The sequence below is a fragment of the Ornithorhynchus anatinus genome, chromosome 1, assembly GCF_004115215.2.
Source record: "Ornithorhynchus anatinus isolate Pmale09 chromosome 1, mOrnAna1.pri.v4, whole genome shotgun sequence".
Lineage (NCBI taxonomy): Eukaryota > Metazoa > Chordata > Mammalia > Monotremata > Ornithorhynchidae > Ornithorhynchus > Ornithorhynchus anatinus.
The window spans coordinates 100,774,194-100,918,372 of NC_041728.1; the positions used below are offsets into that span (position 1 = coordinate 100,774,194).

The window sequence follows — 144,179 nt, forward strand, 5'->3', positions numbered from 1 at the left end:
GAGCATAAAGAGGAACATGGGATTGTTGTGCAGTCAGCCCATCTGCTAGTAACCTTAGTTTGTCCTGAAAGAAGACTTATCCTCCATGATCTACTACCCAACCTACTCCCTGGATCTCATTCTCCTCTTTCTAACCATCATCCTCTTGCTCGCCTTTCCCATCTGGCAGACCACAGCTCTCCCCATCTCCAAAGCCGGTCTGAAATCCCACCTCTTCCAGAAGCTCTTCACCGATTAATCTCTCATCTCCCCACCCTATATCCCCACAACTTCCAGCACTTAATAATAGTATTATTTAAGTGCTTACTATGTGCTAGGCACTGTTTTAAGCACTGGGGTGGATACAGGCAAATCGGGTTGGATACAGTCCCTGTCTCTTGTGGCTCACAGTCTTAGTCCCCTTTTTACAGATGAGGTAACTGAAGCACAGAGAAGTGAAGTGACTTGCCCAAGTCACCCAGCAGACAAGTGGCGGAGCAGGGATTGGAACCCATGACCTTCTGATTCCTAGGCTTGTGCTCTATCCACTAGTCCACACTGCTTTGACACCTCACCTAACCACTTTGGTGCACACATTCTCTCACCCCATGTACCTATTTTACTCTATCTCTCTGCCTGGCTGTATTTTATTTTAATATCTGTCTCCCCCAATTATACTGTAAGTGCTTTAAGGGCAGGGCTCATGTCTACTCATTTCTAGCGTACTTTCTCAATCACTTAATGCAATACGCGGCCCAGAACGAACCCTCAGTAAACACTGTAGATTGACTGATTGATGGAACATATTTCTCCCCTCTCTAACTTCTAAAGTCTTTGATCTGAGGCTGTTAATGTATCACGGTTACAGTAACGCAGTGTTTCCTTTTCTTCCCTCTGTCATTTTAATATTAATATTTTAATATCAGTGTACTTGATCCTGTACCCTTTAAGCACTGATTATCCATCCCACACTCAGCTCCATAGCACTTATGCACATATCCTCATATTCTGACATTTCCTCTCTCTGTAATTTATTTTAATGTCTCTCTCCCCCTCTAGACAGTAAACTCCTTGTGGGCAGAAAACATGTCTACCAACTCTAGAATGTGAGCCCATTATGGACAGGGAGGTCTCTATTTGTTGCCAAATTGTACTTCCCAAGCATTTAGTACAGTGCTCTGCACACAGTAAGTGCTCAATAAATAAGACTGAATGAAAGAATGAATGAACTCTACTGCACTGTAATCTCCCAGGTTCTTAGTACAGTGCTCTGCATACACTAAGCCCTCAATAAATACCATTGATGGATTGATTGGAGAATGCTCAGGTGATTCATGTTTATTCCAAATGTCACCAAATAATAATAATAATGGTAATAATGATGGTATCTGTTAAGGACTTAATATGTGTCAAGCACTGTTCTAAGCACTGGTGTAGATACAAGATTATCAGGTTGGACACAGCCCCTGTCCCACATGGGATTCACAGTCTTAATCCACATTGTACTGATAAGGTAACTGAGGCACAGAGAAGTGAAGTGACTTGCCCAAGGTCACATAACAGATAAGTGGCAGAACCAGTATTAGAACCCACATCCTTCTGGCTCCCAGGCCCATGCTCCTATCTGGTAGGCCAGGACCAAATCATAAGGATGGCCTTGGAGGTAATTTTTGGTTGATCTACTGCATGCAGGCAAAATTATTTCAATCTCCATCAAGAAAATTTAGAATCCCTTTAACACATAGAATCTGTTGAAGGTGCCATTGGGAAAAGGCCCCCGCATTAATTATGGGAGTTCTAAAGGTGGGAACTATTTCATTTAATGTGCACTTGTTTGCCTTCCTCGTTTTTGATTAGTTGATTGAATGCAACCTTGTTCATAACTGTTTCTAATTATGCCTGATTCCAACTTGGAAAATGAATATTTTTTTCCACTGCTCTATGAGCTTGTCCTAGAGAAAAGGTAATCAGTGGAATTTGGCTCCCCTCTTGAAAACCTCTCAAAGCACATCCTTTGTGCCAAAGTGAGACACTAAGTTGTGTTACACTGTTATCCTCCAGGAAATGGAGGGCAGAGGGCATTTTTGTTGATGTGTGCAGAGCTCTTGGGAGAGTACAGTACAACAATAAACAGACACATTCACATTCCCTCCCCACAATGAGCTTATAGTCTAGAAGGGGAGGAGACAGACATTAATATAAATTAATAAATTGCAGATGTGTACATAAGTGCCGTGGGGCTGGGACAGGGGATGAACAACGGGAACAAGTCAGGGAGATAAAGAAAGGAGGGGGAGAAGAGGAAAAGAGCGTTTACTCAGGGAAGGCCTCTTGGATGATATGTTCCTTTAATAAAGCTTTGAATGGGGGGAGTGTAATTGTCTGTCGGATTTGAGGAGGAAGGGTGTTCCAGGCCGGAGGCAGGACATGAGCGGGGGGCTAGAGGCAAGATAGATGACAATGAGGCACAGTGAGAAGGTTAATATTAGAGGAGCGAAGACTGCAAGCTGGGTTTTAGTAGGAGAGTAGCGAGGTGAGGTGGGGGGGGGGGGGCAGGGTAATTGAGTGCTTTAAAACCAATGGTGAGGAGTTTTTGTTTGAAGCTGGAGTTTTTTTGAGTGGGGAAACATCCTGAACATTTTGTATTTTCAATGAAAAATCTTCATCTCTGGAAAGGTGAGCTGACACGGTGCAAGTCTGTTGGCCTTCGGAACTTGATGGAAAGCTCGTCTGTTTTCTCAGGCTTTAGCCTGATAAGGGTGATGGATTGGAGAGAGGGAGTGTGTAGCTCATTTGTTGCAAACCAAAACTAATTGGAATTTCAGTCTCTTTCCTCCACGGTGGACGCTTGAGGTGCTCAGTGAGTCATAATACAAAAGACACATTAAAACCACATTTGCACAATTAAAAATCCTGTTTTTGTTTAAATGTCTTGTTCCTTTCCTCCAGTCGTTGTTATATCATTATCATATTTCACTCGATATCGCATTTTGAATTTGCAAGGCATTTCACAATTGCTTTCATTAGTTATGCCACCTGGAGAGCTTAAAGCAAATGCAAAATAAATAAATTGTATGGATTGAGTGCTTACTGGGCGCAGAGCAATGAACTAAGCCCTTGGGAGAGTACAGTACTACAGAGTTGGTAGACTTGTTCCCTGCCCGCAGCAAGCTTCCAGGCAGGACGGAGAAGCAGACATCCATAAAACAGGGATTGGCCCATAGACAAGGTGTTTTAAGCTTTGAGGTCAGATTTGTACAATTTATCTCTCGATATACGTGTTAAAATACCTGGAGACATTCAACATCTTCCTTCGCTGAGGTTGGAAGGTCCCAAAATAGGTGGGAGGGAAAACCTAAATATAAAGCCCAGCACTTAGTACGGTGCCTGGCGCATAGTAAGAGTTTAACAAATACCTGAAATTTTTAAAAGCCCTTAGAAAAGTGATGAGTGCTGAGTGAATCCCTGCAGAGATTCCGAATATAAACCTCGGGACCAATGGAATCCACAGCCATTGTTCACCACATGCAGCCATATTCTTGCTTCACAGTAAGGCTAAGAAATATAAGCGGAAGATGGGAAATGCATCATTCAAATGAATTCAACCATTAAGCCTGGCGACTTTACTTCAAGATCCCGGTAGCAACATTTCCAATCTCCCTCAATAGCCAGGTTGCTGTGCAGAAAAAGACTGGAAGCCAATCCCAAATGTATGATACTGCCAGTTTCTTCCTTCTCTTCTTGTTCAGAACCCTGTTGGGTTCGGGTAGGGGGTGTGGGGAGAGGGGAGAAGCTGGGCTTGGGAGGGGGTCTCCCATCGCAAGGAAAGCCAGTGCAGAAAGAAATGGAGCATTCCTAGTCTCAGTTGACTGGCTGCCCCTTGTGGGCCAGGACCAGGCCTCTGAGAAGAATTCCATTCTACTCCAGCATACTGGCACTTAATAAGTTCAAATTCAGTTCGAGAAAGCGGGAGGGGAAGAGGAGGCAGAGTCTGTCCGGTCAGTGGGCCTGGCCGAAATGAGAAAAGATTGAATCCATTTTAGGAGTGAACCAGAAGAAATTACTTTGCGAGTTAAAGGACATAATGGTAACGGCTGCAAAAGAGGCTCTTTGGGCCAGAAGTCTCTCCCTTCCCTGCCCCCCCAAAGTCTGTTTTATTTTTAGAGGGAGCAGTACTTAGGGAGAAAGTCTTGCTTGTCACTGATATGCCTTCAAAGACAGTTTCCCGCAGAATTTCTTTGAATGTGTTCTGCATTAAAATTCCCGGTTGTGATAAGGGAAGGTGGGGGTGGGGTGACGGTTCCAGTTCACATTTAAAAATCCTTTTACCCTTTTCCCTTGGTAAAGCAAGCTAACATAGTCACTTTTTCCAAAGCAGCTTTATGCCATTTTGGTGGTGAATGAGGTATTGAGGGAAAAACATGAAAAAATGTTTTTGGGTGGGCAAAACTAGCCCCCTTCCCTCCTTTATTTTCCTCTCCAGAAGGAATTAGGAAAATATCCGTGTGGTATTCCACTGAAACCATCTTACCAAACAGACCCAAATGAAGGCAGCTTTCCAAAATCTCTGGCCGGTGCCTGGGCGGGGCAGAGAGAGAGGCAAGAACATCTGTAATGAAATCAAAGCTCTCCTCAGTGGGAGCAGAGATCCATTTTCTCTGGTATGAAGGCTTCTTCTCAAAGCCATTCTTTTCCCCCCTTAGAAGGACATAGGCCTTTGTTCTTTAGATTTTCTGGCAACGCTTCGGCAGGCACATGCTCTTCACAGATGGGGTAGGGCGTAATTGGAATTTTTATCATGACATCTCCCACGTTCCCTTCTCCTGCGGAAAGCTCCTTGTGGGCAGGGAATGTGTCTCCCAAATATTTAGTAAGATGCTCTGCAAATACTAAGCACTCAATATGAGTGTGTATGTTTATAGTTGTATTATACTCTCCCAAGTGCTTGGTACAGAGTTCTGCCCACAGTAAATACGATCAAATGAATGAATTTGCTTAGTACAGGGCTGAGCACACAGTAAGAGAAGCAGCGTGGCTCAGTGGAAAGAGCACGGGCTTTGGAGTCAGGGCTCATGAGTTCGAATCCCAACTCTGCCACTTATCGGCTGTGTGACTGTGGGCAAGTCACTTAACTTCTCTGTGCCTCAGTTCCCTCATCTGTAAAATGGGGATTAAGACTGTGAGCCCCACGTGGGACAACCTGATTCCCCTATGTCTACCCCAGCGCTTAGAACAGTGCTCGGCACATAGTAAGCGCTTAACAAATACCAACATTATTATTATTATTAAGTGCTCAATAAATACCACTGATTGGATAAATACCATTGATTGATTGAGCAGAGGTAGTGTAAATTGGGAGGTGAAATGGGCCCAAACTGGGTTTCCCAAATGGCAGTCCAACTTGACCAAACATTTTCTTTAATCCATTAATCAATGGTACTTATTGAGTGCTTACTAGGTGCAAAACATAGTATTCTTACTATGTGCAAAACACTGTACTAAGAGCTTGGGAGAGTACAGTACAATAGAATCAGCAGACACATTTCCTGCCCATAACAAGCTTACAGTCTAGACGATCGGCAGGTTTCATTCTCGTCGTTACCATCTCGTCTGTTCTGCTCCACGTCCTCTTCAGCCAGAAGCGCTGGGGCTACATTCATTACTTCAATCATATTTATTGAGACCTTACTGAGTGCAGAGCACTGAACTAAGCGCTTGGAAGAGAACAAAACAAAAATAGACACACATTCCCTGCCCATAATGAGCTTATGACTGTAGACATCTAAATAATGTTACGTCAGTGTCTTGTCAGCTGTTGGCAAGCCCAGAGCTGGCCTGCCCTGGGTGGCATTTATCTGGTAAATTGAAAAATCCATCTGTGCCACAGAGCTGACTACTGTAAGATAGTCAGACCGTCATGCACTTTGTACAGACAGCCACGCATGGAAACCATCCCAGCTGTAATCGGCATGTGTGAAGTCTCCCTTGCCTAATCCCTTACTCATGAGCCGAGCAGTCCAGACCGAAAACTCGGGAAGGCTATGGAAAATAGCTTATCCAAACTTACCGAAGTTCCCCATTTAAGCCTTTTTTGTTCCAGGCCAAACCAAGGAGACTTCCTTCACTCTAAACAAAAACTGCCACTGGTTATTTTTGTGAGTGCATCATTCCTGAAGAAAAATGAAATTCCGTTTCTATTTCTGTTAACCTGGTTATGGGCATAAACCTTTATCTCCTACTGATGTGTTGTTCCGGGGCCTTCTTCGCCCGGACAATTAAAGGGATTCTGTAGAAAGGGGGCGATTGGCGTTAGTATTCTGGGGTTCAGGTCCAGGAGATATATAATTGCCAGCCTGTTCCTTGGGCGAAAGTCTGACAGGCCGATGGATTTTGTGCTGTGGGGGTAGGAGAGCGGAGACAGGTCTGGGCCTGGGAGAGGCTGCAGTCTAAGATGACAGGCTCTATAAAATATGTTTGTGTTAGCTTCCTGGGTTTCTTCATAGTGAGTCAACGGTATTCCTGAACCCGCTCTCTGCAGAGTGCCGGCCGGGTTTTATGTGGAGAACCGGAGCAAATGGGCCTTTCTTGGGACTTGCTCCGGGTCTGAATTTCATGCCTGTAGCCATCATTCATTCATTCATTCAATAGTATTTATTGAGTGCTTACTATGTGCAGAGCACTGTACTAAGCACTTGGAATATACAATTCGGCAACAGATAGAGACAATCCCTGACCAATGATGGGCTTACAGTCTAATCGGGGAAGACAGACGGATAAAAACAAGACAACATAAACACGATAAATAGAATCGAGGGGATGTACTCCTCATTAACAAAATAAATAGGGTAATAAAAATATATACAAATGAGCACAGGGCTGAGGGGAGAGGAAAGGAGAGGGAAGGAGCAGAGGGACAGGGGGCTTATCTTAGGGGAGATGAGGGGGGAAGAGGGAGGGAGCAGAGGGCGGGGGGGGGAGCAGAGAAGGAGTAGAGGGAGCAGAAGGAAAAGGAGAAGCTCAGTCTGGGAAGGCCTCTTGGAGGAGGTGAGCTCTCAGTAGGGCTTTGAAGAGGGGAAGAGAGTTAGTTTGGCGGAGGTGAGGAAGTGGGCGGCAGAGGAGCGGAGCGTACAAGGTGGGTAGTAGAAAGATAGAAGGGAGGAGAGGTAGGAGGGGGCAAGGTGATGGAGAGCCTTGAAGCCCAGAATGAGAAGTTTTTATTTCATGTGGAGGTTGATAGGCAACCACTGGAGGTTTTAAGAAGGGGAGTGACAGGCCCAGAGCGTTTCTGCAGAAGATGATTCGGGCAGCGGAATGAAGAATAGATTGGAGTGGGGAGACAGGAGGAAAGGAGGTCATAGAGAAGGCTGACACAATAATCCAACCAGGATATTATGAGACCTTGTACCATTCATCTGGCCACCCACCCGCACCCAACCCTATAGTCGGAGAAAGACGCCTACTTGCCCGATTTGACCCACATGAGCGATGGCATTTCAGATTCCCCCATGGTTTTGCTAGCTCATCCTAAATTTAGACCCACAATTTTAAAAGTTTCTCCCTGGAAGATATAAATCAATCATTCACTTTGTTTCTTTTTATTTTGGGTCATTCAGAGGGAATTGGGATTTGACGTTGGCAGTGGTTTAGCAAGTAATCCACTCTCGCTCTCTATTCACACACAGTCTGAGCCTGCAGGAATACTAATTGCCTGACCTGCAACTTTGCTGTGGGTTGCGTAAACTGAGTAATGCAACAGCAAAATCAAAGGATCAAAGGGTAGAAATCAAAGAATTTCTATTTCTCCAGCTACAGCATCTCTAACCTTCAATCCCAGGTCTACTCTCATCTCATCTCCAGGACCTGCTGCCATCTGAAGACAGCATTTCTCCCCATTTTCAATCAGTCGTATTTATTAAGCACCTACTGTGTGCAGAGCACTGTACTAAGTGCTTGGGAGAGTAAAATAGACATGACCCCCTCCCTTTAAGAGCTGATGGTCTATTGGGGGAGTCATACACCCCCATGAGCCCGTCTTTGGGGAGGGATCGTCTCTATCTGTTGCCGAATTGTACATTCCAAGAGCTTAGTACAGTGCTCTGCACATAGTAATCGCTCAATAAATATTATTGAATGATGAATGAATACACTGAAATGAATTACAGGAAGATGGAAGTAAAGAGTATAAAGATATACATATAAAGGCTACTTTGGAGGGTCAGGAGGAAGTTCATTCACACAGAGTCAGGAGGAAGTTTTGAGGAGGTAACTAGTTAGGTGACATGGAAGCACTGAAGTATCATTTGGGGTTCCTAAAGTTTTAAGGTCTCCTAAAATCCCACCTCCTCCAACAATATTTCCCCAGTTAATTCCAACTTCTAACACCCTGAGTCACGTCAATTTGAAAGCCACCTCTAGCACTTATATTTATTCATGTCTTTCCTCAGCCCTAGTCTACCCCTTAAGTTCTTTGCTATCACCCCAGACTCACAGTAATAATAATAAAAGTCATCATAATCATATGGGATTCACAGTCTTAATCCCCATTTTACAGATGAGGTAACTAAGGCACAGAGGAGTGAAGTGACTTGCCCAAGTTCAGGCAGCAGAAAAGTGGCAGAGCTGGGTCTCTGACTCCTAAGCCTGTACTCTTTCCACTAGGCCATGCTGTTTCTTCTGATTGCTGATGTACAAAAGAGCCTTGTACACCATAAGCGCTCAGTAAATATGACTGACTGAATGAATGAGTGCCTAATCAATCGTCCAGTCTATTATTTATTCTGATTTCTTTGGTTGTAAATACTTTATGTCTATCTCCTCCGTTAGTGTGTGAGTCCCTTGTAGTAAGAGTGTCTCTCATGCTTCTACTGTACTTTTCAAAGCACTAAGTACAGTGTACTACACCCAGTGGATGCTCAATGAACGCCATAATTAGTTGTTCCATTACTCCAATTTTCTCCCAATAACCCCCCAGTTTTCATTCATTCATTAATCAATTTAATCGTATTTATTGAACGCCTCCTGTGTGCAGACCACTGTACTAGGCGCTTGGGAAGTACAATTTGGCAACAGATAGAGACAATCCCTACCCAACAAGGGGCTCACAGTCTATAGTAATGGACTTTGCCTATGGAGATTTGTGGAAAATAGAGAACCACTGGCTAGAAAGCAGCTTCCTCATCCAGAAGAGTCAACAGTGACAAGATAATCACAATTCTTAGCTGAGTTATTCCGCCATCTAAGACTGCACTTACAAAAGGCTACTTCAGATGAAAGGGTTGGGAGCCTGAAGAATTACCTATCTGTTTACAGATTTCTCTGGGGAGTAGTTCTGGTGTAGCCAGGAGGCTAATGAGTAGGAAGGCCAGAAGGTCAGGCCAGGTTTCAGAAATGAGCTTTTCCAGCCTCTTGGCCAAGGCTGGAGGAAATTTCTGCAGCTCACAAAGGTGAATTGAGAGCCCAGGGAGGATAAATGAGGTTCCTAAGTAAAAAGGTCCCTGGGGCAAGGAAAGGGAGAGAGAGTTGAGGAGGAAGGGGCTTCCCCTCCCACTCCTCCCCCCTCCTCCCCTCAACCCAGAAGTCCCAAATTTGCTTGAAATGTAAACCCATCTCTCCATTGTGTCCTTATTTACTTTGTTCTGGCTAAATTCTAGGAATGCAGAAGGGTGAATGTTTGCCTGTGGAGTAGATTGAGATTGCTTAAAATGAGGCTAATTGGAAAAAGGCAATACCTTGGCAATTCTAAAGTACAATTTTCATTCCTCCAACTCTGGTGGAGAGCTAATTAAAAGAGATTTAGTTGACTACTATGTGTACAAATTGAAGGTAAAATGGATCGGATGGTTTAGAACGAGCGATGTGTACCGGCAGCAGACCTATCAGGACCATAGTTTACTCCTAAGCAACTCACTTGGTTGGTTTTCCGGTGCTTGAAGAAATGGTAAATATATATATATATTCAGTCAGTCAGTCAATTGTATTCATTGAGTGCTTACGGTATGCAGAGCACTGTGCTAAATCCTCGAGGAGTACAATGTAACAATAAACAGACACATTCCCTGTCTAAATATATATTATAAATATTACCAGACATTTAAGGATTAATATTATATATTATATATATATATATTATATGTGGTATTTGTTTAAGCTCATACTATGTGCCAGGCACTGTACTAAGCACTGGGGTAGATCCAAGGTAATCGGGTCAGACACAGTCCACATCCCACGTGGGGTTCACAGTTTTAATCCCCATTTTACAGATGAGGTAACTGAGGCACAGAGAAATGAAGTTAACTGTCCAAGGTCACACAGCAGGCAAGTGATGGAGCTGGAATTAAGAACCCAGGTCTTTCTGAATCCCAGGGCTGTGCTCTGTCCACTAGGCCACACATGAAGCAAGGGGCCAGTTGGGTCCTCATACTTGTGAATTCAACAACTCTGGCTATATTGGTTCATTTAAATGGCCTGATCACCTGAATTCATTTTTCTTCAGGTCCATATCTGTCTTTTCTATTTAAAGATGATACTTTGCTGTGGTCAAGTTACTTAACTTCTCTGTGCCTCAGTTTCCACAACTGCAAAATGGGAATTCAATATCGGTTCTCCCTCCTACTTAGATAGTGAGCCCTATGAGAGGCAGGGACTGTGTTCAACATGATTGTCTTGTATCTATCCCAGGTTTTACTGTGGTGCTTGGCATTTAGTAACCACTTAACAAATCCCACACAATTGTCTTTATTGTAGTAGGAACTTTATCCCTGAATGCATGAGGTTTGGAAAAGTCTTTTCCACACAGAGCTCAGATAAAGACTGTACTTAGATCTACAGATGCCACATTTTGTGGGGGTTTTAGTTCCAGAGCAAACCAGAAAATTATAGACGAGTAAGTGTAAGTTCAATGCTTGACAAACAGCAAGACTCTGATAGAGTCCCTTAGACGTTATTATGTTTTTTTTGTTAGTTTGCTTGTTTTTTAATGGCATTTAAGTGCTTAGTATGTGCCATGCACTGTACTAAGCACTGGGGTAGTTACAAATTAATCAGGTTGGATCCAGCCCCTGTCCATCAGAGGGTTCACAGTCTCAATCCCCATTTTGCAGATGAGGGAACTGAGGCAGAGAGAAGTTAAGTGACTTGCCCAAGGTCACACAGCAGACAAGAAACACAAGTTACACAAGGCTACACTGTGCAATCTGTGATAAGTATGTCATGTAACATACGTGTCATTTCTGGCGAAGCGGTGTGGCCTAGTGGATAGAGCAAGGGTTTGGGAGTCAGAAGGACCTGAATTCTAATCCCAGCTCCGCCACATGTCTGTTGTGGGCAAGGAAAAGGGAAACACATCTTCTGTGACCTTGGGCAAGTCACTTCACTTCTCTGGGCCTCAATTACCTCATCTGGGAAATGGGGATTAAGACAGTGAGCCTCATGAGACAGGGACTGTGTCCAACCTGACTATTTTGTATCTATCCCTGTGCTTAGAACAGTGCTTGGCACGTAGTAAGCACTTAACAAGTACCATTAATATTTCAGGTGACAAAGAAGTCTACTTTTCAGGAGAGTCACCATCGGCCACAGTCTTCACATCACTTCCTGTACCTCAGCCTCTGTGCCTGAGGAGGAACAGTCTTCTGGGGTGTGGGCAAGGGAAACATCTGTCCTGGCTCCAGAGCCCTCAAAATCTACGAAGACCCCTGAGGGTGCTAGGGCCAGCCTGGGGCCACATCTTGCCAGCACGGAGCCAAAGGTAGAACCAATATCTCTGCTCTGTCATCTCCAGCCCTCTTCTGAAGTGAATGACTTTGCCCCTCAGTGCAAATCCTCTGGGGACGATGCCCTCTCCTCTTGCCCCCAGGAAGCTTACCCTTGATTGTCAGTCTAAAGGAATGGTTGTGATATTTTAGCGGACCGAATGACAAAAATAATAAAGAGGAAGTGAGGCAAAGAGCCTTAAAAAGTAAGCCTTTGATCTGTCAGATTATATGCTCCCCATCACCTAATAATGTTAGTAATAAGAAGAAGAAGAACTAGGGTAGGTACAACATAATCAGGTCAACCACATTCACTGTTTCAAAGTCTAAGTAAAATCAACCACATTCCCTGTTTCAAAGTCTAAGTAGAATGGAGAACGAGTATTTAATCCTCATTTTACGGAGGAGGAAAAAGAAACCTAGAGAATTTGTGACTTGCCCAAAGTCAAACAGCGGGCAAGTGGTGGATCAGGATTAGAACCCAGGTCCTCCGCTGTCCAAGCCTGTGTTCTGTCCACTGCGCTACACTGCTGCTGGCAACAGAGCAAGGCTTAGTAGAATCAAATGTCACTAAAACCCCCAGTTTCCTGCGTCTATTCTCTCCACTCTCTAACACTCTCTCTGTTCCCTCTGAAACCACGTTTCCCTTGTTCAGCCTCATGGATGATCTCCGTATCCTCTCCCCACTGCTTGTCACTCTTCAATCACTGTTACGTATTGAACACTTTCTGTACCCATAGCACTCTACCAAGCACTTGGGAGAAAATGCTACAACAGATGTGTCTTCTATATTGTTATACGTAACTCTCCCAAGTGCTTAGTACAGTGCTTTGGACACTGTAAACACTCAATAAATATGATCAATTGATGGATTAATTGAACAGAGTTGGTAGTCACTTTCCCCGCCATATTCCCTCCCTTAGTCTAGAGAGGTAGGCAGACATTGGTGCCACTATTCATCGACTCTCGGCTCTGCCACTTGTCAGCTGTATGACTGTGGGCAAGTCACTTAACTTCTCTGTGCCTCAGTTACCTCATCTGTAAAATGGGCATTTAGATTGTGAGCCTCACGTGGGACAACCTGATGACCCTGTATCTACCCCAGCGCTTAGAACAGTGCTCTGCACATAGTAAGCGCTTAACAAATACCAACATTGTTATGTTAAACGCTGTTCACTTAGCCCCTCCTTGGCAAGACCTGGTTCCTAACTAACAAAGTCTGTAGAGCAGAGGAGGTATGAAATCAAGTCCAGGGCACAGGACTTAAAGAGGCTTTCTACCCGCCTGACCTTCTACTACTCCTTATTCAATCAATAGTATTTATTGGGCGTTTACTATGTGCAGAACACTCTACTAAGCGCTTGGCCATCATTGCTCTGCTACTAACATAACCATTACCTGTTCTCCTTCCTTGAGGCCCATATGGGACAAGGACTGCGTCCTACTTGATTATCTTCAAACAACCCCAGTACTTAGTACAGTTCTTGGCACCTGTGAAGCACAGTACCAGTGCTTCGCAAATACCATTTTAAAAACAAAACAAGATAAAAACTCCCACTCTCTGCTACCAGGCCCCAGTTTCTTTTATGGTATTGTTAAGCACTCAACACATAGGAGAAATTGCACTAAGCACTGGGGTAGAAACAAGCTTATCAGGTTGAATGAACAGAGTCCCTGTCCCATATGGGGCTCACAGTCTTAAACCCCATTTTACAGATGAGGCAACTGAGGCACAGAGAAGTGAAGCGACTTGCCCAAGGTCACACAGCAGACAAGTGGCAGAGCTGGGATTAGAAGCCAGGTCCTCTGCCTCACAGGCATTTGCTATTTCCACGAGGCTACAAAACTTCTATTGGTTTGTTTGACCAATCTGCTCTCTCTCATCCTTGCCCACTGATTCTCTCTCCCTCTCTCTCTTCTCTCCCTTACTGATTCATACACACTTGCTCTTCCCAACCTTCCCATTCCCTCCATTTTCCTCCATTGGCCACTGCTGCTTCTTCTCTTCACGATCCGGTCACTTCTCAATTGCATCTCACCTCCCCTTTCACGAGACCTCTTCTGTCAACTTCCTCTCTTCTGTAGAATAATAAAAGAGCCTTGAATTTCATATGATTTATCTCATTTTACATTCACGCATCCCTATGAAATAGAGAGACATGGATAACATGGGTAACATTACCTCCCACTTTCCAGATAAGGAGACTGAGGCCCAGAAAGCATAAGAAATACGCCTGAGGTCACACAGCAGGGTAATGGTAGAGTTGGAACCCAAACCCAATTCTTCTGTCTCCCAGGCCCAGGTATTTATCACTGGACTACACTATATTTGATCTTTCCATTCATTCATTCTGCTTTCTCCCTTTGATAATCTCATGTTATTTTTGCTTCATTTTCTTTCTCTCTCATTTTCCATTCCTGAACTTTCTCTTTCCTGCCCAACCTATAATGAACACCATAATTATAAATTATTTTTCTCCCTTCTTGGCCCCTTTTTTCCCAACCTGTCTCTCCAGCCACCTAGGCCCACACTGTCAATCAATCAATAACATTTATTGAGCGAATACTCTGAATAGAGCACTGAATTAAGTATGCCTTCTTTTTCTTAGAATGCCGTCAATTAGTTTCTAAGTTTCTAACCCATAGCAACTTCATCGACGCACCCTCTTCAGAACATCCCATCTTCTGTCATAAAGTCATTCTGGTATCTGAATCCATAGAGTTTTCTTGGCAAAGATAAAGAAGTGGTTTACCGTTGCCTTGTTCCTTGCAGTAAAAACTTGAGTCGCCGCCGTGGTCCTCGATTAATGTTTTGATCGCTTGATCATCCACCTTTGATTCTTTCCCATGTCGCTTCTGCCCAGCACAGGTGAACTGACTTTGAAGTTTTGCCGTAGTCCTTTCCGTTATGGGTGGCCCTAGATGGCATAGCTCTAAGCTTTATCAGCGCATGCAAACTCTCCCGCCATGATAAGGCATCGATTCATAGCACTTGGGAGAGTACAGTCTAGTACTCTCAAGGGTCTTACAATCTAGCAGGGAAGATAGATACCAAAATAAATTACAGTCGGGGGAACGCAACAGGGGTTAAAAATATATGAGTGCTATTGGAGGGGGTTGCCCTAGTGTTTTGGGAGCTGAGGGTTTAGGTCTCATGTGCACTGGTGATGCCAAAATATTGAAATGGCGGTAAGAGGGGAAGAAAGGAGGAAGAAAGGGAAAGTTCTTATGGAGGAGATTAGCTTTGTAGAAGGGTTTTGAAAATGGAAAGGGGAGAAGTCTGTCAGATGTAAAGTGGAAGAGATGTCCAGGTAGGAGGGAGTTCGAGAGCAAGGGGTTGACAGAGAGAAAGATGAGAAAGATGAGAAACTTTGGAGGAATAAAGCATAGGTCTGGTAGTAGAGAGAGAGGAAGAAGGATAGATACAAAGACTAGAGCTGATTGATTGTTTTTAGTTTCTGCTTGATGCAGAGAGGAATGGTAAACCAATGAATCAGTGGTATTTATTGAGCACTTATTCTGTACTGTACTTTAAAGCACTTAATCAGCTCTCTCCTACCTCACCTCACTATTTTCTATCTACAACCCAGCCCACAGACTTTGCTCTTCTAATGCTAACCTTCTCATTTTATCTCCATCTCGTCTATCTCTCTGCTGACCTCTTGCCCATGTCCTGCCTCTGGCCTGGAATGACTTCCCTCTTCATAACCGGTGGACGCTCACTCTCCACACCTTCAAAGCCTTAAGGAAGACACATCTCCTCCAAGAAGCCTTCCCTGACTAAGCCCTCATTTCCTTTTCTCCCACTCCCTTCTGGGTCACCCTGATTTCCTCCCTTTCACCCCTCCCTCAGCCCCACAGCACTTACTTGCATCTCTGTATTTATTTATTTATATTAATGTCTGCCTCTCCCTCTAACTGTAGGGTTTGCTGTGGGCAGGGAACGCGTCTGTTATACTGTTATATTTTACCCTTCCAAGCGCTTAGCACAGTCCTCCGCACAAAGTGTTCAGTAAGTACAATTGATTGATTGGGAAATTACAGTACAACAGAGTTGGTAGATTAGGGCTTGCAGTCTATCAATCAATCAGTCAGTGAGTTGTACTTACTAACACCCATGGGTGGGTGTCAATAAATACAGTGAGTTTCTACTCGAGGACTCTGAGAACTGGAGAGACGTGCAAAATGAACTTTTAAGAAATAAATAACAGAATGAAGTGTAGACTGAAGAGGGGAGAGGCTGGAGACAAGAAGATCTGTAAAGAGGCCACAGTAGTCAAGTTGGGTTATAATAAGTACTTGGACCAGCGATGTGCCAGTTTGGATGTGGAGGAAGGGACTGACCTGGAGATGTGAAGAAGGAACCATCAGGATTTGGGAACAACCTGAATCTGAATCCCCTCCAGACTAACTGTAAGATGTTTGTGGGCAGGAAACATGTCTACCGACTGTCTTATTGTACTCTCCCAAGCATTTAAAATAGTGCTCAGCACCACAGTAAGCACTCAGTAAAAGTATTGATTGATTGATCTGTGTGTTGAAAGAGCAACAGGAGTCAGGGATGATGCCAAAGTTGCAGGCTTGAGAGCTGAGGAGGATGGTGGGTTGTCAATGATGGGAAAGTCATGGGGAGGAGAGGATTCAGGAGGAAAGCTGAGGACTGTGTGCCCCAAAACAAATGTCTGATTTTCTGCCAACCCAGACCAACTCTGGCTGCCCCAGAGTAACCAATAATCTCTCAGAAATGTGGCTGGCAACTTCTCCGATCCTCAACCTGCTAAATAATAACAATAATAAGGATGATATTTGTTAAGCATTTCCTATGTGTCAAGCACTGTTCTAAGCACTGGAATAGATAAAAGCTAATCAGGTTGGATACAGTCCCTGTCCCTCATGGGGCTCAAAGTCTTAATCCCCATTTGACAGATGAGGTAATTTAGGCACAGAGAAGTTACGTAACTTGCCCAAGGCCCTGCAGCAGATTAGTGGTGGAGCTGGGATTTGAACCCAGGTCCCCTGACTCCCAGGCCTGGGCTCTATCCACTATGTCTTGCTGCTTCTCAATGTGTATTCACTGGAAAGATTTACAGGAGATATGCCCAACTTCGACCCAGACAGGCTGAGATACTCTGACATAATTATGTTGTGTCTCTTTGGCTCAGAGTTGTCACTGTTTTCTGTAGAGCTTATATTTACATGCTCAGTTGAGCTCCTTGGTAGAAAACATCCTGAAAGAATGAAAGGAGGGCTCAAGAGTCCTTATCACTTTTCTTTTGAGGTTTTCTTGCAACTGTCCTGTGGCTTCAGTTGGCTCCTATCAGCCTGAAAAACTTGTATCACTCCTGTCATGAATGTGCATAACCATAAACTCAAAACTAAATAATGCTAGGAGAAAAATCACAATGGATAGCAAAATCTAAATGTGTGATGAAGATTTTCCATAAAAAAGCCTGACTTTGTTCAATTTATAACTAGTTTATTCTCCTCACTTCACCTGTGGAAATTTTCTCAATCTGAATGTCCCATGGAAAACTGACAGGACTCTACCAAAAGATAAACAGAATGTGCAGTTGTTTACAAGTGAATGAGATATATGGGGAAAGGTCCCACAGTGAAAAATACAATTAATATTCATCTTCAAGCTATTAATGTTGCAGGGGAGTATTCTTTATGGTAGAAATAATCAGAGTTAACACTGCATGTTGAATTCAACTGATATGTAATTTGAGGAACCAAGAGAGCCTTTACTTTTATCCGGTGAAAAATAATTACTGTAAAAATGAAAGAATGATCTCCTTAAAGACCAACCAAAATCTCAGAAAATGGAGACTATAGCTTGAATTCCAAATCACGTATTCTCTGGTCATCATACTGATGGTATAGAAATGTAAATTGGATTTTTAGAAAGGAGAGACGAAAGAGTGCAATGTATTTACTACTTCCTCTTTCTCTTTGTTCCCAGACTGTTTACTACATAATGTCACCAAGTTCAAACTGAAGCTATTGGTAGAACATCTGAAACCACAATCCTAAATTCTAGCTTCACTTAGTCTTTCCTATGCCGGCATTTCCTAGACTTGCTTTCTACCCCAAGAAGCTCCCTCATCTTAAGAGAGAATGCTTGTACCTTCAACAACTGTATTGTCCTTGGGGGGGAGGAATTCTTTCTCTCAAACTTCACTCCAAATACAAGTGTCTTGCAAAATATTTTCTTTTGTTGAACTTGTTCTGTCTTTGCCAAGGGTCAGGAAAAAGGAGGAAAGAGGAGATGAAAGGAAGGGTCATAAAGTTGGGAAGAGGGAAGCGGACAAAGATAAAGGGGGAGGCCAGTAACAAGGTTTTGTCATAAACACGGAGGGGGCAATTGAGGTTGTAAATGTCAGCACCACTGGACACCTGGTAGACTGGTAGTGCCGCTCCTCTGCACAGGACTCTAAAATGAGTAAGGGCTTCCGCTTCCTTGGATTCATATAAACCAGGGAGCATGAGCTTTAACTCCCCACTGACCAGTAAAAGAGGGGAATTTTGAGGGCTACTCAACACAGTACAGTTCTAGGGAGTCCAAGTTTTATTTGCCAATGAATTTTCCATCAGAGTGGCTTCTTGGGGAAGTTAGGTATTCAAGAGTCACTTTAAATAGTGTGGCTCAGTGGATAGAGCCCGGGCTTGGGAGTCAGAGGTCATGGGTTCAAATCCTGGCTCTGCCATTTGTCAGCTGTGTGACTGTGGGCAAGTCACTTCACTTCTCTGTGCCTCAGGTACCTCATCTGTAAAATGGGGATTAACTGTGAGCTTCACGTGGGACAACCTGATGACCCTGCATCTACCCCAGAGCTTAGAACAGTGCTCTGCACATAGTAAGAGCTTAACAAATACCAACATTATTTAAATGTGCAAGCCTACCAGGACAGTTGGGGTGGCTGGGGTTCTAATCCCAGCTTTGCCACTGGGAGACCTTGGACAAGTCATTTAACTTCTCTGGGCCTCTGTTCTCTCATCTGCAAAATGAGGATTCAATACTAGCTCTCCCTTCTGCTCAGACTGAGTCCAATGTGGGATCTGATTTTCTCGTGTCTACCCCAGCGCTTAGTAGGGGCTTGGCACATAGAAAGCACTTAACAAATACCATTATTATTATTATTATTAACTCAAGATTGCAGCATAAACCAAGCAGGAATAAAGGGTGAGTCATTCTGGGATTGAGATGTCTCTGGTTTCTCTGTTTATGCCGGGAGTCTTTCAAAAATCAAGGGATGTTTTTAGCGGGTTGAAAATTCCGCCAGATTTTGGCAACCTCACAAGCACCCTAAAGCTACTGGTGGTTTGCTTAGCCCAGATCTCTCTCCAGCAGTGACCATGGCAGAAGGCAGCGAAGGAATGGGAAACGTATGCTATTGTCTCAGAGGAGAACATTTGAACCGGAACATGAGAATAGGTAACATTCAACATTCCCTAGCGGAAAGAACACAGGGCTGAAGTCATCAGATCTGAGTTCTAGTTCCGACTCTCCCTCTCGCCTGCTGCATGACCTTGGAAAAAAAAAAAAAAACCCTTGCCTCATTGTGCCTCAATTTCCTCAACTTTAAAATGTGAGTAAAATACCTGCTCTCCTTCCCTCTCAGGCTGAGAGTCTCTTGTGCAACAGGGATTGTGTTCATTCAATTGTATTTATTTATTCAATAGTATTTATTGACCACTTACTATGTGCAGAGCACTGTACTAAGCACTTAGATGGATTGTGTTCCATCTAATTATCTTATATCCATCCCAGGGATTAGCACAGTGTTTCATAAATAGCAAGTGTTTAATAAATACCATTTTTGCTCAGTGAACAGTCTGCTTTTTGAATGGCATTTTTTAAGTATTTTTTCTGTGTCAAGTATTGTTCTAAGAGCTGGGGTCAATACAAATCATTCAGGTCAGATACAATTCCAGTTCCAAATGGGGCTCCCAGTCTAAGTAGGAGGAAGAGCAGGTAATGAATCCCCATTTTACAGTTGAGGATACTGAGGCATAGCATAGTTAAGTGACTTGCCCAAGGTCACACACCACTTGTCTACTGTGTGACAAGTCACTTAGCTTCTCTGTCTCTCAGTTACTTCATCTGTAAAAGGGGATTAAGACTGTGAGCCCCATGTACTCTAAGCCCATTGTGGGCAGGTAATGTGACTATTGCTGTATTGTACATTCTCAAGTGCTTAGTACAGTGCTCTGAACACAGTGAGTGTTCAGTGAATTCGACTGAATGAATGAAGAATGAATGTGAGACAGGGACTCTGCCCAACCCAGTTGGATTATGTCTAACCCAAGTACAACAGTGTTTAGTACAGTGCCTGGCACATCAGTCGGTCAACTGTATTAGCTGAGCACTTACTGTGTGCAGAGTTCTGTACTAAGTGTTTGGGAACATACAATATAGCACTATAACAGAAACATCCCCTGCCCACAAAGAGCTTTTAGTCTAGTAAGCACTTAACAAATATCATAAAAAAACAGTGGCAGAACCAGGATTAGAACCCAGTTCCTGATTTGCTTGAATCCACCCCAGGGCTTAGCCCAGGACTTGGCACATAGTAAGCACCACACTATTATTATTGTTATTACTATTTTTTTATTGTTATTTTTAATAAGGCTAAAGGAATGGTGAATAGGTTTAACCTGTATTAAGCGCTTGGGAAAGTACAACAATGAAGAGTAACATTTCCTTCCTTCGGCCTAGCTCCCCGACGCACAGCAAGACTGTGAGTGGAGAACCATCATCATCGATGGTATTTTTTGAGGGCTAACTATGTGCAGAGCACTGTACTAAGCACTTGGGAGAATACCATCCACGAGTTAAGTGCCTGTTTAGGGAGAAGGAGGAACTCGGTGCCTCCTGGAACTAGAATGATCCCCCAGGGAGCCCTTAAAAGAGCTTTGGTGGGCTTTGGTGGCCCAAGCCCGTTTTCATGTCCCGTTGAAAGCAAAATCGGCTGCTTTTCAGCAGCAACAGCTGAGAGAGAAAGGTGATTCATCCTGCTGGAGAGTAAAGATTCCATTTACTTTACTTCCATGTAAAGAACCCATTTACATGGGTTCGACTCCCAGCTCTGCACTTGTCAGCTGCGTGACTGTGGCCAAGTCACTTCACTCTCTGTGCCTCAGTTACCTCATCTGTAAAATGGGGATTAACTGTGAGCCTCACGTGGGACAACCTGATGACCTCGTATCTCCCCCAGCGCTTAGAACAGTGCTCTGCACATAGTAAGCGCTTAACAAATACCAACATTATTATTATTATTATTTCTCTAAAACTGCAGTAGTTGCTACTGGAAACTCCTTATACTGGCCCTGGCTGTGTTAGAAGGGCTTGGGACGGGTCAGACTGGAGTAGGGTGGAGAAGATGGACCAGGGAGGGGGGGGGGAAAATTTCAGGGAGTTGGGGTGAAAGGAGGTGAGTTTTGTGGCATCAGTGGCCGAGCTCCCATGGAGTTGGGTGGAGGGAAGTGACCCCTCCATGACCTAATGGCAAGAGCAAGGGCTTGGGAGTCAAAGGACGTGAGTTCTAATCCTGGCTCTGCCACTTGTCTGCCGTAAGACCTTGGGCAAGTCACTGCACATCTCTGTGTCTCAGTTACCTGATCCTTAAAATGGGGGTTACGACTTGTGAGCCTCATGTGGGACATGGACTGTGCCCAATCCAATTAGCTTGCATCTACACCAGTGCTTAGAAGAGTGCTTGGAACATAGTAAGTACTTAACAAATACCCTAATAAATAAACCCTGTGGAGAAGTGGCTTGGCTCCCATGGAATTAGGTGGAGGAAGGTGAGCCCTGTTCCAAATCGGTGATTCAGCTCCCATGTTGTTGGGTGGAATAATATAATAATAATAATAATGGTATCTGTTAAGTGCTAACTGCTTACTATGTGCCAAGCACTGTTCTAAGTGCTTGGGGTAGATACAAGGTAATCAGGTTATCCCACGTGGGGCTCACAGTCTTAAACCCCATTTTACAGATGAGGTAACTGAGGCACAGCAAAGTTAAGTAAATTGCCCAAAGTCACACAGCTGACAGGTGGTGGAGGGGGAGTCATGACCTCTGACTCCCAAGCCCCAGTCCTTTCCACTAAGCCAGTCTGAAGCAGTTGAGTCCCAAGAGCAACTATTGCCCAGCAAGAACCTTGTGGAGAGTAAGCGGACATCTCCTCTTCTCAATGACTAGGACATTTCTCTAGTCAAGAGCAGAAAAAGGCCCTCCGGGTGGCACAACACGTCTTGCCTACGAGCAGCGTCTCGGTTCAGGGATTCTAGGCAGAAGATCTGAACTGGAATAATCCCAGCCAGGCAGGGAAATGTCTTTTAATCAGCATCAATAAAGAGGATTCTTTAAAATAAACATCTTATCTGATTTAAAGAGGCCATGAAACCATGGCAGATTAAGGCTTCTGAGCTTTTGTTTTAACTTGACATTTTTGGCTGGAGCTCTCCTGACAACCGTAGGGCCCGTGTAGCAATGTCAAAAGGGGAGGTTTTATGTTACTTCTTTATTCTTTTAAAGCTCTCTCAGTAGACCTTTAACATACAAGGACAATTAAAGGGATTAAAGAAAAGTGGGACCCTGATTTGAACTAGGCAAGGCAGAGAAAGACTGTCGAGACCTGACATTTAGTCTTTACCTTTCTTGGTGGCCGGGAATTGCGAGACTCCACAGAGGGTGAGTCACTGCTACCTTGTTTAGGCTTAACCTGGAGCTGTAGGAGGGGGGTGGGTGTTGGGAATTAGCCTCCTGGGGCCTTTGATCAGACACCTTTACATTGATTGTGGTTCCAGGGGTGAGGGGTCTGGGAGAGAGCCTTAGCCCCGCTAGTGGGGAAGAGAGGCCCTGGTATTGTCTGTTGGCTGTTTGTGGTTATTTGAGTTCCGATCCCTCAGGCCGGAATGAAAGCAATGGCTCTCATTCCCGGAACTTGAGAGCTACATATCTCCTGGTTGGGGTGAAGGTGGAAAAGAAGGCCATTTTGGGGCAGAGGGCTGTTGAGACCCCTCAACCACATCCTGCCTCTGGTCCGGAAAGCCTTCCTACCCTCATCAGTTCCAACAGACAGTTACTTTCCACCGCTTCAAAGCCTTATTGAAGGCACATCTCCTCCAAGAGGCCTTCCCTGACTAAACCCTCTCTTCCTTTTCTTTAACTCCCCTCTTTGTCACCCTGTCTGGCTCCCTTAATTCATCTCCCCTCCCAGCCCCACAACCCTTATGTACATATCTATAACTTATTTATATCATACCTTTTATTTATATTTATGTCCTAACATTTATATCATACATGTAATTTATTTATATTTATGTTTGTTTCCCCCTCTGGACTGTAAACTCATTGTGGGTAGGGAATGTATCTGTTATTGTTATACTGTACTCTCCCAAGAGCTAAGTACACTGCTCTACAAAGAGTGAGTGCTCAATAAATATTATTGAATGAATGAATGGGAGCTAGTTATTAATCATTCAATCAGTGGTATTTATTCAACGCTTATTATGAACAGAGCTAAGCGCTTGGGAGAGTACAATACAACAGAATTAGCAGACACATTCCTGCCCATAATGAGCTTACAGTCTAGAAGGGGAGAGAGGCATTAAAATAAATAATTTATAATATATAACTTAAAGATAGGTACATAAGTGCAGTGGGGAGGGGGGGTCGGTTGAATATTCAAATGTCCAAAGATCACAGATCCAAGTGCATAGACGATGCAGAAGCGTTATGGCTTAGTGGATAGAGCACGGACCTGGGAGTCCGAAGGACCTGGTTTCTAATCCTGGGTCTGCCTCAGGTCTCCTGTGTGAGCATGGGGAAGTCACTTACTTCTCTGTGCCTCAGTGACCTCACCTGTAAAATGGGTGTAAAACTCTGTCTGACATGATTAGCTTGTATCTACTCCACAGCTTATAACAGTGCTTGCCACATAGAAAGCACTTAAGTAATTATTATTATTATTATTAGAAGGGAAAGTGAGCTGGGTAAAAGAAAGGCCTCTTAACTGGAGAAGGTGTGAGTAGTCACTGACTGATTTCTGTCGCTTGGGGATACTGAGCTTTAACCATTTTTGGGTAGGACCCCATATAGAGATGGATTCAGGGGGACCAGCTATGGTAGGCATTTGGGGGAAAAAGGATTGTGAGAGCCAGAAAAGTTCAGCTGGGGCCTATGGGGCTGATCTAAAGGAGGAATCAATCAATTGGCCAATAGATCAATGACATTTATAAGGTTCTACTGTACAGGGGTCATTTCTACCAAGTCTATAGTATCTTACTCTCCCAAAAGCTTAGTACAGTTCTGGAAATATTCAATAAATACCATTGCTTGATGGATTGAGAGGTTCCTGTACACAGAGCAGTGTATTAAGCTCTTGAGAGACCACAATAAAATCTGTAGGCCCTATCTCTGCCCTCCAGAGGATTACAGTCTAGAGAGGGAGGCAGTCATTAAAATAAATTACCGAGAGAGGAAATGGCAGATTGTAAGGATATGTACATTAAGTGCTTGTGGGGGTGGGGAGAGTAACGGTGCTTAAGGTGTGTGGACCCAAGTGCAGAAGTGATACAAATGTGAGTGTGAACAGGGTAGAGAAATGAGGGGTTAGTCAGGGAAGGCTTCTTGGAGGAGAAGTAATTTTAGTAGGGCTTGGAAAATGGGGAAAGGGGGCTTCAAAAATGGGGAGAGGAGTGGTCGGTCAGATATGAAGGGGGAGCAGGGAAGAGGAAGGTGAGGAGGGGCAAGAAGACGAGGTACTTGAAAAAAGGCAAAAGTGACCTTTTCTTACCGTTTTCATCGCCATCATCCCTTTTCATCATTGCTCTCTTCGACGGTCTGCTCCCCTCAGGGAGTGCTCCCTTTAGTATATGCTACCCTCAGCTCTCAATTAGTTTTCCTCTCAAACAGTACTAAATGCTTTCATTCATTCAATAGTATTTATTGAGCGCTTACTATGTGCAGAGCACTGTACTAAGCACTTGGAATGGACAAATCGGTAACAGATAGAGACAGTCCCTGTCCTTTGACAGGCTCACAGTCTAATCGGGGGAGACGGACAGACAAGAACAATAGCAATAAATAGAGTCAAGGGGAAGAACATCTCATAAAAACAATGGCAACTAAATAGAATCAGGGTGATGTACATCTCATTAAACAAAATAAACAAAATAAACAAAATAAATAGGGTGATGAAGATATATACAGTCGAGCGGACGAGTACAGTGCCGAGGGGGTGGGACGGGAGAGGGGGAGGAGGAGAGGGAAAGGGGGGAGAAGAGGGTTTAGCTGCGGAGAGGTGAAGGGGGGGTAGAGGGAGCAGAGGGAAGAAGGGGGAGCTCAGTCTGTGAAGGCCTCTTGGAGGAGGTGAGTTTTAAGTAAGGATTTGAAGAGGGGAGAGAATTAGATTGTCTGAGGTGAAGAGGAAGGGCATTCCAGGACCGCGGGAGGACGTGGCCCAGGGGTCGACGGCGGGATGGGCGAGACCGAGGGATGGCGAGGAGGTGGGCGGCGGAGGAGCGGAGCGTGTGGGGTGGGCGGTAGAAAGAGAGAAGGGAGGAGAGGTAGGAGGGGGCAAGGGGATGTAGAGCCTCGAAGACTAGAGTGAGGAGTTTTTGTTTGGAGTGGAAGTTGATAGGCAACCACTGGAGGTGTTTAAGAAGGGGAGTGGCGTGCCCAGACCGACTCTGCAGGAAGATGAGCCGGGCAGCGGAGGGAAGAATAGACTGGAGCGGGGCGAGAGAGGAGGAAGGGAGATCAGAGAGCAGGCTGACACAGTAATCTAGCCAGGATATAACAAGAGCCCATAGCAGTAAGGTAGCGTTTGGGTGGAGAGGAAAGGGCGGATCTTGGCGATATCGTAAAGGTGAAACCGGCAGGTCTTGGTAACGGATCGGATGTGTGGGGTGAAAGAGAGAGATGAGTCAAAGATGACACCGAGATTGCGGGTCTGAGAGACGGGAAGGATGGTCGTACCATCCACGGTGATAGGGAAGTCTGGGAGAGGACCGGGCTTGGGAGGGAAGATGAGGAGCTCAGTCTTGCTCATGTTGAGTTTTAGGTGGCGGGCCGACATCCGGGTGGAGACGTCCCGGAGGCGGGAGGAGATGCGAGCCTGAAGGGAGGGGGAGAGGACAGGGGCGGAGATGTAGATCTGCGTGTCATCTGCGTAGAGATGGTAGTCGAAGCCGTGAGAGCGAATGAGTTCACCGAGGGAGTGAGTGTAAATGGAGAATAGAAGAGGGCCGAGAACAGACTCTTGAGGAACTCCAACAGTTAAAGGATGGGAGGGGGAGGAGGCGCCTGCGAAGGAGACCGAGAATGACCGGCCAGAGAGATCAGAGGAGAACCAGGAGAGGACAGAGAGTAGTGCCTAGCACTTAATAAGCGCTTAACAAATACCGTCATTATTTTTATAATGAAACAGAGCTGGTAGACATCTTCCCTGCCCACAGAGAGCTTATAGTCTAGAGATTTCCAGGCCACGGTTTCTACAGAGTAATAATAACAGTAATAATAATAATGGCATTTGTTAAGCACTTATTATGTGTCAAGCATTGTTCTAAGCGCTGGGGTAGATACAAGCTAATCAGGTTAGACACAGTCCCTGTCCCACATAGGGCTCAGTCTTTATCCCCATTTTACAGATGAGGTAACTGAGGTATAGAGAAGTGAAGTGACTTACCCAAGATCACACAGCAGACAAGTGGAGGAGTGGGATTAGAACTCAGGTCCTTCAGACTCCCAACCCATCCTCTGTCCAATAACCAGAGTCAGTGAGCCGCTACGGCATTCTGAGTATCAGGAAGGAACTTTGTGGGGAACTCTGAGACTCTTTGGACATTCTCCCATGAGTGCCAGGACAGGGCCAAACTCCATTATTCCCATTAGCTCTAATCTGGTTCCTTACCGCTTCTCTGGATATTTTCTCACTACAACATTTTGAAGCCCTTTGGCCACGAATAATGACTAAAACTTCTCCAACGGCGAAGTTGTCACTGAAAGAAACTGGCACGTGTCGGTCTCTGAGCACTACGATTCTGAAGCAGCGTGGCACAGTGTAAAGAGCACGGGCTGGGGAGTCAGAGGCCAAGGGTTCGAATCTTGGCTCTGCCACTTGTCAGCTGTGTGACTGTAGGCAAGTCACTTAACTTCTCTGTGCCTCAGTTACCTCATCTGTAAAATGGGGATTAAGACTGTGAGCCTCATGTGGGACAACCTGATTACCCCGTATCTACCCCAGCGCTTAGAACAGTGCTCCGCACATAGTAAGCGCTTAACAAATACCAACATTATTATTCACTTGGGTGGGGGGGGCGCAGCGGAAGAGGAATCTACAGGATTGTCCTTGCAGAATGCTGAGTCCTGGATAAAAACTGAGAGCCACCAGAGACTGATTCAAGAGAACTCTGCTGGCCCAAAAAGGGCAAGAGCAGCACAAGCCATATTGGGCCTCCCTCATCAATCAATCCATCAATCCATCAGGCAATTATAGTGAACACTTACTCTACACAGAACGCTGTACTAAGCACTTGGGAGAGTTCAGTCTAAAAGAAATGGTAAACATGTTCCCTTCCCACAACGAACTTAGAGTCTAGAGCGGGAGACAGACATTAAGGTAAATACATAAATTATGGATAAGCACGTAAGCGCTGTGGTGCTGAAGGAGGGGAATCCAAGTACAAGGGTGATGTAGAAGGGAGTGGGAGAAGAGGAGAAGAGGGCTTAGTCAGGGAAGGCCTCCTGGAGGAGATGAATTTTCAACGAGATTTTTAATGAGCCAAGCCACACTGGGCCTCCCCCATCCTCAACAAAGGCAGTGTCACTCAGTAATAGTACATGATGTAACAAATGGAAAAGGAACGGAGGTAGGAAGACACAAAGAGAGCTAGGAATCAGTGTGGCCTAGTGGAAAGAGCATGGACATGGGCATGAGAGGACCTAGGTTCTAATGCTGGCTCCAACACTTCCTACTAATTAATAATAATTGTGATATTTGTTAAGTATTTACTGTGTACCAAGCTCTGTACTAAGCACTGGGGTAGGTACAAGATAGTCAGGTCCCACTCGGGGCTCACAGTCTAAGCAGGAGAGAGGGAGGACAGGTATTGAACACCATTTTACAGTTGAGGAAACTGAGGTTCAGAGAAGTTAGGTCAGTTGCCCAAGGTCACACAGCAGACAAGAAGTGGAGGAGCTAGGATTAGAACCCAGGTCCTCTGACTCTCAGGTCTGTGTGTGTTATGTGACTTTGGGCAAGTCACTTAACATATATACACAAGAAGCTGTGCTGCCTAGTTAATAGAGCACTGGGAATCAGAATAACATGGTTTTTAATCCTAGCTTTACAACTGGTGTGCTGCGTGACCTTGGGCCAGTCATTTCACTTCTCTGTGCCTCAATTACCTCACCTGTAAAACGGGGATTGACTGTGAGCCTCATGTGGGACAGGGACCGTGTCCAGCCCGATTTTTTTGTATCTACCCCAGCACTTCATGCAGTTCCTGGCGCATAGTGAGCACTTAACAATGCCATAAAAAAATAAAGTGCAAAAGCCTACTAAGTTCATTAGACCAAGGAAGTTCAACGATTCTGTGTTTTTAAAGCACTTTGAGAACCTCGTGGGAAAGCGGTGCCGTTACAGGATTCGCTCGATGGGACCAGTGCCGAGCATCAGGGAGGGAAAATGAATCTGAGCTTTCAGGTGTCTTGACTTTAAAAGGAGAGCAGAGCTTGGGCGCCCTTTGTCCTTCCACACCTCCACGAGGCCTCTCAGCACTGGATGTGCACACCGAATGACTAATATTTACTCTAGGGCCGCAGGACCCAATGAGGAAGAGATTGTCCTGGCCACCCTGAATGCGCTTTAGTGCCACCTTGACCCAGGCCAGATGCCAGGTTCTGTGGGCTTCAGTTAACAACCTTGGGAATGCTACTCACCGACATTATAAATAAATAAACCTGCCATGTGCTGGGCCAGTTTGACAAATATACAATTCCCTCACCCTGCCTCACAATTAGAGGACACCACAGCGCTCACCCCAGCTGTTGCTCCTGGACTGGCAGGGGCCGAAGTCACGCCGATGTTTCTCTCTTAGTGAACCCAAGCCGGGGTGGGTCTGCCTGGGCCCTGCTTGCCCACGTTTCAGGGGTCACGGGACCAAGACAACTCAGCAGGTGAGTTTCAAAACGGGCGGTTAGTCAGTCAATAACAACGAAAATAATAATCTTGGTAAAGTGCTCACTATGAGCCAAGCATTGTCCTAAGCGCTGGGGAAGGATATCAGCAAATTGGGTTGGACGAAGGCCTTGTCCCAGCTGGAGCTGTCTCAATCCCCATTTTACAGATGAGATAATTGAGGCCCAGAGAAGTGAAGTGACTTGTCCAAGGTCACAGAGCAGACAAGTGGTGGAGCCGGGATTAAAATTTATGATCATTTGACTCCCAGGCCCATGCTTTATCAACTTCGCCATGCCGTTCTCAATCAATCCGCCAATAACATTTATTGAGTACTCGCTGTGTGCGGAGCACTGTTCTAAGTGCTTGGTAGAGTGCAATAGAGTCGATAGACATATAAAATAATAATAACGATGGTTTTTGCTATTTGTTTATTCTGTGCCAAGCACTATTCTAAGCACTGGGGTAGACACAAGGTAACCAGGTTTTCCCATTTTATTCTCATCCTCATTTTACAGATGAGGTAACTGAGGCACAGAGAAGTTAAGCGGCTTGCCTAAGGTCACACAGCAGACAAGTAGCGGAGCTGTGATTAGAACCCACGCCCTCCGATTCCCTAGCCTGTGCTCTTTTCACTAAGCCACGCTACTTCCCTGGCTTTCAAGGACCTTACAACCTAGATGTCTTTTTGCTCTATATTCAGGTTACTGAGGAAGCAAATTGTTCATCACAAGACTAAGTGCTTCTCCAATTTTTTACAGCAGGTGACAGTTTCATCTTGCATTATGAGGATTTCTCTTGGATCATTTTCTGGGAGTGATGTATAGGTACACCCTGTCAGCAGCTAGACATATGTAAAGCTCTCTATCTGACCCAGTACAGGGAAGTGTCCTGGCTTCCTTGCTGAGTATGCTTTGTTTGTAATTTTTCATCTAATCACTGGTTAGTCACCTCACACTTCCCACCCAAAAGCACAGGCCTGGGACTCAGAAGGACCTGGGTTCTAATTCCGGTTCTGCCGCTCGCCTGCTACGTGACCTTGAACAAGTTACTTAACTCCTCTGTGCCTCAGTTACTTCCTCTGTAAAATAATAATAATTATAGTTCTTGTTAAGCGCTTACTCTGTGCCAAGCGCTGGTAGATTCAAGTTTGTCAGGTTGGATACAGTCCCTATCTGAGATAGGGCTCCCACTCTCGATCCCCAGAGAAATGAAATGATTTGACCAGGGTCACACAGACATGTAGCAGAGCAGGGATTAAAACCCATGATCTTCTGACTCCCAGGCCCATGCTAAAATGATGATTCAATCTGTGAACGACTGCGTCCAACCTGCTTATATTGTATTTTGTATCTACCCCAGTGCTTAATACGGTGCGGGGCACACACCCACACAAAAATACCCTTAATATAAATAAATAAAGCTAGAAACAATATGGGTAAAAAATGTGTGAGAAGTTTAAGGCTTGCACCAAACTTAAAATGTTTCATTGTATTTAGGGAGTGACTTTGAGGAAACGTGACCAGCGAGCAGGACCCAAACGGGTGGGGGGCTAAAAATGAGAGGGACCAGAGGGAAAACAGGGCGTTGGATAGGAGAGGGAAGGATAAGAGCACTGCTGGTATTTATTGAGCACTCCCTGGGTGGAATGCACTGAATCCTAAGGGCTTGGGAAACTTCAATGGAAACTAGAGACTTCCTCCCTGTTTACAATTAGCTGACAATCCATCCCCTCTCAGGGTCGCACCCGGAGAGTTTCCAGTCCTCTACCAGTCTCGGCTACTGGAGGGAGAGTCAAGCAGAGGCCTGTCCATTCCATCCTTAGCTTGGCCAGTGGCAGAGGAAGGCAATCTGCTACAAGTCAAAACTCACCCATGCTGGGCAGCAGCGGCACGGGAGAGAGTCGAGGGCGGAGACTCAAGTTGACTGTGCGGAAGGCGGCAGTAGTAAACCACTTCCAGATTTTTACCAAGAAAATTCTATGGATAGGCTACCAGAATGATTGTAGATGGAGAGCGGGGCTTTCTGGTAGAGATGTGTCCGTGATGTCGCTATCGGTCACTGCTAGTGAGAAGCAGTGTGGCTCAGTGAGAAGCAGTTGGCTCAGTGGAAAGAGCCCAGGCTTGGAAGTCAGAGGTCATGGGTTCGAATCCCAGCTCTGCCACTTGTCAGCTGTGTGACTGTGGGCAAGTCACTTCACTTCTCTGTGCCTCAGTTACCTCATCTGTAAAACGGGGATTAAGACCTTGAGCCTCATGTGGGACAATCTGATTACCCTGTATCTACCCCAGAATTTAGAACAGTGCTCTGCACATAGTAAGCGCTTAACAAATACCGACATTATTATTATTATCGGTCGGAAACGACTTGACGGCATAAGAGAAGACAAGATGCTCCAAAAGAGAAAGGGCAAATGGATGGAAGAAAAAGAAAAAGGAAAAGAGGGAGATAGAGAAAAAGGAAAAGAAAGGGGAGAGAGAAGAGAATACTACTCATCGTCAGCTGCTCTGTGTTCTGTACTACCCCACTGAGCTTGGGATATGCAGTATTATCATAATTAGATTTGGTAAGCATTCACTATGTGTCAAACACTATTCAAAGTGCTGGTAGATATGTTTTAATCATGTCAGACACAGTCCCTGTCCCTGTCACAGTCCAAATAGGAAGGAGAATAGGCATTGGATCCCCATTTTACAAATGAGGAAACTGAGGCATGAAGAAGTGAAGCCACTCACCCAAGGTCATACAGCAGAGCTGTGGCAGAGCCAGAATTAGAATCCAGGTCCTCTGACTCCCAGGTCAGACTCTTTTCACTAGGTCATGCAGCTCCTCTACTCCCCTTCTGCTTTTGTATATCATGCATTCACTGGACTTTTCTCCCTCTATTTTTAGCATGGTATAAATTCTATGAACTGGGAAATGCCAGGCATCTTAACATTTCAGCTGTCAAAGATAAAACAGGAAAAGCTTTGTGAACCAGAAATTAATTTTACAAAACTGATCTACAAGTTGTCACTTTAAATGAAAATAAGATGGGTCTCTGTAGCCATACACGTACATAGAGTGTGAGTGAGCAATAGTAACATACTCCTTCAAATAGAAGAAGCAGCTTATCCTAGTAGATAGAGCATGGTCCTGGGAGTCAGAGGACCTGGGTTCTAATCCTGACTGCCACTGGTCCACTGTGTGACCTAGGGCAAGTCACGTAGCTTCTCTCTGCTTCAGTTACCTCATCTGTAAAATGGGTATTAAGACTGTGAGCCCTGTGTGGGATGGGGATTGTGTTCAACCTGATTATCTTGTATCTACTCCAGGGCTTAGTATAGTGCCTGGTACACAGGAAGTGCTTAACAAATACCAAAAAACACCCCAAAGTTTCCTTTGGTTCCCTTGACAGAGACTGACCATGCAGCTGAATGGACCTTTGGTCTGAACTGGTAAAGGCAAACCGCTTTTGTGTATACGTCTGAATTGGTAAAGGCAAACCGCTTTTGTGTATACACACAAACACATGCACACCCACAAATATACATACTTATATGTACATATAGAGAGAGAGTGAGAGAGAGGTCTTCATTTAACTGTTCATCTATACTTACATATTGCAATAGATAAAGAGGTAGAAAGAGGAGCAGCCTGGAGTAGCGGATAGAGCACAGGCCTGGGAGTCAGAAGGTCTTGGCTTCTAATCCCTTCTCTGCCACTTGTCAGTTGTGTGGCCTTGGGCAAGCCACTTCACTTCTCTGTGCCTCAGTTACCTTACCTGTAAAATGGGGATGAAGAATATGAGCCCTGTGTGGGGCCGGGATTGTGATTTGCTTGTAAAGCACCTGGTGCACAGTAAGTACTTAATAAATTCCATAATTATTATTATTATATACATGTTGTTTATGCCTGATATATCCAATGCACACAAAATTTACATTTACGCTTCTTAAATATTTCAGTGAGCTAATCACCTCCCTCTGAGTGAATCCAGATGGACCTGTAAGACTAAAAGACTCAGCAGCAGGGCTCAATCAATCAAGGGATGAGGCCCAGTCTCCGCCTGTGAAGCTATCAGAGTCACCAGATTCCTCATGGAATCTGGCGACTCTCTGCTTCTCACCCTGGAACCAAATGGAGAATCCCAATATTGAATAGGATTAAGCTAAAGCGAGGGACGGCTTTGGTAGGGTGACAGCTGTGAGAGAGAGCAGTCCACCCTTCAGTGCTTGCAGCCATTTTGGGTGTCAAATCTCTGGATTATTTCCTGGTGTGTACCAGATTATGCTGGGGGAGGGATGTGATCTTTTATTTTTAGGTCCCTCTGGTGAAGGATGCAGTGGATTCTTTTTAAGTCACTGAGAAGAGCATGGGTCCTACTCAGGATCAGATTTCCCATTGGGAGCTTCTGTTTTTATTCTTGCTTTATCTTTGGTTCAAGAGAGGATTTCACATACAAATGATTTTAAAGCTCTATTGTTTTCCACCTGGGTTCTTGAATCAGGATGGTATTGGTATTTTTAATAATGGTATTTTTAAGTGCTTACTACGTTCCAGGCACCGTACTAAGCATGGAGTGGATACAAGCAAATTGCGTTGAACACAATCCCTGTCCCACTTGGGGCTCACAGTCTCAAACCCCATTTTACTGATGAGGTAACTGAGGCACAGAGAAAAGTGTTTGCCCAAAGTCCCACAGTAGACAGTTGGAGGAGCCAGGAGTAGAACCCTTGATCTTCTGACTCCCAGGCCCGTGGTCTATCCATTATGTCATGCTGCTTCGAATAGTAAATACTTAATAAATGCGATCATTATCAACTAACCAGTCAGTCATATTTATTGAGTGCTTACTGTGTGCAGAGCCCTGAATTAAGCATTTGGGAGAGTACAAAACAACGATATAACAGGACACATTCCCTGCCCACATAATTATTATTATTATTATTGTTACCAAATACCACCAGTCCTCCATCACAGTAAGAGAAACAATAATGTAAGAAACCAAAGGAAAAGATGACTTTATCAGGCACTTTTTCATTCCTATTTTACCTTTACTTAAGATAAATGAGAAACATAAGGTTTTGTCATAATTTCCAACCACAATATATTGTAAAGCTTCTCATTCTTTACATGGATTCTCACTTAGTATCTGTGGACTATTTCCAGATGTCTGTTTTCTGCCTGTTATTCAAGTTGGTTAAAAATGGGAACTTATTCAGCTGTTTCTTCACATTTTTCACTCCCCATTGCTATATTTAAAAAAACAAATCATGCCATTTTTTTTTTCCCACTTGATAGATTTATAAAGAAACTCCCTACTTCTGGACCATGAATTGGAGTTCTGATTTTTTTTCTAGAGAAAAAAAATAAAGAAAAGAGAGATATTGGAATTTTAAATTTTAATCACTCGACAGTAATTTGCTGTAGAATTTGCACTCTCAAATGGGGAATTGGTGTAAGCAGATTCAAGAAACTCTGTGATCATCATCATCATCACCATATCGTCATCAATCAGTCATTAACATCATCTACAATCCAGTCAGCTTAGCCATATTTTGGAAGTAGAGTTCTTAAGAACCCCATATTCACACAAATACATATTGTAGAACTCAAGCTATGGCTGAATCTGCATATACATCTGAAACCATTCCTTATGACACCTCATTGCACTATATCCTGACAGACTCCCATTATCAGAAGAATGTTCCCCAATTCCGCAACAGCGTTCTTTAAATAGAGAGCATCCTCATTAAATAGTCAATTCTGCCAAAATGCTTTAAAAGTAAGCATTTTGGCAGAACTGACTATTTAATGAGAACTTGTTGTTCAAAAGAAGTAGAAGACACCATCCCTGCCCTAGAACTTACTATCTAGTGGGAGAGACCAGCAGACACAAATTGCAAACCTAAAATAGGAATAAGAGAAAGAGAATAGATACAACTGATGTTAAAAAGCAGGAAAATAGAGTTGTCTTTCTTTTCAAAACTGTCTCTGCTGATGGTGAAATCGTAACCATCGGGGTGAATGCCATACTGGGAATCTACACACAGAATCCACAAAAACAGAGTAGTGCAAATTTTCTGGCCCCGTGCCACTTCAGAGAACACTGGCTAAGAGGGCAAAGGCGATTAAATAAGGAGCGTGGTCTGATGGAAAGAGCACAGGCTTGGGAATCAGCAGGACCTGGGTTCTAATACTAGCTCCGCCACTTGTGTGCTGTGTGACCTTGGGCAAGTCACTTCACTTCTCTGTGCCTCAGTTCCCTCATCTGTAAAACGAGGATTAAGATTGTGAGCCCCATGTGGGACAGGGACTATGTCCACCTTCATTAGTTTGTATCCACCCCCAATGCTGGAACATAGTATGAGCTTAACAAGTACCATGATGATTATTATTATCTTACCAGAAATACTGCATATGCTTAAATTGGTTTTACACTTGTGATATAGTTTGCACTGAGGTATTCACACTTCCCCCCACCTTATTGCAGCAGATCGCTTTGTGAGATGGCTGGTAGAGAGAACGGGAGCAGCCTGTGGTCACAGGAAGAATAAAAATCTATAGCCTTGCACTGAGTTCATTAGATTCCTTTAGATTGCAAAATAGATTGTAATCACTAGATTGTAAAAATCCTCCAGGACTCGGATTGTACCCTCTGGAGCATTTAGTTCAGTGCTCTGCATGCAGTAAGTGCTCGGTAAATTCCACTGATCGATTGATAGGTGGGGATTGGTGGAGGAATGGCTTCCGGGAGAGGAGGATTTGGGGGAAGGATTCGAAGGTGGGAAGGAATGTGGTTTGGTAGGTTTGAACAGGAGATACAATGAGCCAGGGACAAGAGTCAAGCCACTTACTACAGAAGGTTATTTAGCTTGTAAAGATTACTGTGTGTGAGCTGGAATCTATCAGGAGAGGAGACTGCATAGGTGGATGGGAGAGCCTTAAATCATCATCGGTGTTATTTACTGAGTGCTTAATGTGTGCAGAGCACTGTACGAAGCACTTGGGAGAGTATAACAGAGTTGGTAGACAAGTTCCTTGCCCACAGTGAGCCTAGGGTCTACATCCAACAGTCAGAAATTGCTGTTTGTTGCACAGAGAGGGATAGCTGTTAGAGGTCTCTGAGACAGGGAACGATGAATATAGAAAAGGAGGGGGAGGAGGGAAAGGGCAGTACTGAAAGGCAAAGGACAGTCTTTAATTAAATTAAGCAATCGGAGGGAATCAAAATGATATGCTGAAAGAGACATGAGAGGGCTGTTTTTGTGGGGAGGAGCTGAAAAAACTAAAAATGTTGAACTAGTGGAAGCGGGCTTGTGATTCATGACCAGAATCATTTGGAATAGGCTCAGAAATAGTCAATCAATTAGTCCATCGTATTTATTGAGCCCTTACTGGGTGCAGAAGACTGTACTAAGTACTTGTGAGAATACAGTATAACAATAAAACCGACACCTTCCCTTATTTCAAAGAGCTTACAGTCTAGAGTCAGAAGATGCTTTAAAATAAAGACGCTTTGATGTGGAAAATACAAAAGGAATTTTTTGAAAAAAGGCACCTTCCTCAACCAAAGTGTGGTCTACCTCAAATAAATGGTTGCCTTCCTCAGTCAAAGGACACCTCCCTCCAGTGCTTTGAACAGTGCTTGGCACTTAGTAAATGCTTAACAAATACCATCATTAATATTATCATTAAATAGTTGAGCATGAAACTGCAAAGGAGGTCATTAGGAGGGGATTTGCAGTTGCTCTCCCAGGCTAGAAAGGCCTGTTGGGGTGGCTGTTTTATTCACAATTTCTGAAATTCTACTGCATTAGATTTTGCTAAATTGATAAAAGAGGTATGTAAGCAAGCCAAATACAAACTATACGACAAGCCGCCTGGCCTATGGAAAGAGCCTAGGCCTTGGAGTCAGAGGACCTGGGTTCTAATCCCACCTCTCCCCTTGTCTGTTGTATGACCTTGGGCTGTGCCTCAGTTGACTCATTGGTAAAATGGTGATTAAGGCCGTGAGCCACGGGTGGGACATGTACTATGTCCAACCCGATTTGTTTTTGTATCCACCCCAGCGCTTAATACAGTGCCTGGCACAAAGTAAGCGCTTAACAAGTACCAGAATTATTATTAATAGTAATAAAGAAGCAGACACTAATGTGATGCTGAATAAAAGAGTATAAAGAGAATGGACCATTACCTTGAAACAAATAGAATGGACAAAAAGGCTAGCCAGCATGACTCATAAATGCAGAGTTATAAAGCAAAAGGTGTGGGAATTGAACTACTCTGAGAGACAGAGAGTGAGGTGGAGTAATCTGATAAGGACGGCAGAAGAGACTCAGGGGTTGAACTGGGACCAGAATGGAAGCTATTCCTTAATTAACTGTTCTCATGAAAAATTCACTGTATGAGAAAGGAACGATTTTTCTCCACTCTTCCTGACTTTCATCTGTGGGGACATAACACAAAATGGTACTTGGGATTCTTAATGAGGAGTACAGTGCTGAAAATTGAAAGATTTAGAGCAGAGAGTTTCATGCAACTGGATGATCTGGCAGAAGAATGGGGTAGAGAGACAGATGAGAGAGAGGAATTGTCCAGTGGGAGTGAAGGGTTCAGAACTAAGGTGGCTGGATTTGGTAAATTCATTTCCAACTCCCCCTGTAAACTGTAAACTTCTTGTGGTAGGGATCATGTCTTCCAACTCTATTATACTGTACTTTCTCAAGGGCTTAATACAGTGCCTTGAACATAATAAATACTTTATTATTTAAGTTAGAGAAGCAATGTGGCTGTGAGAAGCAGCATGGCTTTGTAGAGAAGCAGCACGGCTTCGTGGATAGAGCATGGGCCTGAGAGTCAGAGGGATCTGGATTCTAATCCTGAATCCGCTACAAATCTGCTGTGTGACCTTGGGCAAGTCACTTCACTTTTCTGTGCCTCAGCTCCCTTATCTGTAAAATGGCGATTAAGAGTGGGAACCCCATGTGGAACAGGGATTGTGTCCAACCCGATTAGGTCGTGTCTGACCCAGTGCTTAGAACAGTGCTTGGCACATAGTAAGCATTTAACAAGTACCATAAACATTATTATTATTACTACTACTACTATTAATAATAATAATACCAAATACCATAATAAGTAAGTTATCAGGAATCACTATTGATTGATTAACTGATTTGATCTTATTTTAGATAATTATGTTCCTCAGGGAGAAGCAGCTTGGCCTAAGGTATAGAGCATGGGCCTGGGAGTCAGAAGGGCCTGGGTTCTAATCCTGGCTCCTCCATTTGCCTACTGTGTTAAGTTGGGCAAGTCACTTAACTTCTTTTTGCCTCAGTTACCTCATCTGTAAATTGGGGATTAAGACTGTGGAACATGGACCTGTCCAACCTGATTTACTTGTATCTACCCCAGCACTTCATTCATTCAATCAATCATGTTTATTGAGCTCTTACTGTGTGCAAAGCACTGTACTAATTGCTTGGAAAGTACAATTCAGCAATAAAGAGAGACAATCCCTGCTCACACCGGGCTTACAGTCTCAAAGGGGGGAGACAGACAACAAAACAAGTAAACAGGCATAAATATAAGTAAATAGAATTTTATATATATATATACATCAGTGCTGTGAGGCGGGGGGAAGAGCAAAGGGAGCGAGTTAAGGTGACGTGGAAGGGAAGGAGAGCTGAGGAAGAGGGGGGGCTCAGTAGGGAAGGCCTCTTGGAAGAGGTTAGCCTTCAGTAGGGCTTTGAAGGGGGGAAGAGTGATTGTTTGGCGGATTTAAGGAGGGAGGGCGTTCCAAGCCAGAGGTAGGACATGGGCCAGGGGTCAGTGACAGGACAGGTGAGAATGAGGCACAGCGAGAAGGTTAGCACCAGGGGAGCCCAGTGTCGGGTCTGGAATGTAGAAGAAGAGAAGGGAGGTGAGGTAAGAAGGGGCAAGGTGATGGAGAGCTTTAAAGCCAATAGTGAGGAATTTTTGATTGATATGGAGGTTGATAGGCAAACACTGGAGATTTTTGAGGAGGGGAGGTGATGTGCCCAGAGCATTTCTGTAGAACGATAATCTGGACGGCAAAGGGAAGTATGGACTGAAGTGGGGAGAGACGGGAGGTTGGGAGGTCAGAAAGGAGGCTGATGCAGTAGTCCGGTCGGGATAGGATGAGTGACTGTACTAATGTGGTAGCCGTTTGGATGGAGGTGAAAGGGCGGATCTTGGCGATGTTGTGAAGGTAAGACCGGCAGTCTTTGGTGACAGACTGGATATGTGGGGTGAATGAGAGAGCGGAGTCGAGGATGACACCAAGGTTGCGCGGGCTGGTGAGAAGGGAAGGATGGTCGTGCGTCCACAGTGATGGGAAAATTCGGAAGAGGACAGGGCTTGGGAGGGAAGATAAGGACCACTTAGTACAGTGTCTGACACATCACAAGCACTTAACAAATACCATTAAAAAAAAGTTACGTGAGCAGCCAAATAGAGGGACATTACTTAGAAGGAAGATACCCCCATGACCAAACTTAGGTGGATGGCCTCTCAGACAGGTACTAATAAGGGGTTACAGACTGTGTTGTTTCTGAGATGATTCTCCCTAAAGACATGAGAACTTCAGGGAGCTCAGCAAGGAGGAAAGCGGCAGCCACAGCAGCTGGGATAGTTGAAAAGTGCAATTGTTCTGGCAGCTGCTGCTGGCACCCCAGAGTTCAACCTTCTGCCCGGAGCTCAGCAAGATACAACCCTGCCACTCTGGGCTGTGGAGGCAACAGGGACAGTCTTTCTGTCACCTGCTCTGGCTGTCTCAGCTGTTCCACTAGCTCCTATCCATCTCCAATGAGTATTTATCTCCGGAGAGGGGGAGGAAAGCTGGGGGGTTGGTGTCTAAGAAGAGAGGGTGTCAAGGACCAGTGGGATTGGGGTGGATGTGAAAAAATCCCTAAATCGATCTTGTGGGAATGTGGGTGTGTGGTACACATTAGTCCCAGACTTCCCAGACTCAGCCCCACACTTTTCTTCTGCTCCCCCTCTCCTCCCCATTGCCCCGACTTGCTCCCTCTGTTCTGCCCTCCCCGCTCACAGCATATGTGTATATATGTACGTACTTATTATTCCATTTATTCATATGAATGATGCATATATGTCTAATAATTATTATTATTATTATGGTTTTTGTTCATTCATTCATTCATTAGTATTTATGGAGTGCTTACTATGTGCAGAGCACTGTAATAAGCACTTGGAATGAACAATTCGGCAACAGAGAGAGACAATCCCTGCCCATTGATGGGCTTACAGTCTAATCAGGGGAGACGGACAAAAACAAGACAACTTAATCCCCCTTTGAGAGATGAGGTAACTGAGGCCCAGAGAAGTTAAGTGAATTGCCACCGGTCATACAGCAGACAAGTGGTGGAGTCAGAATTTGAACCCAGGTCCTCTGACTCCCAGGCCTGTGCTCTTTCTATTAGGCCACACTGCTTCACACCATTTCCATCTTTACCTTCCCCTGGGATGATTTAAATCTGCTGGGAAAGTCATTTAGGGGCTGAAAAACCTTAACTTTTCCTCCCTCAACACTGCGGCTGAGAACTTAACCCTTCAACTCCATAACCTTTCTTACAGGTCCTACAAAAATCATCAGGGTTTACCATGTTCCAAGCACTGTTCCAAGCACTAGGGGAGATACAAGGTGAGAGATGAGGGAACTGAGGTTCAGAGAAGTTAAGTGACTTGTCCAAAGTCACACAGCTGACAGGTGGTGGAGCCGGGATTAGAACCCACGACCTCTGACTCCCAACCCTGGGCTCTTTCCACTAAGCCACGCTGCTTCTCTTATTTATTTATAATGATGCTATTGATGCCTATTTACTTATTTTTGATGCCTGTCTCCCCCCTTCTAGACTGAGCCTGTTGTGGGCAGGGATTATATCTCTTTGTTGCTGAATTGTACTTTCCAAGCACTTAGTACAGTGCTCTGCACACAGTAAGTACTCAATAAATACAATTGATTGAATGAATTTTGGCTCAATTTCTCTTCTGGGTTCCTTTGCCAGCTTTGAGGCTTGTATCAGATGGACATTCTATGTTCACACACCTAAAGTACTCCCTCTAGGCATGATGCTTCGAAACTTCAGATGGAAGAGCCCAGAAGTGTGCAGAGACTGTAAACTTCTTGAAAGCAGAGTTGTTGTCTATTAACTTTATTGTACACTCTCAAGTGCTTAGTATGGTGCTCAGCACACAGTCCTCAATAAATAAGTGAGGTTCATGATCTAAAAGTGAGGGAGAGTAGATATCTTATCCCCATTTTACATATGAGGAAGCTGAGGTACAGTTGACTTGCCAAAGGTCACACAGCGGACCAGTGACAGCCGGGATTAGAACCCATGACCTTCTGACTCCCAGGATGGTGCTCTATCCACTATGACTCGTGACTTCTCTGGAAATAAGCAGCACTACACCTGCCAAGATCAAAGGCAGAGGACAAAGCACATCATCGACGTCACAGATGGCCCTGCCTGGATTTGCCCAGAGCCCAGTTTGGTCTTTGCTTCCCTGACCTAGCTCACTGGCTCTTGGAGGGTAGATTCGGCAGATTTTGGTCCAGTGAGTTCCATCATGAGGTGAAATTCACCAACTGGAGCGCTTCATCATCCTCAGTGGTATTTATTGAGCACTTACTCTGTTCAGCCCTCTGCACTAAGCACTTGGGAGTCTACGTTACAACAGACTTGGTAGACACGTTCCCTACCCACAGCAAGTTTGCAATTTAGATGGGGAGACTATATTTTTATTATTAGTTTATTAAGTAAATGATTTATAAAATATAATTAATATAAAATATAATTTATAGCCAGGTGCATGCCCGGCTGAACTCAACCGCTCCTGTCTCTCGTCAGAGCAGAGGATCTGTGGGCTTTCTGCCTGGCAATTGGGGCCAGCTGAAGGTGGTCTCTGTACCCCTATTCAGCAAGGACCCACGCATCACACCCTGTCACTATTCACTCAAGCTCAATACTCACGTCAAGCTCAAAGTGGGAAAGAGCTCCTCAGGGCCAGCCACAGTCAGTTTGGACAGGAGGGGCCAGGATGGGCAGCACCTGACAGGATTTTCCCAGAATCTCACAGGGTACCAGCCCAACCCTGTTTTTTCTTCCTGACTGGGGTGGTCTCATTTCCAGAGCAACATTCTTGGGTCTGTAGGATGTGTCTACCACAGCTGGCTCCATGTCAGGAAATGTTATAAAATTAAACTCCAGGAAGTTCTAGTCATACAGAAAATAACTCACTTCTCTTTGTTGTCTTCTTTAAAACCATGAAGCCGGGAATGGGAGCGGCTACGATCGCCCTGGCCAAAGGGGACAGGACTCACTGGGGTCATCGAAAGGAGACCAGACCTAAAGGGAGGAGAGGGGAATGTGTGAGCCACAGGTAGGGAGTCATACATGGTACAGGGAGGAAATTCTGAATGACCCAGGAATTTTTGTAACGTCTCTCTCCTAGATTGTAAACTCGTTGGCCAGATAACATGTCTACCAGCTCTGTTATATTGTACTCTCCCAAGCGCTTAGTACAGTGCTCTGCACCCAGTAAGAACTCGATACATACTCCTGATTACTTCCTACCTCCTCTCTGCACTTAGCTACCTCTAAATGTGGGCTGCCATAGCACGATCTTTAAAACTTTGATGACACAGCTGACTTTAAATGAGGAAGAATTATGGTGGAATAAGAGGACACCTTTATGTGCTCAAGGCCTGGAGCACTGAGCGCCAAAGCCCTCTGTGGTCAGCAGAGTTCCCACTTGCAGGCCTTGAGACCAATCCCAAACAGTCGGCTGTGTTCCTCTGTCAAATCTCTAATGGCTTGGAAGGGACCTGAGTGTTAGAGATTTCGGTTCAGGGGCAGACACCAAGCTACTGCCTGTCTCCATGGGTTTAGGGCATCGGTGTTTTGAAACCGCTGCCCAGAGGGACCAGATTTGAGATCCCAACACAGAGGAACCCAGTCCTGGCACAATGAATAAGTTGGCAAGACTGTCCTCTCCTTATTCCCTCAGTGCTCTTGTGGCTGTGACTTCCTGAGATCCTTGAGCCTGGGCTCCTCCACTGGGTCTCACGGAGAACTGGTTTGGCAAGAGCCTGCCTGACCAGACTTTTGGGGATCCTATAGCTTCCAGAGTGTTTGCGATTTTGGGGCTAGCGGCAAAGGTCTCTGGACTAGCACCGGCACAGGTCCTCTCTGGGTTGGATCTCTAGCCTACCCAGGTGGAAAGATCTACGTCCGATGATGGCAGCATGGAAAGAGCACGGGATTAGGAATCAGGAGACCTCTGTTCTGATTCCAGCTGTCGCTGGCCTGCTGTGTGACCTTTGGCAAGTCAACTGTGGCTCAATTTCCTCATTTGTAAAATGGGGATAAGATACCTACTCTCCCTGCCCTTTAGATTTTGAACCTCATGTAGGCCAGGATCTGAGTCCAATCTGATTATCTTGTCAACACTTCATAACTAAATACTTAACCAAGGGATGGCTGTCTCAAAGCAAATCTCTCCTGATAAAACCACTCCTTGTCTACTCTGCCATTACTGTGGAGTATTGTTTTCTCTTCAGTCTTCCTGCTTCTTCTCCTTGGAGACTTTCCGGTCATTAGGTTTACCTGCATGTTTTTAGCTGGATTTGGAGTGCATACATAAATATTGAACAGAGAATTGGAAACTGTGCTTCAAGGTTTCCAGGCTGATCAGGAGGAAACCATCGAGAATGTGAACAGAAAAGCTGGGGACAGAATGAAGTAAAGTGTGACAGGGAAAGTGTGTTACAATGAGGAGAACTGAGACCAACTTTAAAATAGTATACAACTGGCCAAAGGGCCCCTGACTTTCCCCTTCTCTTCCCTCCCTCCTGCCTCTCCTCCCCCTTCCCATCCTGCCAGGACTGTGTACGCATGTTTGTGGTCACGGAAAGCGAAGGAAAATGATGCAGCTGGAGAAGCTAACACTTAACGGGTGGCTATTCGGTTCAATCCGATCGTTTATCAGTGGCCAGTGGTTATGCCGCTGAGCCTGTAATGGGCTGGAATTTGTACCTATAAATGAGTCTATTGATGTAGCTTTTGCACCTTTAAAAGGGGAAAGATCAGTTAACCTTTCAAAGTACCTTTTTGTCACACCCTGCTTTCAACTTGAAAATAAAGGAAGGGTCTTTGTATGCCGCTCTCCTTCCCCCTCCCCCCGCTCACTTTCTTTCGCCAGAACTGGATATATTTTTCTCTAGGGAGAAGCTTAAAATCAGTCAAAGAGTGTTTCCTCGTTGCCTGCTCGGGCATGGTGTTGTAAAGCAGTTTAAACAGCTGCTACACCTGTCCCCCAGGAATTGATGATCTGAGACGTCACAAGATGACTGTAAAGACTTTTCGTCCTGGGTCCTCTGTCTAATAGAAACACTATGTTTTGACTAAGAGACTAAGAGGGAAAAACGAGGCTAAAGAAGAGCTCTGAACAGGGTCACCCTGTCTGCCAGGCGGTCGCCAACTGGCCTTACTGCGGAGCCCATGAATAGCATTGCTGGTGAGCCCTCTGGAGAAGTGGTTTGGCTTGGTGGAAAGACTGGGTTCGGTAGACTTGGGGTCTAATCCTGGCTCCGCTGTAGGCCTGCTGTGTGGCCTTGGGCAAATCGCTTAACTTCTCGATGCCTCCGTTTCCTGACTTGGATAATGGGGTTTGTTGCCTGTTCTTCCCTCTTAGCCTGTGAACCCATGTGGCCCAGGGACTGTCTGACCCGATTGCCTTGTACGTACTTCAAGCAAACAACAGTGTTTCTCCATTTTCAAAGACTCCCATGCCCACTGCCCACACCAACTGTTTCAGACGTTTCATTGCCTACTTTACACCTCAGCATTCCTCTGCCCACTCATCTCTTGAGCCTAATGACTTGACCATGTACTTTATTGAGAAAATTGAAACCATCGGGGTGACCTTCCGAAAATCTTCCCTGCTCCTCTCCAGTCCCTTCCTCCTCTAGCCCCTTCTTCAACTCTCCCATTTTTCCCAGCAATACCTGGAGATATTCCCTACCTCCTCTCAAAATCCACCTCCTCCACCTGTGTCTCAGACCCCATCTCTTCATACACTCCCTGACCACCATCTTCAACTGCTCACTTTCCAGTGGCTTCTTACTGCTTACTGCTTACCCCACAGCTCCCTCCAGTTACTGCTCCATCTTCCTCCTACCATTCCTCTCCAAACTCCTTGAGCAAGTTGCCTCCACTTCCTTTCCTCCGAATTCTCTCTTTGAACCCCTCCTATCTGGCTTTTGCCACTTCACAGAAACTGCCCTCTCTCTAAAGTCACTAATGGCCTTCTTGACAAGTCTGATGGCTTCTACTCCATCCTAATCCTTCTCAACCTCACCTCTCAACTGCCTTTGGCTTTGTGGACAACTCCCTTACCTAACCTTGGCTTCACTGACACTGTCCTCTCCTGAATCTCCTCCTATCTCTCAGCTTGCTCATTCCTGCCTTAACTCTCTGATTTCCTTTTACAACCCAGCCTGCACACTTCACTCCTCTTATGCCAACATATTCACTGTACACTGACCTCATCTATCTCGCCACTAACCCCTTGCCCGCATTCTGCATCTCATCTGCAATCACCCAATCAATATTTATTTTTTTTCCTTCAAAAACATTTAGAATGTTTTCCCACTTCTCAAGAAACTCTAGTAGCTGCCCATCCACCTCCACATCAAACAAAAACTCCTCACCATTAGCTTTAAAGCATTTAATCACCTTGTCCCCATCCTACCTCAAGTAGCTACTCTCTTACTACAACACAGCCTGCACACTTCGTTCCTCAAATGCCAGCCTTCTCACTGTACCTCTATCTCATCTATCTCACTGCTGACCTCTTGCCCACATCCTACCTCTGCCCTGGAATGCCCTCCCTCCTCATGCCAGACAGATAATGGATCTCCCCAACTTCAATGCCTTATTGAAGGCCCATCTCCTCCAAGAAGACATCCCTGACTAAGCCCTCCTCTCTTCTTCTCCCAGTCCCTTCTGCATCATCCTGACTCTCTCCCTTCATTCATCCTCCCTCCCATTTCCCCAGCACATATGTAAAAATATCATTAATTAATTAATTTATTTATATTAATGTCTGTCTTCCCTTCTAGACTGTGAACTCATCATGGGCAAGGAATGTGCCCATTTGTTGCTACATTGTGCTCTCCAAGTATTTAGAATAGTGCATTGCACATAGTAAATAATAAATACAATTGAATGAATGAATGAGGAGTACGGGCTTTGGAGTCAGGGTTCATGAGTTCAAATCCCAGCTCTGCCACTTGTCAGCTGTGTGACTGTGGGCAAGTCACTTCACTTCTCTGTGCCTCAGTTCCCTCATCTGTAAAATGGGGATTAAGACTGTGAGCCCCACGTGGGACAACCTGATTCCCCTGTGTCTACCCCAGCGCTTAGAACAGTGCTCGGCACATAGTAAGCGCTTAACAAATACCAACATCTTAATTTGTGGAAAGCATTGTTCTAAGCTCTTGGGAGAGTACGTACAAGAATTGGTCAACAGGTTCCCTGCCTACAAGAAGTTTAGAACTCTCTCACCCTTCATATACAACACACCGCCCACCTCCCCACCTTCAAAGCCTTATTAAAATCACATCTCCTCCAAGAGGGCTTCCCCGATTAAGACCTTATTCCCCTTCTCCCTCTCCCATCTAGGTCACCTATACACTCAGATTTGTACCCTTTACGCACTTACTATTCATCTCATCCTCAGCTCCACAGCACTTATGTACGTGTCTGCTTATTGATTTTATTGTCTATCTCCCCATCTACACTGTAAGCTCCCTGTGGGCAGGGAAAATGTTTACCAACTCTGTTGTTTGCTCCAAAGTGCTTAATAGAGTGCCCTGCGTACAGTAAGTGCTCAGTAAGTGCCACTGATCAATTAATCGACTCTGCAGGCGAAGGTTTACAGGCAATTAATGACAATGGGACTCCTCTTACTTTACCAAAAGACAAAAGAGTGAGAGCAAGCCAGTGACCATCCTGGAAAGCTTTCTAAAGATTTTCAGATATGTGAAAGCTTGTGACAAACACTTGCTGAATTCCTCCAAACATCTTTCTAATATCTTTGTCAGATCTGGCAAACTGATAACATTTCCAGCTGTTGGGGGTTGTGGCGGGGGCTTCTTTAAACCCAAAATTTGCTCAATGAGGGATGACTTGTCCCTCTAGCTCGGTGTAGTTCTGCTAGGGAGCAGGGGTTGGCTCTCCAGACTCAGGCTGCCGCAGCTGCCAAAAAACAGATTCAAGCGATGTGATAAATGGTCTCCCCGCTACCCCCCTAGGAATCTGGTTGTTTGGCAAAGCCGATGCCGGCGGAAGATGTTTTCTCCAGCAGTTGTTCTTCCAAGGGAGGAGGCCAAAGTGGCATCTGAAAGATGAAAAATGAACATCCCAAAGAGCTACAGTTTCTAAACCCTATTGGTTTCAAACTCTGGGATCAGAGTCAAGTTTCTGGCCAAGAAGGGACAGCTCATCAATCAGTGGCATTTACCGAGAGCTAGTTGTGTTGCCGGGCACTGAATTAAGAGTTGGGAAAATACAATACAACTGAGTTGGTAGTGGTGATCCCTGCCTAAGAGTCTGCTGGGGGTGGGTGGGTTGGTGGTGATCCTGATGGCAGAGGAGAAAGAAAAGGACAAAAATAGCAGCAGAGGAGGAATGAGGAGGTGTCATCAATCACTTTCCTCCCTTTCTCCCCTTTCCACTCTCTCCCTGCCTTTCTCTTTCTCCTTCTGCCTCACTTTCTCACTTCCCCTCTTCCATTGTGTTCTCCTTTCTCTCTTTCTTCCCCTCTTTTTCTGTTCCCCACTTCAGCCTTAACCCTGCCCCACTCTGGGCCTTTGAGGCTCTGCATTCAGTTCTAAGCTACTCCACTCTTTAAAAAAAAAAAATGGTATTAAGCGCTTATGTGTCAGGCACTGTTTTAAGCATTGGGGCAGATATAAGCTAATAAAGGTAGGACATGGTCCATGTTCTACATGGGGCTCACGGTCTTAATCCCCATTTTTACATATGCGGTAACTGAGGGGCTGCAAAATTAAGTGACTTGCCCAAAGTCACAGCAGACGACTGGCAGAGCCTGGATTAGAATCCAGGTCCTTCTGACTCCCAGGCGCGTGTTCTCTCCATTAGACCATGTGTCAGGCTGACACACGTGCCAGCTGACACATCTGCTACTGCCAACTCCCTAAAGCACTTAGCTCTGCCCCAACTTTTAAGGGTTTATAAGTATCTCTTTCACCTGCCCTCTTTCCAAGTGTTTAGTATGTTTAGTACAGAGTTTAGCACAGATTTAGCATTTAACAAACAGCGTGGGGAAAATATTCTACTCTCCTAAGTGCTTAGTACGGTGCTCTGCACTCAGTAAGTGCTCAATAAATACAGTGGACTGATTGACAGCGTGGCCTAGTGGAAAGAGCACGGGTCTGGGAGTCAGAGAATCTGGGTTCTAATCCCAGCTCTGCCACTTCTCTGTTCTGTGACTTTTGGCAAGTCTCTCAATTTCGCTGCACCTCAGGTACCTCATCTCTAAAATAGGGATTAAGACCGCAAACCCCATGTGAGGCAGTCCAACCTGATTATCTCCTGCATACCCCAGTGCTTAATAAAGTGACTGGCACATAGCAAAGGTTTAACAAATACCATAAAAAAGCAAACACTGTAATTATTATTATTATTCCCACTTCACCTCTCCTTAGAAGCTGTTTGGCTCTGCTGTTGTTGTTCATACTCCTTACAAGCCCCACACAGTTGAAGAATGACGAGCATCGCTTTGATGCCGGTGGTCTCACAGCACTCCAAGATTTTACTGTTTGTAATCCTCACTTGCCTCTTGATGTGAAGTGTTTCATATTGGTGGCATCAGCTGTCCATCCCATTTCCCCCTCCTATCTCACCTCCCTTCTCTCCTTCAACAGCCCAGACCACACACTCCACTCCTCTGCCGCTACTAATCTCCTCCCTGGGCCTCATTCTTGTCTGTCTGGCCATCCACCCTTGTCCCACGTCCTACCTCTGTCCTAGTTTGCCCTCCCTCCTCACATCTGTCAAACTAGCTTTCTTCCCCTCTTCAAAGCCCTACTGAGAGCTCACCTCCTCCAGGAGGCCTTCCCAGACTGAGCCTCCCTTTTCCTCTGCTCCTCCCCCATTTCCCCTATTCCCTCCCTCTGCTCTACCCCCTTCCCTGCCCCACAGCACTTGCGTATATTTGTACATATTTATTACTCTATTTACTTCATTAATGATGTGTCTATATCTATGATTCTATTTATCTATTTTGATTTTGATCTATTTTTGTTTGGAGCGGAGGTCGATAGGCAACCACTGGAGTTGTTTAAGAAGGGGAGTGACATGCCCAGATCGTTTCTGCAGGAAGATGAGCCGGGCAGCGGAGTGAAGAATAGACTGGAGCGGGACGAGAGAGGAGGAAGGGAGGTCAGAGAGAAGGCCGACACAGTAGTCTAGCCGGGATATAACGAGAGCCCGTAATAGTAAGGTAGCCGTTTGGGTGGAGAGGAAAGGGCGGATCTTGGCGATATCATAAATGTGAAACCGGTAGGTCTCGGTAACGGATAGGATGTGTGGGGTGAACGGTGTCAAGGATGACACCGAGATCACGGGCCTGAGAGACGGGAAGGATGGTCGTGCCATCCACGGTGATAGGGAGGTCTGAGAGAGGACCGGGTTTGGGAGGGAAGATGAGGAGCTCAGTCTCGCTCATGTTGAGTTTTAGGTGGCGGGCCGACATCCAGGTGGAGACGTCCCGGAGGCGGGAGGAGATGCGAGCCTGAAGGGAGGGGGAGAGGACAGGGGCGGAGATGTAGATCTGCATGTCATCTGCGTAGAGATGGTAGTCGAAGCCGTGAGAGCGGATGAGTTCACCGAGGGAGTGAGTGTAAATGGAGAACAGAAGAGGGCCAAGAACTGACCCTTGAGGAACTCCGACAGTTAAAGGATGGGAGGGGGAGGAGGCTCCAGTGAAGGAGACCGAGAATGACCGGCCAGAGAGGTGAGAGGAGAACCGGGAGAGGACGGAGTCCGTGAAGCCAAGGTGAGATAAGGTATGGAGGAGGAGGGGATGGTCGACAGTGTCAAAGGCAGCAGAGAGGTCGAGGAGGATCAGAATGGAGTAGGAGCCATCGGATTTGGCAAGAAGGAGGTCACGGGTGACCTTAGAGAGAGCAGTCTCGGTAGAGTGGAGGGGACGGAAGCCAGATCGGAGGGGGTCCAGGAGAGAATGGGAGTTAAGGAATTCTAAGCATCGATTGTAGACGACTCGTTCTAGGATTTTGGAAAGGAAGGGTAGTAGGGAGATAGGGCGATAACTGGAGGGGGAAGTGGGGTCGAGAGCGGGTTTTTTTAGGATGGGGGAGACGTGGGCATGTTTGAAGGCAGCAGGGAAGGAGCCCTTGGAGATTGAGTGGTTAAAAATAGAAGTTAAGGAAGGGAGGAGGGAGGGGCGATGGTTTTAATAAGGTGAGAGGGAATGGGGTCTGAGGCGCAGGTGGAGGGAGTGGCACTTGCGAGGAGGGAGGAGATCTCCTCTGAGGATACTGCAGGGAAGGATGGGAAAGTAGTGGAGGGGGTCGGTGGGGGGGAGGGGAGAGGCGGAGGGGTGACTTTGGGGAGCTCAGACCTGATTGTGTTGATTTTCGTGAGGAAATAGGTGGCCAGATCATTGGGGCCAATGATCATTGGATCATTTTTTGAGAAGCAGTGTGACCTAGTGTATAGAGCATAGACCTGGGAGTCAGAAGGACCTGGGTTCTAAGCCTTGCTCTGCTACTTGTCTGCTGTGTGATCCTGAGAAAGTCACTTAACTTCTCAGTGCCTCATTAACCTCAGCCATAAAATGGAAATTACAGAGCCCAGTGTGGGACATGGACTGTGTCCAACCTGACTAGCTTGTATCTACCCCTGCGATTAGTACAGTGCCTGGCACATAGTAAGTGCTTTACAAATGCCATAAAAAAAGGACCCCTATCTAATCAGAGGCACTTCTGGATGCTCAGGAGGATGTATTCATTGACTTCTAAAAATGACAGTCTATATCACCTGCTTCTCATCTTCCCTCCCAAACCCGGTCCTCTCTCAGACCTCCCTATCACCGTGGATGACACGACCATCCTTCCCGTCTCTCAGGCCCGCGACACCGTTCACCCCACACATCCTATCCGTTACCGAGACCTGCTGGTTTCACATTTATGATATCGCCAAGATCCGCCCTTTCCTCTCCACCCAAACGGCTACCTTACTGCTACGGGCTCTCGTTATATCCCGGCTAGTCTACCGTGTCGGCCTTCTCTCTGACCTCCCTTCCTCCTCTCTCGTCCCGCTCCAGTCTATTCTTCACTCCGCTGCCCGGCTCATCTTCCTGCAGAAACGATCTGGGCATGTCACTCCCCTTCTTAAACAACTCCAATGGCTGCCTATCGACCTCTGCTCCAAACAAAAACTCCTCACTCTAAGGCTTCGAGGCTCTACATCACCTTGCCCCTTCCTACCTCTCCTCCCTCCTCTCTTTCTACCGCCCACCCCGCACGCTCCGCTCCTCCGCCGCCCACCTCCTCGCCGTCCCTCGGTCTCGCCCGTCCCGCCGTCGACCCCCGGGCCGCGTCCTCCCGCGGTCCCGGAACGCCCTCCCTCCTCACCTCTGCCAAACTGATTCTCTTCCCCTCTTCAAAACCCTACTTAAAACTCACCTCCTCCAAGAGGCCTTCCCAGACTGAGCTCCCCTTCTCCCTCTACTCCCTCTACCGCCCCCCCTTCACCTCTCCGCAGCTTAACCCTCTTTTTCCCCTCATTTCCCTCTGCTCCTCCCCCTCTCCCTTCCCATCCCCTCAGCACTGTACTCGTCCGCTCAACTGTATATATTTTCATTACCCTATTTATTTTGTTAATGAATTGTACATCGCCTCGATTCTATTTAGTCGCCATCGATTTTTACGAGATGTTCTTCCCCTCGACTCTATTTATCGCCATCGTTCTCGTCCGTCCGTCTCCCCCGATTAGACCGTAAGCCCGTCAAACGGCAGGGACCGTCTCTATCTGTTGCCGACTTGTTCATTCCAAGCGCTTAGTACAGTGCTCTGCACATAGTAAGCGCTCAATAAATACTATTGAATGAATGAATGCTTCTTCCAGTCCACTGGTCCTGTTCATCTTCAGGTTAATTATAATAATAGCGGTATTTGTTAAGTGCTTACTATGTGCCAAGTACATGTATCTGTGAAGTAGATACAAGCAATTTGAGTTGGATACACTCCCTGTCCCATGGAGTTCACAGTTTTAATCCCCATTTTAGAGATGAGGTAATTGAGACCAAGGGAATTGAAGTGATTTGCTCAAGGTCACAGAGCAGACATTTGGTGGAGCCAGGATTAGAACCCAGGTGCTTCTGATGGCCAGACCTTGCTCTATCCACTAGGCCATCCTGCTCCCTACAGATTCCTTGACTTGGCTGCTTTTCCTTTCTTCGTTGTTTCCCCCAGGTGCCATCAACAGGTTCCAGTCAACAAACAGCACTGCTATTCGTCTCCAGGTCATTCATTCAATCATATTTATTGAGTGCTTATTGTGTGCCAAGCACGGCATTAAGCACTTGGGAGAGTACACTATAACAACTATAACACATTCCTGCCCACAATGAGCTCACAGTCTAGAGGACTGTACATTTGCCCAAAAAGAGCCAGGACGGGGAAACGTCTCCTGCTGATGGCTGGAGGCGGGCCGTCTTTTTCAGTGCCCAGCTCAGCTCCTTTCCCTGACCACAGACCCAAGGCCACCACCGCTGTATGCGGCTGTCCTTACGTTTCTGACGTCTACCCCTAACCACACCGGAGGGAAGAGAACAGCGGGGGACAGGAAACTTGGAAAGAATGCTAAGAATTTACCACTAAAATATACATTAGGGATATTTTCAGTGAGCATAATCTCCACTTTTACTGTCTAAATTGAGTACATGGGGCCCAGGGAGTCGTAGCCTCATTTGAAGGGGAGCCCGGGCAGACGGTAAACGCCGATTCCTGCTCAGAATGGATTTCCCAACAACAATTGTCCTAACTGAACAGAGAGAAAGAGAAGTTTCCCAGAATTCCAACGCTGGCCACTTTCATTCACTGTGGACCAGTCCTATAGGCCAAATATAAATACCATGTTTTAGGATTTTCTTTAAACCAAAGGATAAGAATAAGGCCTACATCAAGAGAGCTTCATGCACCATCTGAAGTTCTGAGATACACTTGTCAAGATTAAGAAGGTTTCCAGATTAAAGGCAAAGGTAGGGGAAGAGGCAAAATCCCTGTCTTGAAAGATTTGGGAATTCTTCCAGGAGTAGCACTTCCTGCGTGCAGAGCACAGTACAAAGCCCTGAGAAAGATTACTCAGGTGACAACTAGACATGATTCCTGTCCCTCAGGAGGCTAACAATCTAAAAGTGATTCATTTTGTCTCCTGGCTGGACTCCTTGAATATTCACTGATTTAGAGCTATCTTTTAGATGTCAGGATTTGACGTAAACTTGGCGTCTTTCAGAGGGGCTGGAGCACCCCATCCCTGACTACTCTAATTTATTCATCAGTCTCATCAGTCTCGCCCTCTAGACTGTAAGCTCAGTATGGGCAGGGAATGTGTCTTTTTATCGTTCTATTGTACTCTCCCAAGTGCTTAATACAGTGCTTTCCACACAATAAGTGCTCAATTAATGCAATTGAATGAATGAATGAATAAATACATGTCTGGCCACTGCATTTGTTTTTAGTGGCTTTGCCAGGACCCCTCCTTTCCATTTGCAATCTTCAAATTCTAGTGGACTGAGGGTCTCAGCTGTCTCAATCAATTAATCAATGGTATTTATTGAATGCTCACTGAGTGCAGAACTTTCTCTCCCTTCAAAGCATTATTGAAAACACATCTCCTTCTCAAAGAGGCCTTCCCAGGCTAAGCCCCTCTTTTCCTCATCTTTCACTCCCTTCTGCATCACCCTCACTTGCTCTCTTTGCCCTTCCCTGCTCCCAACTCCACAGCACTTACGTACATCACTTATGTACATATCTGTCATTTTATTTCTTTGAATTGATGTCTGTCTCCCTACTTCTAGACTGTAAGCTCATTGTGGGCAGGGAATTGTCCCTGTTTATTGTTGTATTGTACTTTCCCAAGAGCTTAGTACAGTGCTCTGCACACAGTAAATGCTCAATAAATATGATTCAATCAATCACGTTTTTTGAGAGCTTACTTTTGGAAGAGCACTGTACTAAGCACTTGGGAGACTACAGTATAATAGACTTGGTAGATATGTTTCCTGTCCACAACTAGCTTGCAAGAGAGTTATCCCGACTCTGCCACTTGTCAGCTGTGTGACTGTGGGCAAGTCACTTACGTTCTCTGTGCCTCAGTTCCCTCATCTGTAAAATGGGGATTAAGACTGTGAGCCCCACGTGGGACAACTTGATTCCCCTGTGTCCACCCCAGTGCTTAGAACAGTGCTCTGCACATAGTAAGCGCTTAACAAATACCAACATTATTATTAGACTTAAACACTTTGATATTCACCCTAGTCCCACAAAACTCAAGTACATACCCTTAGACTCCAAGGCATCCATTATATTGGTATTTTATACTTTCCCAAGTGCTTAGAACAGCACTCTGCACACAGTAAGTACTCAATAAATATGATTGACTAATTGACTGAGTAATAGTTCCCCATCTGTAATTTATTTTAATGTCTGTCTCGCCTTGCAGACTTTTTGTGGGCAGGGATCATGTGTATCAAAACTATCAATCAATCAATCAATGGTATTTATTGAGCGCTTACTATGTGCAGAGTACTGTACTAAGTACGTGGGAGAGTACAATACAACAAATAACAGTTATTTTCCCTGCCCATAATGAGCTTACAGTCTAGAGGGGGAGACAGACATGAATATGAATAAATAATTTATAATATTTAATCTAAAGATATGTACAGAAGCACTGTGGGGTTGGGGGGGTTGGTGAATATCAAATGTCCAGAGGTCACAGATCCAAGCGCATAGACGACGCAGAAGGGAGAGCGAGACGTGGAAATGAGGGCTTAATCGGAGAAGGTCTCTTGGAGGAGATGTAACCTTAATAAAACTTTGAAGATGGGGAGAGTGGTGATCTGTAGTATACGGAGGGGGAGGGAGTTCCAGGCTAGGGGGAGGATGTGGGGAAGGGGTCAGCAGTGAGATAGAGGAGATCTGGGCCCAGTGAGTAAGCTGGAGCTAGAGGAGTAGAGTGTGTGAATTGCGCTGCAGTAAATTAGTGAGGTGAGGTAGGATGGGGTAAACTGACTGAGGTAGGGGGTTTCTGTTTGATGTAGAGGTAATTGTATTGTACTGAAGTATTGTGTTGAACTTGTCCAAATGCTTAGTACCGTGCTCTGCACACAATTAATGAATAATAATAAACCCTCAGTAAATACCATCGAATGATTAATTGATTGATCCCTATCCACATGGAGCTTACAGTCTAGGGCAGGAGACCTTGAAATAAATTACAGATAGGGGAAAAGGCAGTGTTAGGATATGTGCATAAATGCTGTGGAGCTGAGGGCAGGGTGAATATCAAGTGCTTAAAGAGGAGATCCAAGTGCATAGACAACGCAAAAAGGAGAGGGAGTAGGGAAGTGAGGGCTTCGAGGGGGAAGACCTTCTGGAGGAGATGTGATTTTAGGTGAGTTTGAGGGTGGGGAGATTGGTAGCCTGTCTGATATAAAGGGAGAGGGAGTTCCCGACTGGAGGAGTAAGAGGGCAAGGGATCAGTGGGGAGATAGATGAGCTAGAGAATAGAGAATAGGTTGGTGTTAGAGGAGTGAAGTGTGTAGGTCAGGTTGTAGTAGGAACCAGGGAGGTAGGAGGGGGAGATCAGATTAAGTGCCTAAAACCAATAGTAAGGAGTTTCTGTTTGATGTGGAGGTCAGAAGGCAGCCATTGGAGGTTACTGATGAGTGGGGAGATAGGAACTGAATGGTTTTTCAGAAAAATGAGCCCAGGCAGCAGAGTGAAGTATGGCCTGGAGTGGGGAGAGACAGGAGACTGGGAGGGCAGGTTGATGTAGGAGTCAAGGTGGGATCTGATAAGTGCTTGGATCAACATAGAAGCAGTTTGGATGGAGAGGAAAGGACAGATTGTAGAGCTATCCCCACCACATCAGTGGCAGAGCCAGGCATTAAAGTTGGGAAAAGCAGAATTGGACATGCGGGCTCAGCCATTCTGTAGAGACACAGGGAAGCTTGCTCCAGGTGTGAATATAATCACTTCCAAACTAACAATAGAAATTAAAAGGAGGCAGAATTATTTTTGTGCTTAATAGCTTATCCTCTTTAGTAATTTAGCCCTAATTGATTTAGAAATTCATCTAATTATGTTGTACTCTCCCGAACATTTTTTACAGTGCTCTGCACGTAGTAAGCGCTCAATAAATGTCATTGACTGATTCATGGTTGATCTCCTGGGATCCTCCTCGTTTGGGCCAACTGGGGTCTCGATACCTTCGGGTCCGCCAGTCTCACTCCTCCAGACTGCTTCTTGTGGGCTGGGAACTTGTCTACCAACTTTTTTTTTTAATGGTATTTGTTAAATGCTTATTAAGTGCCAGTTACTTAAGCTCTGGGGTAGTTATTAGATAATCAGGTAGGACAACAGTCCATCCAATAAGGAGTCCCCATTATTAATCCCCAGTTTACAGATGAGGTAACTGAAGCTCAGGGAAGTTAAATGACTTGCCCAAGGTCATAAACAAGCGGTCATGAGTTCGAATCCCAGCTCTGGCACTTGTCGGTTGTGTGACTGTGGGCAAGTCACTTCACTTCTCTGGGCCTCAGTTACCTCATCTGTAAAATGGGGATGAATACTGTGAGCCCCACGTGGGACAACCTGATTCCCTTGTGCCTACCGCAGCGCTTGGAACAGTGCTCTGCACATAGTAAACACTTAACAAATACCAACATCATTATGACCTCTGACTCCCAAGCCCGTGCTCTTTCCACTGAGCCATGCTGCTTCTCTGTACAGTGCTCTGCACACGGGAAGTGCTTAATAAATAACATTGAATGATTGGTATCAATCACTCAGTGAATGATTGATCACTCCCAGACCTCTGGACTGAAGGGGAGTCTTTTGAACAATATCAGTACCTCCAATGTTATAAGAGAAAACCACTCTTCTTTCAGATTAATCAGTGACATTTCTTAAGCATCCACTGAGCCTGAAATGCTGACTTGGGGGAGAACAACAGAATCAAGACACACATCACTTGTCCCTGAGAAATTTCTAATCTAATGGGGACTTTTAAAGTCCAGCAGACAAGAATCCATGAATCAAACAGCCAAAGAAAACTGAGTGTCCACTTTCCCTTTATTGTATTTATTGAGCGCCTAACAGAAATTAGATTTCTCAGGCACCAGAGGGGCCCAGAGAAAGTGTCTCTTTCGGGCACTTAGCGACATTTTTAACTAAGAGTGAAAATGTTCCGGGTGTTTCTCTTCCATTCCGTCTGCCTACTGTGTCTTCCCTGGTGTGTTAGCCCTCGCCATTTTACAAATGAGATTTTGAATGATTCAGGTTGGTAATTCCCCGTCCTAACCCTGTGCAGGTTTGGTTGGGTGAACTGAAAGGCAGTAATAGTAAGGAAAACGGTAGAATTAATTAAGTGCATATTATATGCCAAGCATCATATTAAACACTGGGATAGATACAAGATAATCATGTTGGACACGGTCCCAGACTCAATCGAGTTCACAGTCTAAGTAGGAAGGAGAGCAGGTTGAACCTAACAGAACTCCTCATCTTTCCAACCAAATCCTAACCTCCCCCTGTCTTTCCCACCACTTAGGCAACACCACTATCCACCCTGTCTCACAAGCCTGTAACCCTGGCATTTTCCTGGACTCATATCCCTCATTCGGCCCCTGTGTACAATCTGTCACAAAATTCTGACGGTTCTGCTTTCACGACAACGCTAAAATCCATCCATCCCTGTCCATCCAAAATGCTATCATGCTGATCCTTACCACAACCCACCTTGATTACCACATCAGCCTCCTCACTGTCCTCCCTGCCTTCTGTCTCTCCCCACTCCAGTCTATATAGTCCATCACTCTGCTGCCCAGACCATTTTTCTAAAAAAGAGCTTTCAGTCCACACCTCCCCACTCCTCAAGAAACATTTGTGGTTGCCCATCCACCTCTGCATCAAACAGAAACATCTGCTTTGAGACGCTTAATCAACTCGCACGGTATGGTGGATAGAGCATGGGCCTGGGAGTTCTTCATTCATTCATTCACTCAATCAATCGATCGTATTTATTGAGAATTTGCTGCATGTAAAGCACTGTATTAAGCACCCAAGAGAGATAATACAATAAAGAGACACATTCTTTGCCCACAACAAGCTCACAGTCTAGAAGGTCATGGTTTCTAATCTCGCCTCTGCCACTTGTCTACTGTTTGGCCTTAGGCAAGTGACTTCACTTCTCTGCGCCTCAGTTACCTCATCTGCAAAATGGGGATTGAGACTGTGCACCCTATGTGGGATAGGGACTGTTTCCAACCATATTTGCTTATATACACCCCAGTGCTTAATACAGAGCCTGGCACATGGTAAGCACTTAAGAAATTCCATAATTATAATTAACTCTCCCCCTCCTACCTAATAATAATAATAATAACGTTAGTATTTGTTAAGCGCTTACTATGTGCAGAGCACTGTTCTAAGCGCTGGGGTAGATACAGGGTAATCGAGTTGTCCCATGTGAGGCTCACAGTTAATCACCTAGCCTTGCCGATCTCCCACTACAACCCAGCCTGCGCACTTCTCTCCTCTAACACCAACCTACTCATGTACCTGTATCTCGTCTATCTCTCTGCCGACCCCTTGCCCTCATCTTCCCTCTGACCAGGGAGTCTCTCCCATTTCATATCCAGCAGACCACCACTCTCCCCACCCTCAAAGCCTTTCTAAAAATCCCATCTCCTCCAAGAGACCTTTCCCGACTAAACCCTCATTTCCCCTCCTCCTTCTCTCTTCTGAGAAATCATTCCCTTTCCTGCATCCTCCTGGGTCCCTATCAGATTAAGCAGGAGGAATGCTTTCCCACCCAGAGGCTTTGTCCAAATTGCCCCAAAGAGCACTCCTCGTGTCCAGCTTTAGTGGGTTGGCTGGGGGGTTGGGGGCTTTGGGGACTGCCCCCGGACAATAGTCGGCTCTTCCGGAAAACCCTGAGGCCTCCGCCAGCTGAATGATTCAGATGCTGCTGCCCTGCTCTGCCATCCCCGTGGTGGGGGTCTGATCAGGGACCCAGAGCTGATGACTTCCTCTAGGAGGCCTTCCCAGACTAAGCCCCCCATTTTCCTCTGCTCCTCCTCCCCTCCCTCTTGCCCCGACTCCCTCCCTCTGCTCTACCCCCCTCCTCCCCGCATAGCATGTATTCATATATATATATATTGTGTATATATGTACATATTTATGATTCAATTCATTTTATTAATGATGTGTATATATCTATAATTCTATTTATTTATATTGGAGCTATTGATGCCTGTTTACTTGTTTTGATGTCTGTCTCCCCCCTTCTAATAATAATAATAATGTTAGTATTTGTTAAGCACTTACTTTGTGAGGAGCACTGTTCTAAGCGCTGGGGCAGATACAGGGTCATCAGGTTGTCCCACGTGAGGCTCACAGTTAATCCCCATTTTACAGATGAGGGAACTGAGGCCCAGAGAAGTGAAGTGACTTGCCCATAGTCACACAGCTGACAAGTGGCAGAGCTGGAATTCGAACCCATGGCCTCTGACTCCCAAGCCCGGGCTCTTTCTAGTGAGCCACACTGCTTCTCTAGGCTTCTAGGCTGTGAGCCCTTTGTCCGGTAGGGATCGTCTCTCTCTGTTGCCGAAATGTACTTTCCAAGCGCTTAGCAGTGCACACGGTAAGCGCTCAATAAATACGATGGGATGAATGAATGAATGCTTGGGATCGGAGCACGTCCCGCTCCCCACTTGGATACTATTCAAGATGAGTTTAAGTGCAGGAATTCTGAGAACTTTAACCAGGATGGCTAGCCAGGGCTGATCTAATGAGATTTAATTTCATCATCTCCAGCTCCAGGTCCATCGGGGACATTCGATCCTACTAATGCCATTAGCTGGTGGCTTCAAACAGCTGTGAAGAGGTGGAGGAAACCTGACACTTGTGCGGCTGCTGCTGTTTATACAGATGCGGCTGTTTCTTTAGCATATTTGGTTAGGAGGAACAAAAAGGGCCGGAGGCCCATTGTAAGGAATGTGTAAATAAAGTGACACCTCTGTCACTTATGAACCTCTGGGAAGCCCATTAGGAAGCTCTTGAATCACAGCACTCCCCTTACCTCCCCATCCCCTTCCCCTGCTCCTCACCCTCTTCCCTCCCCCTGCCCCGTGGTCCAGAGGGACAAGATCCCTAGCAGATGACCGCAATGTGGCTTTTGCAGGAATGTCTGAACTGTGCGCATTTAAGTGCTTCTCCTTTAGGGGACTCAAAATAGATCACGGGGGCCTCAAATCTATGGCCAGGGCAGTATGGTGGGGAAGGGAGTGAAGGCATCGCCGTCCCCAGGATTTCTGGGACATGCTGCATGAGGGACGAGGATCCAAAGTGGACAGGTTATTAGTAGTAGTAGTAGTAATAATAATTATGGTATTTGTTAAGCGTGTTCTATGTGCCAGCCACTACATAGATAGATAATTACTCTCCCTCACTTCAAAGCCTTATTGAAGGCACATCTCCTCCAAGAGGCCTTCCCAGACTAAGCCTCGCTTTTCCTCATCTCCCACTCCCTTCTGCGTCTCTCTAACTTGCTCCCTTTGCTCTTCCCCCCACATCCCAGCCCCACGGCACTTACGTATATATCTGTAAATTGATTTATTTACATCGATGTCTGTCTTCCCTCCTCTAGGCTGGGAGCTCCCTGTGGGCAGGGAATATCAACTCTTTATTGTTGTATATTCCCAAGCGCTTAATACAGTGCTCTGCACACAGTAAGCGCTTAATAAATACGACTGACTGACTGAATGAATGAATATAAGCACTGGAGTCGATGCAAGGTAATCAGGTTGGTCACAGTCCCTGTCCCACGTGGGGCTCACAATCGTAATCCCCATTTTACAGAAGAGGTAACTGAGGCACAGAGAAGTGAAGAGACTTGCCCAGGGTCACACAGCAGATAAGCGGCAGAGTCAGGATTAGAATCCAGGTCCTTCTGACACCTAGTCCCGTGCTCTATCCACTAGGCAATGCTGCTTCTCATTATTATTATCATCATTACTATTAATTTTTATTGTTATTATATCTACCTCTCTAGATAGTAAGCTCTTGGTCAGGGAACATGTCTACCAACCCTGTTGTACTCGCCCAAGCGCTTAGAACCACGTTCAGCACATAGGAAGCTCTCAATAAATACCATCGATTGATTATTTACTAAGTCTTTACTATGTGCCAAGCACTGTCCCCACTGCTGGAGTAGATACAAGATAATCCAAAATACTTGGGGTTCATAGAGGAAAGCTGGTCTCTGATCCCCAAATTATAGAGGTAGAAACCGAGGCACAGAGCAGTCAAGTGACTGGCCCAAGGTCCTACAAAAGGCAAACGTTGAAGGCTTGTACTCAGTCCAGAACTCGTTCCATTAGGCCACGCCGCTTTTCTAGGGCTACCTACGTCGGGAACCCCGGGGTGGCAACGGCAGGGACGAGGGCCACTAGCTCAGAAACTAGGGGACCGCATCCAACTCCATTTTCCAGAGAGAAAACTACGATCAAAGTCAAGAAGGTCACTGCAGAGCCCAGTGGACACACCGCTAGAATCCAGCTCTTCTTCCCCACTGCAGCCCGGCAGAGGACAAAGAATTGAAGAGGCAGACCCCCGGCTCCAAAAGGAACGTGGCATCGGGGATTTCCCCACCAGAGCTGGATTAGTTAATGAAGTCTGAGGCGGCAGATGAGTTGATCCCAGCTCTGCCACTTGTCAGCTGTGTGACTGAGGCACTTCACTTCTCTGTGCCTCAGTTCCCTCATCTGTAAAATGGGGATGAACTCTGTGAGCCTCATGTGGGACAACCTGATTACCCTGTATCTATCCCAGCGCTTCTAACAGTGCTCTGCACATAGTAAGCCCTTAACAAATACCAATATTATTATTATTATTATTATTGATTCAGTAGTAATGACAAGAGCATTGGGGCTCATTTGGGTAATCCGGACGGCCTGCTTTCTGGCTCCCCGGGCTGACAAAGCCCAACTCCCCGTTTCTGGGGCTCGGGATCGACCAATAAGTGACTCCATCCTGGGAATGCGAGAGGATGGAAGTGTGGGCTGCTGGGTGGGCAGAATCCATCTGACTGATATTCAATAGGCGGTCCTGAGTGCTGTCATTGAAGTTTTCAGATTCCCTTTCTGGTGTAAGGCTGGGAATGCACTAAGACAATCACCCCACCATTCATGCAGAAGCAGCTTGGCTCAGTGGGTAGAGCACAGGCCTGGGAGTCAGAAGGACCTGGGTTCTAGTCCCTGCACCGCCATTTGCCTGCTGTGTGACCTTGGGTAAGTCACTTCACTTCTCTGGGCCTCGGTTACCTCATCTGTAAAATGGGGACGAATACCGTGAGCCCCATGCAGGATATGGACGGTTTCCAACCTGATTAGCTTGTATTTACCCCATTGCTTAGTACAGCGGTCTGGTACATAGTAAGTGCTTAACAAACACCACAAAAATATATGTATTTAAAACCATGACCATGCCATGACTATTGAGGAAGCAGCACGGCTTAGGACAGATCTGGTCTGGAAGTCATAGGACCTGGGTTCTAATCCCAGCTCTGCCACTTGTCTGTTGCGTGACCTTAGGTAAGTCACTTAGCTTCTCTGTGCCTCAATTTCCTCATCTGTAAAATGGGGATTAAATTCTACTCCCTCCTACTTAGACTGTGAACCCCATGTGGGACAAAGACCACGTCCAAACCGATGATCTCATAAATACCTCAGTGCCTAGTACAACGATTGCCACCTAGTAAGCACTTAATAAATACCATATTAATTAATTAATTAATGACTCAATCACCCAGTCTAGGAGACTTGAAAGTACTGTGGGTCCATGGCCTCCCTGGGCACCAACTTCATCCCCATGTCTCTCCATGGCCTCCCTGGGCACCAACTTCATCCCCATGTCTCCCTTCCAATTACCTAAGCAAAGATAGCTCATCCGTAGATCCGATCAAAGCTCCCTGGGACCTGCTACCTAATAATAATGGTATTTAAGCCCTTCCTCTGTGCTATGCTCTGAGGTCAGACACAGTCCCTATTTTTCATAAGGCTCACAGTCTGAGGGAGAGGGAGAACTGGGATTGAATCCCCATTTTACAGGTGAAGAAACGGAGGCCCAGAGAATTAAAGTATCTTACCCTAGATCACACAGCAGGCAAGTGATAAAGCCAGGATTACAACTCAGGTCCTCTAGGCCCATGAATTTTCCATTAAGCCATGTTGCTCTGCCATTTCTGGTTGGAATGAGTTTTCACTCCTAATGGCCGTGTTCCCCCAGCTCCATTGCTGCGCTCACCCCACTGGGTCTAATCTACTCTAGATGGTGGGGGAGGAGCCCAGAGACACTAGGAGCATTCCAGAATTTGGGGGGGCCAGCCAAACTAGCCCCTGACCCAGACTGCTTCAGGATCCTCTGTGCTTAGTACCGTGCTTGGCACATAGTAAGCGCTTAACAAATACCATCATTATTATTATTTAAGGGGTTTCCTGGACCCTGGTCCCCTTGGCCGGCGAGCCTGTAGAGTTGGCCTCCTGAGCTATCCCCTCTGGGAAGCGGCTCTCAGTCCCCTGGACTCTGACTTTGCCCAATCAATCAATCAATTAGTCATATTTATTAAACGCTTAATGTTTGCAGAGCATTGTTCTAAGCGCTTGGGAAAGTACAATATAACCGAGTTGGTAGAAACGTTCCCTGCCCACAACGAGCTTCTGATCTAGAGGGGGAGACGGACGTTAATATAAAATGGTCCAGGAATGCCAGGCCAGCAGGGACAAGGACAGAGAAGGGTGAAGCTTTTTCCTCACACCTGATGAATGACCCATGGTTGTTTTTTATGGTATTTAAGTGCTTTCTTTGTGTCAAGCACTGTTCTAAGCACCGGGGGTGGGTCCAAGTTAATTAGTAGCGTGGCTCAGTGGAAAGAGCACGGGCTTTGGAGTCAGGGCTCATGAGTTCGAATCCCAGCTCTGCCACTTGTCGGCTGTGTGACTGTGGGCAAGTCACTTCACTTCTCTGTGCCTCAGTTCCCTCATCTGTAAAATGGGGATTAAGACTGTGAGCCCCACGTGGGACAACCTGATTCCCCTGTGTCTACCCCAGCGCTTAGAACAGTGCTCGGCACCTAGTAAGCGCTTAACAAATACCAACATTATTATTATTATTAGTTCAGATACAGTCCCCGTCCCCACGGGGCTCACAGTCTAAGAAGGAAAAAAAATGGACATTGGATTCCCGTTTTACAGTTGAGGAAACTGAAGCACAGAGAAGTTCAGTGACTTGTCCCGGGTCATCCAGAAAGCAACTGGGGGAGCCAGGATTAGAACCCAGGTCCTCTGACTCCCAGGTCCAGTCTCTTTCCACTAGGCTACACTGCTTCTCCTGGTGGCCCGGTGCCCTTCCGACGGCCCCGAGGCTGTGGAGTTGGTGCTGCTCCAGCGGGAGGAAGTGTTTCAAAGTCCTTGTATGGCCGCCAACGGCGGCATTGGCCGGATTCCCAGCAGGAGGCACCTTGGCAGGACAAGGTGGGAAGGCTGGCACAGAAGACCAACTTCGTGCCAAGCCGATAACTCACTCCTGGGACGCTGCGGTCTCTCAGTGGCACCTGACACCAGCGGGAGTCACGCGGTAGTCAGTGGAGGCAGCTCCACTTTTCCGCATCGATCTACACGGGCGAAGAGGATTTTTCCTGTGGGAGAAAGATCCGGGTGGCTGAGAGGGGAAGGGGTTTAAAGCCTGTGCAAATGACTTGAATTAGCCCTGGCACCGTATCCCTGGCAGGGATTGGCCCTTCAAAGAGAAACCATCTGGCTCCCAGTCCAGGAACTAGACCAAAGCTGCTTGCAACAGTCTTGCAAACCTTTCCAAATAAGTTAGAAAGGAGTTCCTTGGATCCTCTTGGATCACCAAGAAGGCTAAGCAATCGCCATCTCCTTGGGGTGGGAGTTAACTAATCATCCCCCCTGGCTTCAATCCTCCAGATTGTAAACTCTGTGGGCAGGGAATGTGTCTGATTATCGTTGTATTGTACTCTCCCAAGTGCTTAGTACAACTCTTTGCACACAGTAAGCGCTCAATAAATACAATTAATTGAATGAATCAATGAATGAATATTGTCATGTTATACTCTCCCAAGTACTTAGTACAGCGCTCTGCTCAGAGTAAGCGCTCAATAGATAGGATTGACTGACTTCAGGCAGGGCGGCACAGTAAATCAACAACCCCAGACAGATGAGGCTCCATTTCTACCTTAAAAGATCTCCAAATAACTTCCATAATAAAGCCAACCCAACCCCACACATTTTTACCACACATTTTTTAGGTCTAGCCTAAGTTCCTCATGCTGTAATTGAGCCCATGATGATTGGTCTTAGGGAGTTGTAGAAGGATGGGGCCTCACCCCCAGGGAAGGATTCCTGAGGACACTCAAAGGTTGTAAGCTAAACCTCAATCCGGTTATTCTCACCCCTGCCAGAAGACTGCAGGTTTTGAACATCTCTTGTTTGTGTTGCCCTCTTGGGGCCTCCCTCTGAGTCTTCCGTATCCTTCTCCAATAATAATAATAATAATGGTAGTTGTTTAGGGCTTACTATGGGCCAAGCACTGTTCTAAGCTTTGGGGTGGGTAGAAGGTAATCAGGTTGTCCCATGTAGGGGTTCACAGACTTAATCCCCATTTTACAGATGAGATAACTGAGGCACAGAGAAGTTAAGTGACTTGCCCAAAGTCACACGGCTGATAAGTGGCCGAGCCAGGATTAGAACCCATGATCTCTGACTCCCAAGCCTGTGCTCTTGCCACTAGACCATGCTGTTTCTCAAATAAAAATGATGGTATTTGTTAAGTGCGTACTATGTGCCAAGCACTGTTCTAAGCAGTGGGGTAGATACAAGGTAATAATAATAATAATGTTGGTATTTGTTAAGCGCTTACTATGTGCAGAACACTGTTCTAAGCGCTGGGGTATACAGGGTAATCAGGTTGTCCCACATGAGGCTCACAGTCTTAATCCCCATTTTCCAGATGAGGTAACTGAGGCACAGACAAGTGAAGTGACTTGCCCACAGTCACACAGCTGACAAGTGGCAAAGCTGGGATTCAAATCCATGACCTCCGACTCCCAAGCCCGGGCTCTTTCTACTAAGCCACGCTGCTTCTCTAATCAGGTTGTCCCACGTGGGGCTCACAGTCTTAACCCCCATTTTACAGATGAGGTAAGTGAAGCACAGAGAAGTTAAGTGCCCTGCCCGAGGTCACACAGCAGACAAGTGGCGGAGACAGGATTAGAACCCACAACCTCTGACTCCCAAGCCCGGGCTCTTTCCACTAACCAAACGGCCCATGATACCCGGTCTCCTCTAAGGGTCTGAGTGGAGCTGAGAAAATCGGATGGAGAAGTAGCATGGCGTAGAGTAAAGACCATCGGCCTGAGAGTCAGAGGATCTGGTTTCTAATCCTTGTTCCCCGACTTGCAAGCTACGTGAATTAGGGCACTAATAATTCTGGGGTTGTTGATGTACTGTGCCACCCTGCCTGAAATCAGTCAATCATATTTATTGAGCGCTTACTCTGAGCAGAGCGCTGTACTAAGTACTTGGGAGAAGCAGCATCGCTCAGTGGAAAGAGCCCCGGTTTGGGAGTCAGAGATCATGGGTTCGATTCCCGGCTCTGCCACTTGGCAGCTGTGTGACTGTGGGCGAGTCACTTCACTTCTCTGGGCCTCAGTTACCTCGTCTGGAAAATGGGGATTAACTGTGAGCCTCATGTGGGACAACTTGATTCCCCTGTATCTACCCCAGCGCTTAGAACAATGCTCTGCACAAAGTAAGTGCTTAACAAATACCAACGTTATTATTATTACCAGGCACTGTACTAAGCATAGGGATAGATACAAGAAAATCAGGTTGGACACCGTCCCTGTCCCACATGGGGTTCACAGTCTTTCTTAATCTCCATTTTACAGAGGAGGTAACTGAGGCACAGAGAAGTCAGGTGAACTGCCCAAAGTCACAGAGCTGACCAGTGGTGGAGCCGGGATTAGAACCGAGGTCTTTAATAATAATAATTATAGTATTTGTTAAGCGCTTACTATGTGCAGAGCACTGTTCTAAGCACTGGGGTAGGTACACAGTAATCAGATTGTCCCACGTGGGGCTCACATTTTTTAATCCCCATTTTTACAGATGAGGTAACTGAGGCCCAGAGAAGTTAAGTGACTTGCCCAAGGTCACACAGCAGACAAGTGGCAGATCTGACTCCCAGGCCCGTGCTCAATCTACTAGGCCATGCTGCTGTATTCTGAGCCTTGGGGCGAAAAAGGGGAAAAGGATTTGGGTAATGGGAGAAAATAGACTTCTACAAGGTGATAGGTCAGAAAGACACTATCGGGGGTCTTTTCAGGCCTGCTGGGGAACTCTCAGTTCTCCTCAGAAAGCTGGGCTGGGCACGGTTAGAATCTAGCTCCCACAATTGAGGGTGCCATCTTACTTATGGACCCTAGTTCTAACCAATTACTTGGGTTTATTGACCCCATGTGAGACAGGGACGGTGTCCAACCTGATTTTCTTGTATCTATCCCTATGCTTAGTACAGTGCCTGGTAATAATAATAATGTTGGTATTTGTTAAGCGCTTACTATGTGCAGAGCACTGTTCTAAGCGCTGGGGTAGATACAGGGGAATCAGGTTGTCCCACGTGAGGCTCACAGTCTTAATCCCCATTTTACAAACGAGGTAACTGAGGCACAGAGAAGTTCAGGGACTTGCACATAGTAGGTGCTGAACAAATACCACTGAAAAGAAAAAAGAAAAAGAAAAGTAAGCACCTGTGTTGTAGATCATCTAACATTTGAGCAATCAAACAAAATTTGGATTGTTTTTTATCATACAAGCTTGCAGCCAATTTGACTCAATTGGCTACTTTTTTTCTATCTTACAAATCGGCCTGGTTCAACGAGCTAATGGAGAAAGCCCTCTGAAATAGAGGAAGAGGAAGACAAAGATAACGACTTGGAAGAGAAGGTGAGAACTCAGTTTTGGACATATTAAACTTGCACCCAGAGGTGTTCTGGAGGCCGGAGGAATTGGGAAACTGTAGAGAAGGTGAGAGGTATGTGAGGTAAAAATACACCAGCCTTCTCCCTGACCTCCCTCACTCCATTCTCTCCCTGCCTTACTTCACTCTGCTGCCTAGATTATTTTTCTAAAAAAAACCACTTAGTCCGTATCTCCTCACTCCTCAGAAACCCCCAGTGGTTGCTCGACCACCTCCACATCAAACAGAAGCTCCTTACCGTTGTATTTAAGTCACTCAATTAGATTTCCCATTTCTATCTAACCTCATTAATAATAATAATAATAATAATAATGCTATTTGTTAAGCGCTTACTATGTGCCAAGCACTGTTCTAAGGACTGAGTACTCTCCCACTACAATACAGCCTATATGCTTCGCCCTTCCACACCAACCTACTCAATGTACCTCCAACTCATGTGTCTCACCAACAATTTCCTTCTGTCCTGGATCTCCTTCCCCCTTTATAGCCAACTGATGACCACGCTACCTATATTTAAAGCCTTGTTAAAATCACACCTCTTCCAAGAGACTTTCCCTGCCTAACCTCTCATTTCCCCAAGTATTTGCCCTCCACTTTGTGTCACTAATCCACTTAGGTCTGTTGTTTTATAATAATAAATAATAATTATGATATTTAAGTGCTTACTATGCGCCAGGCACCAAACTAAGCACTGGAATAGATAGAGGCTATTTGGGCTGGACACAGTCCCCGTCCCACGTGGGCTCACAGTCTTAATCCCCGTTTTACAGATGAGGTCACCGAGGCACGGAGAAGTTAAGTGACTTGCCCAAAGTCATACAGCAGACAAGCTGCTGTGGCAGGATTAGAACCCATGACAACATGACTCCCAGACCCATGCTCTATCCACTACACCATCTGCTTCTTGTATCTCTTAAGTACTTTGTTATTCACCCCTCCCCCAGCCCCACAGCACTAGTATTTATCCCCATGTGTAATTTATTTTAACATCTCTCTCCCTATTTAATCTGTAATCTCCTTGGGGACAGGGATCGTATCTACTGACTCGATTGTACTGTCCTCTCCCAAGCACTTAGTACAGTGTTCTATATGCAGTAAACTTTCCATAAATGTCATTGATTTATTTGATCAATAGGGAGAGAGCCAAGAGAAAATCTTGAGCGGGTTTGTTATGTTGCTATTATAGTGGATAGAGTCCCGGACTCAAAAGGTAGTGGGTTCTAATCCTGACTCTGCTATTTGTTCGCTGGGTGACCTCATGCAAGGCACTTAACTGGGCCTCCATTACCTCATCTGTAAAATGGGGATTGAGACTGTGAGCCCCATTCGGAATGGGGACTGAATCTAACCCGATTTGCTTGTATCCACCCCAGTGTTTAGTACAGTGCCCGGCACATAGTAAGCAGACTGTAATCCCGTCAAAGGCAGGGACTGTCTCTATCTGTTACCGATTTGTACATTCCAAGCGCTTAGTACAGTGCTCTGCACATAGTAAGCGCTCAGTAAGCGCTCAATAAATACTATTGAATGAATGAACAAATACCACAATTATTATTGTTCTCATCTCTAAAGCACTTAGTACAGTGCTCTGCACACAGTAAGCACTCAATAAATATGATGGAATGAATGAATGAGAAATCAAGTAGGAGGAAGGGGCAGATCCTGGAAAGGTTCTGGTGGAAGAATTTATGGCATCTGGCAAAGCAGAATAGGAGGGTTAAAAGAGAGGGGAAAATGATGATGATGAAGATGATGGTATTTGTTAATCGCTTACTATGTGCCAAGCACTGTTCTAAGCACTGGGGTAGATACAAGGTAATCAGGTTGTCCCACGTGGGGCTCACAGTCTTAACCCCCATTTTACAGATGAGGGAACTGAGGCACAGAGAAGTTAAGTGACTTGCCCAAAGTCACACAGCTGAAAAGTGGCAGAGTAGGGATTAGAACCCACGAACTCTGACGCCCAAGCCCGTGCTCTTGCCTGCTGAAGAGGCAGGGATGTTGGTAATATCGACAGTGATGGAAAAGTTCATCCATATATCCAAAAGTTCATAGAAGCAGCGTGGCTCAGTGGAAAGAGCACGGGCTTTGGAGTCAGGGCTCATGAGTTCGAATCCCAGCTCTGCCACTTGTCGGCTGTGTGACTGTGGGCAAGTCACTTAACTTCTCTGTGCCTCAGTTCCCTCATCTGTAAAATGGGGATTAAGACTGTGAGCCCCACGTGGGACAACCTGATTCCCCTATGTCTTCCCCAGCGCTTAGAACAGTGCTCGGCACATAGTAAGCGCTTAACAAATACCAACATTATTATTATTATTATTAAAAGTTAGGTGGAAAAGAGACGGTGGGGCAGCATAGCCTAATGGGAAGATCATGAGCCTGAGAGTCAGAGGACCTGAGTTCTAATCCCGGCTCCGCCATTTGCCTGCAGTGTCACCTTGGGCAAGTCGCTTTACTTCTCTGGGCCCATTAACTCATCTGTTAAATAGGGAAGTGGACTGTGTCCAACCTGATTAGCTTGTCTCTAGCTTAGTACAGAGCCGGAACTTGGCCAAGATGAGGAGTGTGAGCCTGTGGTTGGGCAGGGATTGTCTCTATCTGTTGCTGAATTGTACATTCCAAGCACTTCATGCAGTGCTCTGCACCCAGTAAGCGCTCAATAAATAGGATTGAATGAATGAATGAATGAGAGAGGGGAAGGAGTACCTAGGGGATCATCAACCAATCGATCATATTTACTGCCCGCTTACTGTGTGCATAGCACTGTACTAAGCACTTGGGAGAATACAATTCCGCAAGCTGGAAGACGCGTTTCCCACCCTCAACCAGCTTGCAGTTTAGAGGACCATCAGGAACGTCCAGCATTTAGTACAGTGCCTGGCACACGGCACTAAAAAGTGGAATGACATAGAGGGAATCGGCATGGTATAGTGGATAAAGCACGGGACTGGAAGTCAGAAGGTCAGGGGTTCTAATCCCAGCTCCACCACTTGTCTGCTGTGTGACCTTGGGCAAGTTTCTTCACTTCCCTGTGCTTCGGTTACTTCATCTGTAAAGTGGGGATTGAGACTGTGAGCCCCACGTGGGACGGGAACTGTGTCCAATCTGATTGGCTTGTATCTAGCCCAGCACTTAGTACAGTGCCTGGCACATAGTAAGCGCTTAACAAACACCGTTAATAAAAAAAGAAGAGAAGCCTGAGGGGGCACTGAATAACTGTAATGGAGGCCGGAGTGGGTTGGTGCAGGGGAGCAGTGTGGCTCAGAGGAAAGAGCCTGGGCTTCGGAGTCAGAGGTCATGAGTTCGACTCCCGGCTCTGCCGCTTGTCAGCTGTGTGACTGTGGGCAAGTCACTTAACTTCTCTGTGCCTCAGTTACCTCATCTGTAAAATGGGGATTAACGGTGAGCCTGACGTGGGACAACCTGATTACCCTGCACATAGTAAGCGCTTAACAAATACCAACATTATTATTTTATGGAGTAGGGGACTCACAAGCAGTTCTGCATAGTCACTGAGAACTGGGAGAGAGGAAATGGGGGTAAATTGCAACAGGAGAGATTTCAAATGGACAATTACAGTCTGTCTGGAATGGTTTAGTCATTCACCTGCCTGGAAGCAGAGGGCTGGACCAGATGACCTTTTGAGATCCAATAATAATAATAGTAATAATTGTGGTATTTGTTAAGCACTTACTACATGCCAGGCACTCTTTTAATTGCCAGGGTAGGTACAAGATCGTGAGGTTGAACGCAGTCCCTGTCCCACATAGGACTCACAATCTCAATCTCCATTTTACAGATGAGGTAAATGAGGCACAGAAAAGTGAAGTGACATGCCCAAGTTCCCACAGAAGACAAGTGGTGGAGCTGGGATTAGAACCCAGGTCCTTCTGAATCCCAGGCCCGTGCCCTATCCACTAGGCAACACTGTTTGTCTAGTCTCTTCCAGCACCAGTTTCTAATATTGTATAATCCATTTCTTAAAGCTACTAATAGCCAAGTTTCCAACCGATTCTATTGGCATAGACCTCCAAAGTAGAATTTGAAAAGTAGACAGAGGACAAAAAGATCTGAATCCTAACGTGATTACCATTCGTGGCTCGGTGGAAAGAGCCTGGGCTTGGGAGTCGGAGGTCATGGGTTTGAATCCAGCCTCTGCCACTCGTCAGCTGTGTGACTGTGGACAAGTCACTTAAATTCTCTGTGCCTCAGTTCCCTCATCTGTAAAGTGGGGATTAACTGTGAGCCTCACGTGGGACATTCTGATTACCCTGTATCTACCCAGCGCTTAGAACAGTGCTTTGCACATAGTAAGCGCTTAACAAATACCAACATTATTATTCCATGGATATCAGCCGCGTACTGGCCTCGACGCAGAATATAAAGATGGGTCAGGATTATGCCCTTTCGATTTAGAGAGAAGGGAGGGCCAGTCTTTCCCTCTAGATCTCCAGAAACAGCGTGACCTGGGGGAAAGAATACCGGCCTGGGAGTCAGAGGACCTGGGTTCTGGGTCTGCCACTTACCTGCTGTGTGATCTTGGGCAACTCACTTAATAACAATAATAATAATAATAATGTTGGTATTTGTTAAGCGCTTACTACGTGCAGAGCACTATTCTAAGCGCTGGGGTAGATACAGGGTAATCCGGTTGTCCCACGTGAGGCTCACAGTTAATCCCCATTGTACAGATGAGGTAACTGAGGCACAGAGAAGTGAAGTGACTCGCCCACAGTCACACAGCTGCCAAGTGGCAGAACCGGCAATCGAACCCATGATCTCTGACTCCCAAACCCGGGCTCTTTCCACCGAGCCATGCTGCTTCTCTGAGCCACTTAACTTCCCCGTGCTTCAATTTCCTCATAAGCAAAATAGAGATTCCATACCTGTTGTCCCTCCTACTTACCCATGCGGGACCTGATTATCCTGTATCCATCCCTGCACTTAATACAGTGCTTTCCATAGAGTTTGGGGTTAACAAAGACCTCTAGACTGAGCTCGTCGTGGGCAGAAACGTGTATATTCATTAACGTGTATATTTATTATTTTGTACTCTCCCAAGGGCTTAGTACTGTGCTCTGCACACAGTAAGCACTCAATAAATTGAACTGCGCAAACACCAGTTATTTGAGAAGCAGCGTGGCTCAGTGGAAAGAGCACGGGCTTTGGAGTCGGAGATCATGGGTTCGAATCCCGGCTCTGCCACGTGTCAGCTGTGTGACTTTGGGCAAGTCACTTCACTTCTCTGTGCCTCAGTTACCTCATTCTGTAAAATGGGGATTAAGACTGTGAGCCCCACGTGGGACAACCTGATTCCCTTGTGTTTACCCCAGCGCTTAGAACAGTGCTCTGCACATAGTAGCAGCGTGGCTCAGTGGCATGAGCCCGAGCTTGGGAGTCAGAGGTCAGGGGTTCGAATCCCGCCTCTGCCCTTTGTCAGCTGTGTGACTGTGGGTAAATCACTTCACTTCTCTGGGCCTCAGTTCCCTCATCTGTCAAATGGGGATGAAGACTATGAGCCTCATGTGGGACAACCTGATGACCCTGTATCTACCCCAACGCTTAGAACAGTGCTCTGCACATAGTAAGCGCTTAACAAATACCAACATTATTATTAGTAGTAGTAAGTGCTTAACAAATACCAACATTATTATTATGATATCTGAAGGACAGGATAAACCAGCAAGGAGAGGAAAACACAAGCGTACAATCTCTCCTCCTCCCTCCTTCCCTCTTACTTCCCATCTCCTCTCCAGTACAGTTCAACAGCGCCTCCAGCAAACTTTTGTCTGACTCCTGGGATTTTAGAGTGCAAGGGGTTTGGGGTGGACCCAGGCACTAATCCTCATATATATTCCATGCAGGGTTTGGGGCAGCCCACGGGAGTACAGCACTATTATGTAAATGGTGGAAGCCGAGCCCTTGTCATTGTCATGAAAATGAACTACAATTACAGATTACCCCAAAGCAAATTCTCTCTGCTTTGAAAGGAGACAGTACTGTTTCTGCTCTGGGAAGAGACATTTCCACCTTCTGGAAGCTTTTCTCTCCCACATACTGATCACTTCCCCCAAAGTCTTAATGGGAATCTTCTCTGCAGGGAGTCGGGGGGGGGGGGGGGGGGGGGGGGGGGGGGAGGAGAGAAAGGGAAGAAATGGGCTTTGTTTGTATTTATGAAGTGGATTCATGTTCGTAAATCCAACTTTCTCGAAGCATTTCAGCAAGCCCAGCTGCCCAGAGGGAAGCAAGCGGATAGTCAGGCTGGGAAACCAATAAGTCTGTCCATTCTATGGGAGTCGCTACAAAGTAAGGTTCTCAGTCAGTTGACTTCTAGGACCAACCAGTGACATGAGGCCTGAAGGCGTGACAGGAAATCAATCAGTCAGTATTACTTATTGAATGCTCTGCAGAGCACTGTACTAAGCACTTGGGAGAGTTCAGTAGAGTAAGGAGACATGTTTTCTGCTTCTTAGAGGGCTTTACAGTCTAAAGAGAGGACAAACCTTAATGAAATGGATCCCAAAATCAGGGGCTGAGAGACTGGATAGCTGATGGATGGTGAAGAGGCAGGGCTGCTCTTCAAAACCACCTGGCTCAACTTCCCCGTGGCCTGGGTTATTTATTTTTTTATGGTATTTGTTAGGCACTTACTATGTGCCGCGCACTGTACTAAGTGCTGGGGTCTTGCCTTATGCCGTCAAGTCGTCTCTGATCTTTAGCGATGCCATGAACGCATCTCTCCCAGAAGGCCCCACCTCTATCTGCAATCATTCTGGTAGTGGATCCAGAGAGTTTCCTTGGTAAAAATATGGAAGTGCTTTACCATCGCCTCCTCCCACAAACTTGAGAGTCTCAGCTAATGAGGTTGGACACATTCCCTGTCCCACTTGGGGCTCACAGTCATAAACCCCATTTTCAAGATGAGGTAATCGACGCTCTAAGAAATTAAGCCACTCGCCCAAGGTTGCACAGCAGGCAAGTGGAAGATCTGGGATTAGAACCCAGGTCCTTCTATCTCCCAGGCCGCAGGGCCACCTGCTCTGCCACGAAATGAGAAATTTTGTGCTCTTTCCGGCCAGCACTGCCATTTAAACATAGCGATCAATGGCAGTGGCTTCGGTAGCGTTGCCCACGTGAACAGTGCTCAATGCTTAGAACAGTGCTTGGCACATAGTAAGCACTTAACAAGTACCATCATTATTATTATTATTACCACCAACTCTGTTATATTGTACTCTTCCAAGCATTTAGTACACTGCTCTGCAGATGGTAAGTGCTCAATAAATACAAGTGATTGATTGAGAACTGGTCGCAGGGAGCAGGGACCAAGTCGGAAGACTGCCAGTCCACCTGGACAGAAATTGAGGCCATTTAGCAGACAGGACCAGGGTTTTAACCATCGAAGGACTGTTGTCTGTCTGAAATTCCTCAATCCTAGCCGCATTTTTCGGTCTCTTCCCCTCATAGGATCCAGAGACTAGATCTTAAATAGTGCCATCTGGATAGCATCTAATTAATCATATTTACTGACTGATTACCATGTGCAGAGCACTGTATTCAGCATGTGGGAGAGAACATTACAATAGAGTTGGTAGATAGGTTTTCTGCACTCAAGGATCTTACAGTCTAGAGAGGGAGACAGACAATGAAATAAATTATGGATACGATTAAAAAAAAATTATGGTATTTATTAAGTCCTAAAAGCTGGGGTAGATACAACTTAATCAAGTTGAGCACAGTCCCTGTCCCACATGGGGCTCATACAGTGAGCTTGGCACATAGTAAGCGCTTAATAAATACCATCATTATTATCCCCATTTTCCAGCTGAGATAACTAAGAAGTGAAGTGACTTGCCCAAGGTCACACAGCAGACATGTGGCAGAGCTGGGATTACAACTCAACTCCTTCTGACTCCCAGGCCCGTGCTCTATCCACTAAGCCATACTGCTTCTCTGTATACGTACATATGTACCTAAGTTCTGTGGGGCTGATGATGGGGTGAACAAAAGGTATAAATCTAAGTGCAAAGGTGATGCAGAAGGGAGAGGGAATAGGGGAAATGGGGACTTAGTTGGGGAAGGCCTAGAGGATGCGATTTTAATTTTTTTTTTGAGGTGGGGAGAGCGATGGTCTACAGGATATGAAAGGGGAGGGAGACCCAAGCCAGAGGGAGGACATGGGCCAGGTGTCAGCAGGAAGATAGATGAGATTGCGTGGAGGGTCTTGTAACTGGTTCATTGCTGACTTCCATGGCAGAAAATGAAGACTGGACAGTGCCCTTTATAGCCCCACTTATTAAAGCACTGGTTTATTTTTCAAATTTCTCTGTGCTCCTAGCCAGAGAAAGTTCATCAGGAATCTTTTATCACTGGCTGCTCGAGTGACAAGTGAGTGCTTCTGAAATTCAACAGAATGCACATTCACCCGATGGAGAGAAGATATACGGAGTTCTGAGTCTAGGCTCTTTCTCATTCGACCGACATATTCAATCCATCACTAAATCTTGTCGGTTCAAGCCACACAACATCGCTAAAATCTGCCTTTTCATCGCCATCCAAATTGCCACCATGATAATCCAAAAACTTATTCTGCTTCGCATTGATTACTGTAACAGCCTTCTTGCCTCCCTGCCTCCTGTCTCTCATTCATTCAATCATATTTATTGAGAGCTTACTGTGTCAGAGCAATGTACTAAGCACTCGGGAAAGTACAATACAATGAACCCCTCTCTAGTCCTTAATTCACTCTGATGTCGAGATTATTTTTCTACAAAAATATTCAGGCTAGGTTTCCCTACTCCTCAAGAACCTCTAGTGGTTGTCTATCCAGCTCCACATGAAATAGAAACTCCCTGACAAAATTCACGCGTGCTGGGCAGCAGGAGCATAGGAGAGAAAGTTAGGATTAAAATTTACTGCTCAGAAGGAGGCAATGGTAAACCATTTCCATATTTTTCCCAAGAAAACTCTATGGATACATCACCAGAACGATTGCAGGTGGAGGTGGGGCGTTCTGGGAGAGGTGTCCATGGCTATGGGTTGGAGACAGGACTGATGGCTTCAAAGCATTCAATTGCCTCGCCCCCTTCTTCCTCATCTCACTATTTTCCTATAAAGCCCAGCCCCCACACTTCGCTCATTCATTCATTCATTCATTCAATACTATTTATTGAGCGCTTACTATGTGCAGAGCACTGTACTGAGCATTTGGAATGAACAAGTCAGTAACAGATAGAGATAGTCCCTGCCGTTTGACGGTCTTACGGTCTAATCGGGGGAGACGGACAGACAAGAACAATGGCAATAAATAGAGTCGAGGGGAAGAACATCCCGTAAAAACACTGGCAACTAAATAGAATCAAGGCGATGTACATTTCATTAACAAAATGAATAGGGTAATGAAAATATATACAGTTGAGCAGATGAGTATAGCGCTGAGGGGATGGGAAGGGAGAGGGGGAGGAGTGGAGGGAAATGGGGGGAAAAGAGGGTTAAGCTGCGGAGAGGTGAAGGGGGGGGCGGTAGAGGGAGTAGAGGGAGAAGGGGAGCTCAGTCTGGGAAGGCCTCTTGGAGGAGGTGAGCTTTAAGTAGGGTTTTGAAGAGGGGAAGAGAATCAGTTTGGAGGAGGTGAGGAGGGAGGGCGTTCCGGGACCGCGGGAGGACGCGGCCCGGGGGTCGACGGCGGGACGGGCGAGACCGAGGGACGGCGAGGAGGTGGGCGGCGGAGGAGCGGAGCGTGCGGGGTGGGCGGTAGAAAGAGAGAAGGGAGGAGAGGTAGGAGGGGGCAAGGGGATGTAGAGCCTCGAAGCCTAGAGTGAGGAGTTTTTGTTTGGAGCGGAGGTCGATAGGCAACCACTGGATTTGCTTAAGAATAATAATAATGTTGGTATTTGTTAAGCGCTTACTATGTGCCGAGCACTGTTCTAAGCGCTGGGGTAGACATAGGGGAATCAGGTTGTCCCACGTGGGGCTCACAGTCTTAATCCCCATTTTACAGATGAGGGAACTGAGGCACAGAGAAGTTAAGTGACTTGCCCACAGTCACACAGCCGACAAGTGGCAGAGCTGGGATTCGAACTCATGAGCCCTGACTCCAAAGTCCGTGCTCTTTCCACTGAGCCACGCTGCGTGATGTGCCCAGATCGTTTCTGCAGTAAGATGAGCCGGGCAGCGGAGTGAAGAATAGACCGGAGCGGGGCGAGAGAGGAGGAAGGGAGGTCAGAGAGAAGGTTGACACAGTAGTCTAGCCGGGATATAACGAGAGCCCGTAGCAGTAAGGTAGCCGTTTGGGTGGAGAGGAAAGGGCGGATCTTGGCGATATCGTAGAGGTGAAACCGGCAGGTCTCGGTAACGGATAGGATGCGTGGGGTGAACGAGAGAGACGAGTCAAGGATGACACCGAGATCGCGGGCCCGAGAGACGGGAAGGACGGTCGTGCCATCCACGGTGATAGGGAAGTCTGGGAGCGGACCGGGTTTGGGAGGGAAGATGAGGAGCTCAGTCTCGCTCACGTTGAGTTTTAGGCGGCGGGCCGACATCCGGGTGGAGACATCCCGGAGGCGGGAGGAGATGCGAGCCTGAAGGGAGGGGGAGAGGGCGGGGGCGGAGATGTAGATCTGCGTGTCATCTGCGTAGAGATGGTAGTCGAAGCCGTGAGAGCGAATGAGTTCACCGAGGGAGTGAGTGTAAATGGAGAACAGAAGAGGGCCAAGAACTGACCCTTGAGGAACTCCAACAGTTAAAGGATGGGAGGGGGAGGAGGCGCCTGCGAAGGAGACCGAGAATGACCGGCCAGAGAGATGAGAGGAGAACCGGGAGAGGACGGAGTCCGTGAAGCCAAGGTGAGATAAGGTATGGAGGAGGAGGGGCAGTGTCAACGGCAGCAGAGAGGTCAAGGAGGATTAGAATGGAGTAGGAGCCATTGGATTTGGCAAGAAGGAGGTCATCTAATACCTAATACCATCTAATACCAACTAATACCAACTAATACCAACCTTCTCGCTGTACCTAGATCTCATCTATCTGGTTGCTAACCTCTCACCCAACTCCTGCCCGGGACCTAGAACCCCCTCCCTCTTCATATCTGACAGACAATTATCCTCCCCGCATTCAAAGCCTTATTGAAGACCCATCTTCTCCAAAAGGCCTTCCCTGGCTAAGCCTTCCTTTCTTCTTTTTCCACTCCCTTCTGCACCGCCTTGACTTGTTCCCTTTATTCTTCCCCTCTCCCAGCCCCACAGCACTTATGTACATATCTGTCATTCATTTATAATAACATCTGTCTCTACTTCTAGATTGGAAGCTCGTTTTGGGAATGTGTCTGTTCTATTGCTATATTGTACTCTCCCCAGGACTTAGTACAGTGCTCTGAACACAGTAAGTGCTCAATAAATACAAATGATTGACTGACCAACTGACTAAATTGCTGACTTAGGGCAAACTACAAACTCTACTATTTCTGTACTATGAACACTACTTGTATCTACTAACTCTATTGTTAGTTGGTTGTGTTAGTTGGTTAGTGGTTGTTAGTTGTTAGTAATTCTATTAGAGAAAAGGCGTGGCTCAGTGGAAAGAGCACGGTCTTGGGAGTCAGAGGTCATGAGTTCGAATCCCGGCTCTGCCACTTGTCAGCTGTGTGACTGTGGGCAAGTCACTTCACTTCTCTGTGCCTCAGTTACCTCATCTGTAAAATGGGGATTACCTGTGAGCCTCACGTGGGACAACCTGATTACCCTGTATCTACCCCAGCGCTTAGAACAGTGCTCGGCACATAGTAAGCGCTTTACAAATACCAACATTATTATTATTATTATTACTGTACTCTTCCTAGCACTTTTGAAAACGATATTTAAGTGCATTTTATATGCCAGGCACTGTATTCATTTATCCATTCTGTACTGTACTGAACTAAGCACTAGCATATATACAAGATAATCAGGTTAGACACAGTCCCTTTCCTAGATAATAATAATAATGGCATTTGTTAAGTCCTTACTCTGTGTCAAACACTGTTCTAAGCACTAGGGTAGATACCAGGTAATCAGGTTATTCCACATAGGGCTCACAGTCTTAATCCCCATTTTATAGATGAGGTAACTGAGGCATAACAAAGTTAAGTAAGTTGCCCAAAGTCACACAGCTGATAAATGGTGGAGCTGAGATTAGAACCCATGACCTCTGACTCCCAAGACCGTGCTTTTTCCACTAAACTATGCTGCTTCTCTAGATGGGGTCCACAGTCTTAGCCCCCAGTTTACAGATGAGGGAATGGAGGCCCAAAGAAGTAAAGTGACTTGCCCAAGATCACTCAGCAGACATGTGGCAGTCACGGGATTAGAACCCAGGTCCTCTGACTCCTAGGAATAAGCTTTCTCCACTTAGGCCACGCTGCTCCTTTGCACATAGTAAGTGCTCAGTAAAAATGATTGACTGATAGGCTAATTCTGCCTACCTCTAAAAGCCGTTTGCTAGAAAGACAGTTGACGACTCTGGCAATCGCAGTCTTAGAGTGGTGCATCATCAGTGACCTAGTGGGTGGTGCACGGGCCTAGCAGTCAAAAGGACCTGGGTTCTAATCCCGGCTCCATCACTTGTCTGTTGTGCGTGACCTTTGGACAAGTCACTTCACTTCCCTGTGCATCAGTTACCTCATCTGGAAAAAGGGAACTAGGACTTGTGAGCCCCATGTGGGACAACGACTGTGCCTAACCTGATTAGCTCTATCTACCCCAGTGCTTAGTACAGTGTCTGACACATAAGAAGCGCTTAACAAACCATTTAAAAAAAATTCCCACAGATCCCACCGAGGAAATGGGACATCAAAGCACTCTCAGTTGATCTACTGATATAGACTGATAAAAGATGACTCTCTGCTTCCCTTCAGAGGAGCCGCATTTCCTCCTGCAATCAGGAAAGTTCCATGGTCTGAGAGTCAGAGGACTTGGGTTCTAATGTGAACTGTCCCGCTTGTCTTCTGTGTGACCTTGGACAAGTCACTTCACTTCTCTTTGCCTCAGTTACCTCAGCTGTAAAGTGAATGTTCAATATCTGTTCTCCTTTCTCCTTAGGCTGTAAGGCCCACGTGGGATGTGGAGTGGATCTAACCTGAATAGCTTGTATCTACCCCAGCTCTTAGTATAGTGCTTGATACACGGTAAGAACTTACCAAACATCACTCTTATTAACAGGATCTAAATTCTTGGGCCCCAAAGCTGCCCCTGGAGTTGGAGTTAGTGACATAAAATCTTTCCCTTCTAGACTGTGAGCCTGCTGTTGGGTAGGGATTGTCTCTATTTGGTGTCGAATTGTACTTTCCAAGCGCTCAGTACAGTGTTTTGCACACAGTAAGCACTCAATAAATACGACTGAATGAATGAACCGCCCAATAGTAGTAGTATAATAATGGCTTTATTGAGTGCCCCCACTGGATGCAATGTACTGACCAAAGTTCTTGAAAAATGTGAGACAAATAATACAAATAATTGTGGTATTTGTTACGTGCTTACTATGTGCCAGCCACTGTACTAAGCGCTGGGGTGGATACAAACAAATCAGCTTGGACACGATCCCTGTCCCACCTAGGGCTCGGTCTTTTACAGATGAGGTAACTGAGGCACAAAGAAGTTAAGTGACATGTCCAGGGTGACACAGCAAACAAGTGCTGGAGTCGGAACTAGAACTCAGGTCCTTCTGACTCTCAGGCCTATGCTCTATCCACTATGCCGTGTTGCTTCTCAAGTGGAAGGGTCACATTCCCTGTCCACAAGGAGCTTGCACTCCCGGACATAAAATATTTACAAATAGGGAAACAAAATTAATAATGGAGGATACCCTTGAAGAAACATATAGAGAAGCAGCGTGGCTCAGTGGAAAGAGCCCGGGCTGGGGAGTCAGAGGTCATGGGTTCGAATCCCGACTCCACCGCTTGTCAGCTGTGTGACTGTGGGCAAGTCACTTCACTCCTCTGGGCCTCAGTTCCCTCATCTGTCAAATGGGGATTAACTGTGAGCCTCATGGGGGACAACCTGATTACCCTGTATCTCCCCCAGCGCTTAGAACAGTGCTCTGCACAGAGTAATCGCTTTAACAAATACCAACATTATTATTATTATATATCTAACTGCTGAGAGTGGTTATACTGAAGTCTGAAAGTATTAGAGATGGCTGATGCATTTATGTGACTGGAAATCAATCAGTCAATGGTATTACATGCTTACCGTGTGCAGAGAAATCTACTGAGCTCTTGGGAGAGTACGATCAAGTTGGTTGACATGATCCCTGTCCACGAGGAGCTCACAGTCTAGAGAAAGAGACAGATGCTATAATAAATTACAAGTAGGTGAAGTGGCCATAAATAAGGATATGATGATGATGATGGTATTTATTAAGCATTTACTATGCTCCAGGCACTATACTAAGCACTGGGGTGGAGACTAGCAAATTCATTCATTCAATAGTATTTATTAAGTGCTTACTATGTGCAGAGCACTGTACTAAGCGCTTGGAATGTACAATTCGGCAAATCAAGTTGGTCACACTCCCTGTCCCATGTGGGGCTCCCAGTCTCAATCCCTATTTTACAGATGAGGTCACTGAGGCACCGAGAAGTGAAGTGATTTACCCAATTAGGGGAAGCAGCGTGAAAGGGCCTGGCTTAGGAGTCAGAGGTCATGGGTTCGACTCCCGGCTCTGCCACTTGTCAGCTGTGTGACTGTGGGCGAGTCACTTCATTTCTCTGTCCCTCAGTTACCTCATCTCTAAAATGGGGATTAACTGTGAGCCTCACGTGGGACGACCTGATTACCCTGTATCTCCCCCAGCGCTTAGAACAATGCTCCGCACATAGTAAGTGCTTAACAAATACCAACATTATTATTAAGCGCTTAACAAATACCAACATTAAAGGTCACACAGCAGACAAGAGTTGGAGCCAGGAATAGAAGCCATGATCTTCTGACTCCCAGACCCATGCTCTCTCCACTATGCCATGCTGTACAGTGATAACTGTGGCATTTGTTAACCACTCACTCTGTGCTAAACACTGTATTAAACACTGGAGTAGATACAAGCTAACCAGGCTGGACACAGTCCCTTTCCCGGATGGGGCTCACATTCTACGTAGAAGGGAGAATAGGTAAAAGGAATGTGAGACACAGAGAAGTCAAGTGACTTGTCAATCAGTCATATTAATTGAGCACTTACTGTGTGCCGAGCACTGTACTAAGCGCTTGGGAGTGTACAATATAGCAGAAACTTTCCCTGCAGCAATGAGTTGTCCAAGGTCATACACAAGTACAGTGGCGATGCCGATATTAGAACTCATTCTCTCTGACTCCCAGACGTGTGGTGCTTCCATTAAGCCACACTATTTTTCATAAGTGCTTTGGGACTAGAGGAAGGAAGAGAATTGAAGTACTTAAAACGTGCCTATCCGTGTGCATAGCTGACACAGCAGTGAGGGCGAATAGGGTGGGAAAATCGGATCTTAGGGCAGAGTTCTTGGAGGAGAATGATTCTAATAGGGCTGAAATTCTGGCAATTAATCAGGGAAGACCTCTTGGAGAAGGTGGAATTTTAGGAGGGCATTGAATATGGAGAGAGCTGTGATCGTTCAGAGTCCGGGAGGGAGGGAGTTTCAAGCCGGGAGACAAGCATCATCGATGGGATGGAGGTGGGAGAATCGAGAGCGAGGGACAGTTGGAAGGTTGGTTTGGAAGATAGGAAGAGAGCAAGGTGGAGAGTAGCAGGTGAAAAAAGCAGATATAATAATGTTGGTATTTGTTAAGCGCTTACTATGTGCAGAGCACTGTTCTAAGAGCTGGGGATAGATACAGGTTCACCAGGTTGTCCCTCGTGAGGCTCACAGTCTTAATCCCCATTTTACAGATGAGGTAACTGAGGCACAGAGAAGTTAAGTGACTTGCCCACAGACACAGCTGACAAGTGGTGGAGCCGGGATTCAAACCCATGACCTCTGACTCCCAAGCCCGGGCTCTTTCCACTGAGCCACACTGCTTCTCGATATGAAAGGAGGAGCCAGTTGGAGGAAAGCCTTGAGCTGACTGTAAAGAGATTTTACTTGGTGAGGAGGGACAGAGGAAGCCAGGGGAGGATTTTGAGCAGAAGGGTGATGTGTGTGGAGCGATGCTTCAAGAAGATAAGATTCATGCAGCCACGAATTAGGAGAGATGGGTGGGCGAAGAGGCTGGAGGCAGGGAGGCCAACAAGAAGGCAGTACAAAGCTCTAGTTGTACCGGGGTGGTTGCTACTTGGGTGGAGAGCAAAGGGTGGGTCTGGGAGATATTGCGTAGGAAGAACCCTCAGGAGTTGGCAGTAGACTGAATGTGATAATGGAAGGAGAGTGAGGAGTCGAGGGATGAATTTGAAATTGTGGGGTTTAGGGGACAAGGAGGATGACAGTGTAATTGACTGAAATGGGGAGGTCAGGAGAAAGAGTGGATGAATCATTCAATCCACAGTACTTATTGAGAATTCATGACCTTCTAACTCCCGGGCCCGTGCTCTATCCACTAGGACACACTCTAGGTTTCCCCTCTACATTGCTGGATGGCACGAGTGTGAGAGCCGACCAAGAGGACTACGGGGCTGGTCTGGGCCTTTGAGTTAGTGGAGCAGCAATAATGAAGGGAAAAACAGGTGTGGCCTAGTGGAGAGACCATGGGCCTGGGAGTCGGCTCATGTGGGCCGGCTGCTCCGCTTGCCTCTTGTGTAATCTTGGGCAAGTCACTTAGTTTTCTGTGCCTCAGTTCCGTCATCTGTGAAATGGAGATTGAGACTGTGAGCTCCATGTGGGACATGGACGGTGTCCAACCTGACTAATGTCTTCAGGGTCACCGCACCTGGAGAGTTTCCAGTCCTCTACCGGTCTTGACTATGGGAGGGAGAGTCAAGCAGAGGCCCGTCCATTCCATTCCTAGTTTGGTCAGTGACTAGCGAGTGGAAGGCAACCTGCTACAAGTCAAAACTCACCTGTGCCGGGCAGCAGCGGCACGGGAGAGAGTCGAGGGCGGAGACGCAAGTTTACTGCGTGGAGAGAGGCAATGGTAAACCTCTTCTGTATTTTTACCGAGAAAACTCTAAGGATCCACTACCAGAACGATTGCAGGTGGAGGTGGGGAGTTTTGGGAGAGATGTGTCCACGGCATCGCTATGGGTCGGAGGTGACTCGACGGCGTAAGACAGGATTGTGTGTTTGGAAAACTGCAATACAGTGGAGGTGGTAGACCCGATCGCTGCCCACAAGGATTTGATAGGGTACAGGGGGAGGCAGAAGTTAAAATAAATTACAGAAAGGGGAAATGGTAGAGCATAAGAATATAGACACAGGCAAGTGCATAGGTGACACAAAGGGGAGAGTGAATAAGGGAAAGGAGGACTTAATCGGGGAAAGCCTCTTGGAGGAGGTGTGTTTTTTTAAAGAGGGTTTGAAGGTGGGGAATGTCGGTTATGAAGGGGATGGGAATTCAAGGCCAGAGGGAAGAAGTGGGCGGTCAGTGGTGGGATAGATGAGATCGCGGTACAGAGAGTAGGTGGGCAATAGAGAAGTGAAGTGTGTGGGTTGGGGTGTAATAGAAGTGAGGTAAGGTTGGAGGGGGAGAGCTGATTAAGTGTCTTAAAGTGGTAAGGAGTTTTGTTCCATATTGAGGTGCCTGGGCAACCACTGAAGATTTTTCCAAGTGGGGAGACCTGAAGTGAAAGGTTTTTAAGAAAAATGATCCATGCAGCATGGCCTAGTGGATACGGAACAGGCCTGGGAGTAAGAAGAACCTGGATTCTAAACCCCACCCTTCCACTTGTCTACTGTGTGGCTTCGGGCAATTCCCTCACTTCTCTGTGCTTCAGGTACCTCATCTGTAAAATGGGGGTTAAGATTGTGTGCCCTATGTGGGACATGGACTGCATCCAACCTGATTGGCTTGTATCTACCTCAGCACTTATTTCAGGGCCTGGCACAAAATAACAAATACCATTTTAAAAAAAATTGTCCTTCACCCATTAAAAGTCATCCGTGAGAGAACGTGTGGCTGAAAAGGCCAGTGCAGCATCTGTGCAGTGCAGCACAGCCACGGTGTGGAGACAAAAATAATAATAATAATAATGGCATTTCTTAAGCACTTACTATACGCAAAGCACTGTTCTAAGTGCTGGGGAGGATACAAGGTGATCAGGTTGTCCCTCGTGGGGCTCACAGTCTTAATCCCCATTTTACAGATGAGGTAACGGAGGCACAGAGAAGTTAAGCGACTTGCCCAAAGTCACAAAGCTGACAAGCGGCTGAACTGGGATTTGAACCCACGGCCACTGACTCCCAAGCCCGGGCTCTTTCCACAAAGCCACACTGCCTAGTCCCTTGTTGTGTCGTCATGCTTAGTATTTCCAACACTTGGTGCCGTTTCCCTTTTCGCCTCTTTGTTTCTTTTTCCTTACAGAGTTTCTGATGGAAAAGCCACTCCTTTTTAAATAGCAGTGCACTCTGATGGCGTGTTTGTTTTGGCTTTAGCTTGCTGATCACGGTTTACTGATGAGCTGGATGGAGATGAGGCAGTCCGTTTTTAGATCCATCTTTTCCAGCCCCCTTCCCCATTTAGGATGAGCAGGGCACTTCTAAATTGAGCCACTCAGACATCCAGGGTCCTGCCTCTTCAGCCACCAAACCACTAATATCCCAGAACTTCTACTCTCGTTTCCTCCAATCCGTTACCACGTTAATCCAAACACTTATCCTATCCCGCCTTGACTAACTGCATCGGCCTTCTCGCTGACTTCTCCGCATCCTCTCTCTCCCCACTCCGGTCCACATTTCACTCTGCTGCCCAGATCATTTTTCTACAAAAACAACCAGTCCATGTTTCCCCACTCCTCGAGAACCACCAGTGGTTGCCCATTCACCTCCGCATCGAGCAGAAACTCCTTACATCGGCTTTAATACACTCCCTGAATTACTGCTACAATTTAGCTCTTCCACTTTACTCTTCTAAGGCCAACCTATTCACTGTACCTTGATCTCATCTATCTCATCACCGACCTCTTGCCCACATCCTGCCTCTGGCCTCAAATGCCCTCCCTCTTCATATATGATAGATGATCACTCTCCCTACCTTCAAAGCTGTACTGAAAGCTCATCTCCATCAAGAAGGTTTCCCCAACTAAGCCCTCATTTCCTCTTCTCCCACATCCTTGCAATTGGGTTTGCACACTTCATTCACCCCTCTCAGCCCCACAGCACTTATGTACCTATCCGTAATTTGTGTACTCATATTTGTGTCTCTCTCCCCCTCTAGGCAGTAAGCTTGTTGTGGGCAGAGATTGTGTCTTCCGACTCTGCTATACTGTACTCTCCCAAGCATTTAGTACCGCACTCAAATATGATTCACTGGTTGATGTAGAACTCTTTTTAAATGGTATTTGTTAAGCACTTACTATATGCCACCACTGTACTAAGCGTTGGGGTAGATACAAGTTAATCAGGTTGGACACAGTCCATGTCCTACATGGAGCTCACAGTCTTAATCCTCATTTTACAGATGAGATAACTGAGGCACAGAGAAGTCAAATGACTTGTCCGTGGTCATGCAGAGGACATGTGGCAGAGACAGAATTAGAACCCAGGTCCTCTGATTCCCGGACCCATGTTCTCTTCGCTAGGCCACGCTGCTTCCCAGACTGATTTTTTGGGGTGCAGGTATGAGACGCCCTACCATCAGTAGGACTCGAGCCTGAGTTGTCCTTCAGTAGCGGTGATGGTTTGCCCTGAATCACCTTGCCCAGTGACCCAGAAGACAACAGCCCACAGTCAGTCAGTTGTATTTATTGAGTGCCTATATGGTGCAGGGCTCTGTACTAGGGGTTTGGGAGAGTAAAATATAATAATTAGACACATTCCTTGCCCACAACAAGCTTAAAGTCTAGAGAGGGAGCTCGACATTAATGTAAATTATACTATACCTTGCAAGATGGTAGTCTGGGGTCTGGGTATAGATAATTTGGGACCTTAGAACAGTGTACTTCTCTCAGCAGACAACAACCTTAAGCAACTTTTCGCTTACGCTTTAACTCATGTGCACATCTTGTTTTCCTTCCACCTGCCTGTCAATTATTTTAGTTTGTCTCTCCCCACTAGACTGTGAACCCTCTGAGTTCAGGGACCATGTCAATACTATTTTACTCTCCCAACCTCTTAGTAAGGACCTCTGCATACAGTAGGCAGTCAATAAATGATATTGATTGATCGGAAGAAGGCAGGAAGAAAATAGAGTATCTGGTCGACAGGAGGGGTGGGGGCTTTATTCCAAGGTGTAATTCGCTGCCAAATTTCTTAGACCCAAAAGTTAAATGCAACAGATTATCATGAACCTCTAAGAGAAGCAGCGTGGCTCAGTGGAAAGAGCCCGGGCTTGGGAGTCAGAGGTCATGGATTCGAATCCCGGCTCTGCCACCTGCCAGCCGTGTGACTGTGGGCAAGTCACTTCACTTCTCGGCGCCTCAGTAAAATGTAAAATGGGCATTAAGACCGTGAGCCCCACTTGGGACAACCTGATTACCTTGTAGCTACCCTGGTGCTTAGAACAGTGCTCTGCACAGAGTAAGCGCTTAACAAATACCAACATTAGTAGTAGTAGTAGTTTCCACCCCAGGATTGAGAGCCGACTCTCTAATATCCCGGCTAGACTACTGTGTCAGCCTTCTCTCTGACCTCCCTTCCTCCTCTCTCGCCCCGCTCCGGTCTATTCTTCACTCCGCTGCCCGGCTCATCTTCCTGCAGAAACGATCTGGGCCTGTCACTCCCCTTCTTAAACAACTCCAGTGGTTGCCTATCGACCTCCGCTCCAAACAAAAACTCCTCACTCTAGGCTTCAAGGCTCTCCATCACCTTGCCCCTTCCTACCTCTCCTCCCTTCTCTCTTTCTACCGCCCACCCCGCACGCTCCGCTCCTCTGCCGCCCACCTCCTCGCCGTCCCTCGGTCTCGCCTATCCCGCCGTCGACCCCTGGGTCACGTCCTCCCGCGGTCCTGGAACGCCCTCCCTCCTCACCTCCGCCAAACTGATTCTCTTTCCCTCTTCAAAACCTTACTTAAAAATCACCTCCTCCAAGAGGCCTTCCCAGACTGAGCTCCTCTTCCCCCTCTACTCCCTCTGCCATCCCCCCTTTACCTCTCCGCAGCTAAAGCCTCATTTTCCCCTTTTCCCTCTGCTCCTCCACCTCTCCCTTCCCATCCCCACAGCACTGTACCCGTCCGCTCAACTGTATATATTTTCGTTACCCTATTTATTTTGTTAATGAATTGTACATCGCCTCGATTCTATTTAGTTGCCATCGGTTTTTACGAGATGTTCTTCCCCTTGACGCTGTTTAGTGCCATTGTTCTTGTCTGTCCGTCTCCCCCGATTAGACTGTAAGCCCGTCAAACGGCAGGGACTGTCTCTATCTGTTGCCGACTTGTTCATCCCAAGCGCTTAGTACAGTGCTCTGCACATAGTAAGCGCTCAATAAATACTATTGAATGAATGAATGAATAAAGTGGGAAATTTTCCTGGTAATTCAGGAACACAATCCAGGCTACAAACCACGAGAGGGAGCCCGTGACCCGGGAACCCACAGATTTTCCCATCACACTCTTTCCCACAGTTGGAAAACACATATGGAAACACTTCCAGTCACAGATCCTATGGAGAACCTTTGACATGCCAAGAAAACGAAGCCATTGAAGAGGGACGTCAGACAAAGGAAGATATGGGATGGAAAAGAAAGATGGAGAAAGGGCTGGAAAGGGAGGGGGCCCTGGGGAAAAGGAAGAAATGGGATGGAAAAGAAAGATGGAGAAAGGGCTGGAAAGGGAGGGGGCCCCGGGGAAAAGAGAGTTGTTGATCTGGGATAAAAATAATAGTAATGATAGTGGTACTCGTTAAGGGCTTACTATGTGCCAGGCACTGTAATAATAATGATGATGATGATGGTATTTAAGCGCTTACTATGTACCAAGCACTGTTCTAAGCACCAGGGTAGCTTCAAGGGAATCAGGTTGTCCCACGTGGGGCTCACAGTCTTAATGCCCATTTTATAGATTCATTCATTCATTCAATAGTATTTATTGAGCGCTTATTATGTGCAGAGCACTGTACTAAGCGCTTGGCATGTACAAATCGGCAACAGATAGAGACCGTCCCTGCCCAGTGACAGGCTTACAGCCTAATCGGGGGAGACAATAGCAATAACAATAAATAGACGAGGTTACTGAGGCACAGAGAAGTTAAGTGACTTGCTTCAAGAGAAGCACCGTGGCTCAGTGGCAAGAGCCCGGGCTTGGGAGTCAGAGGTCGTGGGTTCTAATCCTGGCTCCGCCGCTTGCGAGCTGTGTGACTTTGGGCAAGTCACTTAACTTCTCAGTGCCTCAGTCACCTCATCTGTAAAATGGGATTTAACACTGTGAGCCCCACGTGGGACAACCTGATTACCTTGTATCCTCCCCAGCGCTTAGAACAGTGCTTTGCACATAGTAAGCACTTAACAAAAACCACCATTACTATTATTAAGTGGCGGAGCCGGGATTAGAACCTACGACCTCTGACTCCCAAGCCCCAGCTCTTTCCACTAAGCCACGCTGCTTCTCACTAAGCGCTAGGGTAGGATACAAGGTAATCAGGTTGGTCACAGTGCTTAACCCACATGGAGCTCACAATCTTAATCCCCATTTTACAGATGAGGGAACTGAGGCATAGAGAAGTGAAGTGACACAGCAGATTCATTCATTCATTCAATAGTATTTATTGAGCGCTTACTATGTGCAGAGCACTGTACTAAGCGCTTGGAATGAACAAGTCGGCAACAGATAGCCACAGTCCCTGCCGTTTGACGGGCTTATGGTCTAATCGGGGGAGACGGACAGACGAGAACGATGGCAATAAATAGAGTCGAGGGGAAGAACATCTCGTAAAAACCGATGGCAACTAAATAGAATCGAGGCGATGTACATCTCATTAACAAAATAAATAGGGTAATGAAAATATATACAGTCGAGCGGACGAGTACAGTGCCGAAGGGATGGGAAGGGAGAGGGGGAGGAGTGGAGGGAAATGGGGGGAAAAGAGGGTTAAGCTGCGGAGAGGTGAAGGGGGGGCGGTAGAGGGAGTAGAGGGAGAAGGGGAGCTCAGTCTGGGAAGGCCTCTTGGAGGAGGTGAGTTTTAAGTAGGGTTTTGAAGAGGGGAAGAGAATCAGTTTGGCGGAGGTGAGGAGGGAGGGCGTCCCGGGACCGCGGGAGGACGCGGCCCGGGAGTCGACGGCGGGACGGGTGAGACCGAGGGACGGCGAGGAGGTGGGCGGCGGAGGAGCGGAGCGTGCGGGGTGGGCGGTAGAAAGAGAGAAGGGAGGAGAGGTAGGAAGGGGCCAGGTGATGGAGAGCCTCGAAGCCTAGAGTGAGGAGTTTTTGTTTGGAGCGGAGGTCGATAGGCAACCACTGGAGTTGTTTAAGACGGGGAGTGACATGCCCAGATCGTTTCTGCAGGAAGATGAGCCGGGCAGCGGAGTGAAGAATAGACCGGAGCGGGGCGAGAGAGGAGGAAGGGAGGTCAAAGAGAAGGCCGACACAGTAGTCTAGCCGGGATATAACGAGAGCCCGTAGCAGTAAGGTAGCCGTCTGGGTGGAGAGGAAAGGGCGGATCTTGGCGATATCGTAAAGATGAAACCGGCAGGTCTCGGTAACGGATAGGATGCGTGGGGTGAACGAGAGAGACGAGTCAAGGATGACACCGAGATCGCGGGCCCGAGAGACGGGAAGGACGGTCGTGCCATCCACGGTGATAGGGAAGTCTGGGAGAGGACCGGGTTTGGGAGGGAAGATGAGGAGCTCAGTCTTGCTCATGTTGAGTTTTAGGTGGCGGGCCGACATCCAGGTGGAGACGTCCTGGAGGCGGGAGGAGATGCGAGCCCGAAGGGAGGGGGAGAGGACAGGGGCGGAGATGTAGATCTGCGTGTCATCTGCGTAGAGATGGTAGTCGAAGCCGTGAGAGCGAATGAGTCAGAGCGAATGAGAGCCAGATGAATGGCAGATCCAGGATTAGAACCCAGGTCCTTCTGACTCCCAGGCCTGTGCTCTACCCATTAGGCCACACTGTACCCCCAATCAATCTTATTTATCGAGTGCTTACCGAGTGCAGAGCGCTGTACTAAGCACTTGGAATAATAATGGTATTTGTTATTTGTTAAGCACTTACTATGTGCCAGGCACTGTTCTAAGATCTGGAGTACCATACAACAGAGTTGCTAGGCATGTTCCTTGTCTTCAAGGAGCGTAATAATAATAATAATAATGGCATTTGTTAAGCACTAACTATGTGCAAAGCACCGTTCTAAAAGCTGGGGAGGATACAAGGTGATCAAGTTGTCCCACGTGGGGCTCACAGTCTTAATCCCCATTTTACAGTTGAGGGAACTGAGGCCCAGAAAAGTTAAGTGACTTGCCCAAAGTCACACAGCTGACAAGCGGCGGAGCTGGGATTTTGAACCCATGACCACCGACTTACCAGCCCGTGCTCTTTCCACTGAGCCACGCTGCGTACACACTAGCTGGGGAGACCGACGCTAAAATTAATGGGAGAAGACACTCTAGCTGGGGAGACAGACACTAAAATTGAGGGGAGAAGTAATAGAGTAGTATAAGGATATATACATAAGAGCTGTGAGGATGGGGTGACTATCAAAGAGCTTAGGCTGTATGGATTTAGATGTAAAGGCGACGCACAAGGGAGGGAGAATAGGGATATGAGAGCTTAGTCAGGGAAGAATTCCTGAAGGAGATACTATTTTAGGGGCAAGAAGCAACTAGGAGGGGAGGTAAAAGGGAGCGGAGATGGACAGAAGGGCAGAATAGAAAATATAAAAGCAAACTAAGCACAGTCTCAAATAATGCTAGATCAACGCAGACCTCCGAACAGTCAAGCAAGCGTGGCCATTGGCAGTGGGGAGAAGTGCTACTCACCTCAAGCAACGGTTTTAACAGATCAGGGTATCGATAGGCAAGCTGGCTGCAGATGCCAGCTTTTCCAAGAGCAGTAATTGGCACACAAGATCCAGCCTCACATGGGAACAGTGTGGGAGGGAGAAGCAGCGTGATCTAATGGAAAGAGCACAGATCTGGGAGAGGACCTGGGTTCTAATTCCGGCTCTGCCACTCGCTTGCTGTGTGACCGTAGGCAAGTCACTAAACTTCTCTGCGTCTCGGTTCTCTCATCTGTAAAACGGGGATTAAGACTGCGAGCCCCATACAGGGCAGAGTCTGCATCCAAACCCAATTATCTTGTATCCACCCCAGTGCTTAGTACAGTGCCTGATGCCTAGCATACACTTAATACTGTATATAAAATAAAGAAGCGGGAAAGCCCATCCTGCGTCAGTGCATTCAGGCCCATTTGGGCACAGAGAGAGGATCTCACAGCGAGTAGAGTCGCCTTCATAAACACAGGCAGGAGTGTTGTATATAAGGGAGCATAAGGCTTCGGATTGTCTTCCTGCTCAAATGACTGAGGAAATCACCTCCTTTCCAGTTTTGAGAGGAATTCACAGAAGCCGTGGAGGCCCCCAATCAAGAAATCAATAGTATTTATTGAGCCTCTCCTGAGAATTGATGCCTTACTGGGGCAGGATAGCTCGCGTACGCTGATGAAGCTTTAGAGCTAGGCCATAAAGGGCTACCCGTAATGGAAAGGTCTAAGCCGAAGCGTCGGACAAAGTCGATTCAACCGTGCTGGGCAGCAGGGGCATGGGAAAGAGTCAAAGGCGGGTGATCAAGTGATCAAAACGTTGATCAAAGACAACGGCAGAGACTCGAGTTTTTACGGCACGGAAGAAGGCAACGGTAAACCACTTCCTTATCTTTACGGAGAAAACTCCGTGGATTCATATACCAGAAAGACTTTATGGCAGAAGATGGGATGTTCTGAAGAGAGTTTATCCACGGAATCACTAAGGGTTGGAAATGACTCGACAATATTTGAAGAAGACTATGTGCAGAGGACTGTACTAAACTCTTGGGAGAATACAGTGGTGCACAGCACTCTGCACTTGGGAGAATGCGATTGATTCTCGAGTAGAAGCAGCCTGGCCTAGTAGATAGAACTTGATCCTGGGAATCAGAAGGAACTGGATTGGAATCCCTACGCTGCCTCTAGTCTGCTGTGTGACCTTGGGCAAGTCATTTAGCTTCTCAGTACCTCAGCTACCTATTCTGTAAAATAGGGATTAAGATTGTGAGACCCATGAGGGACAGAGACTGTGTTCATCTTTTATCTACCCCAGGCTTAGTACACTGCCTAGCGCATAGTAAGTACTTAGTAAGTACTACATTTACTACTATTATTCTTGAGTATTCTCTCCCTTGGGGCACCTACTCATTCATTCAATCAGTCGTTCAATTGTAATTATTGAATGCTTACAGTTTGCGGAGCACGAACCACGCACTTGGGAGAAGATAATACAGGTCCTGCCCGGGCGCCTATCAGGGGGTCGGGCTGACGCTCGGGGGGGTGCCGGATGGCAAAGAAGGGAGAACCATTTAAATCAATGATGTATACTGAACAGCTACTGTGTAAACAGTGCTGTAATAATAATGGTGTTTGTTAAGCGCTTACTATGTGCCAGGCACTTTACTATGTGCATGGGAGAATACAACAGTTAGTAAACTCTGAGAGGCAGTGAGAAGCAGAACGGCCTAGTGGCTAGAGCACAGGCTTGGGGGTCAGAAGATCTAGGGTTCTAATCCCGGCTCTGCCACTTGTCTGCTGTGTGATCTTGGGCAAGTCACTTCACTTTTCTGGGCCTCAGTTACCTCATCTGGAAAATGGAGATTGAGGTTATGAGCCTCTTTGGGACAGGGACTGTGCCCAACCCGATTTGCTTGTATACACCCCAGCACATAGTACAGTGCTTGGCACACAGTAAGCACTAAACAAATATCACAATTATTAAACCCAAACTAGTGGAAAGACCCCAGACCTGGGAATCAGAGGACCTGGGTTCTAATCCCAGCTCCAGCGCATACCTGCTTTGTGACCTTGGGCAAGTCACTTCACTTTTCTGGGCCTCAGTTCCCTCATCTGCAAAATGGAGATTCAATACCTGTTCTCTCTTCTACTTAGATTGTGAGTCTCATGTGGGACAGGGACTGTCTGATTAAATTAACATATACTACCTACCCCAGTGCTTAGAACAGTGTTTAACACATAGTAAGTGCTTAACAAATATCATTTAAAAAAAGATTTGGGGGACCAGATCCCTGTCCACAAAGAGCTTACAATCTAGAGAGGGGATAGAAATTAAAATAAGATATAGACGGGGGAAAGCCCAGAATTTAAAATAAATTACTATTCCTACATCCTATAGATATCCATTCTCTCTATACTGCACTCAGTATCTTACTAAAGTTGTACCATGTAGATATATTATATTCATATATAGTAGAGCATACTGCAAAGCATTTTTATGGAATATTTAGCACAGTATATTCTTTATACAATATGTTATTCTATATAGTATAGCAGAACCTGAGATAAACTATGTAGACTTTATCTACACTCTTCTCTCCATTTCTTATTCTCTATAAATGTTTCTCTCTCCCTTCCTTCTTGGAACACGCCAAGAGCTTTTGATTCCCTGGGGGCTCTTGAATTGCTATGAATTAATCGCAGGGAGTTTGTTAATGTTTTATAATGGTTTGTAACCCCCCCTGTCAAGACATCATTTCCAACCCATTATTAAGATAAACTTCCCTGGAGAGTCATTCCATTTATGCAGCAAATGGATGATAATTGTTGGATTTTCATGAGGAGCAATCCTAAAGAATCACAGACACCACAGAAAGTCTGTCTCAAGTAATTCTGCTTGGGAGTGGTGGCTGTATTCTGGGGAGTGCTGAAATGTCATCACCATCATCATCAAGAGTATTTATGGAGCACCTAAATATGAGCTTGGGCACATGCAATGGAAGTAGAAGACAGGGCCCCTGGCCCTTGAGGAAGTAAAATTTAATGAGAGGCAGGCAGACTCAAGCTGATTTCATACCCTACAAAGGACAGTAAAATCCTAGATACAACTCATTAAAAGCAAGAGTAAGCAAAAAATGACTGAAGAAATGAATATACAGCTGGAAAGATGAATGTCATTGTTTGAAATAAATCAATATCACCTTGAGGGCTAAAGTGGCCAAAACAGAGCTGGGAAGGTGGGATTTCATTGGGGGATGACCCTGGAGGGTCATTTTAGAAGGTGCCGAAGGTGAGAAACGATGAGGGAGAAGAAAACTTCTTTACTTCTTCTTTATTAAGAATTCATCAGTTTCTTGTTTCTCCCTTGCTGGTACATCCTAGAAGGTCATCTTAATGACTCAATACCTGATTTTTCTGGGTAAAACTTAGGGCGTTTCTATTTTTACGGAATTTGTTAAGCACTTACCCTGCACCAGGTGCTATACTAAGAGCTGGGGTAGATACAAGCTAATCGGGTTGGACATAGTCCCACAGTCTTAATCCCCATTTTACAGATGAGGTGACCGAGGCATAGAGAAGTTAAACGACTTGCTCAAGGTCACACAGTAGACAAGTGGTGGAGCCTGGATTAGAACCCAGGTCCCTTGATGCTGATGCTGAAAATGTGGAAACCGACCATCCTATTCTGCCTGGTGTCTCGCTAGTAAGTGAAGCCAAGAGAGAAATTGTCAGATATTTGGAAGGCAATAAGAAGGAGTATGTGAGTTTGGACAGAGCTGGTGGGTTTTGCCTGGGGGAGGTTTGATTCATTAGGGTGAGGGTGAAAGGATCTGATCACATTTAACTTATTTCTCTAACCTACTTTTCCTGCTACTGCCTTTACAATACTTCTATGACACCTAAGTGCTTGAGTTCATAGAGCTTAGATGGTATGCTCATTATTGGCAGGGAATGTGTCTCCTAATTTCTCTTGCATTGCACTCTGCTAAATGCTTAGACACCTCTCAGAATCACACCTGGAGAGTTTCCAATACTGTACTTGTCTTGGCTATGGGAGGGAGAGTCAAGCAGAGGCATATCCATTGTGGGAGCAGCATGGCTTAGTGGGAAAAGCACGGGCTTGGGAGTCACAGGTGGTGGATTCTAATCCCGGGTCTGCCACTTATCAGCTGTGTGACTTTGGACAAGTCACTTAACTTCTCTGCGCCTCAGTTACCTCATCTGTAAATTGGGGATTAAGACTCTGGGCCCCACGTGGGACACCTGATTACCTTGTATCTACCCCAGCGCTTAGAACAGTGCTTGGCACATAGTAAGCACTTAACAAATGCCATTATCATCACTATCATCATCATCATTATTCCTAGCTTAGGCAGTGGCTAGAAAGTGGAAGGCAATCTGCTACAAATCAAAGCTCATCTATGCCCGGCAGCAGCAGCAGGGGAGAGAGTCGAGGGCAGAGACTAGAGTTTACTGCGTGGAAGGTGGCAACGGTTAAACTGCTTCCAGCTTTTTACCAAGATAACTCTCCGGATCCACTACCGGAACGATTGCAGATGAAGGTGAGGCGCTCGGGGAGAGATGTGTCCATGGGGTCGCTATGGGTCGGACATGACTCGACAACACAAGACAACAAGTACTTAGAATGGTACTCTGCACAGAGTAAGCGCTCGATAAATATTATTGATTAATTACACACACACACACACACACAGGAGGCTTGGAAAGAGGTCATGAGTTTGAATCCCGGCTCTGCCACTTGTCAGCTGTGTGACTGTGGGCAAGTCACAACTTCTCTGGACCTCAGTTACCTCACCTGTAAAATGGGGATTAACTGTGAGCCCCATGTGGGACAACCTGATTACCCTGTATCTACCCCAGAGCTTAGAACAGTGCTCTGCGCATAGTAAGCGCTTAACAGATACCAACATTATGTGCATATCTTTGTATTCAATTGCTTCTTCCTATCTGTAATTTATTTTAATGTCTGTCTCCCCTACTAGATCATAAGCTGCTTGAGGGCAGGGATCATGTATACTAACTCTATTGTACTCTCCCAAGTGTGTAGTACAGTGGTCTGCCCATAGCAGGTGTTCAATAAATACTATCCGTTGTTAGATAGGCTGATTGCCCTGACAGCTTTAAGAGAAAAATGGTCATGAAAGTTCCAGGCCAGAATTGAGGGGTGGAAAAAAGAGGGCTGTGGAACTTGGGGAGCCTGGACACCTGACTTTGATCTCAAGAATCAGTTAATCGATGCTATTTATTGAGTGCTTACGGTGTGCAGAGCACTGTACTGAGCGTTTGTACTAGAGTTGGGAGCCAGGATCCCTACCCACATGGAGCTTAGAGTCTAGAGGGGGAGACGGACATTAAAATGAATTACAGCTAGGACTGTTAGACCCTGTGACTCTCCAGGGTGTGTCTCTCTCCCTTTCACGGACCTGCAGTCTGAGAAATGTGACTGGGGATTTACAGGGCAAGACAATTGTTAAATTCTTTAGTCTGAAACAACAACAACAACAAATTTTGCATTTGGCTGCATTTTCTTTTCTAAAGTGGGAAGGGAGTGTCTGGAAGAGGCAGATGTGGAGTATCTATCCGGCAGCATCCTGATCCCACAGGAGGATACAATCATAGGGTCAGAACTCCTCCTCGCCACCCACGTAGGACCAACGCAGGGTTCTTGGCCCATCCCCAACCTGGGCCAAATTATTGTGACAATTGGCTCCACTGCACGTAGGCCTCTCAGTTTGGGAGAAAACAGAGAAGGGCATTTTTGCTTCGTTTAGAAACACTGGAGCCCCAAAATTGAGTGGGGATGGCAAGGTTTGGTTCTGTCCTGTACCAGACCCAGCCACTGAGTATTTGTAAATACTTCATATTTCAATAATATTCACTTTTCATTTCATTCATTCATTCAGTCGTATTTACTGAGCACTTACTGTGTGCAAAGTACTGTACTATATACTTAGAAAGTACAGTTCAGCAACACGTAGAGACAATCCCTGGTCACAGTGGGCTCACATTCTAGAAGGGGGGAGACAGACATCAAAAGAAATATACAGGCATCAGTAGCATCAATATAAAAAAATAGAATTATAGATATATGCACATCATTAATAAAATTATATAATTATAATTATAAATATGTACATATATACAAGGGCTATGGGGCGGGGAGGGGGATAGAGCAGAGGGAGGGAGTAGGGGCGATGGGGAGGGAAGGGGGAACAGAGGAAAAGCAGGATTTAGTCTGGAAGGCCTCCTGGAGGAGATGAGCCTTCTGTTTTTTCTCCTGTAAGAATCTGTTTTTTAATGTACGTAGGGCGCTCACAGTCTTAATCCCCATTTTTCAAATGAGAGAACTGAGGCCCAGAAAAGTTAAGTGACTTGCCCAAGGTCACAGAGCAGAAAAGTTAAGTGACTTGCCCAAGGTCACAGAGCACACAAATGGCGGAGCCAAGATTAGAGCCCAGGTCCTTCTGAATCCCAGGCCCGAGTTCTAACCATTAGGAGATGTTACTTCCTGGGCATAGCTAGTTCACGATCAGACTAGCGGCCCAGTCATTCATTTATTCATTCAGTTTTATTTAATTGAGCACTTACTGTGCGCAGAACACTGTACTAAGTGCTTGGGAGAGCACAATACAACAAGGGACACATTCCCCGCCCACGAGCATACAGTCTAGAGATGGGGAGACAGACATCAATACAGATAAATAAATTACAGATTTGTGCCCATCTGGCCAAGGAATCTCTCTGGCAGTGGCACCATGACAGAAGGACTGAGTGATGACTGCTCACCTTGATACCCACCCTCGTGATTAAGGATGGACCACTCAACTCTCCTAACTATCCTCTCCACATCTCAAAATATTCCCTTACTAACCCAGGACAGATTCCTCATCCATGAAGTGATTCAAACAAGAGAATACAAACTGGGGCTTGGGGTTGTGAAAAACCAGATGTAGGCTGTAAATATCTTATGTACATAGCTGTAATTTATTTATTTATATTAATGCCTATCTCCCCTTCTAGAGTGTATGTAAGCTCCTTTTGGGCAGGGAATGTGTCTAGAAACTGAGAAAATAGCATGGTCTATTGGAAAGAGCACGGGACTGGCTCAGTATAGCATAAGCAGCTTATAGGGAAGCAGCATGGCGCAGTGGAAAGAGCACGGGCTTTGGAGTCAGGGCTCATGAGTTCGAATCCCAGCTCTGCCACTTGTCAGCTATGTGACTGTGGGCAAGTCACTTAACTTCTCTGTGCCTCAGTTCCCTCATCTGTAAAATGGGGATGAAGACTGTGAGCCCCACGTGGGACAACCTGATTCCCCTGTGTCTACCCCAGCGCTTAGAACAGTGCTCTGCACATAGCAAGTGTTTAACAAATACCACCATTATAATTATTATTATTATTAAGGGAACTGGATTCCAGACCCCCCACCCTAATTGTTAGGGATGACCATTCAACATCCTTAAGGTTGCCCGTGGTATCCTTAACTTTCCCTCTGGTAACCACTTTCAGACCAGTTGTCCGGGAATTTATCTCAACCCCTCTTGGATTTGCTGAAACTTTCAGCTGCGTAGCTCCCTAGGGAAATGTTACATGGATTTGTTGGCTCATTCATTCGTTCATTCCTTCACAGTTGCATTGAGCGCTTACTGTGTGCACAGCACTGTACTAAACGCTTGGGAGTGTACCATAAGCCCGTCAAACGGCAGGGACTGTCTCTATCTGTTGCCGACTTGTTCATTCCTAGCGCTTAGTACAGTGCTCTGCACATAGTAAGCACTCAATAAATAATATTGAACAAATACTATTGAATGAATACCATACAAGGCTTGTCCCCAGGGTCTGTGTGAAGAAGCGTGTTCTTTTGCTCTTGTGTTACCTTCCACTCTCAAGTTTTAATGGACGCCTCTTGTCCGTACTATGCGGGATTTGGAGGGCGATTCTGGTTCATTCCTTCCTGATTTTGTAAGCGTCCTCCCTCTGAGCCCGCATCTTTCCAGGCTATAAAAAACCCTAACCTTTCTAGCCTGTCCTGTTTGGGAACTTTCACCATCCCCTCAAAAATCCTGATTGCTCTTCTCTGCACTTTGCGCTTGTTCACGCTGAAGTTCACCAGATGCCTTTTCAGCTTTTCCCTACCTTGGTCCTTTTCTGGTTGTCCTGACCCTCAGGATGTCACCCCTGCCGTGAGCCGACTTCCAGGGGCAAATGTCCAGATCCAGTTCTGGCCCCTCCTCTGGCCATTTTTCTGTTCCCAACCAAACTGTGGCCAGTGAAATGCACAGTTGAGGAAGTATGGCCCCTCCCTTCCCCTCCCCTCCTCCACACACACTTCCCTGCTGCTAACCACAAGCCAAGAAAACCACAAGCAGACAGAATCTCAGTCAATGACTCAAAGATGGTTTGGGCGAAGGTGAATGAAGCAATGTAGTGAAAGGGAACTGTAATAGTTTCCTTAGACTCCTCCTCCCTTATAATGCTTTGCTCTTCTATCACATCAGCCAATAAATCAAGCAATGGTATTTACTGAGTGCTCGCCGTGCGCAGAGTACTGCGCTAAGCACTTGAGAAAGCACAATACGACAAAGCTGTTTTTATTATTTTTATTATATTCGGTAACATAATAACATATAATGTATGTCAAGCACAGTTCTAAGCACTGGTGTCGATACAAATTGATCATGTTGGAGCCAGTTCCTGCCCCACATGGGACTCACAGTCTAAGTAGGAAGAACAGGGATTGAATACCCATTTTACAGATGAGGAAACCGCGGCAGAGATAAGTGAAATGACTTGCCCACGATCACGCAGCAGGCAGGGGGCAAAGCTGGGGTTAGAACCCCGCTCTTCTGACTCCCAGGCTTGTGCTCTTTCCACTAGGCCACGTTGCTTCTCATTGTGGGAAGCAAAACACTGGGCTGAATGGAACATTGTTCTGACCTAATAAGCACTGTGTTCACAGTTTATGCTCTTTAAAAGTAGCAAGAGCCCCATTTGGAGGGGGCTGTTAACAGGTAAGAAAAGCAACTGGAACTAGTAATTACGATTCGAAGTGGGCTCCCCACTCCTCCTCTTCTTATGTTTTTCTGCTTCAGTGTTTGAAAAATGTTCTTTGTTTAAAATCAAGAATGCTTCATAGGGGACCTGGAGCTCTTTGGAGGAAAGTCACTCTTAAAATCCAGAAACAAAATGAATTATAACCGCAAAGAAATTAGCAGTTACAGTGTGTTCTCTCGCTCCGCGTGCTGTGGGCTAGAGCACATCGCAGTTCCGCAGAGACATCGGCGGGGAACCGAAATGGCCGGGGATTGTGGGATTTTTATAGCAGTGCCGCTTGTAGGAGCTACCCGCACTCTGGGCAGCGATCGCCTGCAATTCGGGCCAAATCGTTCCAGGTTTTTCCCTCTCATTCGCAGTCACCACTGAGCAATTCTCAATGGGCCAACTGAGACATGGAATCCATCACCCTTCCAGCACCTCATAGGGGTTGGAAATTTTCAGTCTTCCCCGGGTTCGTTCCCCAGTTGCGTAGGTTCACTTTGGTCTGACCTGGCCTCAGTTAGAGCCCTATCTGCTTCCCATTCTCAGATCTCCCTGAGGAAATGAAGAATCAGGCCCTCTAGCACCAGGTGTTCCATTTTTTCCCATTACCGGACAACTCCCCGGTCACCCTAACTCTCGTGTGACCAGAATCCCTGTCCGCCCCTCGATTTTCCACCTTTCAAAAAGCTGTGGCTGCCGTGTAATTTTTTTTTATGGCATTCGTGAAGCGTTTACTATTGTGTTGGTCACTGTTTTAAATGCTGGGTTAGATACAAAGTAATCAGGCTGGACACAGTCCATGTCCCACATGGGGTTTATAGTCTTAATTTCCATTTTACTGATGAGGTAACCGAAGCACAGAGAAATTAAGTGACCTGCCCAAGGTCACACAGCAAACAAGGGCCAGAATCAGGATTAGAACCCAGCTCCTTCGGACTCCCAGGCCCGGGCTCTGTCCACTAGACCATGCTGCTTCTCCACGGACGATAGCAATGTCCTCTTGCCAGTTTATTGTACTTTCCCAATCTCTTAATACAGTGTCCTTCTAGACCGGAAGCTTGGAATGGGCCAGGAACGTTTCTGCCAATTCTACTATACTATCCCAACCGCTTAATACAGTGCTCTGCACACAGTAATCACTCAGTAAATACCACTGACTGATTTGTCTGCACACAGTAAATGTTCAATAAATAGCATTGATAGAATGACTGTGTGCCACAGATCCAGATCCTCGGAAGCGACTTTCTTGGAAAGCCGCTCTCGTTTGGAATTGCCTATCCACTAGATAACCACTGGATGCTTGTCTTCCTCTTAGTGGAGAAGTTTGGTTGGGCATCTCCCATGAATTTAAACAGGAGTTATAGCATGTAATGGAATGTTTGATCCTCTATATATGTCCAGTATGACTTGCATGTAGAGTTATGAGCCCCATGTGGGAGAGGGAATATGTCCGAACAGAGAAGCAGTGTGGCTTAGCGGAAAGAGCACAGGCTTGGGAGTCAGAGGTCGTGGGTTCTAATCCCAGCTCCACCACTTGTCAGCTGTGTGACTTTGGGCAAGTCACTTCACTTATCTGTGCCTCAGTTACCTCATCTGGAAAATGGGGATTAAGACTGTGAGCCCCATGTGGGATAACCTGGCTACCTTGTATCTACCCCAGTTCTTAGAACAGTGCTTGGCACATAGAAAGCTCTTAACAAATACCATCATCATCATTATTATTATTACCCTAGAAGATAGAACAGTGCTTGCCACATAGTAAATGCTTAACAAATACCATCATTATAATTATAATCTAGCTGTTCTTATTTTTTAAATATCATGCTTCTAATGGTAAGGGTCTATCCATTCATTCATTCATTCAATCATATTTATTGAGTGCTTATTGTGTGCAGAGCACTGTAGTAAGTGCTTGGAAGAATATAACAATTACCAGACACATTCGCTGTCCACAAGGAGCTTACAGTTTAGAGGACAAGTACAGGAGTTTAGTTGACAAGGCCAACACAACCTTTTGCTTTGTTTGCACTTTGGGATGACTTCTTGTTGTGCTAATGTCTTTATCCATAAGGGGCTGGTCTTAGTTTTCAAGCCTGTCTCTTGGTATCCTGAGCTCCACACCAAAGTTCATTCATACAATCGTATTTATTGAGCACCTACTGGGTGCAGAGCCTTGTACTAAGCTCTTGGAAAGTACAATTCAGCAACAGATAGAGACAATCCCTACTATTACTAGTGGGCTCACGGTCTAGAAGGGGGGAGACAGGCAACAAAACAAGTAAATAGGTATCAGTAGCAGCATTATAAATAAATAGAATTATAGAAATAGACACATCATTGATGAAAATAAATAGAATTATAATTATAAATTTATACTTTCATTCATTCACTCAATTGCATTTATTGAGCGCTTACTGTGTGGAGAGCACAGTATGAAGTGCTTGGAAAGTACAATTTGGCAACAGATAGACACAATCCCTGCCCAACAACAGGCTCACAGTCTAAAAGGGGAGTACATACATACATATGTATGTATATATATACATATATATATATATATTTATACTTGTACATGTGTTTATACTTGTTTATGTGTTTATACTTGTGTACACATGTACACAAGTGCTTTGGGGCTGGGAGAGGAGCTGAGCAAAGATAGCAAGTCAGAGCAATGGGGAGGGGACCGGTAGCAGAGCTCTTCCAGCAGCCCAGTGTTATTTTGCATTAGTTGAGAGTGTACAACTCTCCTTCCTTGCATGATCCCACTTTCAGTTCACCGTTAAATAGCTACACAGACAACACATACAACAGAGATGTGTTAGGGAAGCAGAGTGACTTGGGGAATAGAGTACAGGCCCGGGAGTAAGAAGCACTTGGGTTCTAATCCCGGCTCCGCCATTTGTCTGCTGTAGAATTTAGGCAAGTCACTTCACTTCTCAGTGCCTCGGTTACCTCATCTGTAAAATGGGGATTAAGACTGTGATCTTCATGTGGGACATGGACCATGTCCAAGTTGATGATGCTGGGTCTATTTCAGTGCTAAGTACAGTGGCTGGCACATAGCAAGCTGTTAACAAATACCATTTTAAAAAAATAAAGGGGGGTAAAATATGTAGCTGTCATCTTGGGTCCACGTTCAACCTCCGATGGGTGCCAGGAGTGGGGCAGACTACCCACCGGACCGCAAAGTTGTAGGGGTCCCTCTCCTTGCTTTCATGGAGCCTTACCCCCTGCCGCTCCGCTTCAATCTGGCACTAGAAGCAGAAGCAGAATCTTGATCATATTGTACGTTTTCCAGGCTTGAGTGTAGCTTCTTTGTTCTGTTCTACAAGAGAACAGGGAACACAGAGAGAGAGGGTCTGGCAGGGCTCCAGGTTTCCAGCCCGGGAGGAATCAGTCTGAGGAAGGCTTGAACAGGCCTGTGGCTGGTTCAGGTGCTAAAATGTGCTGTGGGTTGTGAAACGCCTCCTCAGCTTGGGTTTCAACGTTCTGTCAACTTTTCCACTGCTGGTAGCACGAGAGGCCCTGACTCTTGTGAGTTCAGCCTTCGAACACAGCTGCTGGACCATTTTCCCTCAGCTCGCCAGGCCCCAGATGGCAAGGGGCGCAGAGATGAGCCAAGGTTGAGTCAGGGTTTCAGAGAGAAGGTTCTCTGGGCTGTTTCACTGCCTTCTAGCCCACTATCTTGACTATCATGGTGGGTACTTCTTTTTTTTTAATGGTGTTTGTTAAGAGCTTACTATGTGTTCTGAGTGCTGGGGTAGATACAAGTTTATCAGGTTGGACACAGTCTCGGTCCCACATGGGGCTCACAGTCTAAGTAAGAGGGGATAAGTTTTATTCGCCATTTCAGAGTTGAGGAAATTGAGGCACAAAGAAGTTAAGTGACTTGGTCAAGGTCACACCCAAGTCTCTGACTTCCAGGCCAGTGCTCTTTCCACTAGGCCACGCTGCTTGCTTCAGCCAGGGCCGTGGCTGCATGAGACTTCCCTTTCCACCTTTGTCCCCCTACCTTCCCACCTTTGCCCGCCCCCCACCCCCAACCTCCCCTCCTGGACCCAGAGGAGTCGAGGAGTCAAGGTGTCGGAGGGTCTAGCTAGGGATGTCTCCTCAGAGCCCATCCCTGGAGACCAAACTCAATCTAATCTGGTCTAATCTTCCCCAAATTATATCAACTGGCCTAAAAGTCTCAGTTCCAGGCTGCAAACAGCCAAGCCCCCTGAGCTATCAGGGGCGGTGGTCACAGAAGACGGGCATATGCCAGAGCAAAGGCAGACAGCCCTGCCCACCAAGATACCACCAGCCCAGGGCAGGCCAGTACCCGAATGAAGGGTCTAGAAACTGTGGGAGTCTCTCCAATAATAATAGCATTATTCTACTTGTTAAATGCTTACTATGTGCCAAGCACTGTACTAGATATAAGATAGGTTGGGCACATTCTCTATCCTACATGGGTCTCAGAGTTTATGTAGGAGGGCATAGGATTTAATCCCCATTTTACAAATAAGGAAACCAAGGCACAGAGAAGTTAAGTGACTTGCCCAAGGTCACATAGCAGACAAGTGGCAGAGCAGGATTAAACTCAGGGCATCTGACTTCCAGGGCCATGCTTTTTGCATAGTCCTTCTAGACTGTAAACTAACTGTGGACAGTGAATGTGACAACCAATTCTGTTTTGTTGTCCTCTCCCCAGCTCTAAATACAGTGCTCAGCACACAGGAAGAGTCTGGGGTCTTTGCATCAGCCCTTTCTCCAATCATGCTGAGCCCATCAATCAATGGTATTTTTTGAGAGCTAACCATGTACAGAGCACTGTACTAAGCACTTGGGAGAATCCAATACAGTAGAGTTGATAGATATGATCCCTGCCCACAAGGGATCATGGGCAGGTCACTTAACTTCTCTGAGTCTTAGTTCCCTCATCTGTAAAATGGGGATTCAATGTCCATTCATTCATTCAATCGTATTTATTAAGCGCTTGTTTGGGAAAGAACAAACAACAAAAAAGAGTGACAATCCCTGACCACAATAAGCTCACAGTCTAAAGAGGGGGAGACAGACATCAATGCAAATAAATAAAATTGTAGATATATACATAAGGTTGTGGGGCTGGGAGTAGGGTAGAGCAAAGGGAGGAAGTCAGGATGACAGAGGGAGTGGAAGATGAGGAAAAGTGGGGTTTAGTCAGGGAAGGCCTCTTGGAGGAGATGTGTCTTCAATAAGACTTTGAAGGTGGGAGAGTAAACGTGTAGGATTTCAGGAGAGAGGGTGTTCCAGGCCAGAGGCGTAGACGGTGAGCTCCATGTGAGACCGGAACGTCTTGAATCTATCTGCGCCAGGGTTTAGTTCAGTACTTGACATATAATAAGCACTTACCCATATCCATTAAAAAAAAGTGGCTGCGTATAAAGATATGTCTATAAGTGCTGAGGGGCTGGGGTTGGGTTGAGCATCTTGCCTGCAGGCAAAGGTGGGTAGAGTGAAAGCACTTTCTCCCTTGGTGAGAGAGTCTGCCTCCCTCTCGCTCTGTCCAGCGACTGCTCCAAATCTCAGCCTCTGGCCCACCCAGCCCAGAGGACCTGGGGATCTCCTTGGGGAATACTCCGGCTAAGAGACAGGGTAAAGGGGCTTAGGGGGCACAACAGAAACACAAATTCCCTGCCCGAAGGGAGTTTACATTCTAATGGAGAAGACATATTCACAAACCCTGGAACTAGAACAAATAAAATTGAATGTTGCATCATTGCACAGATTCACGAGTGCTGCTTATAGACATGCCTGAAAAATAAACACATAAAATCCAAGAAGTGGCTAAAAGTTTGAAATGAATTATGGTACTGATGATTAATTTCTGGTTTGCGGTTTTTTTAATAGTATTTGTTAAACCCTTACTATGTGTCTGGCACTGTACTAAATTCTGGGGTAGATACAAGCCAATCGGGTTGAAAACAGTCTATGCCCCATGTAGGGCTCACAGTCTTAATGCTCATTTTATAGGCGAAGTTATCGAGGTACGGGAAAAGTTATGTGACTTGCCCAAGGTCACGCAGCTGGCGAGTGGCAGAGCTGGAATTAGAATCCAGATCCTCTGACTCCTAGGCCTGTACTCAGCATGGCTCAGTGGAAAGAGCCCGGGCTTGGGAGTCAGTGTGCCTCAGTTACCTCATCTGTAAAATGGGGATTAACTGTGAGCCTCACGTGGGTCAATCTGATTACCCTGTATCTACCCCAGCACTTAGAACAGTGCTCTGCACATAATAAGCGCTTAACAAATACCAACATTATTATTATTACTCTTTTCACTAGGCTGCTTCTCAAATTGGGGAAGGCTTGTAGGAGGAGACGGGATTTTAGGAGGACTCCAAAGGGGGTCGCCCGGTGGATTTGGTGGGGAAGGGAGTGTTAGGTTCTTGGGACAATGTGAGCAAAAGGTTGGAGGGCAGCATGACAAGACCAGAAATCATGCCTTCATGGGGGAGTTGAAGGCAGAATGCCTGAAGGGTAGGCTGCTAGTCGGAGCTATCCAAAATAGTTATAATAATGATAATTTTGATATTTGTTGCATGCCTACTATGCGCCAAGCTCTGTACTAAGCACCCAAGCCCTGACCTACGGTAAGCACTGGCTTAGAATCAGTATGATCAAACTGAACAGAATCCCTGTCCCACACCAAGTGGGAAGGAAAACAAGTATTGAATCCTCATTTTAGAGATGAGGAAACTGAGACCCGAGAAGTTAAGTGACTTAGCCAAGGTCACCGAGCAGGGAAGTGGCAAAACTGGGATTTTTAGTATCCAGGTTCCCTAACCCTCAGCCCCATGATCTTGCCCAAATTACTTCACACCCTCCCACCCAAGCCTTCAGCAGGTCGGGGCCAGGGGAGCAGAAAAATTACCCAGCTTTTCCCCCCTTCCTCCCAGGGCTGGCCTCATCTCTCCAAAAATATTCCACATTTCCTTGGGATTCGCAGTGCTTTCTTCTTAACAAGCCTCACCCCCACGCAGCCTCCCCGTGGACAGCTGAGCCATGAAAAAGTATTTCTGTTCCATTTCCTTTGTTGTTAAGAGCAGTCTGAATTGTCTCATTAAGAACAATTAGGAGAGTTCTACCTGCCAGGGCTGTGGGCCCGGAGACCAGAGATCTCCAAAATAGCGTATATTCTGGTTTCAAATGCAAGTCGGAGTAGTCTAGTGGACAGAGCACGGACCTTGGAGTCAGAAGGAGTTGGGTTCTAATCCCAGCTCTGTCACATATCTGCTGTGTGACCTTGGGCAAATCACTTAACATTTCTGTGCCTCCGTTACCTCATCTGTAAAGCAGAGTTTAAGACTGTGAGCCCCGTGTGGGACATGGACTATCCAACCTGATTAGCTTGTATCTACCCCAGTGTTTAGAACGGTGCCTGGCACATAGTAAATGCTTAATAAATACCATTTTTTAAAAAAAAGTCACAACTTTAACTTGGGAGTGGTCCTGCCTCTTTTGTTCTATTAATGCTGCTTGGCGTCCGGGTGGACTTCAGCATTTACCTGTGCGATGGTACTCATTTTGGGCTTCTAGCAAGGGATGAGTCCAAATGATCTAAGGGTGGAGGCGATTCCTGGATATTTCTTTTTTTTTTGTATTTGTTAAGTCCTTACTATGTGGCAGGCACTATACTAATTGTGGGGTAGATTCAAACTAATTAGTTTGGACGCAGTCCATGTCCCACTTGAGGCTCACCATCTTAATCCCCATTTGACAGATGTGGTAACTGAGGCACAGAGAAGTGAAGGGAGTTGCCCAAAGTCACGCAGAAGATACGTGATGGAGCTGGAATTAGAACCCAGATCCTTGTGACTCCCAGGCCCTTCCAGGCTCGACGTCCTGGAAAACTTTTGTGTGATCTGTCTTCAGATTATCGGGGACCAGCTGGGCGATTCAGGGAAAATCTGGTACGGTATTCATTGAAAATTTTGAAAAAAATTTAGAAGTACTTGTTCAGATTCATCATTCCCTGGATCTAGTTGGTTTTATTAGAGACATTTCTGGCACTAAGTATAGTTGCCTAATTCTCAGTAGAACTAGTCAATCTTTAGGCTCTCCGGATTTAATTTAGATTTTAATTTCTAGAGATGGAACTCTAGCATGGAAAATATTTCATTTGGGATATTCTGACTTGTAGGACACAAAAGCTAAAGAACTTATGGTGTGTGTACTAAGCCGTGATTGATGGATACCTCAAAGAGGTTATCCTTTGGGACCAGGTTGAAGAAAGAAAGAAAGAAAATGTCTGGCCACAATTCAGATTTGCTTAACCATCACAAAACATTCAAATACTTTCTTTTTTGTTGTCTTGATGACTAAAGCGTGGCTCAGTGGAAAGAGCGTGGGCTTGGGAGTCAGAGGTCAAGGGTTCTAATCCTGGCTCCGCCACTAGTCAGCTGTGTGACCTTGGGCAAGTCACTTAACTTCTCTGTGCCTCGGTTGCCTCATCTGTCAAATGGGGATTAAAACTGTGAGCCCCACGTGGGACAACTTGATCACCTTGTATCACCCAGCGCTTAGAACAGTGCTTTGCACATAGTAAGCGCTTAACAAATACCACAATTCATTTTATTTTAAAGGAAAAATGGTAAGCAGCTTTGGATGGCTGGAGTAAGGACTTTTTCCCTACAACATACATTCTTTCAATCATGCTCTGATTTCTACCAAATACTTTTTTATAATGACATGAAAAGCTTACTATGTGACAGGTACTGCACTAAACACTGTGGTAGATACAAGATAGACTGGACACAGTCCACGCCCTAGTCAGAAGTTCAAGGGTTTTAATCCCAGCTCTGCCACTTGCCCATTGGGTGACCCTGGGCAAGTCACTTCACTTAACTGTGCCTGAGTTACCTCAACTGGAAAATGGGGATTGATACTGTGAGCCCAACATGAGACAGGGACTGTGTCCAACCCGGTTTGCTTGTATCCATCCCAGCGCTTAGTACAGTACCTGGCACATAATAAGGGTTTAATATAGTCCAGTAATTATTAATGGTAGTAGTAATAATAATAATCTTAATCCCCATTTTACAGATGAGGTAATTGAGGCACAGAGAAGTTAAGTGACTTAACCAAGGTCACATAATAGAATTGAGGTCCTCTGACTCCCAGGCCTGTGCTTTTTCCACTAGGCCAACTTGCTTCTCTTAAAAATGAATCTCAAGGGGTGTTTTGTTTGCGTTAACAAGAGCAAATATCATCGTAGGTATGACTTGCCTGCTGAATCTGGAAAATGAAATCCAATACGCACTGTCCTCGAACCGTCTCCTCATTCTTTATGCACTCGCATGTACTCATCTCCCTGCCTACTCTCTTTGTTTAGCTCTTAATTCTCATTTTTGTCCTTGAGGATGGATAATCAATCAGTGGTATTCACTGAGTGCTTACTGTGTGCAGAGCACTGTACTAAGTGATTGGGAGAGTGCAATACAACAGAGTTGGTAGACACGTTCCCTGCCCACCATGAGCTTGCAGTCTCAAGGGATGGTTAACCCGTCCATCACAAATTTCATCCAAATATGTTCTTGCCACTGTTGAAAATGGGATACTTAGTCTTGAGAATAACGTGGTCTAATGGAAAGAGCCCGGGCCTGAGAATCAGGAAACCTGGGTTCTCATCCTTGTTCCACCACATGCCTGCTGTGTGACCTTGGGCAAATCAATTCACTTCTCCTTGCCTCAGTCTCCTCACGTGAAAAATGGAAATAAGCTTTCTCTTTGCCTCAGACTGTGAGCCCCACGTGTGACGGGGATTGTGCTGACCTGCTGATTAGCTTCCCTCTACTCCAGTGCCCAATAAAGTGCTTGGCACAGAGTAAGCGCGTAATAAACATCATCATGATTAAAACTGGTTTGACCCAATAAAGGCCTGGATCACAGTCCAGATCACCATTTGGTGTTTCACTACAATCCACCTTTTTGCCCTGAAAACCAATCAGCTTCCTGCCTCTTTACTCTTCTCCCAACTTCTCCAAGTCTGTCTTCCCAAGAGAGGGAAAATGCTTTTCCACCTGAGTCCATCCTCTCCGATGAGAGCTCTCAATGACAGTGGGGGACAGCTTCCCTGCTGCCAAGAAGCACAAATTCCACCCAAACTTTATCCATTCACCATGATGCCATTAAACCATGAAGCATCATGGCCAAGTGGATAGAGCACAGACATGGGAGTCAGAGGACTTGGGTTCTAATCCTGGCTCCACCACTTGCCTGCTGTGTGATGTTGGCCTAGCCACCTAACGTCTCTGTGCCTCAGTTCCCTCATCAGCAAAATGGAGATTCAATCCCTGTTCTCCCTCCTACTTAAACTGTGAGCTCCATTTGGGAACTCATTACCTGTGTCTACCCCGGAGCTTAGTACAGTACTCGGCACCTACTAAGTGCTTCACAAGTATTGTTATTATTAGACAATGCAGCCTTCCCCAAGACCAAACCACTAGTCTCTGTCTCATCCCCAGACAGGGGAGGGTGAATCAGGGCATTTGTTCTGGGCTCTAGAGGCCTTTCTTTGGACATAGAACTCAATGTGGAACCAAATTTTAGTGATTTATATCAATGTCTGTCTCCCCTCTACACTGTAAGCTCCTGGTGGGCAGGGAATGTGTCTACCAACTGTGTTCTTCTGTTCTTCTGAGAAGCAGCATGGCCTAGTGAGAAGCAGCATGGCTTAGCGGAAAGAGCACGGGCTTGTGAGTCAGAGGATGAGGGTTCTAATCCCAGCTCTGCCAATTGTCTGCTGTGTGACCTTGGGCAAGTCACTTAACTTCTCTGTGCCTCAGTTACCTCATCTGTAAAATGGGGATTAACTGTGAGCCTCACGTGGGACAACCTGATTACCCTGTATCTCCCCCAGCAGTTAGAACAGTGCTCGGCACGTAGTAAGCGCTTAACAAATACCAACATTATCATTATTATTATTCTCTGTGCCTCAGTTACCTCATCTGTAAAATGGGGATTAAGACTGTGAGCCCTACGTGGGACAACTTGATTACCTTGTACCTACCCAGAGATTAGAACAGTGCTTGACACATAATAAGCGCTTAACAAATGCCATCATTATTATTACTCTCCCAAAAACTTAATGCGGTGCTCTGCACATAGTAAGCACTCAATAAATACCATGTTTTACCAGCTCTGTTCTTTTGTACTCTCCTAAGTGTTTAGTACTGTGCTCTGTACACTTTAGCGCTCAGTACATATGATTGAATGATTGATTGATTGAAATTGGCCTGGGATCACAGCTCCACCACTTTCATTCATTCACTACATCCATGTGTACAGCACTGTAGTAAGCGCTTGGGAAAGTACAATACAACAATAAAGCGTGACAATCCCTGCCCACAATGAGTTCACAGTCTACTGTTTGGCCTTGGGCAAATCACTGCACTTTCTATGCCTCAGTTACCTCATCTGTAAAACGGGGATTGAATCTGTGAGCCCTAAGTCAGACAGGGACTGGGTCCAATCTGATTATCTTGTATACATCCCAGCGTTTAGTACAGTGCCTGACACATAGTAAGTGCTTAACAAATACCACAATTATTATTATTATTATGGTGGGCCCGCAGCAAGCAGCTTTACTAGTGACTGTTTGTGATCCTGTGAATAACAATGAAGAACAAAGAAGAAACTTGGGAAGGCACTGATTTGATCTACATGAAAACAGGTGGTTGCCAACCCTTGTGGGGGTCAGAACGTGGAGATTGGAGGTATGACCTTCTTTCCCTGCTCTACCCCATAACAGGCCTGGACCAATAAATGACTGTCATGTAGAGCCACAGCTGCGATGCCTAACACAGATAAAAGGCACTCGTTTTTCAATCATGAGAGAACAGTAGAAGCAACAGGTGAGCAGCACTTAAAAGCAGCAGCACTTGGAAGCAGAAAGAAGAGGCATCAGCAGAACAGAATTCCTTGATCAACAGACTGGTATTGGATCCTTGGTGGCGTGGAGTGAATGAAGGTATGTTTGCGTCACTCCTTTAAATGCTGGTAAGACTCAGTAAAAAAAACTTTCCATGGTAACCTTGGTGATTGGAGATGTGGTTTGACTTGTACTATGTGCCACTAAGGCTCCCCTGATACAGGAAGGTCCTGGTTGGTACAAGCCAGGGGCTCGTGACAATTATTGTTATTAACCTATGAAGCGTAGCTCAGTGGAAAGACCATGGGCTTTGGAGTCAGAGGTCATGAGTTCGAATCCCGGCTTGGCCATTTGTCAGCTGTGTGACTGTGGGCAAGTCACTTAACTTCTCTGTGCCTCAGTTACCTCATCTGTAAAATGGGGATTAAGACTGTGAGCCCCACGTGGGACATCCTGATTCCCCTGTTTCTACCCCAGCGCTTAGAACAATGCTCGGCACATAGTAAGCGCTTAACAAATCCCAACATTATTACTCCAGGGATGTGTCCAAGTTTGGGGAGCAATTTAAGGGTGATAAGAGACTATAAGCCCATTACGGGCAGGGAACATGACTGATAACTCTGTTGTATTGTTCTCTCCTAAGTACTAGTAAAGTGCTCTGCACAGACTAAGCAACCAATAAATACCAATGATGGGTATTACTGCCAACTGAGAGTCCCACTCTTTTCCTGAGGAAGTTTTTAGCATGCATGGTCACACCCCAATCTTTCTTATAAACAGAATCATTTTTTCATCTGGGATTTATTCAGATCATTTGCTCCTCCTTCCTCCCTCCAGCTCTGATCCTTTTTGCCCCTTCCCTGCTCAGAAACAGCATCCGTCAAGAGGGCGGGTGACAATATTCATTCATTCAATAGTATTTATTGAGTGCTTACTATGTGCAGAGCACTGTACTAGTGCTTGGAATGTACAAATCGGCAACAGATAGAGACGGTCCCTGCCCATTGATGGGTTTACAGTCTAAGCCGGGGAGACAGACAAAAACAATAGCAATAAATAGAATGAAGGGGATGTACATCTCATTAACAAAATAAATAGGGTAATAAAAATATATACAAATGAGTGGACGAGCACAGTGCTGAGGGGAGGGGAAGGGAGAGGGGGAGGAGCAGAGGGAAAGGGGGGGCAAGGGAGCTTAGCTGAGGGGAGGTGAAGGGAGAGTAGAGGGGCAGCAGAGGGAAAAGGGGAAGCTCAGTCTGGGAAGGCCTCTTGGAGGAGGTGAGTGCTCAGTAGGGCTTTGAAGAGGGGAAGAGAATTAGTTTGGCAGAGGTGAGGAGGGAGGGAATTCCAGAGTCTGTTTAGCTTCTTGTTGGAATATTTTTTTTTTAATTTTCAGTTGTTTATTTTTGTATCTTAATGGTATTTGACAAGTCCTTATTATCTGCCAGGCACTACCCTGAGTCCTGTAGTAGATACAAGCTAATCAGGTTGGACACAGACCATGTCCCACAGTGGGCTCACAGTACTGACCCACACTTTGCACATGATGGAACTTAGACACAGAGAAGCTAAGTGATTTGCCCAAGGTCACACAAGATACAACTGGTGGAACCAGGATTAGAACCCAGGTCCTTCTGACTCCCAGTCCTGTGCTCTATCCACTGGGCCATGCTGCTTCTCTTTGGTTTGGCACCCAAGTTTTGGACTGGGTTGTTGGATTGTCTGGAATTTAGTCATCCGCCCTCTCTCCACTGTCGGTCTCAGGGTCGCAACTGGAGAGTTTCCAATCTTCTACCATTCTCGACTATGGGAGGGAGTCAAGAGGAGTCATACCCACTCCATTCCAAGCCAACAAAGAAAGGTGACAACTTAGGACATTTTTGTTTGGCCAGTGGCTAGCGAGTGGCAGGCAATCTGCTACAAGTCAAAACTCTTCTATGCTGGGCCGCAGTGGCACGGGAGAGAGTCGAGGGTGAAGACTAAAGTTTAGTGCATGGAAGGAGGCGGTGGTAAACCACTTCCGCATTTTGACCTAGAAAATTCTCTGGATCCACTACCAGAACAATTGCCGTTGGAGGTGGGGCATTTGGAGACAGATGTGTCCACGGCATCGCTATGGATCGGAGACAACTCGACAGCATAAGATAAGATATCTCTCCATCCCCTGTACCCACAGAATTGGAAGCCAACCCCAGAATCATACTGTTTCGACCCCTTATTATACCTATGAAGCCAGTGGTTCTCAGGGCAAAATTTTTCCTGTCATATCTGGCTTTTGCCCTAATAAAACTTCTTAGCACGCACATGTAAAGCATTATATAAATAATGAACGGCATTAATCGTGCCTCGCTCTGAAGTGGCATTTACCCTCAGCCTTATTGTTTCTTAAATAATTCAGAGGAGCCAACGAAGGAGCCGCCATGCAAGCCAACAGAGCAAGATGACTATTTAGGACACTTTTATTTGGGGATTTGATGTGCACGGGACTATTTTTAAAAGCACCAGGCAGGGGAATACAGATTGCTTCCAGATCAAAGTTCACCCCCTCCTCACTTTTCCAGTCAGAGACTTTGTGAGACCGGGAGTAGGGAAGGGGAGAAGAAGAGAGGGTTTGGGGAGTCTGTTTAGACTTTCAGTCATATTTATTGCGTGCTTACTGCATGCAGAGCACTGTACTAAGCACTTGGGAGAGTATGATACAACAATAAACAAATTCCCTGCCAACAGCAAGCTTACATTCTAGAGGGCCTTGAGGGTGGTATGTCCTGGACAAATAACAATTTTGTCTTTGATCCCAAGTGGCTGAACAAAATCATGCTGCCCACCCCCCCAAATACACATTCCCCATACACAGAAAACACACACATTCACATATAACACACACACAGAGACACAAATTGGTCCTAATGTCAGACAAGCCCCTCCAAGTTCCCCCCAAATCAGTGGTTGACAAAACTTGCTTTAACTGTAACAAGCCCATCTCAATGTTAGCTCCAGTCTCACAGGCCTGGATGTAGGGAGATGAGTCACCTGACTTGGTATTGGACAGTCTAGTTTTCAAACTATTTGTCCCCTATCTGGTATGGATTGGGCCCAGATATCCGTGTTTTAATTTTCAGCCCCAACCCACTCTCTGCCTTAGCTCCTCCACCATGTTCTGTGGTCGTACAGCAGTGGTCCAGGTTTAAAGGAGACAAGGTGGGAACACAATGCCTCCAGAGCAATTGGGGGTGGAAATGGAGGGGGACCAAGATTTCTTGGAAAAATGTTACAAGTTCAGATGGCTGCAGGAGTAATCAGGCAAATTCCTCAGAAGAAGCAGGGCCTAGTGGATAGAGCACAGGCTTGGAAGTCAGAAGCACCTAAGTTCTAATCCTAGCTCTGCCACTCGTCAGCTGTGTGACTTTGGGCAAGTCACTTCACTTCTCCATGCCTCAGTGACCTCATCTGGAAAGTGGGGATTAAGACTGTGAGCCTCATGTGGGACAGGGACCGTGAACAAACTGATTAGCCTGTGTCAGCCACAATGCTTAGTACAGTGCCTGGCACAGAGTAAATGCTTAACAAATACCATTTGAAAAAAACAACTGACCCATGTGACATCATTCCATTATGGTGCTTTCCAGTGAAATGCATCTAACGACATATGTGTCTTGGGGACCACTTTTATTTTATTCATTCATTCAATAGTATTTATTGAGCACTTATTATATGCAGAGCACTGTACTAAGATCTTGGAATGTATAATTTGGCAGCAGAGACAATCCCTGCTCAATAAGAGGCTCACAGTCTAAGTGGGGGAGACAGTGGGGAGAGCTGGCTGAGTAACTTAAAGCTTAAGGTAAGGACTTTCTATTGTATCAACCAACCAATCATTTATTCATCACTTCCTGGGTGCACAAGTGCTGCCTTGAGTCACTCAAGTTGTAAGAGAAGAGAAGGCAGAAGTAAAAGTGGCATAGGAAGGCATAGTACTTGCTCCTAATGATTGTAATAATAATGATGGTATTTGTTAAGCGCTTACTATGTGCCAAGCACTGTTCTAAGCACTGGGGTAGATACAAGGTTATCAGGTTGTCTGACGTGGGGCTCACAGTCTTAATCCCCATTTTCAGATGAGGTAACTGAGGCACAGAGTAGTGAAGTGACTTGCCCAAAGTCACACAGCAGACAAATGGCTGGGATTAGAACCTATGTCCTCTGACTCTCAAGCCCGGGCTCTTTTCACTAAGCCACGCTGAGGGGGCCATTCCTGGGCCCAGGGGTAGGATAGAGGTGGGAAGACTAGGATGGGCTTTGTCCCCAGGATAGCTAACCATCACATCAGCCCAAACTAGACATGGTTAACCAGTTGGCTCTTGCATATGTCTGTACACACATTTAGACTTTGATATAGACTTAATGTCATGCAATATGTTTTGTTACATAATTGGCTTTTTTGCAACATTTCCCCACTCTGCCCCCCCCCAAAACCTTCTTGGCCATTTACATGTAAATGGAAGGGAAATGTCTCTTCCTGCCTTCTTTCCCGGGCTTCCTTCAATTTGTGGATAAGAACATCTTCTGAGTAGCTTGCAGCTGCCATCTGGCCTAGGCTTAACCCAAGCCCTTTGAGAGAGAAGGTCATTTGGGGGTGGGGGGGCATAAGCACAGTGGAGTGAAGGCATGGGTAAAGCCAGGGATCACAGTCACATTACCAATAGACTGTAAACTTTATAATTATAACAATAATATTGGTGGTAAAAGTGCTTATTATGTACCAAGCTTTGTACGAAGCGCTCAGGTAGATACAAGATAATCAGGTCCTGCATAGGACTCACAGTCTAAGTAGGAGGGAGAACAGACATTGAATCCCCACTTTGCAAATGAGAGAACTGAGGAACAGAGAAGCTAAGTGACTAGCCCAAAGTCACACAGCAGGCGCGTGGCAGAGCAGTGATTAGAACTCAGGTCCTCTGACTCCCAGGCCTATGCTCTAGGCACTACACCATGCTGCTTCTCTAGTACTCTCTCAAGGCCTTAGTACAGTGCTCTGCAAACTGAGTGCTCAATAAATATGATTAATTGATTAATTGCCAGGGAAGTCAGTGCCACCTTTAGCATATTTCCTGATGTTGCCACGGCTGCTTAAGTGCTGGTGCCACTCTGGAAGAAGCAGCCAGAAGGGCAGGAAGAGGATGGGAAGCAGTGTGGCCTAGTGGAAAAAGCACGGGCCTGGAAGTCAGAGGACCTGGGTTCTAACCGACAACTTGCCTGCTCTTTTACCCTGAGCAAGTCAGTTAAGTTCTCTGGGCCTCGATTACTTCCTCTGTAAAATGGGGATGAAATACCTATTCAACCTACTATAATAATGTTGGTATTAAGCGCTTACTATGTGCCGAGCACTGTTCTAAGCACTGGGGTAGATACAGGGTAATCAGGTCCCATGTGGGGCTTAGTCTTAATCCCCATTTTTCAGATGAGGTAACTGAGGCACAGAGAAGTTAAACGACTTGCCCAAAGTCACACAGCTGACAAGCGGCAGAGCTGGGATTAGAACCCATGACCTCTGACTCCTAAACCCAGGCCCTTTCCACTGAGCCACGATGCTTCTCAATCTACTATTTAGATTGTGTGCCCTGTGTCTGACCTGCTTATCCTGTATCCTCCCCAGTGCCTGACACATAATAAGCATTTAACAAACCACCCTCCACCCCCCACCCCCCCCCCCAAAAAAATAGGACATAAGAACAACTTGCTACAGAGTCCAGGACAGAGTTCAGTCTCAGGACTTTTTCCTTCTTTGGCATCGTGAACTCAAGATCTGAAGTGAGTGTTTCATTCTTCACACGGAGTACCAAACTAACCAGGGGAGGTTTTCCAAACCAAATATTCTATTTAATTATGGGATAACACTATTAGCAGGGGACCCTGAATCTAGCTTTGTACTCCTACAGCTGAAGTCCTGGGCTCTGCTTTCTGCTGCAGAATTTCTTATGCCCCCGAAAACATTCCCTCTCTTAGAAGCAGCATGGCCTAGGGGAAAGAGCACAGGCCTGGGAGTCAGAGGACCTGGGTTCTAGTCTCGTCTTTTCCACGTGTCTACTGTTTGACCTTGGGCTAGTCATTTCATTTCTCTGTGCCTCATTTACCTCATCTGTAAAATGGGGATTCAATCCTGAGAAGCAGCCTGATGTAGTGCATACTCCCTGGGCCTGGGAGTCAGGGGGTTGTGGGTTCTAATCCCACCTCTGCCACTGGTCTGCTGTGTGATCTTGGGCAAGTCACTTCAATCTCTGACTCAGTTTCCTCTTCTGTAAAATGGGGAATAAGACTATGAGCTTCATGTGGGACAGTGACTGTGTCCAACATGATTTGCTTGTACCCACCTCAGCAATTAGTTCAGTGCCTAGCACAGGGTAAGAACTTAACAAATACCAGCATTATTATTATTACTCCTTCCTCCTTTAGGCTGTAAGCCTCATGTGGGTCAGGGACTGTGTCTAACCTGATTAACTTGCATCTGCCTCAGCGCTCAGAACAGTGCTTGACACATAGTAAGTGTTTAATCATCAAAATCAGCAAAAGTGCCCCCCCCCCCCGACAGAGTGACTTCTGGTAGAGGTAGTCCCAGGCTGGGCCTGCTCTGATGCTCTTCACGCCCCAAGCCTCAGACCGGGAAATCCGCAGCTTGTTTTGCACAGAATTGGGGATCTGGATGACAGGCTACAACTGCTTGGGGGCAATGGGGTCCCTGGGATCCTTGAATCCCACAGGTCCCAGGACAGATGAACAATTTGCTCCATTAACATTAGCCCTAAACATGAGTCCCTCCTGGTGCAGTTGATGAAACAGCAGACAAAGCTGTGAAAGGGCAAGAAGTCCCCTAATGGAATCACTGGCAGTCTCCCATCACATAACCAGTGTGTGACCAAGCACATGCCTAGTCATGAGGGTGGCTTAACATCTGGAATGTTCTGAATCTTGGTCTATGTCTGTGGTGCACAGTATGGAAGCCATAAGTCATGGTTCCACACTGGTCTCCTTGTGCCCTTGACCAGAATCCAGTTCTATATTTTATAAATTATCCATATTAATGTCTGTCTTCCCTTCTAGACTCTAAGCTCACTATGCGCAGGGAATGTCTCTGCTAGTTCTATTGTATCATACTCTCCCAAGTGCTTAGTACAGTGCTTTACACATAGTAATACTTGATGAATACCATTGATTGCTTGACCGACCACACCAGATCTCTCATGACTCTGTGGCCTACAAGGGCTATTGAGTTTATGTTCGTGATATGCTTTGTGCCCTTAGGAAGAAAACCTGAACAGTTTTCAGGAGGTCATGAGAAACGCCAGTACGATATAACAACTTTCCCACGTATATGCTCTGCACACCATAGTGCTCAGTGAATACCGCTGATTGATTGACTGCACAATAAATACTACTGATTGAATAAGTGAGGGAGATCAAAGCAATTAGCGCTTCTTGCCCCCAGGCCCTTCTCCTGCTTCAGGAAAATCCCCCCCCAAAATTTACAACCACTCCATATAATCTGGCAGCCTAAAGGTTTTGATGTCATTTTCTTAGGGAACATAAAGCTGAAGATGATGATAATCATGGTACTTGTTAAGCGATTACTAGGTGGCAAACCGTACTCTAAGTGCTTGGGTCAGATACAGGATAAGCAGGTTAGACAGAGTTTCTGTCTCATATGGAGCTCTCATTCTAAGTACGATGGAGAACAGGTTTTTTTTTTTTTTAATGGTATATATTAAGCATTCTACTGTGTGCCAGGCACTATTCTAAACTCTAAAATAGAGACAAGGTAATCAGTTTGGCACTCCACATCCCACATGGGGCTCACGGTCTTAATCCCCATTTTACAGACGAAGTAACTGAGGGACAGGGAAGCGAAGTGACTTGCCCAAGTTCACATTGCCAGCACATGGCAGAGCCAGAATTAGAATCCAGGTGGTCCTCCAACTCCCATCCCTGTGCTTTTTTCACTAGGCCATTCTGCTTCTCTCTTTCTACGGGAGGGTAATCTGATTACTGCACTTCAAATAAGTCCATGTGAGGGATATTATTTTTTTTTTAAATGTTTCCAGGGACTAAGTGGGGGCTCTGCCATCTCCCACTTCCCTTTATCTGTGGACAGTGGCAAAGCAGTCTCCAGTCTCTCAGTAGCTTTGCCAATGTCCTGGCTCCCATTTGGGCAAAGACTTGACTTGGGCATCATTATCCTCAACTCATCTCTCTCATTCAATACACATAGTCTATCACCAAATCCCGTCGATTCTTCTTTCACAGCATTTCTTAAATCCACCCTTTCCCACCCAAAACTGCTAGTACACTGATCCAAGCATTTCCTGCCTTGACTACTACATCAGCCTCCTTGTTGAACTCCGTGCCTCCTGTCACCCAGACCACACTTCACTCTGCTGCCTGGATCTCTTTCTACGAAACCATTCTGTCCATGTCTCCCCATTCCTAAAGAACCTCCAGTGCTTGATGATGATGGTATTTAAGTGCTTATTATGTGCCAAAAACTGTTCTGAGGGCTGGGGTAGATATAAGGTAATCAGGTTGTCCCACGTGGGGCTCACAGTCTCATTCCCCATTTTACAGATGAGGTAACTGAGGCACAGAGAAGTGAAGTGACTTGCCCAAGGTCACACTGCAGACAAGTGATGGAGCAGGGATTAGAACCCACTCCCAAGCCCGAGCTCTTGCCACTAGGCCGTGCGTTGCCTACCACCTCTACATCAGATAGGAACTCCTTACCATAGGTTTTTAATCACCTTGCCCCCTCCTACCTGACCTCACTAATTTCCCAAAACAGGTCAGCCTGCACACTTCACTCTTCTACCACCATCTTCCTCACTGGGTCCCAGTCTCATCTATCCCGCCATCGACCCCTAGGCCACATCCTCCTGCTGTCCTGGAATGCTCTCCCTCCTCACCTCCGCCAAACTGATTCCCTTCCCCTCTTCAAAACCCTACTTAAAGCTCACCTCCTCTAAGTGGCCTTCCCAGACTGAGCTCCCCTTTTCCCTCTGCTCCCTCTACCCCCCTCACCTCTCTGCAGCTAAACCCTCTTCTCCCCCCCTTTCCCTCTGTTCCTCCCCCTCTCCCGTCCCACCCCCTCAGCACTGTACTCGTCCGCTCAACTGTATATATCATCACCCTATTTGTGTTAAGGAGATGTACATCACCTTGATTCTTTTTATTTGCTATTGTTTTGATGAGATGTTCTTCCCCTCGATTCTACTTATTGCCATTGTTCTTGTCTGTCCGTCTCCCCCGATTAGACTGTAAGTCCGTCAAAGGGCAGGGACTGTCTCTATCTGTTACCGATTTGTACATTCCAAGCGCTTAGTACAGTGCTCTGCACATAGTAAGCGCTCAAATACTATTGAATCAATGAATCTCGTTGCAGACCCCTTTCCCGTGTCCTCCCTCTAATCTGGAACCTTCTCCCCCTCCATATACACAATACCACCACTCTCCCCCCCTTCAAAGCATTATTAGGATCATGCCTCCTCCAACAGGCCTACCCTGATTGAGCCCTCTTTACCCTTACTCTCTCTCTCTCTCTCTCTCTCCTGCATCACTGATGCACTTGGATCTGTACCTTTTAAACACTTGATAGTCACCCCTCCCTCAGCCCCCAGCACTTATGAACATACATCCATAATGTATTTATGAATATTAATGTCTGTCTCTCCCTCTAGACTGGAAGCTCCTGGGGGATAGGGAACATGGCTTCCAACTCTGTTGAACTGTACTCTCCCAAGTGCTTAGTACAGTGCTCTTCATACCATAAGTACTCAGTAAATATAATTGATTGATGGGGGTCAATCTAACCCAGAAAGATAAATCTCTCCTTTCCCCTATGTATTAAGTGCTCCACAGAACGAGTTCCCAGCCTCCCCTGCAATGTGGGTTAAATATTTTGAATTTCTGCCAAGCATTTCTCCCAAGTAACTCCGATCTTTTCTCATAAAGCAAAAAATTTGGCCCCTTGGTTCCGGTCCATCCATCTGCAGTTGCCATCTTTTCTATTCTCTTTCCCTTTACAACCTAGTTCATACTCTTTGATCTTCCCAACTAAACTCTTAACTATCTCTTGATCTCAGATCTTCTGCTTTTGGATCACTGCTCACACTTTTCTTCCCTGTATAGTACTCTCTCCCCACTCAGCTTAAGGAAACCATATTTCTCCCCTTCTTCAAAGCCTTCTTACAAAAGAACTCCAGGGAGGCTCTTTTTCTTTTTTCTTTTTTTTTTTTTTAAAAAAAAAGGTATTTAAGTGCTTACTATATGACAGGCATTGTACTAACTAGTGGGAGAGAGACAAGCTTGTCGGGTTGAACATAGTCCCTGTCCCACATGGGACTCACAGTCTTAATTCCCATTTTAGACAGAGAAGTTGTGATTTGCCCAAAGCCACACAGTGGATAAATGACAAAGCTGGGATTAGAATCCATGTCCTCTGCCTCCCAGGCCCGTGTTCTATCCCCTAGGCCACGCTGCTTCTATAAGCAGGTCTTCCCAGATGAATCTCCCCCTACTCTTCATAATCGTGCAATCCTCTCAGCCACCTCAACATTCTTATGTATTTGTTTGATTTCTTATTAAATGTTAATAGCAACACTAATAATAACTGTGGTATTTGTTAAGCACTTAATATATACCAACACTATTATTATTATATGTGAAACACTGCACTAAGTGCTGGGGTAGATATAGGAAAATCACATGCCACATAGGGCTTACAGAGTACGTAAGAAGGAGAACAGGTATTGAATCCCCATTTTGCAGAAGAAAGAACTGAGGCTCATAGAAGTGAAGTGACTTGAACAAAGTCAAACAGCAGACAAGCGGTAGAGCCAAAATCAGAGACCATGGTCGTGCTCTTTCCGCTTGACCACGCTGTGATCATTTATTCACTTGTGCTTATTGATTATATCCGGTATCTGTAGATATATCTTGCCTACTGATAATTCAGAAATTTATGTCTTGTTCCCATTAGTCACAATCGTGGTTCCCATTAAGCTGAAAGCTTAAGGGCAGGCTTCACCTTATACTTACGTTCTCCCCAAAATGCTCATTGCTCTGAATATAGTAGTGCTGATGATGTCTGTTTCTGCTCTCATTTTCAGCGTGGCTCAGTGGAACGAGCCCGGGCTTGGGAGTCAGGTCATGGGTTCGAATCCTGGCTCTGCCACTTGTCAGCTGTGTGACTGTGGGCAAGTCACTTCACTTCCCTGTGCCTCAGTCCCCTCATCTGTAAAATGGGGATTAAGACTGTGGGTGTCACGTGGGACAACCTGATGACCCTGTATTTACCCCAGTGCTTAGAACAGTGCTCTGCACATAGCGTTTAACAAATACCAACATTATTATTATTATTATTGTTCCTGTGAAACAGGGGAAAAGAGTGGGAGAAATGGACAGTAATTGAAAATTCTCTTCACTTTCCCTTCAATTCCTCTGAATCCCATCACTCCACAAAAATCCATCTCAGAATATCCTATGACTTTCTGAAGCCTGACCCAAAACAAGACTAGTCTTCCATCTTGATTATTTTTTATGGGATTTAAGTGCTTACTATGTGCCAGGCATTGTACTAAGCACCTGGGTAGATACAAGATAATCAGGTGGGACACAGTCCATGTCCCATATGGGGCTCACAGTCTTAGACCCCATTTAACAGATGAGGTAACTGAGGTCCAGAGAAGTGAAGTGACTTGCCTAAAGTTATACAACAGACAAGTGGCAGAACCGGGATTAGAACCCAGGTCCTTCTGACTTTCACGTCCGTGCTCTATCCACTAGGCCATGTTACTTGTCAGTCAGTCAATCGTATTTATTGAGCACTTACCGTTTGCAAAACACTACTAAGCTCTTGGGAGAGTACAACATAATATAACAGACACATTCCCTGCCCACAGGGAGCTAGATTGTCAATCGATTGTGGAAGCCTCCTCCCAAGCGTGTTTTCCCATGCATTTTTCCTCCTCAAAATCTCCTCCCAATTCTCAGAGGGAAACACTCTCTCCCCACAACCCCAGGACCCCTGAGCTCTGTACCTCTTACACTTAATAATGAGGATTAGTTCAGCCTTTCAGGAAAGGGATCTGCCCAGCCCAGGTCTCAGCAGCCCTTGGGACAACCTCACATTTTCCCTGGAAGCAAGTTCCTAGCTGCTTTAGGTTTGGTGGCCAGTGAGTCACAGCTGTTTCAGACTTAGACAGGTAGAAGGTAGGGCCACATCTGGCTGAGGGCCAGGCTCAGATTGCCAGTTCACGCGAAGAACCACGACTCCCTCGGTGTGGGTTAGCTCCTGGCACAAAGGGGCGTTAAAATTGAAGAGACAGATTCAACAAAAGCTCCATCTGGTTTCCACACCGCATATGCCCACACAAGTCTGGAAACGTCTAATGGTAGAGGAGGTGGTTGTTCTTGTAGGTGGTTTGGTGCAGAAGAGAAGTAGAATTTCCCCTGAATTTGGCCTGATTTTTGTTCTTGAGCAGTAGAGGCCATGGCGAGTGGAGGATTTTGGCGGAGATACCAGGATATCCTGCTCCTCGGTCCTTTTGAAGCAAGAAGGCCATGGAGCTTGAGGAAATGTGGGTGGAGGGGGAGACTACAAAGAGGGAGAAAGGCGGGGGAGGAGAAAGAGATAGAATAGGAGGGAGAAGACTCTGGAAGCATCTCTGTGCTGACAGGTTATGGAGGGGTAGTCTTGATCTTTCAAACCGTCCTAAGTGCCTGCATTATAGGTGACAAATGGAGGTGGAGAATGTCAGGTGACCCAAGGTGGGAGAGTGGTGGAAATCAGGACATTGAGAATGAGGAGAAGAGGGGCCTTTAGAGGACCGAAGCACGGTGCCAAGGCGCGGGGGAGAGGGGAATGAGTGAGATGGGTGGAGGTGCAAGGTAGTTGAGTGAGATCTGAATCTTTGTCAGTTTATTGATCTCCACAGGACTTTCTCTCTCTCAGACAGTTTCTTTTTGCTTCTTTCCATTTCTGTGTTTTTATCACTGTGTCTTTTCCTGTCTCTCTCTCCTCCAACCTCCTGTCATTTTTCTCTCATCTCTCCCCAACTCTCATTCACTGACTCTCTTATTTCATCCTGTCTCTGCCCCTCCTCAACCCCTCACTTTATTTTCCTTCTCTGCTTTTTCCCCCCTCCTTTCCATCCTCCCCTGGGAAATCAAGACACATTCAGACCGTTAGGCATGGAGTGAGCGGGGTGGAAGAGAGAGAGTCAGAGGGAGCTGGTTTGTTTTAAAAACGTCTACCACTGGAAATTCTTGTTTGGGAGCCCCTGTCCTAGATCCATTACTATGGGACATGAGGCATTATACTATTGAGAAAAGAGGTTGAAGGAGGGTGAAAAGTAAAGAAAAACATGGGACTGTGAAGTATGTCCCCCAGGAAAGAGTTAGCTTCCACCAGAAAGTTTTTGGTTTTATTTTACATGCTTATCTGTAGGCTGCTTCCATTCTCTCAGTTGGAAGCTGTTTTGAGCCGGTGTATGGCTCTCTGGAATAACAAGCAACAAGTGGGGGGTGATTTGCTCTGAGTCTCTTTGGAAGGATCGGGAAACAGCTTGAAATCCTTCCCCTGAGGAGCTATGGGACCTGATTTACCGTGGCCCAAGGGCCTCCAGGAGCAAAATAGAATAAACAATTTTTCCTTGCCTCTCCCATCGGACTTCTGTTCCCTTCCCCTACATTTCCCATTCGTCTCCCCTTCCCTTCCCCTACCTCTCCCATGGGTCTCCCCTTCACCTACCCCCACCTCTCCCATTGCTCTTCCTTTTTCTTTGCCCTCTCTCCCATTAAAGCATTCCATTCGTTTGCCCCCTCCTACCTCACCTTGATTCTCTCCTTCTGTAACCCAGCCCGCACACTTCGCTCCTCTAGTGTCAACCTTCTCAATGTGCCTCCATCTCTCCTGTCTTACCGCCTAACCCATTCATTCATTCATTCATTGTGTTTATTGAGAGCTCGCTGTGTGCAGAGCACTGTACTAAGCGCTTGGGAAACTGCAATATGACAATAAACAGTCACATTCCCTGCCCATAACAAGCTTACCACACTGCACCCCTTCCATACCCAAGTAGCAAACCTCATTTGAATCTCAGCAGAGAAGAAGCCTAGGCATCTTGGACCACATATATCTATATATACAATGGTTTGCACATCCAAATACACAAGAAAAGGTTAGCCAACATCTGGCCTCTGGTCTGGAACACCCTCCTTCCTCATCCAACAGACAACCACTCTCCCCCGCTTCAAAGTCTTACTGAAGGCACATCTCCTCCAAGAGGTCTTCTCAGACTAAGCCCCAATTTTTTTCATCTCCCACTCCCTTCTGTGTCACCCTGACTTGCTCCCTTTACTCTTCCCCTGTCTCCCCACTCCACAACACATTTATAAATCTGTAATTTTATTTTTTTGTATTTATCTCTGTCTCCCCTGACTCTAGACTATACTTATTATGGGCAGTGATTTATTAAATGTCACTGTTTATTGTTGTACTCTCCCAAGTCCTTAAGACAGTGTTCTACCCACAGGAAGTGCTCAATAAATCTGATTGAATGAATTGAATGAATTAGTCTCTCCTTCCCCTACCCTACCTCTCCCTTCAGTGTCTGCTTCCCCTCCTTCCACTTCCCCCCACCTTTCCCCCGGTCTCTCCTGCTCTTCCTCTACCTCTCCCCTTGGTCTCCCCTCTCCCTCCTCCCTTTGAGCTCCTCTTCGCTCCCCAGGGAGAGGAGAAGGCCATCAGCATCACCCCCAGCCCCTCCCAGCATCCACCAGCTGCTAGCAGGAGAGAGACAGGCTTTGTCTTCCTTCAAATGGAGGGAGCCAAGTAGCAGTCCAGCAGCTGGGTTTAGATGGGGGAAAAAGAGAGGGAGGAGCCCCTCAAGCTCAGGGAAGCAGGTCTGAGGCTGGAGATCAATTGGTCAGGCTGCAGAAGGCTGAGGAGAGCAAGGTCAGGTGTTTAAAAATTCACCTCTAAAAGCAAGACCTCTGAGGTAACCCAGGTCGGCCCTCTGGCCAGGCTCTGTTGGTGGCACTTAGGATTCCTTCTAAATAAAGCTCTCCCCAACAAAACATCCTCCGAGCGCAAACAGTAATGTAATTACCACCGCTCTGAATAGTGCTTAATACTGGCAAGCCTCATTAGATTTCAGTTTAATTTCCTGCCCATTTTGGCAGTCATTACATCACTCACCCAACAAGCCCTGGGAGGGAAATGGCCCTTACTCTGGTGCTTAAAATAGGCAGAATCAGATCCTGGGAAACTCCAGATATGTCAAGGGGACTGACGGATCACAACGGAGCCGGGCACCATAATAGTTAATCACTCCACTCGGAACGTACTCTGGAATATCTTAATATTCTTGGGAAGTTGTTCCGTTGTTAAAGGAAACGTGCGGTGACTTTAATCATCCAGGACAAGAGCCAGATCCCAGAACTTTGGCCACTCCTGCTGTTTGACCATCTCTCTTTCCTGGGGCCGGGTTTGGTTTAGAAATAGGGTTTACAGCGGTTGGGGTGATTCGGAGGCAAAGGAGTAGGACCAGATTTCTGATCCTCTCAGGTGGAGCAAAGCAGGGCTGAAAAGGGAGGGGCCAGAGAGGATGATAGAGAGGAAGGAAGAGAGAAGGTGAATCAGTGAGAAACAGGGTGGCCTAGTGGAAAGAGCTCGAACCTGGGAACCAGAGGACCTATCATTCAGTCGCATTTATTTAGCAATTATTGTGTGCAGAACACTGTACTAAGCACTTGTGATGGTATAATATAACAGAATTGGTAGACCTGTTCCATGCCCACAACGAGTTTATGGTTAAATCCCAGCTCTGCCACTTACCTGCTGTGTGGCCTTGGGAAAGTCATTTCACTTCTCTGTTCCTCAGTTCCTTCATCTGCAAAATAGAGGGATTCAACTCCTGTTCTCCCTTCTACTTAGACTGTGAACTCCATGTGGGACAAAGACTGTATCCAGCCTGGTTAACTTGTATCTACCCCAGGACTTAGAATAGTGATTGACTCATAGTAAATGCTTAACAAGTACCATAAAAAAAGAAAAAGGGCATGGGTTCCATTTCGTTGGGACTGCCAAACCCCGTCTGGACTTTTAAGCACACCCACACACCCATAGGTGAGTTTCATCGGACGTGGTATCTTCTTAAAGCATAAAGAACAGCTGTATGTACATCAGTATAGAACACTCATTTTTAAACATAATTTTACTGAGGTTGGATTCATTCATTCAATTGTACTTATTGAGCACTTGCTGTGTACAGAGCACTGTACTAAGCACTTGGAAAGTACAATTCAGCAACAAATAGAGACAATCCCTGCCCACAGTGGGCTCAAAATCTAGAAGTCGGGGGGAGACAGACATCAAAACAAGTAAACAGGTTGGATATGAGCTACGCCAACATTCTGGTGTCTTTGTAGTTTTAAAATCAAGATCCCCACTGCCCAAAATCGCCCAACCCAGTGGTCTGAATGTAGGTAGCTCTTATGTACATAGCTGTCACTTATTTATTGATAGGAATGTCTGTCTCCACGTCTAGATTGTAAGCTCTCTTTGGGCAGGGAAAGTGTCTGTTTATTCTTATAGTGTACTCTCCCAAGCGCTTAATACAGTGATCTGCACACAGTAATGCTCAATAAATATGATTGAATGAATGTGGAGTGGAGGGGGTGGAAGATAGCAAGGGATCATGGAGAGAATAGGAGGGAAAGTGGAGTCAGCTGTCGCTGGGGAGTTTGGAAAGGAAATGTAGGAGGGAGATGAGTTGATAACTGGAGGGAGCCATCAGATTAAGGGAGGATTTTCTTGAGGATACATGAACACCTTTGAAAACACTGGGATAGGAGCCATTGGAGAATGAGTGGTTTAAGATGGAGATAAGGGAGGGAAGAAAGAAGAGAAATGTTTCAATAAGGTGTGAAGGGATAGGGTTGGAGGTGCAGGCAGAGGGAATAGATTTTAAGAGAGAGCCTGAGATCTCCTCTTCAGGTACTATTAGGAAGAATGGAAGAGTCAAAGAGGGAGCAAGCAATCATATTTATTGAGTGCTTATTATTTGCAGAACACTTTATTAAGCATTTGGGGGCGTTCAAAACAATTGAGTTGGTAGACACCATCTCTGCCCACTAGGAGACAGAGAGGCAGAAACAGAGACAATATGTGCAATGGGAACAAAAGAGAATAACTGATCCAACTGACAAGTGTTAAGTTAAAAAGTAAATAAGTGAATGTTTAATATTTAATAAATGGTAAACACTTAACTCTGAGTCGCACCTGAAGAGTTTCCAGTGCACTACCTGTCTCAACTATAAGAGGAAGAGTCAGGCAGAGGCCTGTCCATTCCCTCCCTAGCTTGGCCAGTGTCTAGCGAGTGGCAGGCAATCCGCTACAAGTCAAGATTCCCCTGCTCTGGGCAGCAGTGACACGGGAAAGAGTCGAGGGAGGAGACTCAGGTTTACTGCGTGGAAGGCGGTGTTGGTAAACCACTTCTGTATTTTTACCAACTCCATGGATACACTACTGGAACAATTGCAGATGGAGGTGGGGCATTCTAGGAGAGATGTGTCCATGGTGTCACTGTGGGTCAGAGATGACTTAACAGCATAGGAAACATAAAAGAGGACAGGGCACAAGTCACTGGACAATGATGTGTCATTTTATCATTCTGTATTTTCTAGGAGTGCAGTACATTGGGTTATCAATAAATATACTACTACTATTATTATCAATCCATCAATTGTATTTATTGAACACCTATTGTGTGGAGAGCACTGTACTAAGTACTTGGGATAGTTTAATGAAACAATATAAAAGACACTTTAGTGCAGTTTTACTATTATTACTATTATTATGGCCCTTACTATGTGCCAGTCACTGTTCTAAGTGCTGGGTGTCTCTGATCAGGGAGGTGGGGATAGGTTGGGGAATGGAGAAGGTGATTTAGGAATGGAGGGTGACACAGTCTGGAGAGATTTTTGAGGGGAAGAATTCTTTGCAGTAAGAAAGATATGCTCAGTGTGGGGGAGTCTAGAGAGGACAACTGGAAAAAGTGTATTGCTTCACCTAATAAGTTTCTCTATCCTAGAAAATCTTATTGTCAGTGCTAGAAGTAATAATAATAATAATAAGTGCATACCATGTGCCAAGCACTGTTCTAAGCACTGGGGGATATACAAGGTAATCAGGTTGTCCCACGTGGGGTTCACAGTCTTAATCCCCATTTTACAGATGTCAACTGAGGCACAGAGAAGTGAAGTGACTTGCCTAAACTCACACAGCTAAGTGGCAGAGCAAGGATTAGAACTCATGATCTTTGACTCCCAAGCCCGTGCTCTTTCCTCTGAGCCATGCTGCTTCTCTACCTTGACACCAAAATGGGAGGATTATAAGCAAATTGGAAGAAGTTATTCAATCAACCAGTCAATTAATCCATCATGTTTATTGAACCCACTAGGTTCAGAGAATTGTACAAAGCCTTTGGGAGAGTCTAAGAGAACTCCAGCTACTGTTCTCATGATATATTAAATAAAATTAATCTAATAGGGAAATTTAATGTTTGGACAGTCTAAACATGTGAAATTCATATTTTGCATGGCTTTTTTTGTTACTGTGATCTAAATCTCCATTCCCAAAATAAATATATTTTAAAGATTGCAATCTTTATTAGCACTTAGTTTTGTTTCTGTTCTTTTTAAAAACTGTAGGTATTTTGGGAAAATACTCTTTTCTCTGAACCACATTCAATGAGAGGCTTTTCAATTTCCTTTATCTCCTTTAATATAAGGGAATAGAACACTTAAAACAGTAGAATAGCATTTGTACAGTGGGAAGGGTAGAAGGAAATTATTACCTAAACCATTTTCAAGATCAATAATGGATCCAAATTTTCTCATAAACAATTTGGACTTTGTGTTCATTCCTGGAGGGTGAACAGTGCACCCAATTATTTTTTCTTCAAGAGTTATCACAAATTAGAGAGAATGCTGGGAGACTATTCAGCTCTAGTGCCAATTTTCCTGCAATAAAAAGGAAATACCTGCTAGAGATCTGTTAGACCTGACGTTTGTAATAGCTACAATCCCCTTAGGGATGCTTGATTACTTGATGTGGCATTGTGTAGGCTTCAGGTTAATCCCTTTCCTTTAGTTCTTGTTTATGAATCTATTTATCGACACACAAATATATAAATATAATACATGATTTATATGTATAATATAAATTGCTGCCCCTCAGGTTCGACGGTGTCATTACTGATGGTGAGATTTGCGAGAGATTGTGGCAGAAAAGATTACGATGAGGAAGGCAGTAATAATAATTACAATAATAACTGTGGTATTTGCTATGCATTTACTATGTGTTGAGCACTCACTGTACTAAGGGCTGGGGTAGATACATAATTGGATTCTACCTGGGCCTGACGCACTAAGTAGGAGGGAAAACGGGTATTGAATTCCCATTTTTGCAGATGAAGGAGCTGAGGCCCAGCCAAGTTAAATGATTTGCCCACACAGCAGACAAGTGGTGGATCTGGGATTACAACCCGGGACCTCTGACACCCAGCCCCCTACTCTTTCCACTAAGTCACTGTGTCGCTCCGTGATGTGTGACAAACAATTGTACATGTGCATCAATCAGTGGTATTTGTTGAAAACGTCCCCTGGCTGCATTACTGCATGTTACCCACCAGAGCCTGGTGCAGTTTTTTGTTTAAACTTAATGGTATTTGTTAAATGGTTTCTGTGTGCCAGGCACCTGTGCTAAGCACTGGGGTAGGTCCAAGCTAAACAGGTTGGACACAGTCTCTGTCCCACATAGCCCTCACAGTCTTAATCCCCATTTTACAGATGAGGCATTCATTCATTCATTCAATAGTATTTATTGAGCGCTTACTATGTGCAGAGCACTGTACTAAGCGCTTGGGATGAACAAGTCGGCAACAGATAGAGACAGTCCCTGCCGTTTGACGGGCTTACAGTCTAATCGGGGGAGACGGACAGACGAGAACAATGGCACTAAACAGCGTCAAGGGGAAGAACATCTCGTAAAAACAATGGCGACTAAATAGAATCGAGGCGATGTACAATTCATTAACAAAATAAATAGGGTAACGAAAATATATACAGTCGAGCGGACGAGTACAGTGCTGTGGGGATGGGAAGGGAGAGGTGGAGGAGCAGAGGGAAAAGGGGAAAATGAGGGTTTAGCTGCGGAGAGGTAAAGGGGGGATGGCAGAGGGAGTAGAGGGGGAAGAGGAGCTCAGTCTGGGAACGCCTCTTGGAGGAGGTGATTTTTAAGTAAGGTTTTGAAGAGGGAAAGAGAATCAGTTTGGCGGAGGTGAGGAGGGAGGGCGTTCCAGGACCGCGGGAGGACGTGACCCAGGGGTCGACGGCGGGACGGGCGAGACCGAGGGACGGCGAGGAGGTGGGCGGCGGAGGAGCGGAGCGTGCGGGGTGGGCGGTAAAAAGAGAGAAGGGAGGAGAGGTAGGAAGGGGCAAGGTGATGGAGAGCCTCGAAGCCTAGAGTGAGGAGTTTTTGTTTGGAGCGGAGGTCGATAGGCAACCACTGGAGTTGTTCAAGAAGGGGAGTGACATGCCCAGATCGTCTCTGCGGGAAGATGAGCCGGGCAGCGGAGTGAAGAATAGACCGGAGCGGGGCGAGAGAGGAGGAAGGGAGGTCAGAGAGAAGGCTGACACAGTAGTCTAGCCGGGATATAACGAGAGCCCGTAATAGTAAGGTAGCCGTTTGGGTGGAGAGGAAAGGGCGGATCTTGGCGATATTGTAGAGGTGAAACCGGCAGATCTTGGTAACGGATAGGATGTGTGGGGTGAACGAGAGGGACGAGTCAAGGATGACACCAAGATTGCGGGCCTGCGGGACGGGAAGGATGGTTGTGCCATCCACGGTGATAGAGAAGTCTGGGAGAGGACCGGGTTTGGGAGGGAAGATGAGGAGCTCAGTCTTGCTCATGTTGAGTTTTAGGTGGCGGGCCGACATCCAGGTGGAGACGTCCCGGAGGCAGGAGGAGATGCGAGCCTGAAGGGAGGGGGAGAGGACAGGGGCGGAGATGTAGATCTGCGTGTCATCTGCGTAGAGATGGTAGTCAAAGCCGTGAGAGCGGATGAGTTCACCGAGGGAGTGAGTGTAAATGGAGAACAGAAGAGGGCCAAGAACTGACCCTTGAGGAACTCCAACAGTTAAAGGATGGGAGGGGGAGGAGGCTCCAGCGTAGGAGACCGAGAATGATCGGCCAGAGAGGTAAGAGGAGAACCGGGAGAGGACAGAGTCCGTGAAGCCAAGGTGAGATAAGGTATGGAGGAGGAGGGGATGGTCGACAGTGTCAAAGGCAGCAGAGAGGTCAAGGAGGATCAGAATGGAGTAGGAGCCATTGGATTTGGCAAGAAGGAGGTCATGGGTGACCTTAGAGAGAGCAGTCTCGGTAGAGTGGAGGGGATGGAAGCCAGATTGGAGGGGGTCTAGGAGAGAATGGGAGTTAAGGAATTCTAGGCATCGATTGTAGACGACTCGTTCTAGGATTTTGGAAAGGAAGGGTAGTAGGGAGATAGGACGATAACTGGAGGGGGAAGTGGGGTCAAGAGCGGGTTTTTTTAGGATAGGGGAGACGTGGGCATGTTTTAAGGCAGAGGGGAAGGAGCCCTTGGAGATTGAGTGGCATCTGAGGCAGAGAGAAGTTAAGTGATTTGTCACACAGCTGACAAGTGGCAGAGCCAGGATTAGAACCCAGGTCCTTCTGACTCTCAGGCCCACGCTTTCTCCACTAGGCCATGTTGCTACTTCTGGCATGGTACACATTACCATGAAAACTGTGGTTTGCTTTGAGTTTACAGGTGAGGAATGATTACTGCCTTCTAGCACTTTCACAGTGGCAAAAATTCCCTCACCTTTCTCCTTGGGTTTTAGGAAAAGGGTTCTGGAGTCATCTGTAGTCAGGGGAGGAGGAAGGGCAGAAAGAAAGAGAAGGAAGGAAAGAGAGAGAGCAAAAACACAAACACTTGGAGAATGTTGACCCATAGTCTCCTAGGCAGATGAAACATTGCTTACACAATGAAACTTATCCGGCTTTGGCCACTGTTCAAGGCTATTCCATTTTCTAAACATGGGAAGGAAATAAGCGTAGTATGTTTTTATCCTGCATGGAGATTATTAGCTCGTCTATCACCTCATTTTGTCGGCCCTTGGGGGGAAGTGACTGGATCTCCTTTCGGGCAGTTTCAGGTTTTCAGCTCAGGAGGGACTCGTTTACCCTGCCCCACATTAAACTAAAAACTAAAAACACCATGAGGGTAGAGACCACCTCTGATTCTCATTTAATTCCCCTCTACACTGTGAGCTCTTCATGGGCAGGGAATGTGACTGCTAATTCTGTTGTGCTGTACTCTGTCAAGCACTTAGTACAGTACTCTGCACACAGTAAGTGCTCAAAAAATACCACTGATTGATTGAATAATAGACAAGACAACGAATAAATGAAGGAGGTGCTCAGTGGACATTGTTGGACAATGACTGCATCTCCCAGACTAAGCCCCAATTTTCTTCATTTCCCTCTCCCTTTCCCTGACTTGCTTCCTTTGCTCTTCCCCTCCCTTCCATCCCCAAGGCACTTATGTACATATCTGTCATTTTATTTATACTGATGTCTGGCTCCCCCAGCACCCCCCAGTTCGTAAACTCGTTTTGGCCGGGAATGTCACTGTTTATTGTTGTACTTTCCCGAATGCTTAGTACAGTGCTCTGCACACCGTAAGCACTTAACAAATACGACTGAATGAATGAACTTTGGTGACAAGTATCCTAAACTAGCAGACATCAGGCAGAATCGTCTTAATGCTTCACTGTTTATTGTATTTGCCACAGCCCGAACTGTTTTTTAAAACATAATGGATTGGACTTCTTGTTAGGTTCAGTGGTGAGAAGCAGCTTGGGATAGTGGATAGAGCACAGGCTTGGCAGTCAGAAGGTCATGGGTTCTAATCCTGACTCTGCTACTTGTCTGCTGTGTGGTCTTGGGCAAATCACTTCACTTCTCTGTGCCTCAGTTACCTCATCTGAAAATGGGGATTCAGACTATGAGCCTCATGGGAGACAAGGGCTGTGTCCAACACGAATGGCTTGTATCTACCCCACTGTTTAGTACAAAGTGTGGCACAAGGTGAGTGCTTAATAAATGCCATAATTATAATAATTATAATTACTAGAAATTTTCAAAGATAAAAATCAACTCCCCATTTGATACTGGGAGAGGGTATATTAATAGCACTTTGGGGAATCTAACTTGACACTTATTAGGCCAGATCAAGACCAAGAGAGCTATTTGCCAAAATTAAAAACTCTTTCCTTTGACTATAGGTGGATTCATATCAGGCTTAGTTGTTCTACTCTTTCCTGGGAATAACTTCAGAACAGTGAGAGGGATAAACATAAACCTTAAAATAATCCTGGAGGATAAAACAATCTTCAGGAATAGGATTATCATCAGATTGGGAGAGGAGCAAAACCACCTTCTCAAAATCAATTGACTCTGACTTGCAAGGTGATCTCTCCTATTCCCCTGTCCCTTGAAAGCTTGTCTCCCAGTTCTACATAGAGTAGCCTTCTTGACTAATCTACGTGATTACTTTTTGACTATCACTGCCTGCTGGATGAAAAGTGGGAAGATTGCAGAATACTCCAATAAAGAAAGGAAGTTATATGAGAAGTTGGGAAAGGAGAGTAAGATAGACAGTATGTCTTGAACATAGCACTTAACTTGAGCACCTGTGACTGTGTTACTGTCTTTTTTAAAAATGGTATTTGTTAAAGAGTTTACTACATGACAGGCACTGTACTAAGTGCTGAGGTAGATACGCACTACTCAGGTTGGATACAGTTCATGTCCCACACGGGGCTCACGGTCTTAATCCCCATTTTACAGATGAGGCAATTGAGGCACAAAGAAGTGACTCACACAAGACCACACATCAGACCAGTGGTAGATCGGGATTAGTAATAATGATAAAAATATTTGTGGTATTTGTTAAATGGTTACTATGCGCCAGGCACTGTACTAAGCACTGGGGTGGATACAAGCAAATCGGGATGGACACGGTCCCTGTCTCACGTGGGGAATCACAGTCTCAATCCCCATTTTACAGATGAGGTAAATGAGGCACAGAGAAGTGAAGTGACTTGCCCAAGGCCATACAGCAGATGAGTGGCAGAAGTGGGATTAGAAACCCAGGTCCTTCTGATTCCCAGACCCTTGCTCTATCCACTAAGCCACACCTCTTCTTTTAGGGTCTCTGGGTTCTTCTATGTGTGTCCTTTCCTTTGGGTGCACATTTATGCCTTTGAGTGACTTTTCTTTATGCAGCCTCTGAGTAAAGCCTTATTCATTCAATTGTATTTATTGAGCACTTACTAAGTGCAAATCACTTTACTAAGCGCTTGGAAAGTACGATTCAGCAATAATCGTATCAGAGAGATGATCCTTGGCCACAGCAGGCTTACAGTCTACAAGGGGGGAGACAGACATCGAAACAATAGGCATCAATATAAATAAATCAAATTAAGACATATGCACATCAAAATGAGCAACTTAGAATTACGTCTCTTCCAAGGTGCCTTCAGGGACTAAGCCCTCATTTCCCCTTCTCCCTCTCCCTTCTATATCATTCTTGCACTTGGACTTGAACCCTTTATTCAGCCTATCCTCAGTCCCACAACACATATATACATATCCGTAATTCATATTAATGTCTGTCTGTCCCACTAGACTGTAACCTCATTTTGAGCAGGGAAAGTGTCTACCATCTCTGCCATATTGTACTCTCCCAAGTGCTTAGTACATGCTCTGCATGCAGTGAGTGCTCAGTAAATACAACTGACTGATTCAAATGCATATACTATCAGCTTTAATCGTTAACTGCCTAAAGGAAACTGTTTTCATCAAATTTCAAACCCTTGTCTTGAATTTTGAAATTTGCCCCAGTTTTCAGTGATTGGCTACTTTTCATCTTTTCAAGGGAGAATAAACTTCTTGTGACAAAGCCAGGATCCAGTTTCTGAACATTGACAAAGTTTTCTATCTCTCAATTGCTTTCATCTTTTTACTGTGTGCCAGTCCCTCAATTTAAAAATGAACGTATCTACAAGTGTGATGTGTTTTTAAGCATTTCTTTCTCTTCCCCAATTAAAAGAGCAATTTAAAGCATTGGGGGGAAAAAAAGAGAAATTTTCTGTCTACATAAGAATAAAGTACATTTACATAAGAATAAAAGCAGATGGACCCAGCAGTCGCCCAAATTCATGAAGTCATCTCTTACCCCCATCCCTCCGAATCGGCTGGAGGAGGCTTGGCTGGCACCTGTGATCCAGCCATAAAGAGCAGACATGTACCGCTCTGTTTTTACTAGTATCACACATGCAAAGCTTAATGTTTGGCTTGGGGAGAACGCCAAATGGGTCATTTCAAGCTTGTCTTTTGCTTTACAAAAGTAACGTATTCAAGTAATTCAACTGACAATTAGTAGGCATCTGGAGAAACGCCCTCTCTGGCATCTGGCCACGGCGGTCCAGGAATTACAAATTTTGACTGGCAGAAGCCCCTGTTTTGAACCCTCAAATGAGCAGATGATTCCTCTGTCTCCAAGAGTCAGGAAAAGGAAAAAAAAAAAAAAACCTTAGCGGTCTAGATCTTTTGATCCCATTCAGTGCAATACAAAGACAACAGAAAACTTCAAGTGGTTCATGTACTGCTGACAATTTGATTAGACTGACGTCTTGGGACCAAGACTGTGTCTCTCCAGGCTTAATGTCAAGAGCAGAGTGGCATGGGTGATTTCATGCCCTGCTGTGGCGGCACCGGACAGCATGGTAAAGGAGAGGAAGATATAGGCTAATAATAATGGTGCTGTTTTTGAAGTACTTACTAGGTGTGAAGCACTGTTCTAAGCACTGGGGTAGATACAAGGTAATCAGGATGAACCACATGGAGCTAACCGTCTTAATCCCTATTTTACAGATGAGGTAACTGAGACACAGAGAAGTGAAGTGACTTGTCCAAGGTCAGAGAGCAGACAAATGGAGACAGGATTAGAACCCATGTCCTCTGGGTCCCAAGCCCGTGCTCTTGACACTAGGCCAGGCTACTTCTCTAATGAATCAAGGCTCCTGTGAAACTAGGGGCAGAATCGCTGGCGGACCCCTGAAAGTAAATTTTACCCAGGTTACATTTTCATCCTCTTGGTTTCCACAAAAAGATAGCATCATTAGCGTCGCTGGTAGTTATTGAGCACTTACTATGAGCAGAGCTCTGAACTAAGCAATTGGAAGAGTACAATACCTCAGAATTGGCAGACATTCTCTGCCCACAATGAGCTTGCAGTTTAGAGGGGAAGACAGACATAAATATAAATAAAGAATATCTACACTCCCCAAATCTTGCTCACTGAAAGGAGAAAACCATCACTCTGACTGCTCTTTCCCACCTGCTTAGTCTTCAACTTCATTGACTCACTATTCATCCAGTTTTGCTTTCCCTTCTCTGGTAATGGTCAGTTCTGGCAGGATGTCATTTAGGATCCAACTCCTGTAATATCTCATTGCCTTCGCCGGCCATAACCTTGTCACGGGATAGTCTGAATTCAATCCTTTTGGGTACATATTGGGGTTTTGATGAAACTGCTGTTCTGGCTAGTCGAGAACCAATATACTGGGGGTTTGTGTCAGCTCTCAACTCAGAAATGAATGCTCAATTGGGCTGCTTAAAATAAACCACTCTACAAAGGGAGGTTTAATGTTCCCTAGGACAGATTCAGCTTTGACAGTATGTGACATTTACAGAGCTCATTTGCACCAGAAGTCGTACACTCTTCAGACCTCTAGGGATGTCTAAGGATGTCTAAAGTAAGCTCAGCATCATGATTCAACTGAAGACCCTGGGAATTCCCCGCAGTTAGCCCTCTTAATCACAGACAAACTGGGAGAGCTATCCTTCGAATTTCCCCTTGTGGCAAACACTCTGCCCGTCTCTATTCTCAGAAACATCATGATCTATGCTTAAAATCACACGCCACTTCATGGAGGTGAGTGTATTCAAATGAGTAAGAGTATTAAGTATTTTTGAAAACCTCACCTTATATAAAGAAAATTTATCTATCAGTAGAATGACAATTATAATCAATCAATCAATGGTATTAACTGAACACTTTCTATTTGCAGCGCACTGTACTAAGCACTTGGGACAGTACAGTGAAGCAGAATTAGCAGACCTGTTCCCTGCCCATAATGAGCTTAGTGTCTAGAAGCAGACAGACATTAATATGAATATATAATTTGTAATATGTAATTTAAAGACATGTACATAAATGATGTGGGGTTGGAGGCGGGGTGAATATTATATGTCCAAAGGTGACAGATCCAAGTTCATAGATGATGCAGAAGAGAGAGGGAGCTGGCGAAAAGAGGGCTTAATCAGGGAAGGCCTCTTGGAGGAGATGGGACCTTAATAATGTGGTAGTATGCAAAATATATAATAATGTTGGTATTTGTTGAGCACTTACTATGTGCAGAGCACTGTTTTAAGCGCTGGGGTAGATACAGGGTAATCAGGTTGTCCCACATGAGGCTCACAATTAATCCCCATTTTACAGATGAGGGAACAGAGGCATAGAGAAGTTAAGTGACTTGCCCACAGTCACACAGCTGACAAGTGGCAGAGTGGGGATTCGAACTCATGACCTCTGACTCCCAAGCCCGTGCTCTTTCCACCGAGCCACGCTGCTTCTCGAAAGTCTAGTGCTCATTGGAAGGGCATTATAAGTGACAAGATCATGATAGTTTAACACAGCCCTGTTCTGATGTTAAATAATGAATTAAAACAAAGAGTCTCCAGGCAGTGAATTGTGGGATCACTCTTCTTCTCCAGCACGGTCGGTGCCTTCCAAAGACTCAGAGAACACCTGTTCCCTCTAGAGTGTAAGCTTGTGGTGGGCAGGAAACATATCGACCAACCTTCTTGTATTGTACTCTCCCATTTAATATTCTGCTCTGCACACGATAAGTGCTCAAGAAGCAGCTCAAGAAGTAATAATAATAATAATGTTGGCATTTGTTAAGTGCTTACTATGTGCAGAGCACTGTTCTAAGCGCTGGGGTAGACACAGGGGAATCGGGTTGTCCCACATGAAGTTCACAGTCTTAATCCCCATTTTACAGATGAGGGAACTGAGGCACAGAGAAGTTAAGTGACTTGCCCACAGTCACACAGCTGACAAGTGGCAGAGCTGGGATTCGAACTCATGAGCCCTGACTCCAAAGCCCGTGCTCTTTCCACTGTGCCACGCTGTTTCTCTAGTGTGGCCTAGTGGATAGAGCATGGACCTGGGAGTTAGATGGACCTAGGTTCTAATCCCAACTCCGCCACTTGTCTGCTCTGTGACCTTGAGGAAGTCATTTCACTTCCCCGAACCTCAGTTACCTCATCTGTAAAATGGGGATTAAAACTTTATGGCCAATATGGGGCATGGACTGTATCCAACTTGATTAGCTTGTATCTATCGCAGATCTTAGAATGGTGCCTGGCTTACAAGCAGCAGGAGAAGGGAGTTTGCTTGTGGAGATCAAATAGGACAGGATAACTGTAGAATATTGGAGAGGGTCAAAAGAAGGGAGGCCTCTGCAGGGGGAAAGGACAAATTCGCATTCGAAATAGCCTCAAATCCGAAAGACAATTACTCTCCCCCCTTCAAAGCCTTATTGAAGGCCCATCTCCTCCAAGAGGCCTTCCCTAACTAAACCTTCCTTTCTTCTCCCCCCACTCCCTTCTGCATCACCCTGACTTGCTCCCTTTATTCATCCCCTGCAGCCCCACAGCTCTTGGGTACATACCTGCAATTTATTTAAATTAATATCTGTCTCCCCCTCTAGACTGTAAGCTCAGTGTGAACAGGGAATGTGTCTTTTTAATGTTATTTTGTACACTCCCACGTGCTTACTAAAGTGCTCTGCACACAGTAAGCACCCAGTAAATGATTGAATTAATGAATGGAGGTGGAGGTCTAATAGAGGAATTTCAGAATTGGTGAGGGTAGAGGTTATACAATTACTAGAAACAATAAGATCAGGGGTACGCCCAAGATGGTGACTGTGTGAGGTGGGGTGGAGCAGGAGGTCAATAAAGTAGAGGAATGAGAGGAGGTGGACAGTGGAACGCACATCTCCATTTCCAGCCCTGAAGTCTCTCCCTCTCTGCAGTCTAGCATTTCCTCCTGCCTTCAATACATCTAAAACTGAACTTCTTATCTACCCACCAAAACCCTGTCCTCCTCCTAATTTACCCATCACTGTAGATGGCACCACCATCCTTCCCTTCTCACAGGCCCATAAACTGGCCTCAACTTTGACTCCCCTCTCTCATTCAATCCACGTATTCAGTTCATCACAAAATCCTGTCAATTCCACCATCACAACATCGCTAAAATCCACCCTTTCCTCTCCACTCAAAAAGCTACCATATTAATCCATACATTTATCCTACCCTACCTTGATTACTGTATCAGCCTCCTTGTGGACCGCCCTGCCTCCTGTCTCTCCCCACTCCAGCCCATACTTCACTCTTCTGACTGCATTATTTTTCTACAGAAAAGTTCAGGCCACGTTTCCCCACTTCTCGAGGAACTACAATGGTTGCCTATCCAACTGAGTCACTTGGAATCATCTAGGACACAATCATCATCATCAGTGGTATTTATTGAGCACTTCCTGGGTGCAGAGCACTATACTAAGCACTTGGGAGAGTACAATATAACCAATTTGGTAGACATGTTTCCTTCC

At 45.9% G+C, this 144,179-nt stretch overlaps 1 long non-coding RNA gene across 1 annotated transcript; it reads left to right on the top strand.

Annotated features, from left to right (window-relative positions):
* Positions 1–28,776: 28,776 nt before the first annotated feature.
* LOC114812282 lies at positions 28,777–81,455 on the top strand. The gene is made up of 3 exons (XR_005660177.1): positions 28,777–28,917; positions 68,251–68,314; positions 81,419–81,455. It is a non-coding gene; the product is annotated as an uncharacterized LOC114812282 (long non-coding RNA).
* Positions 81,456–144,179: the final 62,724 nt, after the last annotated feature.